At 39.9% G+C, this 144,179-nt stretch overlaps 7 protein-coding genes across 16 annotated transcripts in view; 5 read left to right on the top strand and 2 right to left on the bottom strand.

Annotated features, from left to right (window-relative positions):
* Positions 1-2,354, top strand: part of LOC141014543 (ATP-binding cassette sub-family G member 4-like) — an 11,061-nt gene extending 8,707 nt beyond the window's left edge. The window contains exons 12-13 of the mRNA XM_073488387.1: positions 9-127; positions 1,143-2,354. Coding sequence (XP_073344488.1) covers positions 9-127; positions 1,143-1,368 — 345 coding nt within the window. The 3' untranslated portion in view covers positions 1,369-2,354. The remainder of the gene's footprint in view (positions 1-8; positions 128-1,142) is intronic.
* A 3,408-nt stretch (positions 2,355-5,762) lies between these two features.
* LOC141013570 (alpha-2-macroglobulin-P-like) lies at positions 5,763-31,517 on the bottom strand. 4 transcript variants are annotated; one of them, XM_073487344.1, is made up of 37 exons: positions 31,417-31,517; positions 31,009-31,189; positions 30,591-30,747; positions 29,651-29,703; positions 28,238-28,258; positions 27,316-27,481; positions 27,157-27,241; positions 26,920-27,043; positions 25,760-25,877; positions 25,562-25,671; positions 25,296-25,463; positions 22,729-22,953; positions 22,542-22,605; positions 22,123-22,268; positions 21,689-21,838; positions 20,874-21,011; positions 20,608-20,716; positions 20,409-20,505; positions 19,850-20,075; positions 19,399-19,525; positions 18,999-19,120; positions 18,816-18,867; positions 18,043-18,147; positions 17,732-17,815; positions 12,133-12,309; positions 11,788-11,863; positions 11,463-11,619; positions 11,103-11,177; positions 10,150-10,312; positions 9,866-10,053; positions 7,698-7,910; positions 7,485-7,603; positions 7,250-7,340; positions 7,086-7,154; positions 6,896-7,001; positions 6,235-6,283; positions 5,763-5,840 (listed from the first exon to the last, which is right to left on the bottom strand). In XM_073487344.1, exons 1-37 carry the CDS (start codon positions 31,500-31,502, stop codon positions 5,792-5,794), a joined length of 4,446 nt encoding a protein of 1,481 aa, XP_073343445.1. In that variant the 5' UTR covers positions 31,503-31,517; the 3' UTR covers positions 5,763-5,791. The 4 variants fall into 4 exon arrangements, with proteins under 4 accessions (XP_073343445.1, XP_073343435.1, XP_073343461.1 ...); XM_073487334.1 differs by having other exon boundaries at positions 20,602-20,716; XM_073487360.1 differs by lacking the exon at positions 18,043-18,147.
* A 2,063-nt stretch (positions 31,518-33,580) lies between these two features.
* On the top strand, positions 33,581-37,888 carry lyrm9 (LYR motif containing 9). Of its 4 annotated transcripts, none has more exons than XM_073487490.1 (5): positions 33,612-33,678; positions 34,315-34,392; positions 34,550-34,701; positions 37,390-37,482; positions 37,566-37,888. In XM_073487490.1, the coding sequence occupies exons 3-5, from the start codon at positions 34,576-34,578 to the stop codon at positions 37,581-37,583; spliced, it is 237 nt and encodes a 78-aa protein (XP_073343591.1). In that variant the 5' UTR covers positions 33,612-33,678; positions 34,315-34,392; positions 34,550-34,575; the 3' UTR covers positions 37,584-37,888. The 4 variants fall into 4 exon arrangements, with proteins under 4 accessions (XP_073343567.1, XP_073343583.1, XP_073343591.1 ...); XM_073487474.1 differs by having other exon boundaries at positions 34,553-34,701; XM_073487466.1 differs by lacking the exon at positions 34,315-34,392 and having other exon boundaries at positions 33,581-33,678; positions 34,553-34,701.
* Positions 37,889-39,660: 1,772 nt separating this feature from the next.
* Positions 39,661-65,349, top strand: LOC141013628 (alpha-2-macroglobulin-P-like). Of its 2 annotated transcripts, none has more exons than XM_073487417.1 (36): positions 39,661-39,761; positions 39,989-40,169; positions 40,431-40,587; positions 44,107-44,159; positions 45,551-45,571; positions 46,328-46,493; positions 46,568-46,652; positions 46,766-46,889; positions 48,097-48,214; positions 48,303-48,412; positions 48,511-48,678; positions 50,950-51,174; positions 51,298-51,361; positions 51,635-51,780; positions 52,065-52,214; positions 53,112-53,249; positions 53,391-53,481; positions 53,602-53,707; positions 54,041-54,266; positions 54,591-54,717; positions 54,996-55,117; positions 55,249-55,300; positions 55,817-55,900; positions 57,962-58,138; positions 58,459-58,534; positions 58,704-58,860; positions 59,125-59,199; positions 59,990-60,152; positions 60,249-60,436; positions 63,198-63,410; positions 63,505-63,623; positions 63,769-63,859; positions 63,955-64,023; positions 64,108-64,213; positions 64,826-64,874; positions 65,272-65,349. In XM_073487417.1, the coding sequence occupies exons 1-36, from the start codon at positions 39,676-39,678 to the stop codon at positions 65,318-65,320; spliced, it is 4,332 nt and encodes a 1,443-aa protein (XP_073343518.1). In that variant the 5' UTR covers positions 39,661-39,675; the 3' UTR covers positions 65,321-65,349. The 2 variants fall into 2 exon arrangements, with proteins under 2 accessions (XP_073343518.1, XP_073343525.1); XM_073487424.1 differs by having other exon boundaries at positions 64,826-64,867.
* A 2,889-nt stretch (positions 65,350-68,238) lies between these two features.
* On the bottom strand, positions 68,239-72,608 carry ift20 (intraflagellar transport 20 homolog (Chlamydomonas)). Its single transcript, XM_073487298.1, has 5 exons — positions 72,328-72,608; positions 71,456-71,593; positions 71,264-71,349; positions 70,941-71,044; positions 68,239-69,054 (listed from the first exon to the last, which is right to left on the bottom strand). Exons 2-5 carry the CDS (start codon positions 71,580-71,582, stop codon positions 68,973-68,975), a joined length of 399 nt encoding a protein of 132 aa, XP_073343399.1. The 5' UTR covers positions 71,583-71,593; positions 72,328-72,608; the 3' UTR covers positions 68,239-68,972.
* Positions 72,609-73,620: 1,012 nt separating this feature from the next.
* Positions 73,621-81,340, top strand: tnfaip1 (tumor necrosis factor, alpha-induced protein 1 (endothelial)). 3 transcript variants are annotated; one of them, XM_073492110.1, is made up of 8 exons: positions 73,621-73,764; positions 74,837-74,897; positions 75,044-75,399; positions 75,787-75,956; positions 77,728-77,811; positions 78,200-78,252; positions 78,444-78,639; positions 80,564-81,340. In XM_073492110.1, the coding sequence occupies exons 3-8, from the start codon at positions 75,153-75,155 to the stop codon at positions 80,792-80,794; spliced, it is 981 nt and encodes a 326-aa protein (XP_073348211.1). In that variant the 5' UTR covers positions 73,621-73,764; positions 74,837-74,897; positions 75,044-75,152; the 3' UTR covers positions 80,795-81,340. The 3 variants fall into 3 exon arrangements, with proteins under 3 accessions (XP_073348211.1, XP_073348220.1, XP_073348229.1); XM_073492119.1 differs by having other exon boundaries at positions 73,621-73,760; XM_073492128.1 differs by lacking the exon at positions 74,837-74,897.
* Positions 81,341-87,781: 6,441 nt separating this feature from the next.
* Positions 87,782-144,179, top strand: part of sgsm2 (small G protein signaling modulator 2) — a 107,494-nt gene continuing 51,096 nt past the window's right edge. The window contains exons 1-2 of the mRNA XM_073493097.1: positions 87,782-87,853; positions 106,580-106,685. Coding sequence (XP_073349198.1) covers positions 87,794-87,853; positions 106,580-106,685 — 166 coding nt within the window. The 5' untranslated portion in view covers positions 87,782-87,793. The remainder of the gene's footprint in view (positions 87,854-106,579; positions 106,686-144,179) is intronic.

The raw sequence follows: 144,179 nt of genomic DNA on the forward strand, positions 1-144,179 counted from the left end.
ATATACAGGTAGCCACATTTGTTGGACCCGTCACAGCTATTCCAGTGCTGCTTTTCTCTGGATTCTTTGTGAACTTTGACACAATCCCCAAGTATCTGCAGTGGAGCTCCTATGTGTCCTACGTCAGGTGTGTACCAGTATGAGTGTTTTTTGATTCATTAGCAGTAGCGCATAAGAGTGATGGTGTTGGTTGGTAAGTCTGTCTGTCTGGAGTAAAATATCCTATGGGAACCAGCAGCTCAGTTGTTAGAGCTTGGGCCCCATGTATAGAGCCTGTTTCCTCACTACAGCAGCCCAGGGTTTGAGTCTGACCTGTGACTCTTCGCTGCATGTCATCCCCCCTCTCTCATCCCATTTGCTGACAATTTCTTACATAACTTAGATCTTATTTCCCAAGTAAATTGAGTAACTCACTAGACTCCCAGGTTAGCCAAACTTATTTGGAGAAAACCAAGGTGAGTGATAAAACTATCACTGAAACTATCCACTGTGAACAACCAATCACATTTAAAGACCAACTTACTGTTTAGATTTGGACCTACCATACTTATCGTAGCTCTGCGTGAACACAGTCTTCCTGTGCAACAGTGGACTCTTATAGACAGACATTTCTTTACATCATTATACCAAAATAAATGTTGGGCCCCTGAACGAACATTTCCATCTTCTTATCATAAATATCTCTTACTTTTTTCTTTGAGGTTTGTTCAAAGTCAACTTCAGCAACTAGACAAACATTAATAACTCACTTCAGGATGATGCATGTCCCGTTCATATGCCTCTCATTTGTTTTGTATGAGGCTGATTTTGAGGTAACCAGTTTAGATCATTTGGTTTTAGTGTTTGCTTATTGCAGCCTTTCACTTTACAACTGTAGAAGTGCTCCAACTGTCATAACTCATAATCATCAGGGACACTTAGCAATGTGACAGTCTTAGCAATTTACCTCATGAAATAATACCCGAAGCTAAAAAATAAGTAGCTTTCACTGACTTTATGGACGTTAATGTTTACTCTTAATTTTCCTGTGGGGTGACTAATATTCTTAAACTTCTAACTGATTACTGATCATTTTGAATCTGAATCAAGAGATGATTTTCTTAGCTATTGCAAGCAGTCTGTGTTTTGTATCCCTCCCACAGGTATGGATTTGAAGGGGTCATCTTGTCCATCTATGGGATGAACCGTTCAGAGCTGGAGTGTCCGGGGAAGGTGTGTAAGTTCCAACAGCCTGAAGAGGTTCTGCAGTTATTGGACGTGGAAGATGCAAAGCTCTACATAGATTTCATTGTCCTGGGCATTTTCTTCATCATCCTACGGCTGGCCACCTACGTTGTCCTCCGCTACAAGATCAAGTCTGAGCGATAAGTTTTGCTCGGCTCATCTTGCAGATCTCAAGGTCCTCCATAATGTCAATCCAGACCTGGTCTCTTTCTGTGCACAGAACACAACCTCTATCATGTGGGAATTTCATTTGTCGCATTGCTGCTAAAAGGACAGATCATACATTCTGATCTGTTCTACTGCCAACAGCTGTGAAGGGCAGTGACTGACGATGCAGAGCAGTGAACAGCCATCTTATAAATCAGCATATACCTGTTTACCTCAGACATCAGGACTTAACTCCTGCACACAAAGCCAGGACACAGGAGGAGGAGGACACAGAGACTGAGCCAGGTTCAGCAGCAAATACTCTACGTTTCATATTCCTGCAAGACAGAAATGTTTTGAGAACAAGGTGGATGTGCCTGTTTATTCTACACTGTGTGCTGCCATTCTGTCTGTGTTGGAGGGTTTGGAGTTTGGTCCACAAAACTGCCCCGTTGAGAAAGTCATATCCAAACAGAGTGTTTACATTGCTCTATTAGTGAAAAAGCAAACCTGAGGACAATCGGTTGCACGGGAGGAGGAGTGATGTATTGTGAGCTGGATGAAGGCAGTTTGAGTTTGTTTTTGTTGTCCTATAACAGAACTTGGGTGACAGATTGGAGTCCCAAAACATTAACTGTACCTCCTTTGTATGAAATCGTTGTTTGAGCTAGATCATTTTTTTAACATGTTAATAGTTGTAAATTAAGCTTTGTGGTGATTGTCTACCGAAATTTGGTATTTTTTGTACTTCCACAATATAATCTCAAATCTTTAAAATCATAGTTAAAATAGAATTGTTCAGTTTTAACCATTTGATACTGTACTGTATTATCTTTAGTATTATATACATATGCAATTATATAAGTGTATTTAAGCAAAATAGATGAATTACTGTATCGTTATTCTTTTGTGTCCACACTACAGCCAGTAATGTCACGAGGAAACAACATGCTCATGCAGTCATGTTTGGTGCTATCACTATCAGTTTTTATTTGAATGACATAAAAAATGCATCTGGACTGCACATTACAAGCATACTGAGCACTTGGAGAACAACCAAAGAAAAATAATTATAACTGGAAGTATGCTCACATTTTATTTTCAGTGTATTGACAATCTTTCTATTGTGGTTTTATTGTTGTTTGAAACATATATTTTGGAGAAATTATCGCTGAACTGTACTGTACAGCTACTTGATATTCCAATAAACACTAATTCATTTAAATGTATCATTTATTACCTCCACCAAGGAGGTTACGTTTTCAGCCATGTCTGTTTCTTGGTTGGTTGGTTTGTCAGCAGGATTACACTACTAAACAGATTTCCATGAAACTAGGATGGAGGATGGGTCTCGGCCCAGAACAGACCCCATTACATTTTGGTGCAGATCCATGGATCTTGTGCAGAAGTCAGGTGTATTTAGGAAGCTTGTATCTATGAGTGAGTACAAAGGGGGACTGTTGGGCCTTGGCAGAAGCATGCACTCTACTGAGTGCCATTCTAGTTGTTATTTCGAATGAAACAATCCTCCACAGAGCGGTGTTCAGGTGGAATCTGATCCCCATACAATCTCAACTGGCTCCTTTTGACATGACAGACCTGTGGTTTTACTCTACTTCCATATGAAATCATCATCCATTCTTCAGCCAGCCACCGTAGGTTGACTGCTCTTTTTAGCTGCAACCAGCAGCTCTAACTCACTCTATCAGTCGGTTAGCCCACAAACATTTTCCCACGCTTGGGCAACCACAGTTTTGCCCCTATAGGAGGCTGACATTTGGAGGTAGGGTTATTAAAAATGATTATTTCAATATTATTTTCATTGACAGAAATATAACAAATGTTGATAAATGTTTGATATAATTACTGTTAATCACCTATGGAGCCTACACCAGAAGAGGGGGCACTAATGCACCTTAAACTCTAGATGCCATCCATTAGCAGAGAGTCATGTTGCAAGGATACACCGTGGGTATGTTTCACTTGCTCACATGCATTCTACCTCAAAGCTGAGAAAGTGTTTCTCATGTTCTGACAATATATGATAGTTTAAAACCATAATAACTGTCTTGTTTCTTCAACTTCGCTCAGCAATAAAAATGCGCCTGTAAAGAAGAAATAATGATCCAACATTTATTGTGAGAATTATCAATATTGACTGTGAGAATTTTAATCATGATAATATTCAGCCCCACTGACCAGACCAGATCTGTGGTTGTCTACTTTACTCAGATCTTGTGCAAGAGTCTTAAGTCCTATATTCCACAAGTAGTAGTCGACAAAAATCTATCCCTTCATCTGTCCAGAGAGCTGTGTCCACCCCACAGCACCCACCACTTTCTTTCAATGAGGCCGAAATTTGCCATGGAGGTCGTGTTTGTGAGGTTGTGAGCATGTGAATGCAGAAACGCATGGATGCATGTGTGTACATGGTTGTCTGTGGGGCAGCTATTGTGAATTTGCACTTTTATCTATGATTCATGCTTTCATTTAAAAAAACCTACAAAGCTTATAACCACAGGTGAGAGTCAGAAGGTACATCAAACGGAGCTAAGCTTCAGGCTCAGCTCCATCTTTATAATTATGGTCCCATACGGTGCCTGCATTGCTGATGCAGCATCGGACCGCCTGTCGTTTCCTCTTACTTTGTCTCTCAGGGCAGTGACTCACTTCCAAATTGAAGGAAGCGATCAACGGGTTTACGATTGCCTCACAGCCGGAGGTGCTGTCTCTCATCCTTGGTGCGTTACATTCTGCGCAAACCGCTCCAGTGGAGGTCACAGTCTGATGAAGCCAGCAGAACCACATCATCAGCAAAATAGATCTAATCCCGATGCCTCCATGCTGTATACTCTCCACATCTCAGCTCCACAAAGAGATTCTGTCCATGAAAACTGCTAACAATCAGTGGCAAGGTGACATTTTTTAACAGCCTGATCATGGGTTAGGTCGAAATTGGCTTGTGGAAGCATTCAGCTTGAATCAGCCGTTGAGGATGATTAAAGTCAAGCTTTTCTCAGTTAGCTGATCTTCTGTAATACTCTTCTTTCATCATAAATCGCACACTGTAGAAAATATGAAGTAGTATAAGAACATAAGGAGAGATGGACTGAGTGGAGCTTTAGCAGAACATTGTTTTTTATTTCAATGGGATGAAATGCTGACCATTAATGATACAATAAATAGCAATGAAGATTCTTGGCCAAAAGCATCAAGAACAACTTCAGTGAGCTGTAGAAAAACAGAAATCAAACATGTACTTGACCAAGAGCTCTAAACCTTGCATCAAGATAGACTACAATTGCTCCCAACGAACTCATTTCAAGCATGGATTGACAACAGCTGGCAAATATCTTCCCAGTGAAAAATGAATCAGGAATGCTGCGATACTCACTTTAGAATTTATGTAACGTAGAAAAATATGCAAGCAGTCTTTTATGAAAGGTCTTCCAAAACTTCAGCCTGCTGTTGTTCAAAAATCAGAGCAAGCAAACAGTAATTATTCTAAATATTTGATCTTTCATAATCCTTAACAATACTTTTCACACAGCATTTTTAAATGTTGCTGTATGAAAAGTATTGATTTTCCTCAAAATTAGACAAATTGGATAAAGTGAGTTGAATTAGATACATCGTTGTTTTCCAAAGCTTTTGATGACGTTGCTGAGGAGTGAGACATCTAGCTTCTTTCTCATCTGTGTCGAGAGTTGCACATGCTCAGTAGCGATCAGGCAGCTGAAAGGCTCAGACTACACAGAAGTCACAAACAGCAGTTACTTTTTCAAATCTTTAACTTCAGTCTCTCTTTCAAACTCAGAGCCGACTAAACAATCTTCGAGCGCTGCTTGACAGAAACGGATGGAAAGATATGAAGTCCTAACTTCCGCACACATCAATGCATCACAACTGAAAAGGAGAGTTCCAAGGTGTTCACGTCACAGTCGAGTCGAGGCGATAAATACTGGCTGCTGCAGGGTTAATTGACCCGGGAGTAAATCCTGATAAAACACATTCACAATGCACACAAAAGCCAGATGTTAGCGGGTCTAAGTGGGTTTTTGTGAAAGGGGTATAATATTTTTGCACTGATGCAGGCCACCATCATTTGTATTTGTGAGATTCTCATCTATCTATCCATCTATATGTATGTATATATATATATATATATATATATATATATATATATATATATATATATACATATATATATATATATATATATATATATATATATATATATATGTGTGTGTGTGTGTGTGTGTGTGTGTGTATATATATATATATATATATACATATATATATATATATATTATATTTAGGCTAAAAAACGTAGAAACTTCAAACAACTCCTGTTGTATTGTAAAAGTCACAGAAAATGGCTCAAAAATGAATTGACTTTATAATATATATTTTATTCTTTTCAGAAAGAGCCTGGAGGTTGAAAGGGTGACAACTCTTCAGTCTTTAAGCTGCAAATCAAATAAAAGAATGTGATTAATTTCACTCAAAAAAAACACAGTCTACATTTGTCAGTAGACCTCTTTTGTTTCACTGAGTTACTGAAGTAACACATTCACTTCAATAATTAGTTAATTCAGTTGTTATGTCTTGTTTATGTCTTATTGACTGATGATCTATAAATATTTTCTAATATAAAATGAATATAAAAATAAAGGATAGCATTTATCAGAACTGAAGTAATTCAAAAGTATGTAAACGTCTGGATGGTTATGTCTTTACTTTACCATCCTCAATAAAGATGTAAGGCTTCTCTAGGCTATTTTAGGTTAAGGGGAAATGTTGTGTTTCCATGTATTCAGTTAATATCTGAACAAATGTCACAGTGATCATATATATTATTGCCTGTTACCTGCAGCACAAGAGAATATGTACTCTGTCTCAGCCTGGTCACCTGAGAGGAAAAAGCTGGATTAGAACAACAGAGTTTGAACAAACAGAACAGTGAAAGCTCCTTCATTTCCCAAACGCCGGCTTCATTTGTTCATTAATTCATGTTCACTGGGTTCTATCCCATCATATCATGGCCTGAGTGAATACTTGATTCTGACTCTGATTAGGTGCAGGCTGTCAACTCAGTCCTGATACACGGACACAGACTAGTCCAGTAGTTCCAGTGAAACCGTCTGTTCGATGTTCTAAACTAATGTGCAAGAGCTGTATGAGTGGCATTGGCATCAGCTGGCTGCAGACACTTGACTTTAGTAATAAATGAAATTAAAATTGAAATCTGAATCTCATTCTCTTATTTACAACACTGAATGTAGTCCTTCAGAGCATGAACACTGTAACAAATAGGCTACAAGAAGTAGCCTACACTCATGGCTGCAGTGGTGAACCACAAACTTGGTCAACCTTAAGTGTACGCTGGCTAAACTGTCCAGTGATAAGTAAAGGTTACTCATTAAAAGTTGACTAATCCCTGTGTTTGTATGAAAGATCTGGGTAAACTGAGTTGTTATGTGTGTTTGCGTTGAACAGATGGCTGGACTGAGTGTCTGTTTACTTGGCTGATAGTAGTCATAGATCTTGACCACAGCTGGCTTCAGGTTCTGCACTGGATGCTCCTCTACAAGCTGTAAGCTGTGGTTGATGGGTTTGTCCTTTGCTAACTGTTGGAGGAAAAACAGATGACATCATCAGAAAACAAATGTGGAGAGCATCATCTATTGTTTTTCACTGTGAATTCCTCTCACCCCGTGTAAGTACACAAGAACATGATCTTCCTTCTGTTCAATACGAGCCACCTGCAGGGCACCTTTGAGCTGTGAGGAGATGATATTCAGCTGGGTTATCACGTCGTCATGACAACAACAACCGACACAAATGATGTTCAGGTGAAGTTACTGGAATAACTCACCATCTGCACAGACTGAGGGTGTGGGGCAAATCCAGAGAGCATCTTGATATCCAGGATCACCATGTTCGTACTGTTCTGCTTCCCACTATATCTGTAAAACAAATATAAAATATGGTTTGTGCACACAGCGAGACTGTGTTTTCAATAACCTACAACTAGAGAGGATAGTGTGCGTAGAATAGAAGTATTCCTCATTGTTGCTGCAAGCTGGATCTAGTTGTTGAACATTTCTTACAGGGACTTGAGCTCCAGAGTGAGTTGAGGTCTCTGCGATATGCAGCTCGCCACTGGTTTGACCTCCACACCGAGAGTTGTGACATCAGCAGGAGTTGGGATGTTGTAGTGAAGAGAAATCTAAAAAGAGTCCAACAGGAAGATTGTAATATTCATGATAATCAAATTTGAGAATTAAAGCAGAATTGGACATGTAGTGACCTGAGCCTCTGACCTGCATCGAAGCACATGCAGTGCCCTTCACCTCTAGGCTGTACTTTCCTGTCACATCTTTCAGCACCTCCTCCTGATAGAGCAGTTTGTTGTCCTGATTCACATCAAATGTCAGCTGGCCACTGGAAGACTGGACTGTCACTGTGCTTGAACCCTCCAGACTGAACACCAGAGTGGAGTAGAGAGCCAGAGCCTGAAGAGCCACCACTGTGTCCTACAACACACACAGAGACACAGGAAAGTTGGACCTCAGTTATAGCAAATGTGTTTACATGTAGATTGTGTTTATTCTATGGTTCTTATCATCTACAGGAATCATCTGTTTTTTTAAATTATTGTTCCACCCGGTTTATTGAACTGACCAAGCGGCAACCTCTGGGTCTAAAAACTGAAGCCAACATGGAAGTCCCAAAAACTGCAGTTCCTCTATGGGCCACTAGATGCTGGCTACAAAAGGAGGTCAATCCCCATAGAAGCCCATGTTAAAAAGCCCAACTTTACAGCAGAAACAAACTTCTTTACAGCCTGGTACATAAGCAGTTTTGGTCTCTAGCTAATTTTCCCGCTCATGACAACTGGACAGGTGAATGTTTATGTAACTCACTTATTTAAAATGCTAAAGTTTCTGTGTAATTAAGGCTGTGAATGCTTTGAGTTAGCTAGTTAGCTAGCTAACTTGAACTCTCCACTGTGTTTGTGGTGTTGGTGCCTTTTAGAGAAGTTTTAATGTAGATATGGAACACATATTATGGCTTGCTGTGCATTTAATTGGACTAACAGACTGGAGTGGAGGGACAGACTACACTAGTTTATGTAGCTACACTGCTGACTTTAACTGTCATGGAATAACAAAAAAACATGTCATTACTATTTTCTCATTTTCTTGACAAATGTAGTTATAGTGTAAGAATTAGGTGTCATTTTAAGTTGTTTAAAATGTGTTAAGTGGCTGTGTTTGAGGACCAACCTCACATTCTAATGTGTATATAATCTATATTTTCAGTGAAGCTGCGTCTCCATTGCTGGCCACCACGCCTTTCTCGCCAATCATCCAATAACAGCCTAAATGAAGCATGTCTGGTCGCCAGTCATTTCTCCACAATATAGATGGGCAAAACAACATCTGACAGATAATTAAAAACACATGATCTGTTCCACCCAATAAGGGCAGAATCCTTTTAAAATCAAAGATGGCATAGGTTTTCTTACTTCTTAGCATCCTAGCACACAGTGCTGCCATCTTTACCTGGTCTGTGTTAACTTTAATGAATGAGACCTTGGACAGAGTACAATATGTGTGTCCAACAAGAGAGAGTGAAATCTCTTTTTACATTATATTTTATATTTTGTCGATGGTAATCATACAAAAAGCAGTATTATTGTAGTGGGCTGGCTAGCTAATACTACTGGGTGAATCTATTCCCACTGCCTCTGTCAGAGATGGTGACACGTTCATGCACACTAAAACAAACGTTACTTGCTTTTCGATGCACACACAGTCAGTCAGACTAACAATACGCTACAGATGGATAGATCATGTCAAGCCAATCAATATTTCTCTGGCCCAGGGGCCCACATGTCAAAGGATAGATTATGTCAACGGCTGAATTTGATTGGCACGGGTGATGGAGCAACTGTCCAATCAATCATTATTACCTCCAAAAGTATACTTACTTTATTATTTCCGCCTTATAAGTCACTAAAAAAACCGAGGTCTTGTGTTTTTAAACAAACTGTATGGACCATGTGACTATAATAAATGTCCACTTGAACTACCACAAGGCTCTCCTGTTTGATTCTGCACTTCCCAGCACACAGCAGTTATCACTGTTTGGATGCAGGCTGTTGTGTGGACATCCCACCTTGGAAAAACTCTTCAGTCAGCACACATTTGACAAAAGTTAGCATACTAACAGGATAAACAGCATCATGACTCATGTTAGCTGGTGTGTGCAGCTGATTAATGTCACTGCACTGACAGACAGAATTCCTCGTGCTATGTTTGCTTTGCATGACCTTTAGCTGAAGAGGATTTTTTTTTTATTTTATTCGTGGGTTTTGTCATAAGTGGTGCAGCTTTCAAGATTTTAATCCACAATAATGGCAGGAAAATTGTCGACCTCTACAGCAGCTCTGCCTCAGGCCCAGCTCCAGCTGTTTGGGACGTACCTGTGTGGAGGAGAAGCCACCATATTGGTTCTGCTGCCCTGTGAGCCATCTGACGATGCGGGTGGCATAACCCAGGTCTTCAGCAGTAGGAGAGGCACTGAGTTTGGCCATCAGCGCATAGGAGCTGATCTCCACAGACAGAGAGTTTGACGTTTCTGTTGCTGTCTGAGACCAGTGGAGGAAACCTCCTACAAACAGACATCCACAGACAAACAAACGGGCACAAGGTAAGCTCCATTCACAGTAATGAAGCCTCAATAATTGCATTTAGGAGGATGATTCACCTTGGTTTAATGCAACCTTGTCGAGTTGCTCCAGAAGGTGAGCACGGGTCTCCATGTCTCCTGCCAGGGTGAAGACGTACGCCAGCAGAGCTGTGGTGTAGGTGTTGTTGAGGTCACTGATGGACTCATTGAGGCAAGACAAGCTCCTGTTCACTGCATGATGCTGTAAATTAAATGAAAGAATGATTAAAAAAAGAGGTTGTTATCATTTCCACCAATGATGATAGTTTTTCATTGGTCACTATGTTCATTTCATCAGCGGCCATGTAGAAATGATTCCACTCAGATGCAACAGATGGTTTGTTGTGGTTGCGTGCTGGTGTGTGGGTTCAACATTTGTAGAAACTAGAAAGTACAGACTGAGAAGACATAACCTACTGTAATTAAAAAGGCAAAGTGATGGAAACTTAACTGATATTTACAGTATATGTAGTTGTGCCACAAGTGTGTCAAAAACATGTCAGCCAACAATCTACTCTCTTTTTCCAGATGTTCACACCAGAAAGTCAGACATGATAATCCCTCTCTGGCTTCCCACCCATGAACATTACCAACTGTGTGTGCTGGAACAGATTTAGATTCATTCAAGTGTTAAAATGAGTTTTACATATTTGAGGCAGGGCAGCAGAAAATACTAGTTTCACCAAAATCAGTGATGAACGTTCTAAAGCTGTGTTTTTGTACAGTAATCTGTGAGGCACAGTCACTCTGGTGGTCTGACATACTTACTGAGTGCAGGATGAGTCATCAACATTTTATCATTTTCCAGGAAGTTACAACTCTAATATACCATAAAGAATACCTACAAAATGACTTTTTGCTGTTGTTGGGCCTGATACCGGCCTATAGTGTGAAAGCAAGACATACAGTATGTGATAAAATCACTTCAACATCAATTTTGACTTCATGGGAACTTACAGACCAAATTTTTGAAAACAGATGCTTTGACTTACAGTCACTGACATGTTCATCTCCAAGAAGGCAGCAGTGATGTAAGCGCTGAGAGTCACTTCATCAGACACACCGCCCTGTAGAGGGGAGGCATCAGGATGCATCAAAGACTCTCCAAAATCCAGGATTGCATCGAATCTTGGGACTGCCCGTAATGCTGAACAGTACTTGAACTAGGAGTATCACATTCTATTCTGCAGCTTTTGGCAATTTCTTTGGTTTACTAATCCTTATGAAACCATGAGCTGTCAGTCCAAACGCACACAAAGGAAGAATGTACTACAGGCAGGCTTGCTGAAAATCCTGATGTGAAATACATTGCAGTGATTTTCATACATATGCTACAAGATGTTTCAGAATACCTTCATTCTGTTGTTAAAAAGGCTTCCTGACTGCTCAAAACAGCCATTTTCTTGTTGTTTACTCTCCAGCCAGTCCTTAGTCTGTTGAATCTTCTCTGGGTCAATGTAGACAAAAGACTGTGCTTTGACAAAGGATCTTAGCACAAAAGCAGTCAACCTGTAGAAGAGTTAAACAAGGTCAGATATTCACAAAAAAAGATGTGTCTGTGTCACCAGTCACCATGATGCACTAATTATGATCAGATACCAGATAATTAGTACAATGTTCAATGTTAACGTTTATTTATGTGTTGTTCTTTGGGTGTGTATTCAGTGGTGTTCTCACCAGGTGTTCCCGACTCCTCTTCCGAATGTACTGTAAGCACCATCATAGTGCTTGTAGTTAAGCTGTCTCTGATAGCCTGTACAATAATGATAACAAACAAATCAAGATGATTATTATTATTTGTCAAAGAATTTGGTGTAAAAGACATCTTTTACTTTTTTACATTTAAACTGCTCATACATTTTTTAAATGTATATATACTGTATATATATATTTTTTCATAAATTACCCAAGTGCCTCCGAGCCACTCTGACATACATTAGGTTGCAAACGATCGTTTCAGCTGGTGCACCAGCTAGTTAGAAGTTCATGACTAGATACATGAAAATACCAACAGAAACTCACCACTGGTCAGGAAGTTGGTAGCTTTTTCCATGATGGTTGTGGTCAGCTGATGTGTGTTTTTCAGGTACTGGAGGATGTAGATATTAGGGGCCAGGAGCGCCATGTTCTGCTCGCCACATCCATATGGCATCTTCAGCAGTCCATCCAAGTTCTTCAGGGCTCGGCCCAGAATGTCACCTGCACAAAATGAATTGCCCATCTCACGAGTTCTTTGCACATTGATCTTTTTTTTTCACACTGAAATGACTTTAAATGGATTGTCTGGAATGCAGTGAATCAATCTATAAACTCATGGCAGTCATAAGAAACAGTAAAAATAGGCTATGTCAAATTTGAAGTTAGTGGGCTACAAAATGCACAGCCACATGATGATCCCTAAACACTGTCATACAAATCAAATCAGTTTTATTTTTGTAGCCCAAGATCACAATCACATTACCTCAGTGGACTGTGTACCACACAGCAAAGTATGTTGTATGAAGGCAAGGCAAGACAAGTTTATTTGTATAGCACAATTCAGACACAAGGCAACTCAAAGTGCTTTACAGGGGCATAAAAATTACATTCCAAGAAATTAAAAATGTAATTTAAAATACATTAAGTCCTTTTATCCTGGATATATATTTAAGATGATAGTAGGCTGACTTTGTAATTGTCTTAGTGTGGCTGCTGAAATTCAGGTTCATGATAACACTGAGGTTTCTGAGGTTTCTCGCTCAGTTTGTAGTTTTCAACATTACAGATTGAAGCTGAGCATTGACTGTTAGTCGTTCTTCCTTGGCTCCAAAACAATTATTTCAGTCTTATCTTTGTTGAACTGAAGAAAACTCTGACACATCCAATCATTGATTTGTTCAACACATCTACTCAGCGTTTGTATGGGTTTATAGTCCCCTGGTGAGATGGTTATGTAAATTTGTGTGTCATCTGCATAACTATGGTAACATATTTTGTTATTTTCCATTATCTGAGCTAGAGGAAACATGTAAATGTTGAATAGTAGAGGCCCCAGAATGGAGCCCTGGGGTACTCCGCCTGTGATTTTCATCTGCTCAGATGTGTAATTACCAATAGACACAAAGTAGTCTCTATCATTTAGATAGGATTTAAACCAATTTAGTGCTGTACCAGAGAGTCCCACCCAGTTTTCCAGTCGGTCCAGTAGGATATTGTGGTCGGCCGTGTCAAATGCAGCACTGAGATCCAGTAATACTAAGACTGAAATTTTGCCACTGTGTTTAGATGAATGTCATTGAGGACCTTGACTAGAGCGGTCTCACTGCTGTGATGTGGTCGAAATCCTGATTGGAAGACATCAAAACAGCCATTTATTATTAAGTAATTGTTCAGCTGTTGAAAAACAGCTTTCTCAATGATTTTACTTAAAATTGGGAGGTTTGATATGGGCCTATAATTATTCATTACAGATGTGTCTAGATTGTTCTTCTTCAGGAGTGGTTTAATGACTGCAGTTTTCAAGACACCAGAGAGAAGAGACACGTTGACAATCTGTAGCATATCTGGAGTCATGCAGTCTGAAACGTTTTTGAAGAACCCTGCTGGTAAAATACCAAGGCAGCAGGAGGAAGATTTCAAATGCAGTATTATCTCTTGCAGGTTTTGTCATTGATTGGATCAATGTCATGGTATTGTTGGGACCCACAAATGAAGTTGTTCACTTTGGATTTCAAAATGGGCTCTGAACTGAACTCAGTTTCCCAGAATTCCCCAGTATTCACACCTAGGTGTAAATTCAGCTTTGAGCTACTATTGGTCAGGACAGACCCCCCTCTGACCAGATAGTCAAAACTCCAGTTCCTTCCTTTGTTCTCTCTTTTCTCCATCTCTCTTCTCCATCTCTCTCCTCACGGGGCTGCCTGCCCTCAAGATCTCTTCTTCTGGATTCTTCTCGGCCAAACAGCTGCTGAGAGCTGCCAGCTGCATTTCCAGCAGGCCCAAAGAACTTTTCCTCACTGCAGCAACACGAGGTCCTGCTAGTATTCCAGATCAGTTAGCACCAGCAGCTGCAACACAAAGCTTGCCAGCTAACTCCACACACCAGAGGAACACTAAGCAAGTTAGCACCGAGCTGCTATCCTTGCAAAGGAAAGGAGCGACCAGCATCCTCCATCTGCTGTCTTTCATCAGGCATTGCACAGCAAGAACAGAGTTGTTCAACATTGGAATTCCAACCTTCTCCTGCTTGGCTCATCAGCCAAGGAGCCACCAGCACCTTTTCCTCAAAGACGGGTAACGTTGAACTGGGCCTAGATAGCATAGCATAGCACAGCTAAGCACAGAACTGTTTAACTCTGGTTGATGTAATGCACATGTGTTCAATCTATGTGTTTGCTCACTGTAGATAGATGTTCAGAGGCTACTGGCACAGGAGGGTTTGTTGGCCTGTTGACAGTAGCAAACGGGGCCCATGCATTATTATTGTTTTTGGTGATAATGTCTGAGAAGAAGGACTGCCTTGACCTTTTCGATTCTAAATTAAAAATGTAAAGTCTCTCTTTATAAATGTCAAAATGAACCTGGAGATTTGTTTTTCGCCACCTGCGCTCTGCTTTTCAACATTCCCTTTTTTCCATTTTGACCAGTGTGGCATTTCTCCAAGGAGACCACCTTCACTTTAGTGGGTGCAATCAATAACATTTGTAACTTTAGAACTGAAATGATCTACAAGGTCATTGACAGAGAACCTGGAGAGGGGAGGTGTGGAAGAGAAAGCCTGAATTAATATGTCACTGGTGTTTTCGGTGATGTAGCGTTTTGAGAAGACCTCAGTTTGAACATTTGTGTACACAGATAAATCACTCTCAAAGAAAACACAGTAATGATCAGAGAGAGCAACATCAGATACCAGAACCTTAGAAATCAGACCCTTGGAGATAACCAAGTCTAGGATGTGGCCCCTGTTGTGTGTGGGCTGCATCACATGCTGAGTGAGTCCAAAGTTATTACAGACACAACACAATTCTTTAGTCCATCTGTCCTCAGGTTTGTCGACATGGATGTTAAAGTCACCAACAATTAACACACAATCAAAGTCAGTGCAGATAAGAGACAGTAACTCAACAGGGTCATCAAAAAAATTTGTACAGTATTTAGGTGGCCTGTAGATGTTTAGAAATATAGCCTGAGAAGATGAGTTTAACTGAAGAGCCACATATTCAAAAGAAGTAACATTTCCATAAAACATTTGCTTACATTTGAGTAACTCATTAAACAGAATACTTACACCTCCTCCTTTTTTATGCTTTCTAGTCTCACTTATGAAAGAGAAGTTTGGAGGGCTTGATTCAACGTGAACAGCTGCACTGTTATCTTGGTCTAACCAGGTTTCAGTTAAAAACATAAAATTAAGATTGTGTTTGATGATAAAATCATGTATTACAAAAGATTTTCCTGCCATAGACCTGATGTTTAATAGAGCTAAATTTAGAGAGTCAAAACCAACTGTGCAATTTTTTGCAACAGTTTGTGGCTGACAAGGAATGGGAGCTAAATTTAATAGATTGGCAGATTTATCTGGGCACGTCCTGTTTCTCAGCAAATTCACCATTTTTCTATTACCTGTTAACACAGGAACTGAGGAGGCTACCTGAACTCCAAGGGGCCCCGGCTTTTCTGGGGGGAAAACATTAATGATATCAACTTCTTAGCCTGGACCCGGCACATATCAGTTAGAGTTAGTTGTATTGTCTACATGGACACGATGTGCTCTGCTGTTTTCAAACTGTGGAGACAGAGGATGATTCTAAGGAGGTGAAGGGGTGCGATGACATTTCGGTGATGGTTGTTTCAAGCGTGGTGGTGGGAAGGGGGCTGGGCGGTGAGAGAGATTTAGGGGAGAGAATATGGGATTTGGACGTGGTGTGAGTTTGATTCCAGCATTGAAAAGCTTTTTCATCTCGTCCGTGAAATCCAGGAGGGGGGAGGAGGGGGAGAGGCTTACTGGAGAGGGCGGAGAGTTGGGTGGGGTTCGGGGTGGTGGTTAGTGGAAGTTCCCTGTTGTTGAGACCGGAGTGCACTCCTCTTTGGGGGGCGAAGATGGCGGCAGTGAAGACTCTTCATCCTGGCACAGCTGTCTTCTCTGTTCGAAGCTTATCTCAGGCAGTAGAGTTCTCCTCCAGAGTGCTGTCTTATCAGTTGTTTTGGTTTGTCTCGCCTGTTGTCCTTGGCAGGAGGAACTGATGTGTGATGCACAGAGTAAAATATGTTGGAGGTGAACAATCTTACTCCTGACTTGTTAAGGCAAAATCCATCTGCCTTAAAGAGGTGCCTGCCAGAAAATGTTAAAATTGTCAATAAAGTTCGCTGATTGAGCGACACATGTAGCTTTTAACCATCTGTTCAACATCAACAACCTGCTGAATCTCTCATCACCTCTTCGGACAGTCGGTAGAGGACCGCTGACAAACACCACAGTATCGAGAGATCTGACTTTGCTCAACAGATCAATAAAGTCTTGTTTCAATGCCTCAGATTGTTGCTTCACAACATCCTAGGCCCCTGTGTGTAAAATGAGAGATTTCGATGTTCAGCAACGATGTCCAGAATTTTTTCTGAGATGTCAGAGACCATATCGTTGGTCAAACAGAGTACTTCTTGCTGCAAAAGCTGTTTACCTCCTTCAAGCAACATCACCCACAATCAGTGTTTGAGGCCCAGACATTAGCTCTCTCTGTTGCCCTTCTAGATTTGGTCTCATATTTTTCATGTTTTTTCCTGGTGTTTTTCAGGTTGTGGGAAGGAGAGCTTGCGAGGTCATGTGAAAGTGGAGCAAATCTGTTCTTCAGATGTATTTTGGTTATTTGGGTAGGTTTGCTCTTACTTTTTGTTTTCGCTGCTGTCCACGGCTGTTTCCTCCGTGGTACAGGGGTTGAGGAGGCACTCCTTTCAGATGACAGTGCAGGCCAACCAGTCGCATCACAAATCTCAGGGCGCTGGGCTCTGCCTGTTACTCGTTCTCCCATATCGGAGGGAAACGATTTATCTTTAGGCTTTGCGCAAAGAGTTTTCCAGCAAGGAAGAATATTCCTGGGTTTTTTTATCCAGTCCACAGTACTCCTCTTTCGTCATAGCATTGTTGGGGCTAATTAGCCATGTGTTAGCAGGATCTTGTCTGCTCTTCTGATTCTATGGAAGAGTAGTTTCGTTCCCACATAGTCCATTCACTTCCACATTTACTTCTATTTGGTGGACCTTGGTTTCCAGCACAGCAATGTTTTGAATGATCTTCTGAAAGTCATCCACAGTAATGGAAGGCATTATGATGCTAATTACCTTTAGCTGCTAATAGGCTTGTGTAGGCCTCGTTCAGGAAGTACTGAAGAGTTTGGAAAAAGTGTTGAAATAGAGTTGCTGCCTGTAATCTCTCAGTGAAGAAAAAGAATAACAGTGGAAAAAAGGCAAGCAGAAGCGAGAGCAAGCAGAAAAGTGTCTGCACCCAAGCAGATACAGGAAGCATATGAAAGGGACATGGTTAGAAAAATCTGCCCTGAGAGTTACTTCAGAGGCGATGGAACAAGTTATCCTTCCAGTAATTGTTTTGTTACAGCTACCATGAATGAAATTCAAGTAATCTGATTACCCAGCACTGATAGTGAAGCACGGGCAGATCCATCGATCACATTCTCAGGGAGTAGTAGTTCTATTTCTTCTGTCAAAGCTTCTCCTGGGAACAGAAATAAACAAAACAACACACGGATCAGCGCTGGTGCTGAGGCAACTTCCAAATTACACGTCAGTCCGAATGATTACTGAATTAAATGCCATAGGATTGGCTACTTATAGGTAAGGGGCCAGAATTCAGAGGTGGCAGCAGCATGATGGCTTACTGCTGCTCGCTGTAGCTTTCTTTGGCTGGAGCAACTACCTGCAGTTAGCAAGTAGCTCAGTTACCCGTGAAGCTAAGTGACCCTGTTAGCTGAAGAGAGGGCAGCTCAGCTCTTCTTAGCTCGGTTAAAGAGAGAAACTGAAATTCAGATGGTAGATGGTTGTATTTTTCTGCAAAGTAAAGAAAAGGTGTAAAAATACTGTAACAAACTGCTTTTACTTCTCCCAGCTGAAACTACTGGGACTATCGGACTGTCACCTCTTGAGGTACAAAGTGGTATTTGAGACAGGATGGGCTGGGGCTAGCTAGTTAGCATGCTAGTAGAGTAGCTGTGTTTGACACAACATCAACAGTGTTTCTTCACACTCTGTTGATAAAGTTGGTTCATGTTTTGAATGTTTTAAACTAAAATTCTGGCCATATATTACAAATTGCTTTTTTAAATATTGCTAGTTGCCCTAATTTGCTACACTTAGACTGATCACCATGAAGACCAAGAAGCTATAAGTCTTACCTTTGTTCCAAATATTGAAATTCTAATGGTCATTTGGGTTTGCTCTCAGCCCAGATGTTAAAAATGTCTGGCTGTCATGACCATGTTTTTAAATAAGAACATGCAATGGGTTGCTAGAAGAGCAAGTGGTAGGGCAGCTGCAGAAATTGTTTCACTAAAAATATTTTGAAAATATAAGAAAACCTTTCAAATAAATCTCATATTAAGAACATTTAATACACATACAAGATATATACAGCACAGAAGGTAATTAACGGACACCTGCCGTGCACACACAGCCTCAGAGACGTTGGCATTAACACTCCTGGTCCAAACCAGACTGACCTTTAGGACAGAGCAGCCAGTTGTAGGTTTTTGTCATCTCAGTTCCCTCGGCCTGAGAAGAGAAGAGGTGGGAGATCATTTAACTTGTACATGTGCGTGTTAACACTTGTTGGTTGTTATCATCAAATGTAAGGTTATTAGTTCTGGCCCAAACTCTTTGTTGTCTTGCTTTAAGGTACTCACCTTTACTATAAGAGGTCGTGTGACCACATCGATGCGACCTCTCTCTGGCACGCTCACAATCTCATTGTCACATGACATGTGAGATGCCACAGCCTCAGCAGTTACTGACACATTCACAACCCCTAAAAAGATCCGTTATCCATTACTGACATATTCAGTTTTTGTTGCAGTTGTGTCAGAGTATCGTTACTCTGTGGAGACTGAAGTTTATGGTGCTGTACAATGTGGTACAATATGAATGTGGCTCTGAACTCATCATGAGCTAGTTTGAAGCATTTAACAAATGTATGATGGTCATAGCTATGCATGAAATATGTAACATGAGAAAATCAGAACCACAGTTCTATTTGTAAAAACAGAAAAATAGAGTTGAGAAAAACTCTAAATGTTTGACCCTTACCTAAGACTGAGGGGATCATGGTCCAGCTGAGGGTTTTGCGTTCATTGGCACACAGACAGGATGTGTACTGGTCACCAGAGAGAGGGGTGACGGTGTAATCTAAGGATGGGGCCAGACTCACACTGACCTAAGAAACACAATCTCATTTTTGAATCGGTAAAGTTACAAAAAGAAAAATTGACAGTCACATAGCTGTGAACAAACTTAATCAAGAAAAGAGAGCATTATTGTAAGGACTATTGTAAGGCAATATGTATTTCTTTAAATAAGTGATTCTATTGTATCTATCTATATGTATAATCGCAGTGTCTTCTTTTTAGGACAGGACGGTTGTGTCAAATGTACATTTCATGTAGATTCACCAGTTTATTAGCAGAATACATCTCTTGACTCCAGTACCTAAAGTCTTTCATGCACTACAGACAATAAGTGATGGGAAGGTATTGATTACCATAATGCAGCTGGACAGGTAGTTGAAGGTGGTTGCCTTCAGTTCAAAGTGCTCCCCTCGGATGATGGAGTAAGGCAGGCTGAGCTCGAGGAAGAAGGGCTGGAAGACAGTGAACTGTTTACGAGGAGCCAAGCCAAAACCCTGAGGGGACAAACAGAACATCTCTGTCTCCCAGGTGGTGATGGTGTCTGGGACGGTGAGGGACACATCCTTCGTTCCAGCCTCCCTGGACCAGCAAATACACAGACAGATTTTACATCTGTTAATTTTAGTAGTTTTAGTTTTAGTTTGGATTGAAGCTGTATACAGCTCCCATGCCAGGCAAAATTTTCCCAATGGACAATAAAGTATATCTTATAATATCTTGGATATTGTGAGTTGGAGGAAAATACTTTTACTACGCGGATTAGTCAGAGAAAAACTATAGCTCTCATGCAAGAACATTTTGGTATACTGAACTCTCTGTGAAGTTTTCTTTTCAGAACAGTTTCAGCTTCATTTTCTTTACAGCATTAAAAAACATGGTGGTCATGTGAAGAAGCTTGTGACAGATGCTTACCCAACTTCCACCAGATTCCATATCCATGTCTCGGGGAAGAAAGTGCGGACCGTAACAATTGGTGGAGGATTGGAACCCCGCATATACATCATAACCTCTGATGAAACAGGACAACTTTCAACCAGAGTCAGAGGTAGACTTGAAACAGTGAACTTCAGGTTTTTCTTGCAAGTATTCAGCATGCATTACATACTCTCACCACGGACATAAGTCACATAAGGGTTTTGTTGGTAGTATTTTGTTCCCTTGAAGTTCACACATGATGGCATCCTAAAGAACAAATTTGTTGCCATCTTCAGGCCCAAATTCTAGACAAACCAACAACATATGACATGTCACTGCAGAGCTGGATCAGTATTGTAGTATCCATTGTTCAGATTGTTATTCAGTCTTGTATTTGCACAGCAAATATGCTGTCAGCGATCCATTAAAGATAATATTATTACTTTTTAATATAAGAATTACCTTGAAAACTCCATAAGCGCCGTTGTCATCATGGTATGGCATAATATATCTTCTTTGTCTCACATTTAAACATGTTACAGGATCTTCTACATCACCTGGGAAACCGGAGGCTTTCTTTACTGGCAGCAAGTCAAATATCTGAAAAGAAAGATGACAGCCAAGGCTATAAATGACCAAGGACTGACTAATAGAAAAGTCTCAACAGCTGTATGGTACTGTTTAACAGGAAAAATGCTACAGTTTAATCCCTCCCAGAGAGTGCATGTGGATCATTTTTTTATCCCAATTACAGCCACAATTACCTCCTGTTTTTTGACAAACTTGCTTGTCGCCCCTCTCATTTGAATCAACTGGATCGACATACATGTATTCTGAAGTGGATCATGTGAAGTGCTTCCACTTTTTTACATCAGCTGGGTGACAAATTTGACTTCAGTGTGAAAACAAGTCAATATTGTTTTGATGGAGACACCAACATAAGAATGTAAAAAGCTCATCAAATGCGTTGTTTTAATGGAAAAGATGTTTCTTTTGAGCATTGTTTCCCTGAAGCCTATATTCACCAAAATGTCTTTCATATCTCTGTTTGATCTGACTGAGTTAAGACTCATAAAGGAGTACGATTCTTGACTCACATAGTATTGCTGCCTCCCCTTGCTCCCTTCCCATTACTTTACTTTCCCTAATAACATTTTGCCCACCAGTCACAGGACGTAGACCTGTACCTTTCAGGTTACAAACCTACCACTGTAACATGGTACACAATATGTAAAAAACATATATATAATCCATCTGCTGTATTTGCCAGTAGTTACCTTGTCTTCATCCAGAGTCTTCCCTGGCTCCTTGATGAGGACACTCTGGTCAACGGCACTCACACCACACAGAGAGTCCGGCTGGGCCGTCACCTGCAGGGTGGTTTCCTCTCCTGGTACAGCTGAGGACGGAGAAAACTCCAAGGACACCTGACACATACAATTACATGCATACACACATGCACATTTACACACAGACACACAAGTAGTAATATAATATGGACACATTTCCTTATGTATAGATGTTGGAAAGTGTGTTTAGATTTCCATCAGTGTCCCTAAGACATATCACATGATCACGTGTACTTGTGCCTCCCAAGTGAAATCATTGTGAAACTAGAGGCCTTAGTATTAGACCAAACTGACATATCATTTCAGACCTAAAGCTGAAAGCTCAGATGAATCTCCATATGCCTGTTTCTTTTCTCACTGACCTTGTTACTGAAGCATTTCTCTGTGGAGAAGTCAGCACTGTGTGCAATCACAGTTTCACTGGGGAGGACGGTGTAAGCCACAACCTGGACGACTGGTGCTATCTCTGGAGACGCCTTCAATGTAAAGGACACCTCGCCCTCAGTCACTGAAACAGCAAACTGAGTGTTATGATCCAATGTATCAACCAACACAACACACATCCTCTGCAGATTACTTCAACAAGTATATGTGTTAAAAACTAAATGATAAATCTGAGATCGTTTCCTTCTTTCTCTCCCATTATCTCCCCTGTCTTTCTCCACCAAGTGTAAAACAAAGTCTTTCATCATGACACAGAACTGGAATGAGAGTGGTGCAAACAAATCTGACTGGGTGGAGGATGCTTGTTAAACTGTTGGTTCAAACAATCTTTAAGTACCATGATTATTTTGCACGTCCACCTTTTTAAGTCCTTGCGTGACAATGGTTCCTCTGGATAAGATCTGCAGAATAAAGAGAGAATGGTAGAAGTGTTTAATTCCCCTTCAGCTCAGAACGGACCAAAAGATTTTCTAAAGATCAGATTCTAGCTGAGTTGTTTCAGTTTATTGCATGTAGCTACTCACCAAATAAATGACATCCACAGAGCCCTGTTTCTCTCCTACTATTGTATAGTGGATGGAGATGGTCTCTTCCTTTTCACAGGGAAGGGGTTTGTCCTTCCCCTTCACCTCCAGAGAGCTGACTGATTTAATATGAGGAGCAGACGCTCGGACCGAGGACAATGTGTGACGTGCCGTCTCATAGTGTGGACTTCGATGTGATGGCTCAGGCCATTGTGTGAGGCTTGCCTGGATTGTAAAGAAGAAGAAGTGCTATTTACCAACTAAAAAATAATGCAACATTTTTTTTATGCCTCTGCGCCTAAGGAATTATGTTCTCTGTCTGACATACGTCCATCCATCCCATTTTTGCGAACGCGATTTCTCAGGAACACCTTGAGAGAATTTGGCACAACTGTCAACTGTTAAGGTTAATGTGACCTCACGTCTGTCCCATTCTCAGGAATGTCTAGAGGCAATTTCCTCTAATTTGGAATAAAGCGGCCGAGAAAGGTGGTTCTCGCCAGAAATTCTTCACTGGACTCGTACACGTCAGTATAGAGAAAACTTCAGATTCACCAAGAACTACATTTACCTTTTAATTAATTCCTTCGAAGTCTTCACAACATAGGCCATATTATATGAGACTGTACGGAAATGGATGCAAAACCTGACTGATGTGCAGAGGCTTACAACAGAGAGCTTATAATTCTAGTTTAATACCATTTTTTAAACATAGCTGTTTGCTGGGCAATGATGTAATGTAACTATTTGTTGCTATATAAGATTAGTAATTGGAATCTGATGATGGGTGGTGATGATTGGTGACACTAAGTTTTGCCTACAGGTTAGCTGACATGTAGCCTACAGCTAACAGATTTGGCTGCCCAGTAATAGTAAGTTTGTTGAGAAAACTACAGTTATCAACATTACCTAGTAATGATATGATATTATGGGGAATCCAACCTGGTGGCAGGCATTGAGAATAACTGTGGGAATAACCAGTCTTCTTGCAGATGATTCTTTGCTTTTGTGGGTTATATAGAAGCATCAGTATTACATTCTGATGGTTTTGTTACTCCTTGAGGTACGTTGAACACAGGTGTGGGCTGACAGTGTTACCTAAGTTACTGACCCTTGGTTAATCCCCTTCTTTGACCGTCCTGAACCTCTCTAGCTTGTGGAATTACAGGTAACACTATCAATAAATAATATTTTGGTCCCTCCTTCTCCCAGTTGCAAATAACTCCTCTTCCAAAGCCTCTACTTTAGATGGTGCTTCTGCCCAGTGGAAGAGACAAGGATTTAACTGTGTGGGTGACTTGTATGTGAAGGGGACGTTCACCTCCTTCAAAGAACTGAGGGAGAAATATCATTTGAATTTTTCTTTTAGGTTTCTTCAGGTCAGGGACTATGTGAAATCACACATGCAGGACTACAGCACTGCAAGTCTAGACAAACATGACGACTGTTTAAATGAGCAGGCGGATTCAGAGAAGTTGATATCTTATATCTACAATGTTCTGGAAAACATTAACGCCCCGTCCACTGAGATCAACAAACATGCGTGGGAGGATGAGCTGGGCCAAAATATTTCCCAAGACAAATGGGACAAAAGTTTACAGTAAATACAAACACAAACTTGGAGCAGTTTCTCATCCTGTATGAATGCAGAGACCTCTACTCTGATGCTTCAAATAAAAATGTTTGAACTAGTAAGCACTCTATTTGGGAAAGGAACATCCCATGCAAAGAAGACAGCAACGTATGCTAATTTGGGATGTCTTGGACCAACCAAAGCATAGTTATCAGCACCAATCCAGCATATTTTAATTGAGCAGCACCAGTGATTGACTATGATCTAACTCCAGGTGGAGCCCAGGGGGTCAATGCAAGAGAAGGAGTAGTAGCTGAAGAGGCAACTCCAACCACAGCAAAGAAGTATATCGTGTTTTTCCCCATAAATGAGTCAGATGTTTAGAAAGGCAATCAGCTGTTTGAAGCAACCTTGATAAGGTCAAGGTAATATACAAGTTCATTGTCCATTACAAAATCATACACAGTACAAGGTATGGTATCTATCAGGATGTAATAGCCATGTAAAGACATTCCATATACAGTATGTATGGGTGAAGCTGTGGTGAACTGTGGCTGAAATGTGAACGGGAACAATAAAAGTGTAATCAAAGCAGAAATTTCTACACCACTTCAACAACTTGTGGAAGAAATTAACAAAGTAGGGCGAGTGTTTTCAACAAAAAACTGCAACATTGCTTGCTGACAGACCTACTTACACTTCCCTGGTTATAGTATATGAATTTTAAACTGGCTACACAACTTTTTGCTTTAACTTAAGTAACTACACATTGCACAGTGTAGGCCTAATGGCGGTAAAACAATGACACTATTCACGTATAGATTGGTTCCCTATAAATCGTGCTCTCATTCTCTCGAATAATCAGGGTGATGATTTACACTGGTCTTGGCTCTACTGTGGACTAAAAGCTTGTGAGTGTAGCTTTTGCTGCAGCAGATTTTACCACGATCATGTCACTACCATTTTGTTACTAATACCATAATCATTTACTTACAATTAGTTGAATGTCTCCTTTGAAGCTGGTTGTGTTTAATGAGAAAGTGGCGATACCATCACTGTCTGTTGTGAGGTTCTGCAGCAGACGTGATGAGGACATTGCACCATGAAACAAATGGACCAGCTTGTCAGGAATAGGTGTATTATTGTAGTAAACAGCTTTAACCTGTTGGAAGCAAAACGTTGTATCACTGAGAATGCAGATGGCTTCAGGTGCACTGTATTCCTCACAGTGAAGAAATGAAGATCATATCTATCTCTTACTTTTCCTTCCAGAATTACTGCTTGGTCGTAAACCTTGGGTGTGTCAATAAAGGACAGCCTTCCAATAACGTAAGAAAGCGTCACTCTTTTCATTTGTAAGAGTACAGTACCTGTAAGAAAAGCTTCCATGTTACAACAGTCTGCCATATTGTTGAAAAAGAACACCATTTTTTTAGAAATATGAAAACTGAAACTTGCCTGTCCCCTCCTCTGTCCCTTTGGCTAAGAGATGCAGTCCATCAAGCAGTGACCTAATGTCAACTTTAGTGAAAGTGGACATCTCAGTCATAAACGTGGCACAGCCATTCTTTTCTGTCTAGATAGTACAACAATTAAGATGTATTAAAACAAAGAGTTGTAGCTGTCACAGTGCCTCACTGAAGTATTATTAACCCACTCAATCACTTGTCCCACCAACTGATACTGTCATTTGTCATTACCCATCAGATCATCAACAAGTTTAGAATATTTCAGTTCATATATCTGGTAATTATTTGACATTTAACCATAGCAATCTGAAAAAACAGCCCAGACAAAACCGCAGCATCATGAGAAGCTCAACTTATCTGGGGTTTGTGGTAACTAATGACACCTTTACAATTCCACAAAAGAGCTAATAAAATTCTAAAATCACTGTAAACCACAGCCTTGTGGGGTTTGTTGCTTTATGAAACAGTTTCAGCATGTACATGGAAAGGTTTCATGAAGTCAGATTGCCAAGCAACATTCAGACTCAGCAGCAACACACAGATGCAGCAGAAAGCCAGCTTTAACTGTCAACAGACAAGTTTTCTGCTTCAATATCTTTATGAAGTCAATGTTGACTGCACAATGTTTGTCCTGTGATGTTTCTATTTGTGACTCTGATGAAAATGGAAACGATCCAGTTGTCTTTGCAACAGCGGCGCTAACAATAATTTCACTTGGGAACGCTCGGGGGGAAAGTTGTGTGTTTCACTTTGGGTGATTATTAAAGGTGTATGAATTAAATCATTTTGTCTGATTAGAAACAATTACTGCAGACTTGCATAAATCGGATGTGTTTATTGAATAGTTAAGGTGAACACCTAGATAAATGTGTTTTTCCAGTGTTTATTATACATAAATGTAATGCATTTCAAATCAGTTATCCTGTCTCCTGTAATGAATCACACGTCTCGTTATTTCATTTATACACATCAACTCAACAAACTTTCCATTAAACGTCACCCTTGACACTGAACTAATGTGTTTAAATGAGATGGAAAATGTACATGTAATAAAATATTATCAGGCAAATTGTTTTTTAGTGTATTTATATCAAATGTTTTATGTATTTTAATGTGTTTTTGTGTCACGTGGAGTTATATCTACTGTACCTGCTTTGCCTCCTTGTGACATGGGGCGCTTGTGTCAGGGATAGAGACTCGGCCAAATGAATAGGTCCCAGGTCGGCATATCTCCAGTTCAACAGCACCTGGCACAGGCTGTCCATATGTATATCTGAATAGATGGAAAGTTTTAACCAAATCAGTGTGTTGAAAATGTTTCACTCATTATGAAATCATGAAAATGTCACTTGTCATGTGTATCTGTGAGGAAGTCTCATTACTTACTTCGCACAGACTTCCACGTTGATTTCCTCCTGCCCAACGCTTATCTCATCGGGCACCTTTATTTTTACACTAAATTTTGGTAAAACTGAGGGTAAAATATGGTTGTTAGCATTTGTTGTTCATTACAAACTGTGGAAGGGAAAAATAAATGTTATTTACCATATTTCTCCACCTTGAAGCTTTGCTCTATTTTATTTCCATTCATCCACAAAGTAACTCTGTATGTTCCTTCCCGGGCCTCAGAGTTCAAGGAGTAAGACAGCTGCAGTATTTTCCCATTGGATGTGATGTTCAGCCACTGTCTAATGCGGTTGAGATTAGCATCCTGTTAAATAAAATCAATGGGAATAACATGTATTTTCAGTGTGTTTGGGGGAGACTTTGCTAGACCTACTGTACCTGATCTCAAAATGACTACATCCTTGGCTAAATCACACAGCTGCTCATGACTTTGTGATAACATGAAGAAATCTACTTGTCAATCCTGAATGTAAAAACAATTACATATACGAAAAGAGCATGTTTATATCCACATTATGTTTATATCACATTTATATTATATTACAGTAAACAAAGATTCAAATGTATTTCTAGAAGGTTGATGTGCCAAATTTAAAGGTGCAATATGTAAGAAATGTACTTGAAAACATTCAAAAATGAAATTTAAATATCAACAGAATGTGAATAAATAGCAGTTTTGAGATTGTGATGTGTATGTATTGTGTTGCAGGGATAGCTACTGAAGTTAGCATGCTAACCAGCTAACCCTGGCCAGTCCTGGTCCAGAGCTCCTGTGCTAGTTTGTCTAAACCTAAACACTTCCCCGGTACTCAAAGCTCCAAACCTGGACTGCTAGCTGCGAATTCAACAGGATGCCAATTCTTACATATTGCCCCTTTAAAAGGGTTAGTCAACAACAGGGAAATACAATTGGCACTGCTCACTTAATTATCCCTCCACAAATCAGCTGTCATTCTAAAGAAAAACAAACAAAAAAACCACAAAGATGCATAAAGTCCAAACAAATTCAGCCTGATGGCCTGAATACACATTTGGTTGTGGATATTTCCCTGAGTCTTACCTGAATTTCAATCACGTTGACCTACAAGAAGAGAGAACAAAGGGATTTGTTAAAAGGTGGGTTTATTATACAGCTTCCCTAATAACTAGATAATAACCATGAGGACAACTGCACAAAGTAAGTTTTAATATTCACATGGACATTGATAATGATAGCCTTGGTACTGCATTTACTTCATTATTAGATTCCACTGGCTTCAGTCAGTGTGTACATGAACCGACTAGAGCCTCTAAAAGTAGAATGGGAGGCAGAGGCTTCAACAGTCAAACCCTAACCCCATGATGCACTGAGCTCCTCTCTCTTTCTCTATCTGTACACATTCATGTCTCATTAATACATGTTACTGACTTGGCTTCTTCCCCAGAGTCTCTGTGCTCTCTCATGTTGCAGTTTCCCATGGATGGTGGTTGGCCCTGCTGCTGTGGTCCTACTTGACTTAAACTATCATTATTATTATTATTTTTATTATTATTATTATTATTATTGTTATTATACTTTTAGAAAATACTCATATCTCAATTAGTGAAGCTGTCATTACTGCTGTGGGTGCTACATATGAAATGTTTGTCACACTGTAAACTGAGTATTTGGTCTTTTTTCACGTTTATTTATGCATGGTGAAAGAAATAAAGTGATTGTTTTGCAGCAAATGAAGAATAACGTGTGGATTCTGTGAGGAACACAACACACAGCCACGTGACAAGAAACATTTCCCATCATAACAATATACTATTTATCTTACTGTTATATATTCACATTTTAATAGGATAACTCATATTGTTTTAACAATACATTTTTCCTGTTATTCAAAAAACCACTTATCTTGTTATAACGTCAAACATTTCATGTTATTTGATAACTTATTGTTATAACATTAAATGTTAACGTCATAACATGATGACATAACACTAACCCTTATATTAACATGATAACATAATGTGAAAATGTCTTGCAGTAACAAGGAACGATTTATGTTAAAACAGTAAGTTACCACGTTATAACAAGACAAACATTATATAGCTGTAACAAGAAAAGTTTCTTATTTTAAAGTAATAAGTTTGTGTTTTGCAACAATGTCAAAGTATCTTGTTATTGATTTCATGTTATGATGTGAAACTGATCCATCAGCAAAAACATTTGTTGACCTTCACCACATGCGAGTTTACCAAAAAGGGCCCTGGTTGTACTATTGACCCGGAATCATCATGAGAAGGTATTTAAACAGACTGATTAAACACATAATAAAGGTCAAAGAGCAGTTTAGGTCACATGTTGTTCTCCAATCCACTTTACTTGAGTGATTAATGTGGCTCACTGGGACACAAATTCAAACCTGCTCTATGATCACTCAGTATTACCTCAACTGTGTTTGAATGAGGTCTAAAAGAGTGAAGGGACATTTCAAACACTCACCAGCGTGTTGACCGGTCTGAACTTGGTGTCCAGTGTGATGACTCTGAAATGCACTGAGAGAAATGCAAAGAGATTACAGGAAGTTCCTACACCTTATCTAGAGCTGCGTTAGACATCATGATGGGCCACTGAAATGAATGGAGCTTATCAATGCAGAGATGACATCATCATTGTCAAAGTGTATTAATTGGACTGAAACACAACTTGCTAATAGCTTTTTATTATTTGTCATGTTTTCTTCAACTTTGGAACAATATTTAGCCAATCAAAAACAATCATCGACACTTCAAGGTGCAATATGTAAGAATTATAGTTGAAAACATTTAAAAAGTTACTAAAGTTATAAACAGAATGTGAAGAAATAACAATTTTGACATTATGACATCTATGTATTGTGTTACAGAAATAATTTCTTAAGTTAGCATGCTTGCAAGCTAGCCCCAGCCCGTCCCAGTCTAAATCTCCTGTGCTAGCGGTGTTCACACCAACATTCTCCCTGGCGCTCCAAACTCCCAGTCCGGACCACTAGCTGCACGGCTAACTGAGCAAACCAGCTAACACGAGCTAAAGTTATCAGGAGTTAGTGGATACTAAAGTGATATGCTACCCCTTATTTGTTTAAAGTGTGAATTTTACAGGGGGCCAATTCTTACATATTGCACCTTTAAAAGGAACAGTTCACCCAAAAATGAAATATCTGTCATTGTCTAGGCTATTCTCCTCCTTGTAAAGTCGGGTGAAGTTTCATAGTCCACAAAACAAGTCCCAAGCTACTTCGAGTGGATCTGAAACCAATACCAGCATGTACTGAGATAAAGGCTGGGAGATACAGTAAATATTGTGCTTCAATTGAGAAAGACGCAGGTTAACAAGGATGCAGAAGCATCTTTTGATAAAAACTTTTAGTGTGATAGATTCTGGATCATCAGTTTAAAGTTACCTGTTTGTCCAGGGAGGTAAATTGGTTTATCTGTTTGGATGAATGTGACAGGTCGATAGATTTTGATCATGACTTTTCTGACGTCTTCTGAGTGAAATGTGGCACCTTGTACCTCTACCTTGAAATGCTGCACCTCATTTTTCTGCACAAAAGGAGCCTGTGGCAGAAATATAGAGACCAGCCAAAACAATCATTTACTCACAAAAAAACCCATCAGCCTCACTGTATTGATTTTTACTCATTCTTACTTATCTTTCGTAAATCACAGGTAAAAAGTAGCTTCAAACTGTTTTTTTTTTTTTTTATGTAGATCATGGCTAAAAATAAATGGTGCAAATCCTGGAAAAGCATTTAGGTTTCAAATGTTTGAGGGAGAATTTTTGTGGACTACATGAAACCAACTGTGTGAAAAGCTGACCTGAAACTGCACACAGGTATGAAATGCTGTGCTGGTTGTCTTCTCAAAGAGGACCGTCCTCTTTTCTTGGGAGATCAGAGTGATGTTCATGACCAGAGTCTCATTGGGCTGCAGGAGACTCGCACAGAACTTGGTCTGAGCTCCAGCTTCAACAACTGCAGGAATGGCTACCATGTACTGCCTGCAGCCACAGAAACATATACACATACAGAAGATACATGATAAGAAAGAAAGATTACGCTAGAAAACAGGCAGATCAGCCAATGCTCAGGAACACATTAGAATGAACACACCAAACTGCTGAAAAAATCTAAACACAGTAGATCTCTTCAAATCCACTGTTCGACTGTCTTGTGGACAAGTTACAACAAATATATAAATGTTTTCAGACAATTCAATCAAACCTACGGTCCGGCCACCACCTGACCCACAAACATCCAGCTTAGGCAAACAAATAGTGTCCATGTCCTCGTCTGAAGCCCAGGAAGATCCATGGCTGACTGAGATGAGCCTCAGAGTGTCTTCTGTTACATAGTGTCTGATACAGAGCTCCACCTCCTTTCACTCATCACACACACACACACACACACACACACACACACACACACACACACACACACACACATACACTAAATACCTCCTTTCAGTGATGCAACTTTCTAGATGGTTTAAAAGGACGATAGCATCAATACCTACAAAAAAAACAATAAATAAAAATATTATCATTAAAATATTTTCATGACTTTAGTTTGCATTTGACTGACTGTGGCTTTAGTTGTGAAATGTAGAACATATTAAATATAAGGGCTCACCACAGGTTACGAAAGCCTAAAATGTTGTCTTCAAATTGTTTATTTTGTCTTAGTAGACAAAAATACCTAGGGGCATTCAGGGGTATAAAACATGAAGATCACAAACAAAATCAATGACCAGGCACAACCCAGCAGGAGCCCAGGACACACTGAGAATGTGTTCGACATCCTGGAGATTATTGTCAATTTCTCCTCCACTGTCTGTTAGGTTTCCCAGGTCTGTCCAGTAGCTTCCATCGTCAAATGATGGAAGCTACTGGACAGAAATGGTGGTGATCAGCTGATGACTCTGCTCATCTCTTCACCCAAGTGTCAAAGACATCCAGCCACATCTGATGATGCAAACACAAAGATGATCAATGTTGTTTGACCTCGTGGTTCTGGTACCAGGTACACTTGAACATGATGTTAGTTATGGACTGTTTGTTCAGATTCACGTATTTGTACCAGTTTATTCCATTTCAATAATAGAAAATATTACTGTCAAAGGCTCCTTTGCTCCTTTGGTGCAGAATTAAGTTGGGCAGAATTTCCAGGTGAAGATACAAGTTGACACATTTCACTCAAAAGAAGTCAGGAAGGTCACGGTCAACGCTTCTCAGCTAACGACTAAACAGATAAACCAATGTGAACTGGACAGACAGGTAACTATTAACTGATCACCCTATCAGAATTCACGTTAAGTTACTGCTGCTCCATAAAGAGAACTTTTAAATAACTAAATAAGGGAGGGTCTTCATTGTGAGGAGTTTTTTTTTAACAGCTTCTCTGTTGACCACTAAACAAGACTCAGTCATCAGCAAAGACACCTTCAAGCAGGTTGCACAGTACAAATCCCTGCTGTGCTGGGCTGATGTGCTGAGTGAAACGAGTCGCACCAATTTGCATTTCCATTACCAGTTTTACCACACTGAGTTGAGCTAAGCCGCACACGGGATGGACCTTTCTCCAGAGTAAGGTCACTCTAAGGAGTAAGGTCAAAATACTACTGGTGAATAATGATTTTAATGAAGTATTAAGTACAGATCTAAAAACTATTGGTAATTTTGCCTCTTGAGCTAACCTCATCCAACTTAAATTCAACTAGAATGGCACTCAGTAGAGCGTATACCTTCGTCAAGGCCCAACAGTGCCCTTTAATTCAGTCAAGCCTAATCCAATATGAAACTGGATAGCCCTGTATCACACTAAATTATAAACCACCCATAATTGCTTAACCACAATTTAAGATCACCACATCTAGGATCCACATCAAATACTCACTTACAGATATTTGATTTTCTTCATGAAGATTCTTTCATTGTTTCCTCAGAAACATTTCTGGATCCGCAGTGAGAGTGAAAGGGGCCTGTTCTGTGCTGAGACCCATCCTCCATCCAAGAGTCAAGGAAATATGTTTAATAGTTTATGTGTAATCCTGCAGACAAACCAACCAACCAACAAATACATAAACAGACAACAAAGCGGAGGTAATAAAATGGAAGAAATAGTGGAGTAAAAAAAACACAACATGTCCCTCTCATATGTAGTGGTGGCCTATAGAAGTTGAAAAGTAGTGTGAAACTGAAGTAGTCAGGAGAAATAATTGTACTTCACGTGGAGGCTGACATGCGCATGAACAACCCAAATGCACTCGCCTTCATCTACCACGAGTGGACAGTCAGATGTTTTTAAATTCAGTCAACAGAGGGCAGCAGTGGTCCAATGGAACATTGATGCTCACAGCATTAAACACAAGAAGAAGACTACAGCGACGAACACATCCGCTCATAGTGCAACAGTGTCATAATGTGACACCGTGGGCTGTTCTATAATGCTGGACGCCCTCTGACAGCCTTCACCACGGTCCACAGCTACAGTAAGCTTCATGCTATACGTTTGTTTGGTGGTGATAATGTCGCCACTGTGTTGTAGCAGCTTAGTTACGCTCTCACCTAGCTAGTTAGCTAACGTACTCGCTGGGTCAGCCGAGGATAAAGTGTAGACAAGCCACTGTGTACGAAGCATGTAGGACCTTTTCTCAGGACTTTTGTACAATTATTTTTAATATTAATAAAACACTTTTAATAATATGTTTGCTCCAGTGATATTTGTTTTCATTATGCAGTTTAAAGTGACTCAGTTTCTATGCTAGATAGTCGTATGTTATTTGGTTCTGTGTTACTTACTGGTGTATGAGCTACATGTAGACATTACAGAAGGTGAAATCCTTGAAAGAACCCTGTAACTTTGAGATAGTGAATAGTCTCATGTTAAAATTGAAATTGAAAATTTTAAAAACGAAAGAGACTAGTTTATAGATGGCCCTTTATTACAATGATATTGTAAAGCACTTGGTATATGTATAAAAAACAAAACAGAAAATAGCACTGACACCTTGTCATTTTAGGTTTTTCTTGTAGACATGTTGACAGAAACTTGACAATTTATACATCTGGCAGAAATGATGAAAAAGTGCGATCAAACTGGATTAATGTTTGAATTTGTCTGTCAGCTGGTCCATGAAGTGCTGCCAAGACAAACAGACACATGATACTCAAACTTAACCAAGTGCAGAGCTGAATGAAGCACTGTGAGTTATACCTGTAAAACACTTGTGATCATCTTGCTGGCTCATATGCTTTGTATGAGAATGTAAACACAAAGCCATTAATTCTTTATGAATTCCTTTTCTGTGGTTAATATAGTGTCTCTAATTCTAATGTGCTCTTGATTTGTATTTGTACCAGCAGCAGTTTAATCGGAGGAGGACGGGATGCCGCCTTTGGTTGCAGTTGAGTTGATCCAGACACCAGTGCAGCTCTATCGATATCTCCTCAGATGTTGCAGGCAGTTACCGACCACAGCAATGCAGCAGCATTACCGACATGCCATAAAACAGGTGAGGTCGTCACGTGTCCCAACTACTGACAAACCAAATGCTTTTCAATTGATCTTGGACAAAATATTATGTAGAATTAGGCTCATAAACAAGTCATTTCCAAAACAGGAGACTGATCATATGTACTCTTGTGACAATGAAAACACCAAAGGAGTCTACATGTATCTTCAGCTGTAGACCAGTTTGAAATCTAAAACAGTCTGATAGGCAATGAGGTCAGTCCTACAGGTGAAACTCGAAAAATTAGAATATCGTGCAAAAGTTCATTTATTTCAGTAGTTCAACTTAAAAGGTGAAACTAATATATTATATAGACTCATTACATGCAAAGTGAGATATTTCAAGCCTTTATTTGTTAGAATTTTGATGATTATGGCTTACAGCTTATGAAAACCCCAAATTCTAAATCTCAGAAAATTAGAATATTACATGAAATCAATAAAAAAAGGATTTTAAATACAGAAATGTCGGCCCTCTGAAAAGTATAATCATGCATATGTACTCAGTACTTGGTTTGGGCCCCTTTTGCATGAATTACTGCCTCAATGCGGCGTAGCATGGATGCTATCAGCCTGTGGCACTGCTGAGGTGTTATTGAAGACCAGGATGCTTCAATAGCGGCCTTCAGCTCTACTGCATTGTTCAGTCTCATGTCTCTCATCTTTCTCTTGGCATTGCCCCATAGATTCTCTATGGGGTTCAGGTCAGGTGAGTTTGCTGGCCAATCAAGCACAGTAATCCCATGGTCATTGAACCAGGTTTTGGTACTTTTGTCAGTGTGGCCAGGTGCCAAATCCTGCTGGAAAATGAAGTCAGCATCTCCATAAAGCTTGTCTGCTGAAGGAAGCATGAAGTTCTCTAAAATGTCCTGATAGATGGCTGCGTTGACTGTGGACTTAATAAAGCACAGTGGACCAACACCAGCAGATGACATGGCTCCCCAAATCAACACAGACTGTGGAAACTTCACACTGGACTTCAGGCATCTTGGATTGTGTGCCTCTCCATTCTTCCTCCAGACTCTGGGACCTTGGTTTCCACATGAGATGCAAAATTTGCTCTCATCTGAAAAGAGGACTTTGGACCACTGAGCAACAGACCAGTTCTTTTTTTCTTTAGCCCAGGTAAGACGCTTCTGATGTTGTTTGTTGTTCAGGAGCGGCTTGACAAGAGGAATACGACATTTGAAGCCCATGTCCAGGATCCGTCTGTGTGTGGTGGCTCTTGATGCAGTAGCTCCAGCCTCAGTCCACTCCTTGTGAAGCTCCCCCACACTTTTGAATGGCCTTTTCCTGACAATCCTCTCCAGGCTGCGGTCATCCCTGCTGCTTGTGCACCTTTTTCTTCCACACTTTTCCCTTCCACTTAACTTTGTATTAATGTGCTTTGATACAGAACTTTGAGGACAATGACCTTTTGAGGCTTTCCCTCCTTGTGGAGGGTGTCAATGATGGTTTTCTGCACAACTGTCAGGTCAGCAGTCTTCCCCATGATTGTGAATTCTACTGAACCACACTGAGAGACCATTTAAAGGCTCAGGAACCCTTTGCAGGTGTTTTGGACTAATTAACTGATTAGAGTGTGACACGTTAAGCCTACAATATTGAATCTTTTCACAATATTCTAATTTTCTGAGATTTAGAATTTGGGGTTTTCATAAGCTGTAAGCCATAATCATCAAAATTATAACAAATAAAGGCTTGAAATATCTCACCTTGCATGTAATGAGTCTATATAATATATTAGTTTCACCTTTTAAGTTGAATTACTGAAATAAATGAACTTTTGCACGATATTCTAATTTTTTGAGTTTCACCTGTAATGGAAGACTCAGAGTTGTGGCTGCTGTCACCTGCTCTCCCAGGCAACACTAAGTAATCGGCTCTAAAATGATGATTAGCAGATGTTTTATTTTTCAGTATACAGTATTTAGTATATATTACAGTTAGAGTAAGTGCATGTTTTTCTCCACCAGGCAGTCATAGTTGTTCTCCACAAAGTCTCAGGAGACTTCGAAGTATTCTCAACTATCTAGCTAAGGATAATTCAAGTTTATTACAACTTGGATCTCATTCTTGTAGATTTGTCCATCCTTATAACATTTTTGATAACATTGTACTCGCCAAAGTCATAGCTAAGATCTGGGAACACATTTCTGCCTAAAAAATGACATAACGTTAATGGCAACACTCTACTCAGGATTATCCTCTGAAACCCATCAGAAAATTAAGGGTTCCCAGTGGAGTGACCTGTCATAGCACTGTGGAGCAGGTTTGTCTTGTCATGTGCATGCAGGTGACACAATACACATTCATGATGGGTCAAAAAAGGCAGGAAAGAAGAAGACTAGAGCCAGTAAAAATGGATGTAGACAATAGAGTATTTAAATTGTTTAAAAAGTAACATTGAAATAGTATATTCCTCTGGGACACTCTCAATCCTTTCTCCTCAGCAGACATACCAGCACTGACCTTTGACCTTTCTTCCATAACCATGACACACTCTTATTGTGTTTTCTTCATGTAGATATTGCTAACATATTCATGGACTTCATAACATCTAAGAACAATGAATCATACATCCTTTATGTGTCATCATTAAACATGTTCGATATGGTTTTCCTAGCCTGGATACATAAAACAGCTTCCCCAACACTGTATTATCCTGATCCTTGGCTTTGGTTTCCAGGGTTACAAAAGTCACTCCGATGAAGATGACCCAGAGAGGATACAAATGATCATCCAAAGAGCTATTGCAGATGCAGACTGGATTCTTGATAAAGTAAGGATGAAGGCCTTTTGAATTGCATGTTGATGTACAAATAAATACACACTGCAATTCTAAATTCTCTTTTTAATTTACAGTATACCAAGAAGAAGTGAGGTTCATGAACCATGAACACGTCCTCAGCAGTTGAATCTTGCAGTGCTGCACCTGACATTAGTTGAAGTGGTCGATGTACTGTTTCAATTGTTTGTTGGTGATGTGAAGCCTGTGGGTGAACAGCCACCGTGAAGCAACATCTGATGAGAGCTCACAAGTCATTTACTGCTACTCTATTATATAATGTATAAAATGACTTCTCAATTCACTGTAATGTTAATAGGTGTAAATACTTTTCCTTGACAGAAATGAGTTGATATGTATTGTTTTTCTTTTTCCATAAAGTAATTCTCAAAAATGATAACTTAGTTGTCTTATTTAGGGCTGCACAACTAATTGCAGTAAGGCCGAGTGCAATATCCAAGGCAGAAGCAGCAACTTTATCATAAAGGTAAAATGTGTGACAGACGGCAGTATACTGAAATACTGTGGAGCAGCAGAGAGGTCCTGGTCAAGATTTGTAATCTTGTTCTCCAGATGGAAGAAAACATGTTTGTTTGGTACAAACTCCCACAAATGTCACATCATCAAGATTTTAATAGTTTTATGATGAAAAAATTAAAATAGTAATTCAAAAATGACCATTCCCACTAATCATGACTCATATTGCAAATGTAATCTGTCAAAATAACTATGATTTTTTTTTTTTTTTACTATGTTGTGCTGCACCTGTATTCCACAGACTAATTTCACCTCAGAATGACAGTACTCCACCTTAGAGAGCCACTCAGATAATACCAGGAAGTTCTGATGTTGACTTTTGAAATTTTGACGCATGTTGGCATTACTCTGGAGAAAGGTCCATCCCGTGTGCGGCTTAGCTCAACTCAGTGTGGTAAAACTGGTAATAGAAATGCAAATTGGTGCGACTCGTTTCACTCAGCACATCAGCCCAGCACAGCAGGGATTTGTACTGTGCAACCTGCTTGAAGGTGTCTTTGCTGATGACTGAGTCTTGTTTAGTGGTCAACAGAGAAGCTGTTAAAAAAAAACTCCTCACAATGAAGACCCTCCCTTATTTAGTTATTTAAAAGTTCTCTTTATGGAGCAGCAGTAACTTAACGTGAATTCTGATAGGGTGATCAGTTAATAGTTACCTGTCTGTCCAGTTCACATTGGTTTATCTGTTTAGTTGTTAGCTGAGAAGCGTTGACCGTGACCTTCCTGACTTCTTTTGAGTGAAATGTGTCAACTTGTATCTTCACCTGGAAATTCTGCCCAACTTAATTCTGCACCAAAGGAGCCTTTGACAGTAATATTTTCTATTATTGAAATGGAATAAACTGGTACAAATACGTGAATCTGAACAAACAGTCCATAACTAACATCATGTTCAAGTGTACCTGGTACCAGAACCACGAGGTCAAACAACATTGATCATCTTTGTGTTTGCATCATCAGATGTGGCTGGATGTCTTTGACACTTGGGTGAAAAGATGAGCAGAGTCATCAGCTGATCACCACCATTTCTGTCCAGTCGCTTCCATCATTTGACGATGGAAGCTACTGGACAGACCTGGGAAACCTAAACAGACAGTGGAGGAGAAATTGACAATAATCTCCAGGATGTCGAACACATTCTCAGTGTGTCCTGGGCTCCTGCTGGGTTGTGCCTGGTCATTGATTTTGTTTGTGATCTTCATGTTTTATACCCCTGAATGCCCCTAGGTATTTTTGTCTACTAAGACAAAATAAACAATTTGAAGACAACATTTTAGGCTTTCGTAACCTGTGGTGAGCCCTTATATTTAATATGTTCTACATTTCACAACTAAAGCCACAGTCAGTCAAATGCAAACTAAAGTCATGAAAATATTTTAATGATAATATTTTTATTTATTGGGTTTTTTTGTACGTATTGATGCTATCGTCCTTTTAAACCATCTAGAAAGTTGCATCACTGAAGGGAGGTATTTAGTGTGTGTGTGTGTGTGTGTGTGTGTGTGTGTGTGTGTGTGTGTGTGTGTGTGTGTGTGTGTGTGTGTGTGTGTGTGTGTGTGTGTGTGTGTGTGTGTGATGAGTGAAAGGAGGTGGAGCTCTGTATCAGACACTATGTAACAGAAGACACTCTGAGGCTCATCTCAGTCAGCCATGGATCTTCCTGGGCTTCAGACGAGGACATGGACGCTATTTGTTTGCCTAAGCTGGATGTTTGTGGGTCAGGTGGTGGCCGGACCGTAGGTTTGATTGAATTGTCTGAAAACATTTATATATTTGTTGTAACTTGTCCACAAGACAGTCGAACAGTGGATTTGAAGAGATCTACTGTGTTTAGATTTTTTCAGCAGTTTGGTGTGTTCATTCTAATGTGTTCCTGAGCATTGGCTGATCTGCCTGTTTTCTAGCGTAATCTTTCTTTCTTATCATGTATCTTCTGTATGTGTATATGTTTCTGTGGCTGCAGGCAGTACATGGTAGCCATTCCTGCAGTTGTTGAAGCTGGAGCTCAGACCAAGTTCTGTGCGAGTCTCCTGCAGCCCAATGAGACTCTGGTCATGAACATCACTCTGATCTCCCGAGAAAAGAGGACGGTCCTCTTTGAGAAGACAACCAGCACAGCATTTCATACCTGTGTGCAGTTTCAGGTCAGCTTTTCACACAGTTGGTTTCATGTAGTCCACAAAAATTCTCCCTCAAACATTTGAAACCTAAATGCTTTTCCAGGATTTGCACCATTTATATTTAGCCATGATCTACATAAAAAAAAAAAAAAACAGTTTGAAGCTACTTTTTACCTGTGATTTACGAAAGATAAGTAAGAATGAGTAAAAATCAATACAGTGAGGCTGATGGGTTTTTTTGTGAGTAAATGATTGTTTCGGCTGGTCTCTATATTTCTGCCACAGGCTCCTTTTGTGCAGAAAAATGAGGTGCAGCATTTCAAGGTAGAGGTACAAGGTGCCACATTTCACTCAGAAGACGTCAGAAAAGTCATGATCAAAATCTATCGACCTGTCACATTCATCCAAACAGATAAACCAATTTACCTCCCTGGACAAACAGGTAACTTTAAACTGATGATCCAGAATCTATCACACTAAAAGTTTTTATCAAAAGATGCTTCTGCATCCTTGTTAACCTGCGTCTTTCTCGATTGAAGCACAATATTTACTGTATCTCCCAGCCTTTATCTCAGTACATGCTGGTATTGGTTTCAGATCCCCTCGAAACATAACTGGAATAAAGATGGAAAAAAGACATTGTACTGCTGATGAACTGATGAGACCGTGACTTGGTAAAGTGAGATCTTAAATGAACAGTTCATCCAAAAGTCAGTCATTACTCACCTACGTGTCAGTGGGAGGTTGGCTGAAGTTTCGTAGTCCACAAAACATTTCTGGAGCTTCACAAGCAAAACAGCATTACAGCATTCTGCTAATCAACTGAAGTAGCTTGGGACTTGTTTTGTGGACTATGAAACTTCACCCGACTTTACAAGGAGGAGAATAGCCTAGACCAGGGCTGGCCAACCAGTCAGAGACTAAGAGCCACTTTTTTTTACTGTGTTAGTGCAAAGAGCCACATCATACACATGGGCACACATGAACATCATCCCATGCCTTAATCATGTATGCACACACGCACACAAACAAGCACACAAACACACACACACACACAGACTTCTGCTCAGCCAGATTTATTAAAAATGTCCCACACCACTATGATTATGACAGTTATTTTCAACAGTTAACATTGTGTGCACTGTCTCACACACACAAACCCTCAGTTCAAGCAAGTCCACAAACAAATATATAATAATTTTCAATAACATTTTTCTCTTACTATGCTGCTTAGTGGGACTTCTGGCATTCCTTGTCTTGAACAATCCTCTTCAAATCTGGCTTGTATTCTGTTGTTGCCACTCGAAGCAATTCTTTCAAATGAGTGTCAGTCAGAACAGATCGATGCTTTGATTTCACATGTTTCAGGGTAGAAAACACAGACTCGCAGACGTACGTTGACCCAAACATTGACAGTATCTTAAGCGCAGCCCGTTTGACGTTGGGGTATTTTTTCATTGGCACACTTTTCCAGAACTCAATGGTCCCTTCCCTTAAAACAGCTTTCAGTTGATCCTCCTCACAAAGATCGATCATCTCCAACTCAGCCGCAGCCTCATCTATGACGAGCGGAGCTTTCAAACAGTCCGTCTCCACATTAAATGGGTCGACGAGGAACGTAATCTGTGGTCTTTTCAGTTGTAGATCACAGAACCGGGTCACAAAGCTTTCGTGCAGGTTTTCAACCAGTGTTGCATATCTGTCTCTTTTCTTTTTCAGGGCGGCGCTGGTGACTTGCTCACTGGCTTTTAGCAGAGTGGGAAAATGCATTAAATCTCCCTTTTGAATATGCGCCTTAAACAACTTCAGTTTGTTGACAAACGCAAACACACTTTGCACCAGGTCAGGCAGCATTTTTAACTTACCCTGCAGGTTCAGGTTCAGTCTGTCCAAGTGACACAGCATGTCGACTAAAAATGCCAGATCCATAATCCACTCGAGGTCTGAGAGCTCGGGATAGTCCTTGCCCTTCTCTTCCATGAACAGTTTCACGGCATCCAAAAGCTCAAAGAAGCGAGAGAGTACCTTGCCTTTTGACAGCCACCTCACAGTGCAGTGCAGCGGCAGGTCACCTGGAAGCCCTTGGTCCAGCTCTGCGATGAGATTCCTGAATTGCCTGTGGTTAAGCGCATGTGTGCGGATGTAGTTGACGATTTCCATCACAGGCTTCATGACGTTGTCTAAATTCAATGATTTAGACACGAGTTGCTCCCTGTGGATGATGCAGTGGAAATTCCAAAAGTCGGGAAATGTTTGGTCAGCTTTGCACAGCCCCACAAGCCCGTTCACGGATCCGATCATGGCTGGCGCTCCATCCGTGGCTATTGCAGTTAGTTTCGGTATGGGCAGATTTGCTTTTGCAAATGCAGCCATCATTGTTTCTTTCACATCTATGCCACGGGTTCTGTCTTTTAATGGCACAATGTCAAGGAGTTCTTCTTTGATCATACATTCGTTTGACACAGACCGTGCAAATATTGCCAACTGAGGCTTGTCTTGTATGTCACAACTCTCATCCAATGCCACACTAAAATACTCACATGCTTGAAGGTCAGAGTGCAACTGTGATTCAATAGCCGTATTAATGTCCGATATTCTGCGTTCAACAGTGTGGCGGGACAGTTGGACGTCTGATACGCTTCGTTTTAGTTTGTCGTTTTCAGGGGACAAGATTTCAACAGCGTCAACGAGGCATTTTTTAATGAAGTCCCCTTCGTTGTATGGCTTTTTAGCCTGTGCTATGTTCCAAGCCAGTTGATATGATGCAAGCGTTACGGTCTCTGAGTGTTTCGTAAATTTTTGGAAAAACTGCATCTGCTTTTCTGCCTGAATTTTCAAAGTGACCAACTTGTGCTTGCGAAGTTCAGTCCCTTTTGGAAATTCCTGGTCGATGTTAGGATGGAGAGAGCTGAAGTGACGCTGAAGATTTGAAGCTTTGAAATGCGCTAATGATGCCTGACATATAAGGCAGAATGGCTTGCCATTACGTTCAACAAAAAAATATAAACTCTCCCACTCTGTTAAAAACGTCCTGTGTTCTTCTTCATATTTTCGTTTGGCTGTGCTTTTTTTCCCTGCCATTTTGAGAGCGAACTTGACGCAAATTGTTTACAACTCAAATGATCTTGCGCGTTTGACGTCACTCAAACCGGCTTACCTGGTCAGCGTGCCACCTAGGGGGAATGAATGGTAGCGCCAGCCAAGCATTTTTGACGCTTGTCACGTGAAAGCTCCTGAAGAGCCGCATGAAACCAGCCAAAGAGCCGCATGAGGCTCGGGAGCCGCGGGTTGGCCAGGCCTGGCCTAGACAGTGAGAGATATTTCATTTTTGGGTGAACTGTTCCTTTTAAAGGTGCAATATGTAAGAATTGGCCCCCTGTAAAATTCACACTTTAAACAAATAAGGGGTAGCATATCACTTTAGTATCCACTAACTCCTGATAACTTTAGCTCGTGTTAGCTGGTTTGCTCAGTTAGCCGTGCAGCTAGTGGTCCGGACTGGGAGTTTGGAGCGCCAGGGAGAATGTTGGTGTGAACACCGCTAGCACAGGAGATTTAGACTGGGACGGGCTGGGGCTAGCTTGCAAGCATGCTAACTTAAGAAATTATTTCTGTAACACAATACATAGATGTCATAATGTCAAAATTGTTATTTCTTCACATTCTGTTTATAACTTTAGTAACTTTTTAAATGTTTTCAACTATAATTCTTACATATTGCACCTTGAAGTGTCGATGATTGTTTTTGATTGGCTAAATATTGTTCCAAAGTTGAAGAAAACATGACAAATAATAAAAAGCTATTAGCAAGTTGTGTTTCAGTCCAATTAATACACTTTGATAATGATGATGTCATCTCTGCATTGATAAGCTCCATTGATTTCAGTGGCCCATCATGATGTCTAACGCAGCTCTAGATAAGGTGTAGGAACTTCCTGTAATCTCTTTGCATTTCTCTCAGTGCATTTCAGAGTCATCACACTGGACACCAAGTTCAGACCGGTCAACACGCTGGTGAGTGTTTGAAATGTCCCTTCACTCTTTTAGACCTCATTCAAACACAGTTGAGGTAATACTGAGTGATCATAGAGCAGGTTTGAATTTGTGTCCCAGTGAGCCACATTAATCACTCAAGTAAAGTGGATTGGAGAACAACATGTGACCTAAACTGCTCTTTGACCTTTATTATGTGTTTAATCAGTCTGTTTAAATACCTTCTCATGATGATTCCGGGTCAATAGTACAACCAGGGCCCTTTTCGGTAAACTCGCATGTGGTGAAGGTCAACAAATGTTTTTGCTGATGGATCAGTTTCACATTATAACATGAAATCAATAACAAGATACTTTGACATTGTTGCAAAACACAAACTTATTACTTTAAAATAAGAAACTTTTCTTGTTACAGCTATATAATGTTTGTCTTGTTATAACGTGGTAACTTACTGTTTTAACATAAATCGTTCCTTGTTACTGCAAGACATTTTCACATTATGTTATCATGTTAATATAAGGGTTAGTGTTATGTCATCATGTTATGACGTTAACATTTAATGTTATAACAATAAGTTATCAAATAACATGAAATGTTTGACGTTATAATAAGATAAGTGTTTTTTGAATAACAGGAAAAATGTATTGTTAAAACAATATGAGTTATCCTATTATAATGTGAATATATAACAGTAAGATAAATAGTATATTGTTATGATGGGAAATGTTTCTTGTCACGTGGCTGTGTGTTGTGTTCCTCACAGAATCCACACGTTATCCTTCATTTGCTGCAAAACAATCACTTTATTTCTTTCACCATGCATAAATAAACGTGAAAAAAGACCAAATACTCAGTTTACAGTGTGACAAACATTTCATATGTAGCACCCACAGCAGTAATGACAGCTTCACTAATTGAGATATGAGTATTTTCTGAAAGTATAATAACAATAATAATGATAATAATAATAAAAATAATAATAATAATGATAGTTTAAGTCAAGTAGGACCACAGCAGCAGGGCCAACCACCATCCATGGGAAACTGCAACATGAGAGAGCACAGAGACTCTGGGGAAGAAGCCAAGTCAGTAACATGTATTAATGAGACATGAATGTGTACAGATAGAGAAAGAGAGAGGAGCTCAGTGCATCATGGGGTTAGGGTTTGACTGTTGAAGCCTCTGCCTCCCATTCTACTTTTAGAGGCTCTAGTCGGTTCATGTACACACTGACTGAAGCCAGTGGAATCTAATAATGAAGTAAATGCAGTACCAAGGCTATCATTATCAATGTCCATGTGAATATTAAAACTTACTTTGTGCAGTTGTCCTCATGGTTATTATCTAGTTATTAGGGAAGCTGTATAATAAACCCACCTTTTAACAAATCCCTTTGTTCTCTCTTCTTGTAGGTCAACGTGATTGAAATTCAGGTAAGACTCAGGGAAATATCCACAACCAAATGTGTATTCAGGCCATCAGGCTGAATTTGTTTGGACTTTATGCATCTTTGTGGTTTTTTTGTTTGTTTTTCTTTAGAATGACAGCTGATTTGTGGAGGGATAATTAAGTGAGCAGTGCCAATTGTATTTCCCTGTTGTTGACTAACCCTTTTAAAGGGGCAATATGTAAGAATTGGCATCCTGTTGAATTCGCAGCTAGCAGTCCAGGTTTGGAGCTTTGAGTACCGGGGAAGTGTTTAGGTTTAGACAAACTAGCACAGGAGCTCTGGACCAGGACTGGCCAGGGTTAGCTGCTTAGCATGCTAACTTCAGTAGCTATCCCTGCAACACAATACATACACATCACAATCTCAAAACTGCTATTTATTCACATTCTGTTGATATTTAAATTTCATTTTTGAATGTTTTCAAGTACATTTCTTACATATTGCACCTTTAAATTTGGCACATCAACCTTCTAGAAATACATTTGAATCTTTGTTTACTGTAATATAATATAAATGTGATATAAACATAATGTGGATATAAACATGCTCTTTTCGTATATGTAATTGTTTTTACATTCAGGATTGACAAGTAGATTTCTTCATGTTATCACAAAGTCATGAGCAGTTGTGTGATTTAGCCAAGGATTTAGTCATTTTGAGATCAGGTACAGTAGGTCTAGCAAAGTCTCCCCCAAACACACTGAAAATACATGTTATTCCCATTGATTTTATTTAACAGGATGCTAATCTCAACCGCATTAGACAGTGGCTGAACATCACATCCAATGGGAAAATACTGCAGCTGTCTTACTCCTTGAACTCTGAGGCCCGGGAAGGAACATACAGAGTTACTTTGTGGATGAATGGAAATAAAATAGAGCAAAGCTTCAAGGTGGAGAAATATGGTAAATAACATTTATTTTTCCCTTCCACAGTTTGTAATGAACAACAAATGCTAACAACCATATTTTACCCTCAGTTTTACCAAAATTTAGTGTAAAAATAAAGGTGCCCGATGAGATAAGCGTTGGGCAGGAGGAAATCAACGTGGAAGTCTGTGCAAAGTAAGTAATGAGACTTCCTCACAGATACACATGACAAGTGACATTTTCATGATTTCATAATGAGTGAAACATTTTCAACACACTGATTTGGTTAAAACTTTCCATCTATTCAGATATACATATGGACAGCCTGTGCCAGGTGCTGTTGAACTGGAGATATGCCGACCTGTGACCTATTCATATGGCCGAGTCTCTATCACTGACACAAGCGCCCCATGTCACAAGGAGGCAAAGCAGGTACAGTAGATATAACTCCACGTGACACAAAAACACATTAAAATACATAAAACATTTGATATAAATACACTAAAAAACAATTTGCCTGATAATATTTTATTACATGTACATTTTCCATCTTATTTAAATACATTAGTTCAGTGTCAAGGGTGACGTTTAATGGAAAGTTTGTTGAGTTGATGTGTATAAATGAAATAACTAGACGTGTGATTCATTACAGGAGACAGGATAACTGATTTGAAATGCATTACATTTATGTATAATAAACACTGGAAAAACACATTTATCTAGGTGTTCACCTTAACTATTCAATAAACACATCCGATTTATGCAAGTCTGCAGTAATTGTTTCTAATCAGACAAAATGATTTAATTCATACACCTTTAATAATCACCCAAAGTGAAACACACAACTTTCCCCCCGAGCGTTCCCAAGTGAAATTATTGTTAGCGCCGCTGTTGCAAAGACAACTGGATCGTTTCCATTTTCATCAGAGTCACAAATAGAAACATCACAGGACAAAACATGAGCTCACTCAGTCATTTAGTCTATAATAGAAATGTATCGCCAGTTAACCTTCTTTTTCCCAGGTGACTGGCGGCTGGTGGCACACAACACTGTACAGTGATAGTGAGGTTTACAGGGAAAAAATGTAAATGCTGATGCTTTCATTGTTCTATATCCATTACATTGTGCAGTCAACATTGACTTCATAAAGACACTGAAGCAGAAAACTTGTCTGTTGACAGTTAAAGCTGGCTTTCTGCTGCATCTGTGTGTTGCTGCTGAGTCTGAATGTTGCTTGGCAATCTGACTTCATGAAACCATTCCATGTACATGCTGAAACTGTTTCATAAAGCAACAAACCCCACAAGGCCGTGGTTTACAGTGATTTTAGAATTTTATTAGCTCTTTTGTGGAATTGTAAAGGTGTCATTAGTTACCACAAACCCCAGATAAGTTGAGCTTCTCATGATGCTGCGGTTTTGTCTGGGCTGTTTTTTCAGATTGCTATGGTTAAATGTCAAATAATTACCAGATATATGAACTGAAATATTCTAAACTTGTTGATGATCTGATGGGTAATGACAAATGACAGTATCAGTTGGTGGGACAAGTGATTGAGTGGGTTAATAATACTTCAGTGAGGCACTGTGACAGCTACAACTCTTTGTTTTAATACATCTTAATTGTTGTACTATCTAGACAGAAAAGAATGGCTGTGCCACGTTTATGACTGAGATGTCCACTTTCACTAAAGTTGACATTAGGTCACTGCTTGATGAACTGCATCTCTTAGCCAAAGGGACAGAGGAGGGGACAGGCAAGTTTCAGTTTTCATATTTCTAAAAAAATGGTGTTCTTTTTCAACAATATGGCAGACTGTTGTAACATGGAAGCTTTTCTTACAGGTACTGTACTCTTACAAATGAAAAGAGTGACGCTTTCTTACGTTATTGGAAGGCTGTCCTTTATTGACACACCCAAGGTTTACGACCAAGCAGTAATTCTGGAAGGAAAAGTAAGAGATAGATATGATCTTCATTTCTTCACTGTGAGGAATACAGTGCACCTGAAGCCATCTGCATTCTCAGTGATACAACGTTTTGCTTCCAACAGGTTAAAGCTGTTTACTACAATAATACACCTATTCCTGACAAGCTGGTCCATTTGTTTCATGGTGCAATGTCCTCATCACGTCTGCTGCAGAACCTCACAACAGACAGTGATGGTATCGCCACTTTCTCATTAAACACAACCAGCTTCGAAGGAGACATTCAACTAATTGTAAGTAAATGATTATGGTATTAGTAACAAAATGGTAGTGACATGATCGTGGTAAAATCTGCTGCAACAAAAGCTACACTCACAAGCTTTTAGTCCACAGTAGAGCCAAGACCAGTGTAAATCATCACCCTGATTATTCGAGAGAATGAGAGCACGATTTATAGGGAACCAATCTATACGTGAATAGTGTCATTGTTTTACCGCCATTAGGCCTACACTGTGCAATGTGTAGTTACTTAAGTTAAAGCAAAAAGTTGTGTAGCCAGTTTAAAATTCATATACTATAACCAGGGAATTGTAAGTAGGTCTGTCAGCAAGCAATGTTGCAGTTTTTTGTTGAAAACACTCGCCCTACTTTGTTAATTTCTTCCACAAGGTGTTGAAGTGGTGTAGATATTTCTGCTTTGATTACACTTTTATTGTTCCCATTCACATTTCAGCCACAGTTCACCACAGCTTCACCCATACATACTGTATATGGAATGTCTTTACATGGCTATTACATCCTGATAGATACCATACCTTGTACTGTGTATGATTTTGTAATGGACAATGAACTTGTATATTACCTTGACCTTATCAAGGTTGCTTCAAACAGCTGATTGCCTTTCTAAACATCTGACTCATTTATGGGGAAAAACACGATATACTTCTTTGCTGTGGTTGGAGTTGCCTCTTCAGCTACTACTCCTTCTCTTGCATTGACCCCCTGGGCTCCACCTGGAGTTAGATCATAGTCAATCACTGGTGCTGCTCAATTAAAATATGCTGGATTGGTGCTGATAACTATCCTTTGGTTGGTCCAAGACATCCCAAATTAGCATACGTTGCTGTCTTCTTTGCATGGGATGTTCCTTTCCCAAATAGAGTGCTTACTAGTTCAAACATTTTTATTTGAAGCATCAGAGTAGAGGTCTCTGCATTCATACAGGATGAGAAACTGCTCCAAGTTTGTGTTTGTATTTACTGTAAACTTTTGTCCCATTTGTCTTGGGAAATATTTTGGCCCAGCTCATCCTCCCACGCATGTTTGTTGATCTCAGTGGACGGGGCGTTAATGTTTTCCAGAACATTGTAGATATAAGATATCAACTTCTCTGAATCCGCCTGCTCATTTAAACAGTCGTCATGTTTGTCTAGACTTGCAGTGCTGTAGTCCTGCATGTGGGATTTCACATAGTCCCTGACCTGAAGAAACCTAAAAGAAAAATTCAAATGATATTTCTCCCTCAGTTCTTTGAAGGAGGTGAAAGTCCCCTTCACATACAAGTCACCCACACAGTTAAATCCTTGTCTCTTCCACTGGGCAGAAGCACCATCTAAAGCAGAGGCTTTGGAGGAGGAGATATTTGCAATTGGGAGAAGGAGGGACCAAAATATTATTTATTGATAGTGTTACCTGTAATTCCACAAGCTAGAGAGGTTCAGGACAATCAAAGAAGGGGATTAACCAAGGGTCAGTAACTTAGGTAACACTATCAGCCCACACCTGTGTTCAGCGTACCTCAAGAAGTAACAAAACCATCAGAATGTAATACTGATGCTTCTATGTAACCCACAAAAGCAAAGAATCATCTGCAAGAAGACTGGTTATTCCCACAGTTATTCTCAATGCCTGCCACCAGGTTGGATTCCCCATAATATCATATCATTACTAGGTAATGTTGATAACTGTAGCTTTCTTTCTTGGTGTCACCAATCATCACCACCCATCATCAGATTCCAATTACTAATCTTAAATAGCAACAAATAGTTACATTACATCATTGCCCAGCAAACAGCTATGTTAAAAAAATGGTATTAAACTAGAATTATAAGCTGTCTGTTGTAAGCCTCTGCACATCAGTCAGGTTTTGCATCCATTTCCGTACAGTCTCATATAATATGGCCAATGTTGTGAAGACTTCGAAGGAATTAATTAAAAGGTAAATGTAGTTCTTGGTGAATCTGAAGTTTTCTCTATACTGACGTGTACGAGTCCAGTGAAGAATTTCTGGCGAGAACCACCTTTCTCGGCCGCTTTATTCCAAATTAGAGGAAATTGCCTCTAGACATTCCTGAGAATGGGACAGACGTGAGGTCACATTAACCTTAACAGTTGACAGTTGTGCCAAATTCTCTCAAGGTGTTCCTGAGAAATCGCGTTGGCAAAAATGGGATGGATGGACGTATGTCAGACAGAGAACATAATTCCTCAGGCGCAGAGGCATAAAAAAAATGTTGCATTATTTTTTAGTTGGTAAATAGCACTTCTTCTTCTTTACAATCCAGGCAAGCCTCACACAATGGCCTGAGCCATCACATCGAAGTCCACACTATGAGACGGCACGTCACACATTGTCCTCGGTCCGAGCATCTGCTCCTCATATTAAATCAGTCAGCTCTCTGGAGGTGAAGGGGAAGGACAAACCCCTTCCCTGTGAAAAGGAAGAGACCATCTCCATCCAATATACAATAGTAGGAGAGAAACAGGGCTCTGTGGATGTCATTTATTTGGTGAGTAGCTACATGCGATAAACTGCAACAACTCAGCTAGAATCTGATCTTTAGAAAATCTTTTGGTCCGTTCTGAGCTGAAGGGGAATTAAACACTTCTACCATTCTCCCTTTATTCTGCAGATCTTATCCAGAGGAACCATTGTCACGCAAGGACTTAAAAAGGTGGACGTGCAAAATAATCATGGTACTTAAAGATTGTTTGAACCAACAGTTTAACAAGCATCCTCCACCCAGTCAGATTTGTTTGCACCACTCTCATTCCAGTTCTGTGTCATGATGAAAGACTTTGTTTTACACTTGGTGGAGAAAGACAGGGGAGATAATGGGAGAGAAAGAAGGAAACGATCTCAGATTTATCATTTAGTTTTTAACACATATACTTGTTGATGTAATCTGCAGAGGATGTGTGTTGTGTTGGTTGATACATTGGATCATAACACTCAGTTTGCTGTTTCAGTGACTGAGGGCGAGGTGTCCTTTACGTTGAAGGCGTCTCCAGAGATAGCACCAGTCGTCCAGGTTGTGGCTTACACCGTCCTCCCCAGTGAAACTGTGATTGCACACAGTGCTGACTTCTCCACAGAGAAATGCTTCAGTAACAAGGTCAGTGAGAAAAGAAACAGGCATATGGAGATTCATCTGAGCTTTCAGCTTTAGGTCTGAAATGATATGTCAGTTTGGTCTAATACTAAGGCCTCTAGTTTCACAATGATTTCACTTGGGAGGCACAAGTACACGTGATCATGTGATATGTCTTAGGGACACTGATGGAAATCTAAACACACTTTCCAACATCTATACATGAGGAAATGTGTCCATATTATATTACTACTTGTGTGTCTGTGTGTGAATGTGCATGTGTGTATACATGTAATTGTATGTGTCAGGTGTCCTTGGAGTTTTCTCCGTCCTCAGCCGTACCAGGAGAGGAAACCACCCTGCAGGTGACGGCCCAGCCGGACTCTCTGTGTGGTGTGAGTGCCGTTGACCAGAGTGTCCTCATCAAGGAGCCAGGGAAGACTCTGGATGAAGACAAGGTAACTACTGGCAAATACAGCAGATGGATTATATATATGTTTTTTACATATTGTGTACCATGTTACAGTGGTAGGTTTGTAACCTGAAAGGTACAGGTCTATGTCCTGTGACTGGTGGGCAAAATGTTATTAGGGAAAGTAAAGTAATGGGAAGGGAGCAAGGGGAGGCAGCAATACTATGTGAGTCAAGAATCGTACTCCTTTATGAGTCTTAACTCAGTCAGATCAAACAGAGATATGAAAGACATTTTGGTGAATATAGGCTTCAGGGAAACAATGCTCAAAAGAAACATCTTTTCCATTAAAACAACGCATTTGATGAGCTTTTTACATTCTTATGTTGGTGTCTCCATCAAAACAATATTGACTTGTTTTCACACTGAAGTCAAATTTGTCACCCAGCTGATGTAAAAAAGTGGAAGCACTTCACATGATCCACTTCAGAATACATGTATGTCGATCCAGTTGATTCAAATGAGAGGGGCGACAAGCAAGTTTGTCAAAAAACAGGAGGTAATTGTGGCTGTAATTGGGATAAAAAAATGATCCACATGCACTCTCTGGGAGGGATTAATAGTAATGACCAGAGCAAGTAATATTAAAATCAGCTGACCTCCCCTGGAGAAATAATCTTCTTCAAATGGGGTTTCAGGCTGTCTAATGTGTTGAAAACTTGGAAATCCTAATTTGGAGTCATTCCCATCACTACACTGCCTCTCATATAATATGAGTGTGGTACTAAAGTAGTTTTACTGCACAGAAAGGCACCGTTTTGTTTGTTTTTACTGATACAAACTGTAGCATTTTTCCCGTTAAACAGTACCATTTAGCTGTTGAGACTTTTCTATTAGTCAGTCCTTGGTCATTTATAGCCTTGGCTGTCATCTTTCTTTTCAGATATTTGACTTGCTGCCAGTAAAGAAAGCCTCCGGTTTCCCACATGATGTAGAAGATCCTGTAACATGTTTAAATGTGAGACAAAGAAGATATATTATGCCATACCATGATGACAACAGCGCTTATGGAGTTTTCAAGGTAATTCTTATATTAAAAAGTAATAATATTATCTTTAATGGATCGCTGACAGCATATTTGCTGAATAACAATCTGAACAATGGATACTACAATACTGATCCAGCTCTGCAGTGACATGTCATATGTTGTTGGTTTGTCTAGAATTTGGGCCTGAAGATGGCAACAAATTTGTTCTTTAGGATGCCACCATGTGTGAACTTCAAGGGAACAATATACTACCAAGACCGCCATTGTGAGACTTCTTTCTTTGGTCAAATTATGTAATGCATGCTGAATACTTGCAAGAAAAACCTGAAGTTCATTGTTTCAAGTCTACCTCTGACTCTGGTTGAAAGTTGTCCTGTTTCATAAGATGTTCCTGAGGCTATGATGTACATGCGGGGTTACGATGCTCCATCAATTGTCACGGTCCGCACTTTCTTCCCCGAGACATGGATATGGAATCTGGTGGAAGTTGGGTAAGCATCTGTCACAAGCTTCTTCACATGACCACCATGTTTTTTAATGCTGTAAAGAAAATGAAGCTGAAACTGTTCTGAAAAGAAAACTTCACAGAGAGTTCAGTATACCAAAATGTTCTTGCATGAGAGCTATAGTTTTTCTCTGACTAATCCGCGTAGTAAAAGTATTTTCCTCCAACTCACAATATCCAAGATATTATAAGATATACTTTATTGTCCATTGGGGAAATTTTGCCTGGCATGGGAGCTGTATACAGCTTCAATCCAAACTAAAACTAAAACTACTAAAATTAACAGATGTAAAATCTGTCTGTGTATTTGCTGGTCCAGGGAGGCTGGAACGAAGGATGTGTCCCTCACCGTCCCAGACACCATCACCACCTGGGAGACAGAGATGTTCTGTTTGTCCCCTCAGGGTTTTGGCTTGGCTCCTCGTAAACACTTCACTGTCTTCCAGCCGTTCTTCCTCGAGCTCAGCCTGCCTTACTCCATCATCCGAGGGGAGCACTTTGAACTGAAGGCAACCACCTTCAACTACCTGTCCAGCTGCATTATGGTAATCAATACCTTCCCATCACTTATTGTCTGTAGTGCATGAAAGACTTTAGGTACTGGAGTCAAGAGATGTATTCTGCTAATAAACTGGTGAATCTACATGAAATGTACATTTGACACAACCGTCCTGTCCTAAAAAGAAGACACTGCGATTATACATATAGATAGATACAATAGAATCACTTATTTAAAGAAATACATATTGCCTTACAATAGTCCTTACAATAATGCTCTCTTTTCTTGATTAAGTTTGTTCACAGCTATGTGACTGTCAATTTTTCTTTTTGTAACTTTACCGATTCAAAAATGAGATTGTGTTTCTTAGGTCAGTGTGAGTCTGGCCCCATCCTTAGATTACACCGTCACCCCTCTCTCTGGTGACCAGTACACATCCTGTCTGTGTGCCAATGAACGCAAAACCCTCAGCTGGACCATGATCCCCTCAGTCTTAGGTAAGGGTCAAACATTTAGAGTTTTTCTCAACACTATTTTTCTGTTTTTACAAATAGAACTGTGGTTCTGATTTTCTCATGTTACATATTTCATGCAGAGCTATGACCATCATACATTTGTTAAATGCTTCAAACTAGCTCATGATGAGTTCAGAGCCACATTCATATTGTACCACATTGTACAGCACCATAAACTTCAGTCTCCACTGAGTAACGATACTCTGACACAATTGCAACAAAAACTGAATATGTCAGTAATGGATAACGGATCTTTTTAGGGGTTGTGAATGTGTCAGTAACTGCTGAGGCTGTGGCATCTCACATGTCATGTGACAATGAGATTGTGAGCGTGCCAGAGAGAGGTCGCATTGATGTGGTCACACGACCTCTTATAGTAAAGGTGAGTACCTTAAAGCAAGACAACAAAGAGTTTGGGCCAGAACTAATAACCTTACATTTGATGATAACAACCAACAAGTGTTAACACGCACATGTACAAGTTAAATGATCTCCCACCTCTTCTCTTCTCAGGCCGAGGGAACTGAGATGACAAAAACCTACAACTGGCTGCTCTGTCCTAAAGGTCAGTCTGGTTTGGACCAGAAGTGTTAATGCCAACGTCTCTGAGGCTGTGTGTGCGCGGCAGGTGTCCGTTAATTACCTTCTGTGCTGTATATATCTTGTATGTGTTTTAAATGTTCTGAATATGAGATTTATTTGAAAGGTTTTCTTATATTTTCAAAATATTTTTAGTGAAACAATTTCTGCAGCTGCCCTACCACTTGCTCTTCTAGCAACCCATTGCATGTTGAGCTGAGCTGCCCTCTCTTCAGCTAACAGGGTCACTTAGCTTCACGGCTAACTGAGCTACTTGCTAACTGCAGGTAGTTGCTCCAGCCAAAGAAAGCTACAGCGAGCAGCAGTAAGCCATCATGCTGCTGCTACCTCTGAATTCTGGCCCCTTACCTATAAGTAGCAAATCCTATGGCATTTAATTCAGTAATCATTTGAACTGACATGTGTAATTTGGAAGTTACACATGAAGTTGCCTCAGCACCAGCGCTGATCTGTGTGTTGTTTTGTTTATTTCTGTTCCCAGGAGAAGCTTTGACAGAAGAAATAGAACTACTACTCCCTGAGAATGTGATCGATGGATCTGCCCGTGCTTCACTATCAGTGTTGGGTAATCAGATTACTGGAATTTCATTCATGGTAGCTGTAACAAAACAATTACTGGAAGGATAACTTGTTCTTCACCCCACAGTTCTGTGCTTAGCTGTGCTATGCTATCTAGGCCTAGTTCAACGTTACCAGTCTTTGAGGAAAAGGTGCTGGTGGTTCCTTGGCTGATGAGCCAAGCAGGAGAAGGTTGGAATTCCAATGTTGAACAATGCTGTTCTTGCTGTGCAATGCCTGACGAAAGACAGCAGATGGAGGAACCTGGTCGTTCCTTTCCTTTGCAAGGATAGCAGCTCGGTGCTAACTTGCTTAGTGTTCCTCTGGTGTGTGGAGTTAGCTGGCAAGCTTTGTGTTGCAGCTGCTGGTGCTAACTGATCTGGAATACTAGCAGGACCTTGTGTTGCTGCAGTGAGGAAAAGTTCTTTGGGCCTGCTGGAAATGCAGCTGGCAGCAGATCTTGAGGGCAGGCAGCCCCGTGAGGAGAGAGATGGAGAAGAGAGATGGAGAAAAGAGAGAACAAAGGAAGGAATTGGAGTTTTAGCTCAAAGCTGAATTTACACCTAGGTGTGAATACTGGAGAATTCTGGGAAACTGAGTTCAGTTCAGAGCCCATTTTGAAATCCAAAGTGAACAACTTCATTTGTGGGTCCCAACAATACCATGACATTGAACCAATCAATGACAAAACCTGCAAGAGATAATACTGCATTTGAAATCTTCCTCCTGCTGACTTGGTATTTTACCAGCAGGGTTCTTCAAAAACGTTTCAGACTGCATGACTCCAGATCTGCTACAGATTGTCAACGTGTCTCTTCTCTCTGGTGTCTTGAAAACTGCAGTCATTAAACCACTCCTGAAGAAGAGCAATCTAGACACATCAGTAATGAATAATTAAAGGCCCATATCAAACCGCCCAATTTTAAGTAAAATCATTGAGAAAGCTGTTTTTTAACAGCTGAACAATTACTTAATAATAAATGGCTGTTTTGATATCTTCCAATCAGGATTTCGACCACATCACAGCACTGAGACCGCTCTAGTCAAGGTCCTCAATGACATTCATTTAAACACAGACAGTGGCAAAATTTCAGTCTTAGTATTACTGGATCTCAGTGCTGCATTTGACACGGCCGACCACAATATCCTACTGGACCGACTGGAAAACTGGGTGGGACTCTCTGGTACAGCACTAAATTGGTTTAAATCCTATCTAAATGATAGAGACTACTTTGTGTCTATTAGTTATTACACATCTGAGCAGATGAAAATCACAGGCGGAGTACCCCAGGGCTCCATTCTGGGGCCTCTACTATTCAACATTTACATGCTTCCTCTAGCTCAGATAATGGAAATAACAAAATGTGTTACCATAGTTATGCAGATGACACACAAATTTGAATTTCAATGATTGGATGTGTCAGAGTTTTCTTCAGTTCAACAAAGACTGAAATAATTGTTTTGGAGCCAAGGAAGAATGACTAACAGTCTCTGCTCAGCTTCAATCTGTAATGTTGAAAACTACAAACTGAGCCAGAAACCTCAGTGTTATCATGAACTCAGACCTGAATTTCAGCAGCCACACTAAGACAATTACAAAGTCAGCCTACTATCATCTTAAATATATATCCAGGATAAAAGGACTTAATGTATTTTAAATTACATTTTTAATTTCTTGGAATGTAATTTTCATGCCCCTGTAAAGCACTTTGAGTTGCCTTGTGTCTGAATTGTGCTATACAAATAAAGTTGTCTTGCCTTGCCTTCATACAACATACTTTGCTGTGTGGTATACAGCCCACTGAGGTAATGTGATTGTGATCTTGGGCCACAAAAATAAAACTGATTTGATTTGTATGACAGTGTTAAGGGATCATCATGTGGCTGTGCATTTTGTAGCCCACTAACTTCAAATTTGACATAGCCTATTTTTACTGTTTCTTATGATGGCCATGAGTTTATAGATTGATTCACTACATTCCAGACAATCCATTTAAAGTCATTTCAGTGTGAAAAAAAATGATCAATGTGCAAAGAACTCGTGAGATGGGCAATTCATTTTGTGCAGGCGACATTCTGGGCCGAGCCCTGAAGAACTTGGATGGACTGCTGAAGATGCCATATGGATGTGGCGAGCAGAACATGGTGCTCCTGGCCCCTAATATCTACATCCTCCAGTACCTGAAAAACACACATCAGCTGACCACAACCATCATGGAAAAAGCTACCAACTTCCTGACCAGTGGTGAGTTTCTGTTGGTATTTTCAAGACGAAGACAAAAACTCATGTATCTAGTCATGAACTTCTAACTAGCTGGTGCACCAGCTGAATCGGTCGTTTGCAACCTAATGTATGTCAGAGTGGCTCGGAGGCACTTGGGTAATTTATGAAAAAATATATATATACAATATATATACATTTAAAAAATGTATATATACAGTATATATACATTTAAAAAATGTGTGAGCAGTTTAAATGTAAAAAAGTAAAAGATGTCTTTTACACCAAATTCTTTGACAAATAATAATAATCATCTTGATTTGTTTGTTATCATTATTGTACAGGCTATCAGAGACAGCTTAACTACAAGCACTATGATGGTGCTTACAGTACATTCGGAAGAGGAGTCGGGAACACCTGGTGAGAACACCACTGAATACACACCCAAAGAACAGCACATAAATAAACATTAACATTGAATATTGTACTAATTATCTGGTATCTGATTATAATTAGTGCATCATGGTGACTGGTGACTCAGACACATCTTTTTTTTGTGAATATCTGACCTTGTTTAACTCTTCTACAGGTTGACTGCTTTTGTGCTAAGATCCTTTGTCAAAGCACAGTCTTTTGTCTACATTGACCCAGAGAAGATTCAACAGACTAAGGACTGGCTGGAGAGTAAACAACAAGAAAATGGCTGTTTTGAGCAGTCAGGAAGCCTTTTTAACAACAGAATGAAGGTATTCTGAAAAATCTTGTAGCGTATGTATGAAAATCACTGCAATGTATTTCACATCAGGATTTTCAGCAAGCCCGCCTGTAGTACATTCTTCCACAACATGGTTTCATAAGGATTAGTAAACCAAAGAAATTGCCAAAAGCTGCAGAATAGAATGTGATACTTCTGGTTAAAGTACTGTTCAGCATTACGGGCAGTCCCAAGATTCGATGCAATCCTGGATTTTGGAGAGTCTTTGATGCATCCTGATGCCTCCCCTCTACAGGGCGGTGTGTCTGATGAAGTGACTCTCAGCGCTTACATCACTGCTGCCTTCTTGGAGATGAACATGTCGGTGACTGTAAGTCAAAGCATCTGTTTTCAAAAATTTGGTCTGTAAGTTCCCATGAAGTCAAAATTGATGTTGAAGTGATTTTATCACATACTGTATGTCTTGCTTTCACACTATAGGCCGGTATCAGGCCCAACAACAGCAAAAAGTCATTTTGTAGGTATTCTTTATGGTATATTAGAGTTGTAACTTCCTGGAAAATGATAAAATGTTGATGACTCATCCTGCACTCAGTAAGTATGTCAGACCACCAGAGTGACTGTGCCTCACAGATTACTGTACAAAAACACAGCTTTAGAACGTTCATCACTGATTTTGGTGAAACTAGTATTTTCTGCTGCCCTGCCTCAAATATGTAAAACTCATTTTAACACTTGAATGAATCTAAATCTGTTCCAGCACACACAGTTGGTAATGTTCATGGGTGGGAAGCCAGAGAGGGATTATCATGTCTGACTTTCTGGTGTGAACATCTGGAAAAAGAGAGTAGATTGTTGGCTGACATGTTTTTGACACACTTGTGGCACAAATACATATACTGTAAATATCAGTTAAGTTTCCATCACTTTGCCTTTTTAATTACAGTAGGTTATGTCTTCTCAGTCTGTACTTTCTAGTTTCTACAAATGTTGAACCCACACACCTGCACGCAACCACAACAAACCATCTGTTGCATCTGAGTGGAATCATTTCTATATGGCCGCTGATGAAATGAACATAGTAACCAATGAAAAACTATCATCATTGGTGGAAATGATAACAACCTCTTTTCTTAATCATTCTTTCATTTCATTTGCAGCATCATGCAGTGAACAGGAGCTTGTCTTGCCTCAATGAGTCCATCAGTGACCTCAACAACACCTACACCACAGCTCTGCTGGCGTACGTCTTCACCCTGGCAGGAGACATGGAGACCCGTGCTCACCTTCTGGAGCAACTCGACAAGGTTGCATTAAACCAAGGTGAATCATCCTCCTAAATGCAATTATTGAGGCTTCATTACTGTGAATGGAGCTTACCTTGTGCCTGTTTGTTTGTTTGTGGATGTCTGTTTGTAGGAGGTTTCCTCCACTGGTTTCAGACAGCAACAGAAACGTCAAACTCTCTGTCTGTGGAGATCAGCTCCTATGTGCTGATGGCCAAACTCAGTGCCTCTCCTACTGCTGAAGACCTGGGTTATGCCACCCGCATCGTCAGATGGCTCACAGGGCAGCAGAACCAATATGGTGGCTTCTCCTCCACACAGGTACGTCCCAAACAGCTGGAGCTGGGCCTGAGGCAGAGCTGCTGTGGAGGTCGACAATTTTTCTGCCATTATTGTGGATTAAAATCTTGAAAGCTGCACCACTTATGACAAAACCCACGAATAAAATCAGAAAAAAACCCTCTTCAGCTAAAGCTCAAGCATAGCAAACATAGCACGAGGAATTCTGTCTGTCAGTGCAGTGACATTAATCAGCTGCACACACCAGCTAACATGAGTCATGATGCTGTTTATCCTGTTAGTATGCTAACTTTTGTCAAATGTGTGCTGACTGAAGAGTTTTTCCAAGGTGGGATGTCCACACAACAGCCTGCATCCAAACAGTGATAACTGCTGTGTGTTGGGAAGTGCAGAATCAAACAGGAGAGCCTTGTGGTAGTTCAAGTGGACATTTATTATAGTCACGTGGTCCATACAGTTTGTTTAAAAACACAAGACCTCGGTTTTTTTAGTGACTTATAAGGCGGAAATAATAAAGTAAGTATACTTTTGGAGGTAATAATGATTGATTGGACAGTTGCTCCATCACCTGTGCCAATCAAATTCAGCCGTTGACATAATCCATCCTTTGACATGGGGGCCCCTGGGCCAGAGAAATATTGATTGGCTTGGCATGATCTATCCATAGGTCTGTAGCGTATTGTTAGTCTGACTGACTGTGTGTGCATCGAAAAGCAGGTAACGTTTGTTTCAGTGTGCATGAACGTGTCACCATCTCTGACAGAGGCAGTGGGAATAGATTCACCCAGTAGTATTAGCTAGCCAGCCCACTACAATAATACTGCTTTTTGTATGATTACCATCGACAAAATATAAAATATAATGTAAAAAAAGATTTCACTCTCTCTTGTTGGACACACATATTGTACTCTGTCCAAGGTCTCATTCATTAAAGTTAACACAGACCAGGTAAAGATGGCAGCACTGTGTGCTAGGATGCTAAGAAGTAAGAAAACCTATGCCATCTTTGATTTTAAAAGGATTCTACCCTTGTTGGTTGGAACAGATCATGTGTTTTTAATGATCTGTCGGACGTTATTTTGCCCATCTATATTGTGGAGAAATGACTGGCGACCAGACATGCTTCATTTAGACTGTTATTGGATGATTGGCGAGAAAGGCGTGGTGGCCAGCAATGGAGACGCAGCTTCACTGAAAATATTGGTTTTCTTCTTCTTTGTCTTCCACACATTAGAATGTGAGGTTGGTCCTCAAACACAGCCACTTAACACATTTTAAACAACTTAAAATGACACCTAATTCTTACACCATAACTACATTTGTCAAGAAAATGAGAAAATAGTAATGACATGTTTTTTTGTTATTCCATGACAGTTAAAGTCAGCAGTGTAGCTACATAAACTAGTGTAGCCTAGTTTAAGCTAGTCCCTTAGGAGTTGAGCTATGCTAACTCTTGCTTTAGATAGCATGAATAGACAGCATTTTGTTTTCAGTATGTGCTCAATGCAGCTTCATAATTAGCCCTGTCTTATATTTGCCCTTTTCACTGTGCTTCTTAGCCAGAGAAACCTTTTTAGCTCCATCCACTGAGGTTGAACTCACCACTGAGATTATTCCACCAAGAGAAGCAGAGATGTTTTTCATCAGCCAAAATGAAGCTTCAAGTGGCCGTCACCATCTTGGCAGTGCCTGACTCTGCCTGACTCCCAGCTAATCAAAAATACACCAATAGGTGGAGTGTGGGTGGAGCTGAAGTGAACCTAGTTAGTTAAACAAGCCTGCCAAACTGAAAGCTACCAAGCTAGCTAAGGCTAATAAGCTATCTGTGTTCACACATAAAGAGAAGCGAATTTCATCTCATGTTATTCATGTGAGTTTGTGATTTGTGTTGATTCAAGTTACTCACGTGAGTTTGACTGCAGGCTCATTCACCCCAAATATCTAGAATACCTTTCTGAACAGTAGCTGCAAGATTGCAGGCAACAAGCGGCACCAAGGTGTGTGTTTGTGTTTGTGATCAGTTACTGTATGCCTCTGACTAAAGTTAGCATTCACAAACAAGATGAACTCTGTGCCCTCCTTGACTCTGGGTGACTATTCCTCCAGAAGCTCCTGACTCTGCCCACTGCTGACTCCTCCAAGCTCTCCAGCTCCAGCTGCTGTCTGCCAGTTACAGGGTCACTTGTTAATCCATAGCACTGGCGTCTGTCCCTCCACTCCAGTCTGTTAGTCCAATTAAATGCACAGCAAGCCATATTATGTGTTCCATATCTACATTAAAACTTCTCTAAAAGGCACCAACACCACAAACACAGTGGAGAGTTCAAGTTAGCTAGCTAACTAGCTAACTCAAAGCATTCACGGCCTTAATTACACAGAAACTTTAGCATTTTAAATAAGTGAGTTATATAAATATTCACCCGTCCAGTTGTCATGAGCGGGAAAATTAGCTAGAGACCAAAACTGCTTATGTACCAGGCTGTAAAGAAGTTTGTTTCTGCTGTAAAGTTGGGCTTTTTAACATGGGCTTCTATGGGGATTGACCTCCTTTTGTAGCCAGCATCTAGTGGCCCATAGAGGAACTGCAGTTTTTGGGACTTCCATGTTGGCTTCAGTTTTTAGACCCAGAGGTTGCCGCTTGGTCAGTTCAATAAACCGGGTGGAACAATAATTAAAAAAAACAAATGATTCCTGTAGATGATAAGAACCATAGAATAAACACATGTAAACACATTTGCTATAACTGAGGTCCAACCTTCCTGTGTCTCTGTGTGTGTTGTAGGACACAGTGGTGGCTCTTCAGGCTCTGGCTCTCTACTCCACTCTGGTGTTCAGTCTGGAAGGTTCAAGCACAGTGACAGTCCAGTCTTCCAGTGGCCAGCTGACATTTGATGTGAATCAGGACAACAAACTGCTCTACCAGGAGGAGGTGCTGAAAGATGTGACAGGAAAGTACAGCCTAGAGGTGAAGGGCACTGCATGTGCTTCGATGCAGGTCAGAGGCTCAGGTCACTACATGGCAAATTCTGCTTTAATTCTCAAATTTGATTATCATGAATATTACAATCTTCCTGTTGGACTCTTTTCAGATTTCTCTTCACTACAACATCCCAACTCCTGCTGATGTCACAACTCTCGGTGTGGAGGTCAAACCAGTGGCGAGCTGCATATCGCAGAGACCTCAACTCACTCTGGAGCTCAAGTCCCTGTAAGAAATGTTCAACAACTAGATCCAGCTTGCAGCAACAATGAGGAATACTTCTGTTCTACGCACACTATCCTCTCTAGTTGTAGGTTATTGAAAACACAGTCTCGCTGTGTGCACAAACCATATTTTTATATTTGTTTTACAGATATAGTGGGAAGCAGAACAGTACGAACATGGTGATCCTGGATATCAAGATGCTCTCTGGATTTGCCCCACACCCTCAGTCTGTGCAGATGGTGAGTTATTCCAGTAACTTCACCTGAACATCATTTGTGTTGGTTGTTGTTGTCATGACGACGTGATAACCCAGCTGAATATCATCTCCTCACAGCTCAAAGGTGCCCTGCAGGTGGCTCGTATTGAACAGAAGGAAGATCATGTTCTTGTGTACTTACACGAGGTGAGAGGAATTCACAGTGAAAAACAAAAGATGATGCTCTCCACATTTGTTTTCTGATTATGTCATCTGTTTTTCCTCCAACAGTTAGCAAAGGACAAACCCATCAACCACAGCTTACAGCTTGTAGAGGAGCATCCAGTGCAGAACCTGAAGCCAGCTGTGGTCAAGATCTATGACTACTATCAGCCAAGTAAACAGACACTCAGTCCAGCCATCTGTTCAACGCAAACACACATAACAACTCAGTTTACCCAGATCTTTCATACAAACACAGGGATTAGTCAACTTTTAATGAGTAACCTTTACTTATCACTGGACAGTTTAGCCAGCGTACACTTAATGTTGACCAGGTTTGTGGTTCACCACTGCAGCCATGAGTGTAGGCTACTTCTTGTAGCCTATTTGTTACAGTGTTCATGCTCTGAAGGACTACATTCAGTGTTGTAAATAAGAGAATGAGATTCAGATTTCAATTTTAATTTCATTTATTTCTAAAGTCAAGTGTCTGCAGCCAGCTGATGCCAATGCCACTCATACAGCTCTTGCACATTAGTTTAGAACATCGAACAGACGGTTTCACTGGAACTACTGGACTAGTCTGTGTCCGTGTATCAGGACTGAGTTGACAGCCTGCACCTAATCAGAGTCAGAATCAAGTATTCACTCAGGCCATGATATGATGGGATAGAACCCAGTGAACATGGATTAATGAACAAATGAAGCCGGCGTTTGGGAAATGAAGGAGCTTTCACTGTTCTGTTTGTTCAAACTCTGTTGTTCTAATCCAGCTTTTTCCTCTCAGGTGACCAGGCTGAGACAGAGTACATATTCTCTTGTGCTGCAGGTAACAGGTAATAATATATATGATCACTGTGACATTTGTTCAGATATTAACTGAATTCATGGAAACACAACATTTCCCCTTAACCTAAAATAGCCTAGAGAAGCCTTACATCTTTATTGAGGATGGTAAAGTAAAGACATAACCATCCAGACGTTTACATACTTTTGAATTACTTCAGTACTGATAAATGCTATCCTTTATTTTTATATTCATTTTATATTAGAAAATATTTATAGATCATCAGTCAATAAGACATAAACAAGACATAACAACTGAATTAACTACTTATTGAAGTGAATGTGTTACTTCAGTAACTCAGTGAAACAACAGAGGTCTACTGACGAATGTAGACTGTGTTTTTTTTTTTGAGTGAAATTAATCACATTCTTTTATTTGATTTGCAGCTTAAAGACTGAAGAGTTGTCACCCTTTCAACCTCCAGGCTCTTTCTGAAAAGAATAAAATAAATATTATAAAGTCAATTCATTTTTGAGCCATTTTCTGTGACTTTTACAATACAACAGGAGTTGTTTGAAGTTTCTATGTTTTTTAGCCTATATATATATATATATATATATATATGTACATATATATGTATATATATATATATATATATATATATATATATATATATATACATATATATGTATATATATATATATATATATATATATATATATATATATATATATATATATATATATATACATATATATATATATATATATATATATATATATATACATATATATATATATATATATATATATATATATATATATATGTATGTATATATACTGAAGCCCATGATCAGATCAGATCTCCCTGTTTCCGCTCTGGAAAAAATTAAGAGACCATTGCAAATTTTCCTGAAATCAGCATCTCTACATGTATGAAAGCCATTCCATTCCAGTGTCTGTTGAATTCCAACACAAGCACACCTCATTCTACTTAATGAGGTACTGATTAGGTGATCACCTGTACCCAAATCTTATTTAACGAGGAAAAGTATAAAAACCACTGCTGTGGTCTTCAAATCAATCAAAAAATAACTATTGACCATTGACCATTGAAGTTTTCGAGTGAGGAAAAGACGGGTTCAATTCTGGTTTGACTGGCAGAGGGATACAGTGAGCGTCAGGTTGCTTCCATCCTTAAAATTTCTAAGACGGCGGTTCATAAGAACAAGGTCAAGCAGCAGACATTGGGGACAACAAAGCTACAGACCGGCAGAGGGTGAAAATGACTCTCCACTGACCGGGATGACCGTCAACTCATTCGAATGTCACTCAGCAACCATAGGATGACATCAAGTGACCTACAAACAGAATGGCAAATGGCAGCTGGGGTGAAGTGCACGGTGAGAATGGTTCGAAACAGGCTCCTAGGGGCTCAAGTCGTGTGAAGCTAGAAAAAGCCCTTCATCAGTGAGAAGCAAAGAAGAGCCAGGCTGAGGTTTGCAAAATACTATAAGGATTGGACGGGAGTAAGGTCATCTTCTCTAATGAGTCCAATTTTCAGCTTTGCCCAACACTGGTCATCTACTGGTTAGACGGAGACCTGGAGAGGCCTACAAGCCACAGTGTCTCGCACCGACTGTGAAATTTGGTGGAGGATCGGTGACGATCTGGGGGTGCTTCAGCTTCAGCAAGGCTGGAATCAGGCAGATTCGTGTTTGTGAAGGATGCATGAATCAAGCCACAGACAAGGTTATCCTGGAAGAAAACTTGCTTCCTTCTGCTCTGACACTGTTCCCCAACTCTGAGGATTGTTTTTTCCAGCAGGACAATGCTCCATGCCACACAGCTAAGTCAATCAAGGTGTGGATGAAGGACCACCAGATCAAGACCCTGTCATGGCCAGCCCAATCTCTGGACCTGAACCCCATTGAAAACCTCTGGAATGTGATCAAGAGGAAGATGGATGGTCACAAGCCATCAAACAAAGCTGAGCTGCTTGAATTTTTGCGCCAGGAGCATAAAGTCACCCAACAGCAATGTGAAGGACTGGTGGAGAGCATGCCAAGACGCATGAAAGCTGTGATTGACAATCAGGGTTATTCCACCAAATATTGATTTCTGAACTCTTCCTAAGTTAAAACATTAGTATCGTGTTGTTTATGAATGAATATGAACTTGTTTTCTTTGTTTCATTTGAGGTCTGAAAACACATCTACGCATCTTTTGTTATTTTGACCATTTGTCGTTTTCTGCAAATAAATGCTCTAAATGACAATATTTTTATTTGGAATTTGGGAGAAATGTTGTCAGTAGTTGATAGAAGAAAACAAAACTGTTCATTTTACTCAAACACATACCTATAAATAGTAACATCAGAGAAACTGATAATTTTTCCAGAGCTGTATGAATTAAGTAAATAATCAATGAATGAATTCCTTAAATGCTCAATTAATTAATTAACTAATTGTTCAATTAATTCATCAATTAATTAACAGACTGACTGACTGAATTAATGTGGAATTGTAAAATGCGTCCATCCCATCCTCGTCGTAATGTAAGGGAAATTCTCCTTTGTGAGGTAGAGAGATGCTCATTCTCCAAAGAATTTTAGAGTCAGTGTGATTAATCAGATCTCTTGAATACATTCAGCATGGAAGTGTTCTCTCCAGTCCTTCAAATGTCTCTGACTTAAATAAAGTAGTTACAAACTTTAGGACAGTTGTTAAATACTCCCTCCCAAAACATTGACCCCCTGATGTCTGTGTTGATACTGCCTTTCCCAGGGCGGTGACCCTTTGCTGTTTTATCTGAATTGCCCCTCGTGTGACTTTCTGACCCTTACACAAAAGGTGAAAGTTCTCTGCCATACACTGATTACAGAATTAAAGACTATTTAATTTCTCATAGTATTCACCCCCTTCAAGTCAGTATTTAGAAGCTGCACCTTGTAGATAGGTCTCAGTCAGTCCTGCACATCTGGACACTGCAGTTTTACTCCATTTGTTCTTTGCAAAACTGCTAAAGCTGTCAGGTTGCACAGGGATTGGGCGTCAACTGCCTTTTTTCAAGTTCAGCCACAGCCTGGACCTTCAGATACACGTGTCTTTATACTACAATCACTTGAGACACATTCACTGCACTCAGGTGGTTTCACTAATTGTGAGAATACTAGCACCAGTTGGCTGGACCCCTGTTGAATCAGGTCAGCCACTTTAAAGGGGGTGAATACTTATGCAATCACTTAGTTTATATTACATATTTTTAATTAATTGACATTACTTTGTACAAATCTGTTTTCACTTCGACATTAATGAGGGTTTTTTGTACATTTTTTGTCATGAAAGTGAAATTATATTGACTATAATTCTATTTATAAAAACAATTAAACGGGAAAACATCCAAGGGGGTGAATACTTTTCATAGGCACTGTATTGACAGCAAAAATGACGCATTTTATTGTACAATTTAATACAGTATTTATTCAAGTATAACCTTTTGTCATCTAAATTAATACATGAAGGACAATGCTGCACATAACAGAAATAAGAAATGTATTTGAAGAAGAGAATGTATTCCTCGTGTGGTCTGCCCACACACTGGTTGTACCACAACAATGGAATTAAAGCAAAAATAACACACATGATCAAATCCGGATGTCAAATTTTTTCTAATAAAGTCAAATGTATTTACAGAAGCATGCACATGCAGTATTTCAATTGATACAAAAAGTAGTAAAACTAGATATACAGAGTAATTCTTCAGTATAAATAGTATAAATAATATTCCTTTGTATAAATAGCTCCATCTTCTTTGATGTTGGTCTGAGATGATGAGACATTTGGTGTGTACAGAACTTCACGTTCCAAAAATATTCAAGCTTACATCACTGTTAATCGTCACACCTGCTGACCAGGGTAGGAACAACCACAGTAGGTAGCTGGCTGTTGCTTCACACACAGGTATGTCTGAAAAAAGATGTACCGAGGGGATGTAGATGTTTTCGGATGACGTTGGAGCTTTGGGATTGCTTCAGAAAAGGAGTTGCAGCAGAGTAATTCTCTGGCGGGGATATCATTGGCCAGAGAAAACAGGACAGGCACTCTGGGAACGTGGTCGCAGACATTTTCTCTGTCTCGGTTACATCCTCACTTCTGCAGAATAAACTGGTCGATGAACTCGTTCTGCTCCGACTCCACTTTGGACAAGGCCTCATACTCAATACGATATCTGAAACATGGAAATAGAAAGACGTAATGCCTTGTATAGTAGATACCATGATACAGTGAACACAGGTACGTACACTTTTCTACATGCACTTGGAAAAAGCAGATGAAACACAAAAAAAGAAGTTTGAATGAAAATGCTTTTAACTTCTATTTCCACCATTTATCCATGACTCTTACCTAACCCTTTTAACTGTTTGCCTTTTGCTAAGCTGTGCTCCATTAAGCTGTGATGTTGTGCCTGATATTACTAAGTGGCAAGGAAACCTGCTTAGATGGAGTGTACACAGCACAGCAGGGGCCAAATGTATAAACAATGCGTACACACGAAAAATGTACTTACGCCACTTTGCACGCAGATTACCAAATGTATAAAAATCCACAGAGGGTGAGACTGTGCGTACTGGTACACATTTTACCACACATCTATCACCATGTGTACCAGGCACGCAGTCTTTTCAGTCTGATTAGTGTGATTGTGCAAGTTGGCAAAACAGGAGAAGAAAATTGTGAATGAGTGTGACATTTTATTTAGAGCTGCTTTTTTCACTGAATTGTGTTGGGATCTAATCTATAGTTTAAAAAACCTTCACTTTGATTACACAGTAATTTGCAATTTGTTAACCTTGTTTTTACTGTCTTCTGTAAATATGTTTGTTAGTAAGCATTATGAAAATTATAATGATCTTTATGTAAAAAACAAATAAATGCATGATCTTTATCTACGTAAATGAAGATTATTTTCCTGTATTATTGGAGAGTAAGAATCCTTCAGGTGTGGCCGGCACTATGTAAGGGCTGTAGCTGTGCGTAATGGCCGGGCCAAATGATACAACAACTGCTCTGGTCTGCTTTGACCAGCGGCGAGGACATTGCCAAAACGCAAATTAGGTTAGACCGACTTCTCAGTGTCCTGGCCCATGATGATGACCGCTCATCAGGTGGAGAGTGTGCAGGGATCCCCTCTCCTCCTCAACAGCTTATTGACATTTCTCCTTAAAACGAAACTAAATTCTGGCCCTTTATATGCAAACCAGGTAATTGGGGGCATGTTGACAGCCATTTATAGTAAATTGTGGGGATGGCCAGACGACTTGTTGATGTGTGTAACATTTCAGGATGATTGAGATGTATGAGGAAAAGACACGTGGGAACAGACGTACGTAGGGTTTTTATTTATCTCACGGAAAGACTGCGTTTCCTGTTTTGTGTGTACTCAGATTTCTACACCTGAATATACACAGAGTTTCCTACATTTGGCCCCTGGTGTGACACTGAACCTCTGAGATGAGTTGTAAACATGTAAATATCAGTTAAGGCAAGCTTATAAACATCTTAAACCATTGACTTTTTCTATTTATGCAGCCATCATCCAGGACTGACTTTTACTTGAACGTTGGAAGGTTTTAATTGTGTGCTGAATGTAAAGTGGCCACAAGCAACTTTCATTTGTTGTTGATTCTAACGGCACTAATGGAAAAGGCAGTTTGAGCACCACCACCTCCTGTCATAAAGATCTTGATCTGTCTAGTGTGTGCATTTGTTTTGAAAGCGAATGAAAGAAAGCCATATTTTTAATACTGTTTTTCCTGCTTTAAACACAACTGTTTGCAGGATGCGTATCAATGACGTTACGTATCTATTTGTGGCTATGTAAGATTAATAACTGCAATATGATGATGGTGGGGAAACAAAGAAATAGCCAATTGTCTCACTGACGGTCTTGTGTGCTTATATGTAAGTCATACAGAGGCATCAGTATTAAACTGAGACTGATTCAGAACCTCTTAAAAGTCCCTTGTAGTTTAAATGGACAGGAAACCATTAATTATCCCACACAAATCAGCACTGTGTTGGCTGGGTTATGGAATCCATCCACACACTGTTTACCTCTCCAGCTGCATCTTCTTCTCAGCTATGAGAGCCTGAAGCTGCTGCTGTTGAGCCTCTCTTTGCTTTGCAACTGACTTCAGCAGGTTTCTGGCCCCAATTGCCTGAAGGAGAGGAACACAAGATCATTTGTATTACTGTAATAACATGTTGCTCTGATGATCAAACAGAAGCACATACTGTACAGGATACTTAATACACCTAGGGTGGGTTCAATGAGAGTTCAACCACATACAGGTGTTTTATAGCTTTAGCTATACGAGAAAGAACATCAACATCTTTTGCATTAGCCAAAGAAAAGCAGCTTCAAATTCTAATCTTACCTTCATCTTTTCTGTCTCTGCTTCTTTTGCCAATTCATCCACCAGCTCAATAAGACCTCCCACTATCTTCTGAAACTGGCCAATTTCTGCAAAGGAAGACACATATTTGTCGATCCTGTAGGACCTGTTGATGTTGGAGGACTAAAACAGGCACAGCTTAATTATGGACTTGATAAACTATTCAGTGCTTACTGTCCACAAATTCTTTACACTCTTCCTTGAGCTCTGAGGTCTTCTGGCTGACATCAGGCTCCAGCACCCGAAGCTTATTGAGGTCATCAAAGTAAAAGCCAGCCTCGGCTAATGGGTCTTTAGCCATGGCCGCAGGGCCTGTCACAAAGGAGACATGACAGATGAGGGATGAGGACCACGACTCAAATATAGCTTGTAGGCTATCCCGTGAGAAGTCCTCTCTTACAAGATATATTTCGCTGAATCCTGTAAGAACGATCCGTTAGATAACTGTGCACTGAAATCAACAGGCTTCACAGCTGATAACCAAATGCTGACGAGCTGCTTTTCAGACTCTCACACAGTGACAGTGTGTCTGTGAACATATGACCCCCATGATTCAAAATAACACATTTCATTGAACTGTGACCTTCAGTGAGAGACCATATGTTTAGCACGAACCTTTATCAATTAGACCCTTGGCTTATATGTAACGCTCCACGTCAGACACAGGCTGTAAGATAACGTTAGCTTTCTTCGAAAGATACCTGGTTGATAAGACTGCTAGCTTACACTGTATTATGCGTGTGAGATAATGACTTAACGCCAACGTTACCTTCGCAAAATGAATGGTAAGGTTATTAAAAAGGTGGGAAAGTATCAAATAGCTAGACGGTTCACATACTTTTGGGTGTTTTTCCACAGTGACCTATCCTAAAATTAGTTTTTATCAACTCAGCTAGTTAGCTACATGTCACTAGCCTGCTGACAAAAGCTAATTGGAAAACGTATAAAAACACACGCTACCCTTGTTAAGGTTACGCTCCTTGGATGGCTGACGGTATATTAAACCCTATTCAGCTAGTTTCGTGTCAGAAAACGATGTGTTTTACCTGTTGTAACCGTGATCGCCGTTAACGCAGATGGCTCTGTGTTGTTGGCTATGTGGCATAGCAAGTAAACCGTCAGCTGAAGCTCCTCCTCCTGCCGCTGCCAGGGAAACCAAACGCTGCTGTCGGCGTGCGTGTGCGTGCGTGGTGGCTGATGTCACTTTGCTCCTTGATCATTTTCACCACTCAGCAAACGTGCAGTTATATGTATCATAAAATCATACGACAGAATGACTGCAGATAGATTCTCAGTTTAAGTCGATGGGGTTTTATTTTGAAAGTATATCGGAAATAAGATTCTTTACCGTAATGTCGACAGTATAACGACTATCAAATGTTGCCTGACAGCCTACTATCAGAGCTTCAGAGATGATGTCCGGTCTGTGTTGTGGACTTCATTAAATCAAAGTATTAAAGATAACCTCTTACTGCCCAGTAAAAACAATTTATGTGTTGCCTGTCAGTTATTTCTGTTAATGTATATGATTTGTAAAATGAGACTCAATGGATTAGGTGCTACTAAATAAAAAACAACACAGAGGAAGTCAAAATGATACATTATTAAAGTCAAAATAAAAAACAAAAAACGAGGTCATGATAATGAGAGCATAAAAATGTTTGACTTTCTAAATCACATCAGTGAGATTGGTTACTTGATTGACTTGATATTGCCTTATTTTGATTTACTGTAAGGATTTTATTTTCCTCATTGGAGCACTGGAACTGGAATGTCTTCGTCTTTTTATACCAGTCCATGTTCCCCTTTTGAGAGGGTCCCCACTTTCACTCCAGCAGACCCTGCAACATTATCCAGCTAACTCACTAAACCTGCTTCTTGGAACAGTCCTTTCCTGACCACATCCAACAAACTAAAGTATGGCTTTTCTCCACTTTTATGGTGCACCAGTAGCCCAGCAATAGGCACTACTAACTCAACAGCAACCCAGTAAAGAGGCTGGGGGAAGAGCAGGGACAAGAGGATGGCTCCCTGTGTAAGGTGCCTACAGTTCTCCCCAGGATGGCAAAATATCAATTCTCCAATCAAGATGCAAAAATGATTTTTTTAAAAAGGGTTCAAATTGTCTTATTTGATCCTCAGAGAACATTGTAATTGTAAGTACCCTCTCCACGTTCTTTATTATCATCTTCACCTACATGAACTTGCAGTACCTGCAGTACATGCAGGGGATGGGTATTAGCCCTCGCAGTGCGTGTCACTGCCTGTAGAGGGCAGCATTATGCTTCCCAACATACAGCGTGTGGTAAACTCTTTCGAAGAAGAAGAAGGAGAAGAGAGTTTAACTTTACATAGTTTTTTTTTTACCACTAAAATCTTTGATACCCTTTTGGATATCTGTCTCACGGCGATAAAGTCAAGGCCGATTAGCCGGATGGTGGTGGGTTTGTCTGACAGCACATGAAGACAGCACGGAGAGGTCGGTGAGTAAACGCCAAAGCTCGTAAACTGATAGTCAGGTTACGTGTTGTTCACTAGTGGTTGTAGCTAGGGACGATAACGTTACGCACTCCATTGTAAAATCTGTCAGTTTAATGTAACTTTTGTTTAGTGGAGCATAACGTTACACATCTTGAGAATTTTGATCTTCCGGGTTTTATTATACGTTATAACCTATTCAGTGTGTGGTCATTAAAAAAAACCCACATTTCAATACATGTCCAACGTTTAGGATCGGTTAGTGTGTGTTGTTTTGTCACGCATACGTACTGAAAGTTTGCCCACCCTATTCAACTTTAGCTAACATTAGCTAAACACACCCACACAGGAAGTAGCGGTAACGTTAAGTGAGTGACGCAAAGCGAATATAGTTTTACAATACTATTTTGATACAATAAAGCGTTAAATGATGGAGTATCGACAAGACGAATTGACCAGAAGACCATAGCTAATTTCAAGTACAAAAGTTGTGTTATACAGTGTTGGGACTTTTGCTCACGAGCAAGAAAATGCTAAAACGGGCAGTTTTTTAGAGGGAGTTCAGTGTACATCTGTGTAACGTTACCACCAAACAGGACATCCGAGCTAAACCACAGCCTGTTGTTTGCTCACTTATAGTTGATTAACTAAGACAGCCGACTTTTAGCAAAGTAAGAGCAAGTACACTTGCTGTTGGTAATTTGTTAAGTTGGGTAAGCTATTCTTCACGAGTCAAGTCTATTTCTTTGGATACTTCGTCGAGACTCTGGGTGTATTTTCGAGTGTAAAACAAGCTAGCCAAATAACTTCAAGTGGACAGCCATTGGAAGTTAAACCCTAATGTCTCATAGCTAGCACTGCTGTACATGACATAATAAAACAATTTAAGATGTTAATGTCGTACATATCAACATTCTGATAAAATGTTGATATGGGGGACCACTGCCAAACTGTTAGATATTGGATATCAGCTGTGAATTTGAATTAAGTTTAAGTTAAATGAGCTGCCTGCCCTGTAGATATGGTCATCATTTCTTCTTTAACTCAATGATATGTGCCCCTTTGCTGCTCCTCTAGTTTCCTGCCTAGCCACATTCCATTTAATGGGAAGGGGAACTGAGGAAAAGATAACAGTGGGGTAGGTGGCTTCCTCTGTATTGTGATACATACCTTCAACCACTGGGTGTCCTGCTTTACCTGCAAACAGTCTATCAGCAGTGACCTTTCCTGTGTTGCTCCATAGAGAATTTTCAGCTCCAGTTAAGAGCTCTGTGTTTTTGCCAGGAATGATCTGGAGCAGTGAAAGGTTGCGGTGGCCTCATCAGTAGCTGTCACCACGGCGGGGTACCTTCGGACCTCCGTCTGCAGGGTGGTCATCTACCTCCAAAGGGACATGTCCGGGGACAGCTGCCTGCCCCAGCATCACACCCAGTCCGACTGCACCTCCCCGCCCCCTCCTCTGGCCTGTCCCAAGACCAAGACCTGCAGTTATCGAGGAGCGCTGGGCCTGGGCAACAAGTATGTCCGACTTAACGTTGGCGGGAACTTATTTTACACCACGCTGCAAGTGCTGACCAGGCAGAACTCCATGCTGAAAGCCATGTTTAGTGGAAAGAAAGAAGTGTTCACTGATAAAGAAGGTAAGCCATTTGTGAACTGCAGGCACCAGTTCACTGTGACTAAAATCCATTTTGCAACAAATATACACAAACAGTGAGTGATTACAGTGTCATGACTGATTGTCTGTATACTTTTACAAAACACATGACTCCATATTTGATGAAATTAGATCACAAATGTCTTCTCCACCACTAACACTTCACGCTCATCATGATCACAACGGGTCCAGCTGAGAATGAATGAGCTACAGCATCATTTTTCCTCAAAGACAATGGGCCTCTTGTTATGTTGACAACACATTGTTACATTTCAGTGACAGTCTGCAGACTCTGTTGATGCCACAGCATTGTTGTGCACCAGTGGCTTGGATGTACATATTGTCAGCATGCTCTGTTGTTTCCGTTCAGGTTGGATCCTGATTGACCGTAGTGGGAAACACTTTGGCAGCATCCTGTGCTACCTGCGTGACAGCACGGTCATCTTACCCAAAGGTCGACAGGCTGTCCAGGAGCTGCTGGCTGAGGCAAAGTATTACCTCATCCAGGGCCTAGTGGAACTCTGTCAAAACACCCTGCAGGTCAGTCACATACACACTGAGCTTATTTGAAATGATGAGAAGATAGGATCTGTAATTGTATTAAGTCTTCTCTGGACAGTTTGTGTATTAGCAGATGGGTTGTGGTAGTTAGTTATATTTATTGTAATATTATGCAAATTGAGATCTCAGATCACAAGAATCCAGTGATTCTGTGTGGAATTCAGGCTATAAGTAACTGTTAATGCAAATAATTAATTAATTAATTAGTGACAATCTTCAGAATAGAGTGAAAATGAATACACTACATGAAAACTCAGTGTAGGCAATACAAGAATGAATAATAGCTATGAAATCCACTCTATTTTTAGTTCTGTATTTAACTTCATTAAATCACTTTTTGTTCTTTCTCTCATTTTCTGTCTTTATTTTGTTATTTTATAGACTGATTGAGAAGCTACTCAATGACTCACTGAATTAAATGTCAACATCCCCACAAAATTACATCCAGAGTTCTGTTACTTGTGACAGCCAGTGTTTGCCTTTAGCCTTTATGTAATGATGTCCACATGCTGTGGCAGTCTGGAGGCATGTGTTTGACTAATCAGTGATGTTCAGCATCGAAAACTCCACCTGAATATTTTCACTTGAGAACACTAACTTGGAAGCAGCTTAACTTTCTGCTGTTGAATTTCAGGTCCAGTTCCCAAACAGATTAATTGCATATAAGAAAATATTGAACTGTGAGATTTGTCAACCACTTCAGTTCTCTTTCTACAGAGATGTCAATTCATACATTTGGCACTTTTTTGAAAGCGTTGGAGGCAGTGTCACAAATTCAAGAATGGGACTGCTTTCAGGCAATTTGGATTTACAGTATTTTTGCCTCAGCATGTTAAAGTACCTTGCCAGGTTATTGCTTCACTGGATTAGCAAAAGAAAATCTAGGGATGGCAATGTCTGTCAGTCGGTTGGTCTACCACTTTGGGCCACACTGAAATATCTCAGGTTGTACAGTGTGTAATCAGCGAATTTTAGCATGCTAACCAGCCAAAGTAAGATTGTGACAAGCAATGTCATTGTGAGCGGGTTAGCATGCTAATGGTAGCATTTAGCTCAAAGCACTGCTGTGCCTAAGTACAGCCTCACACATCCTCACGCAGCTGCTGCTACGGTTTGATTTATCTATAAATGGTTTCTTTGTTGATTTATCATAAATGTATTTTATCACAATAAAATACCATATACCATGATAGAGGATTCTACATCCTACTTAGTATTTACTTCCTTTGACATTATCTAAGCCTTCCTTCAGTTTACAGTTTGTGGTTCGCATTGCTTTGCCATGACTGTGTGTTTGCTGCAGTAGTGAGTTCAGTTCAGCTCTACAACAGCATTACTCTGGATCATAGTGCATCTAGGCTATAGCAGCAGTACAGGTTGCTGCACCATCTGTGAAGTCTAATGTCAGTGGACGTTCATCATGCTGACAGGTTCACAGGAAAGTCTGCTGGACTGCCAAAGTTTACACATCCTTCCGTTTCCAGTGGGACAGTCCGTGAGGCAGCAAGACATAGAAATCTAAGCTCACCGGCTGTCGTTCATTCATCATCATGTCAAGTAGTTTATGAATGAACAACACACAACCTGCCTCCTCTCAGTTTATAGCTAGGCAGCATACATGCCAGCACCCAGCACATGTGCACATGTACGCACGCATGAGCCCATCTTATGTGCACTACAGTACAAATAGCACTTCAGCCCTGCCCATGAAACCTTTAACTCCCAGTGTATGTTGGTTTGTGATTGACAGGGCAATAAAGAGCAACCCCTGTGTGTTATACCTGTGGTCACCTCCAGTAAGGAAGAGGAGAGGCTCATCCAGTCTTCTGCCAAGGTAAACACAGCTTCCACAGCTGGAATTTATTTATTTGTGATGGATCTGGAATCACTGCTACTGAAAATATAATTAGTTTTTCTTTAACAACATCTCCTCAAGTTAGATCCTGCCTCAGTGCTATGTTACAACCAGAAAAATATCAGTAAAACAGCATCAATATTATCTTGTGATTGATCTGGCTTTCATGAGATTTGTTGTTGTTAATTAAAAGATAAAATAACATTAATCATATCCTTAAACTTTATTTGATGTGACTTTTCTGCTCTCTTGTCATGGTACTCTTGCCAAATGGTTGACGCCTACTTGAAGTGAATTCATAGTTGGTGCATTTCAGTAATAAATCAATGAAATTCAGTTAATTAATCAATCTCTTTTCTTCTGTTAGCCCGTGGTCAAGCTGGTCTATAACAGAAGCAATAACAAGTACTCCTACACCAGGTAAGATAGCCTTCCCCCAAAGGCCCTCGTGCTTCCATTATTACAAAGATAATCAATTTATTTCTTCTTCAAAGTACTCAGCAAGGGCAGCACTAATTTTTCGAGCTACTAAAGTAATGAGCTACAGGCCACAGCATGGAGTAAATGATGATGCACTTCTTCTCTACATCAGTTTGCTTTTGTCTCAACAGTAACTCGGACGACAACCTGTTGAAGAACATCGAGCTGTTTGACAGGCTCTCTCTCAGCTTCAACGGCCGTGTCCTCTTCATCAAAGACGTGATTGGAGACGAGATTTGCTGCTGGTCCTTCTATGGTCAGGGTCGCAAGCTGGCAGAGGTCTGCTGCACCTCCATCGTCTACGCCACAGAGAAGAAGCAGACCAAGGTTAGGATGAGCTAGGGCGTGTTCAGTTTATCTAGAGCATTAGAGTTAGGATTGAAAGGATCGATTGATAGAGCAGGATGAAAAAAAGATAATTTCTGTTAAAGTTCGTAAAGGTTTCTTTTTATATTGGACGCGGGAGCAGACACCAGAATAGGGGGATAGTTGAAATAAATGTACTTGTTGAGGTAGAGGCAGTCAAAAGTGGCAGGTAGCTCAGGCTCCGGCTGGCGAATCCATTAGAGACGAGAGGGAGACTCACTAAGGTGAAGGTTGTGGGTTAGTAGAGGCTCCAGGGAGTTCCGCGTAGGCTGGTGGCAGGCGTACTGTTGGCAGAGGTGCTGGTGGCGGGGTTGTGGTGTGGCAACGGAGCTCGGTTCAGAGTAGAGGTTTCACTAGAGAGTGAAGGAGAGGCAAGGTTAGATGAAGCGAGATCACATGACAACTACAGAGACTCAAACAAACGAGAGAGGGTTCGACCATGTAGAGTAGACAGAATAATCTGGCAGCGAGCAGAAGGAAGACCAGGGTATATGTGCTGGCGCTGCTGATTAGATGCGCTGCAGGTGTGTTGACAGGTAGCTGCACCGTCCCACCGGAAAACCACGCCCAGCCTCACCAGAGCGCCTCTGAAACCACACAAGCAAAGCAAAACGCAAAAAAAGCCACCAAAATAGTCCAAATCATGACACATTACATGTAGCAATACTTCCTCGTATCCAAATTAATCTCATACTACTAAGTCTGACCTAAACGTCAATGGTTAATGCAAAACCATAATGTTGTCAGTATACATATTGTTCTTCTTGCAGCTGCAGCAGTACAAAACAGTTTAATTCCAGGAATTGTTGTGTACATATAACAGCTGCAGTCAGTCTCTTACACCAAGTGGCCAAACATGGAGATGGATGCTGCACATTGTTGGTATAAACTAGTGAGGGCATCAACACACCAAACTACATCATCCCATGATATAAGTTTAACGTCTACATCAACATTAATCTGTAAACACTGTATTTATCTCCAAAATGCGGCGTCATTTTCACAGTCAGAGTGCAGGTGATGAAGAGGTGTGGGTGAGGTGGCTGGAGAAGGTGTAGAGTGTGTTGCTCTCCAGTGCTCTCTGCACAGCAGGGCCATGTGTTTACAGAAGAAAGTTTGTTCAAATAAATGATTCAAAAACCAGTTTGAGCAGCACTTTGTGAAATATTTAATCGATTTTTTTAAAATATTAAAATTAATATACCAATGCAATATACTAATTGGATGAAGTTATAGGATGCAATCTCGAAGTGATGATAATTCCATCAGTTAGTCATGTGGTTGATGGGATCAGGAGTCTCAAGATAAATATCCCAGAAGTGGGTCACACTTTTCAGTCAGCTGTCACCGAACCCATCCTGGCATGATGATTTCAGCAGAAATGTAATGAAAAAAACTTCCCTCAAAACAGGGCGAATGGGAAACATCAAAAACAAAGGCTACAGAGTTGAAGTTTAACAAGTATATAATGTGAAAATAATAGCGTTGTCACATTTCATCACATGTCAGTGGATGATGATAAACTGTGTGACGTGAAGTGCTGAGATCTGTCCACATAAAGGGGGCACCGGAGTGACCAAAACTCTGAAGTGTTGTGACAGACAACACTTACAAAGTAATTGCATGCTGTAGGAACAGAAATAACTCTTAACACATAGAGAGCCTGGAGGTCTCTTTATATTAAGCTGGATCCTATTTGTACTAAGTCAACACCAACAGAAAATGTGGATTTTATGTGTGTTTATTTGCAGTTTTTCTGTGTCAACAGTTATTTTACTTTGCTTGCAGGCATGAATGAAACTTTGAACTGTAAGCTGATGTATTGAACATACATTAGTATTAGTATTATATAGAAATAGTTTGTGTCTGTCTCTTCCTACCTCAGGTGGAGTTTCCTGAAGCTCGAATCTATGAGGAGACTCTGAACACCTTGCTTTATGAGACGATGCCGCTGCCTGACAACTCCCTGCTGGAGGCCACGCGTCGGAGCTACACTAACTGTGGCTCTCATAGTGAGGAAGAGGAGGGACCCGGAGGAGCTGAGCTCCGTGAGCGTGTCCGACGAATCCATGTCAAGAGGTACAGCACGTACGACGACCGGCAACTGGGACACTGAGACTGAAACCACAAACAGCTGGACAGAATTCAGCTTTTCACATTGATGATGAACATTCAGACATGAAATGTGTTGATGATCACACGTTTCTCTTTTGAATTGTTTTACTATCTTACTCGTTACCACTATCGAAGAAGCCCAAAATGCGGCCTTGGTGTAATTGCATCTGCCTTTTTACTGCAGATAGTTGTGATGTTGTCTGCTCTGTACATCATAATTTATTAATATATCAAAGGATTCAGAGCAACTACTTCAAATATCCAGAAAATGTAGGTTTTATATGAAATGAGTAGATTAGTAGTGGAGGAAAAATCACTAATATGCACTATTTCTAGAAGAAATATTGTTACAATCATGGCACTTACACTCCCAATCAGCAGAGAGCATGTTTCATATTTATAGATTGTATTTCTCATATCCACATTTACAACAGCCTGTTAATTACCAAAGATGAACCAGAAGTAGTGTGCTTCTGACATGTTTTAATGCAGTTTACCATAATGCCTTTTTCCAGTTGTGAAGATAAAATTTCTTGATATTCAACAATTTTTGTCTTTGTTATGTTTCTAGTTGGAGGGAACATTTAACTGGTTATGAAACAGTCTCAGTTTAATACTGATGCATCTTTATGGCTTACACAAGCAAACAAGACCATTAGTGAGAAGATGGCTATTTCTGTACAGTTATTATAGTTATTCTTAATGCCTGTCACCATGTCCGACTTCTTCGGTTTGGATCAGCCATATAAAGCCGAATCCCTGTATCCACACTGACAGACTCACAGACTTTGAGGCGCGGTCCTGGTAAGTCTGTGAGGGTTTAGGGCTGTCCACTGTCAAATTGTCAAGGGCATGAGGGCTCACTTTGATCCCTCCCTGGCCACTCTCCGCAAGTCGGCATTTCTGCAGACTTTGTCTGAGGGAATTACCCACAGTTCATAGCATTGTAACATTAAACACGGGGTTACCATGGGTTACCAGGGGACCCCTGAAAAAAACTGATGATCCGGATTTCATTATTCTTATGCAACATTTTTTATTCACAAAGTGAATATTCGCTAACTAACATCTGACATTTACTCCATGAACTGATTCTCCACCTAAATCCCTCAGTTCATTAAACAACGAAAAAGTAATAAGCTTTTGAAACATTATGTAATTGTTTCCCTGAAACCTCTGAATGAGCTTTTCGTTTATATTATATTATTTATAAGGCTCAAGATTTTAAAATGTGAAATAAAAAGTCAAAAACCAGTGAAATTTCACAAAGTGCTGTCCCATTACTATTATACCGTTCTGGCCCCTTGCAGACTCTCACTTAAACACGTCAGCAAATTCCCTGATGGCTCTAGGGGGGACTTTGGGATTGGACCTCACAGCCTGAGAAAAAACTCTGCTCTGTAGTCAGGTAGTATAGCACTAAAACAAAGATTACTTTGTTTCACCATCACCACGTTACAATTATTAATCTTACATAGCCATAAGTAGATAGGTTACCTCCTCGTTCTGCATCCACAAACAGCCGTGTTTAAAAAGAGAAAATGTTTGTTTTTTCTTTCATCAATTCATGTTGCAAACGCATGGCACAGTGAAGTATTTTACCTCGTGGAGGGCATGTGTGACTTATGGCCTTTAAGTCTTCATCTAACAGCTTGTTGTGGCTGCTCTTTGTTGTTCCCTTTCTCCCTGCAATATTTATAAGTGATCCACTGATGAAAAATGGCAATCGAGACAGCATTTTTGATGAACGTGAGTACTAAACATGGTTACATTGCATTCGCTGTGGCTTCTTCACAATAAAAGCCAGCCAGTGTTTTTCAAGTTGATGCTTTTAATGTGAAGTAGCAGCAGCAGGAAATGTGAGGTTCACATAAGCAGAAACGTTATCCATTCACATATGTAAGGAGAGTGAACAGTGAGGCTGTTATCAGTGAGATAAACGATCATTTCCTCTGTATCCTTTGTGCATCGGAGGGCAACTTGAATGAAGCGTGGGAGGGGTGGACACTAATAATAAAAACTACTATATGATAATTACATAATTACACAATTTGAATAATTAAATGGCTAATGATTTAAAATACTGATCATAATAGTATTAAAATGGTGTTTGTTAAGTTAAGTTAATTAAATAGGAATGTAAGGTTCTCCGAAAATGAATGGACAATATGAGCCACAGCGTAAAAATCACTCACAGGTGTTCATTGATCATTTTGTTACAGCATAATGTTCTGCTGGGAAACCTTTGATCCTGGCATTCATGTGGGTTGTGGGTTAAAGGTTACGGTTCAACAACACCAGGGTAGTAAAATAAAACTGAGTGTAAGTCACTTTATGCTACATGAAAGTAAAAACACCCATGTCACTGATGCTCTGTAGATGGTACCAGTGATGTTCTGGTGGTTTTAATCACCCCCGGTAGAGCCTTCCTGTCCTGGGTGTGATGAACCATGCCAGTTTGTGATGTTTCCAGTCAGGATGCTTTCTATTGCTCCTCTATAGAAGTTTACCAGAATCTGACTTTGAAATGTAGCCTTTTAATCAGGGTAGATCACCATGTTTACCCTCAGTATGTTCCTGTGCATAGCAGGATTAGACTACCTAAATTTCAGCAGGAGGTAATAATAATAATAATAATAATAATAATAATAATAATAATAATATTAATAGCTTGGATTTATTAAGTGCCTTTCATGAAACCAAAGGACGCTTTACACAGTAGGATCGATGCTACACAAACAGACAAACAAACAAATAGAAATGGTAATGTCTGCCGGGGAAGGAGAGCTAAGAGAGGTTGTAGGCTGTAGTGGGGTCTGGTTCTGGTTTGTGAAGAAGTCCAATATTGTTGCACTGAAGCACAGAGTGTTCAGTTTTCCAATCAGCTTCATGGCTGGGATTGTGTTGAATGCTGAGCTGAAGTCAACAAACAGCATCCTGATGTAGCTGAAAAGCATACTGGTGAGGGTCCAGGCTGGCAGGGATGTTGTCTCTGATGTGCAAGGGAACCAGTTTCTTGAAGCATGTCATCAGGATGGCCATGAGAGCTACACAACAGTAGTCATTAAGACAAGACAAGACACAGCAGACTTTTTAGGTACAGGAAAGATGATGGCTGTCTTGAAGCAGGCAGGAACAGTCTCCTGTGAGATGTTAAAAATGTCAGTAATAACATCAGAAAGCTGATTGTTTTTAGTACACGGCCAGATATTATCTGCAGTGTTTCCCACAGACTGGAAAGCAGTTTGTGGTGGCAGCCCGGGGGGTGCTCTTGCCGTGTGCACGGAGGGGAGGGGCTGTTTGTGTGTGTGTGTGTGTGTGTGTGTGTGTGTGTGTGTGTGTGTGTGTGAGAGAGAGAGAGAGAGAGAGAGAGAGAGAGAGAGAGCGAGAGAGAGAGAGAGAGAGAGAGAGAGACGCGTGAGTGACAGAGAGACGGAGGAAGAGCAGGGAAAGGAAATGCAGCTGAACGAATACGCTGCGTTTTTTAAATAGCGTTAAAAAACGCAATATGTGGTGGTCAGTGTTGATTCTGTGGCGCACCGCCACAAATTAGTCAATGTATGGGAAACACTGATCTGAACCAGCTATTCACTCTTAGCAGGAGCTTCCTCACATCCACTGTGGTTACTGACAGTGGCCGGTCCTCTTGAGGCAGAGTGGACTTTACAGCTGAGTCTTTGTTGGGGAGATCGAAGCAAGCATAAAATGCCTTTACTCTGACACATTCACCTAAACACCGCTGCAGACCAAGGAACAGGCTGTCAGCCTGTAGTCTTTTATTTAAGGGAGATGACAGGGAAAGGAGGAGGGCACACAGCGAAACCTCCAAGTGACTCCCAAAAATTCTAACTAAGGTGGTTTACACAGCTGAACTCAATAAAGTTGAAACAATCAGATGGCTATTTTGATAATCAATTAAGTGTCATTTTTCAAGCAAAAATAGCAAACAATAACTAGTTCCAGCTTTTCTTTTGTGAGGATCATCTGCATTTCTCTTTCTTACATGATAATAAACTGAGAGTGTTTGGATTTTGGACTGTTGGTCAGAAAAAACAAGCAATTTGAAGTTGTCCCCTCTGGCTTGACACACACACTAAGTGTTTTTATACTGGACAGCAACCCGCCAATTTGGCTGTCCTTTTTGTGGCTGTCCGCGAATTTAGACAGACCGCGGTATATTGGGGGTCTGTTTTGGTCTGCCAATATGACGCCCAGGAGGGTACACTTTTTGCAACCTCCATTGCTCACACACACACACACACACACACACAGCTAAACTAATCGAGAAAATGATTACTACAATTATAAACCATTAGAAGTCATTACTCGCAACCCTACAAGGAAGGACTCTGTGCTATAGAGCCTGTCCTCTCTGTCAGAGACATAAACTATGCCCGCCTTGGTCAAAGAATCTAGTCGGGGAGAAATGTGATCTCTTACCAGCTGCATGTAAATGTGTTTTCAGATTTCCTGCCTGACCTGTTTACTTGTGCCAAAAGAATCCATGTCACATGTGTTTGCCTTATCTCTGTAGACTTTGACTGGGTTTACATTCATTTAATACATTTGGCTTGCAGCAGTTACTTGCTCTCTGAGATATATAGTAAAGGAGGAGCCTGTTTTTTTCATCAGCGGTAAGGGACAAGGAGAAACCAGATATTTAGTGCATTTACATGCTCTTATTTATCTGGGTATTGTTTGCTTTCTACAGTGACATGGGCCTGAGTCATGAAACCAGATGACAGTTAGCCAGCTGTCTGTGGGCTTTTTGATATCCCTTTACCCTTTAACCAGGGTAGATCACCATAGTTACCCACAGTATGTCCCTGTGCAGAGCAGGATTAGTGTATAAACTGCCCACCAACCAACCAATCAACATACTGGACAATTAGAGTAATCCGTCCTACAGGATGATAATTACATTAGAGAAATGTTTGCCCACTCTGGCATTAAAGCAAGGCTGATAAAGCACGGGGACACATCCTCGTACTTATTATTAGTCTAGTATTCTGTCTCTGTAGCTCAGGGGATGAGGCTTTGAAGATAATATTAAATACCACTGGATCTGTTGATGTTACAGGTGATTTGTTCATAGGCATGAGCAGCTATGAGTGAACGCACTCATAGCTGGATGGTTAACCACCCATTATCCAGGATCACCACTGTAACTTAAAGACAGTCTGACTGAGGTGAACTCATTGACTAACCTATATTCTTTTTAAAGGCCAGCAGGGGATGACTTCACTGGTGTCAAGAAGTCAGGTTAAGTTTAAGAGAAAATGGTCCTTGTTCTCACTTGTTTTACTACCTCAGTAAACAGTTTCCTGATGAGTTTATGGTCTCAGTTGCTAGTTTCACGCCTTCTTCGATGCAGCATGACGTTAATTTAGTAAATTATGGTCCCATTTAGAGTAAAATAGACAATAAAGCATATTTCTTAAGGGCATGGCTACCTTGTGATTGACAAGGCGTGTCCTTGGGTTCTCAGTCAGATCCAATCAGGACATACTCCACAGCTCCACCCTCTCATCCAAATACAGTCACTTCTGGCTCAAAAGATCCAAGATGGCTACAGCCATAATGCTAAACTCAAGGCTTCAAAACAGTAGACCACATACCAATGGGTGACGTCACAGAAGGTTTAGACTTGGGTGAGCTCTCTCACTGATGGACTGCATTTATCCTGAGATTAAGTCTAGTGTCAGCCCCTGTACCTGACAACCAGAACTACTCATGTAGGTTCAGTGATTGAAAGATAAAACAATGTTTTATGTGGAACATAAACTCAAAATTAGCAATAACCACAATTAGTGGTACTGAGCCTTTTCACTCGTGACATCACTGGTTGCATACCAGGCCATTGAGGTCAAATTCACAGCAATTCACGAAAAAAAAAAAGATTTGGGCAGAGTCTCAAAAATAATCATAATTTCATGCAGCAGTATTTTTTCTGCATTTTTTTATCCTTCCCTTCCTATCATATTATGTAGGCTATTAAAAGCTCTAAAAACATATTTTCTCAACAATGAGTGATGGTTCCCACATGAACACAGTTTCCTGCTGAAGTTGGGACAGTTTTGTTTCGGGCAGAAGGTAAAATGCAGAGTGGTTAGGGACGGGTTTGCTGGTGATAACATGGCATCTGGTGGTTGCAGGTGCACCTTCAGCCCACATGGAGGCACAAGTAGGAGGTTTAATGACAGGGACTCCAACAGAATGGGGGTTTTCTATATCACGTTGCCCTGACGTCATTTATTTTGCAGCAGGCCAACCTGGCATATGCTCTGAGAATGGTCAACATGTGCTTCAGAAGCACTATTTTTAGAATCCATTTGGATCGGCTGCAGTCTCTTTGTGTGTGTCTGCTGGTGCTCAGCTTGTGAATGAAGTCATTAAATAAGCTGCATTTTAATGAGCTCATCAAATGCATCACATGTTTTCTCCACTGGAGCGTCAGATCTGCACATCGAAGAGCTGTCTGCTCGAGATATAAACCTGAGTGAGCAACCAACAGATAATGACAAACCCAAAGCATTTTTTGCCAACATTTCACACCTTTCTCAAGAGAGCAGCCTCCCAGCTGTAACTCTCTGCTGCCCAGGAGAGGGAGAGGAGCTGCTATAAATAACCGGCAGGCTCTACAGGTTGGTGTGTTGGATGCTGGGAGGCTGCAGGCTGCGGGCTCCAGGCTCCAGGCTCCAGGCTGCAGGCTGCAGGTTGGGGCGGGGCTGGATGCTGGGAGGCTCTGTGAGCGCCACTGATTTCTTTCCTCCTCCATTGATCAGTGTAGTGGGGAAGGCGGGTCCTCTGACGTCGGCGTCAAGCTGCTCGGCTGCGTCAGAGTCCAGCTGAGCGAAGGAAGAAGGAAACAAGGAATAAAAAGGAAAGAGGTCCAGAAAGGCCGGGGAGAGCGGACGGACTGTGGCGCTGAGGTAGACCTGAGTCGTGCACACCGCGGACAGACAGACAGACGGACGGACGGACAGACGGACGGACGGTCATGGAGGGCTCCACGGAAGAAGACTACAAAGAGAAATTATTATGGAACGTGAAACGGGAGGTAAGCTGCTGTCTGACGGCTCGTCGAGCTTCACATCTCTAATATTGACTGTGTTGTTTTCTGTCTTTATTCCCGTCCGGACCGCGACAGGAGGTTCGGAAGTGTTGCATTGTTCCGTGCTGTTGGACTGAATTCTCTTCAGTTTTATAAGACAACTTTACCAAACTGATGATGAATAAATGGACCTAGCTCCACTGTAGTTACAGGCTTCCAGTGTTTGTAACGTTAACATGTTTCCTTTGTCCAGGCTTCAAATATTTAGCATTTAGCTAACACTTCCCTGTTTGGTGCAGGTAAAAACAATACTACAGGAACATCCCTACATTGTAGTATGGACTTGGACACTGCTATGATATTGCTATAATATCTTAATAATATTCCAACAACACAATACAGAAGTTTAAATTGATCAAATCTGACCTAAAATCTATATTGTATCATCTCCTCTCCATGTTGGCTGTGATATAATATCAAATTTTCATTTAAATTAGAACTGCTATTTTTGGTAAGATCCGAGCAACCATTAATAATCCAGACCCGCAGGCAGAAACCCTGAAACCCTCAGCAGGACATCTTTTCACTACAGGTTGTCCTGCTGCCTGTCTCCACCAGCAGCACCAACATCCACAGCTCCAACCCTGTCACAGGCTTTTTGTTCACGTGATGAATGTCTCACATCTCCCCTGCGAGGAATAAACCATTACAGCTTTAACCTCTCTACACACTCTCATTGTAACCCTCATGCTGCCTTCACCGAAAGTCACAACTGGAAAGATTTTCCCTGCGCTGAAGTGTTAGTGTAAATCAAAAGCGGCTGATTGTGAGACTGAATGTGGCAAGGTGTGGCTCACTGACTATACCTCAGTCTGACTGAGTGTTAGTGTGAGCATGTACTCCGTCATTATAGCGGAGAGGAAAGGTCAAGCTAAAAATATCAAGACAGAAAAAACAACTCTTTTTTTATCATAATCAGCGCTCTCCGTGCTATGTGAGATAGGAAGCATCACCTTCACCCGATGGTACTTCATTAGTCCTCACTCAGTGCTTCACTTTAGCCACGGAATTGGCTAAAGTCAGAAGTTCATGTTTGGTGGCAAGTGATATCAGATTAATTCACTGTAGCTTTTGGTAGTGACAGCTTGCAAAATAGTCAAAATACATGCAAACACTTTAAAGTGCACTTCAGTGTAACTATATTGCTACTTTAATCACTGTTACAAAGATGGTTGTAGAAGGAATAACTATATATGGCAACTGAAACTAGAGATGTTTAAAGAAAAGATTCAACAATATAAATTCAGTCATTATCTACTCACCCACATGCCGATGGAAATTCGATTAATGTTTCGTAGCAGTAACATTTTCATGAATTTCTGTCATGTTTAGAATTCATTTAGAAAAACTGCAGGGTTACTGTACTCAACTGTGTCTATTCAGTTTGAATATCGAGGCTAAATACTTTCCTGTCCTCCTCCAGACATCATAAAGTCACCCACAGGTTTGGCTTTTTAAATAATTGAATCATCACAATGTCTGCGAGGTTGAGAATAGCTTCAGTTCTCAGGATGTCTGCAGGCGGCGGGGATGTGTGTCTCCTAAACACAGACCATCAGGGAAATAAGGAGAAACGTTGCATTCTTGGGTTACTGGGCCATTAGAAGCTGTGTGTTGATGCCCTGAGCTGCATTTTAAAATCCACCTCCAGTCACTCTGACTTGTGCTCCGGTAGCATAAATTCTTGATGTTTCCTGGTTGTTAACATTTAAAGAAAATGATCTTGTGTGTCAGCTGGATGCTTTACATTTCCATGTTGACTTTTAGATTATGGAAGTCGCACAGAAATTCTCATTTCATGTTGGCTGACATGTATGGGAAAATGTGTTTTTATTTCTTACAAATCTTAGATACAAGACAACATCAGAGTTAGAACTTTGTTGCGTAACAATATTGATCAGTCTGCTTGGTGTCTTATAAAATGCAGCGTGCATTTGTAACTTAGCGGTTATGTTAGGGCTATATTACGATACACATTATGTATCTTGATATTTTGAAATCACCTCAGAAGCATCTCATAAATGCTAGGACTGGATGACAAAATCAAATATCATGATATTTTTGACCCAATACCTCAATATCAGTACTGCAACAATATAGTAGGGATGTCTATTATTCCTTTCACTAAATAGAGGGTAGAGAAAGGGTAAAGAAAAGTACTAGAACAAGTAGGTCTGTATATCTGGTATGCAGAAAATGACATCACTTGACTGTAATAAACCTTTAAAACCAGAAAAAAACACAACACTTATGACTTATCACCATATAATGATATCCAAATCGCAGTCTCATATCATGATAACGATAACATACTAATATATTGCCCAGCCCTAAGTTATAGCCAGTTTTTGTGGAGTAGATTAGTAACCTTGCCACTTTGTTATTCTGACTGTCTTTTAGTGAGCTCAGATTGACTATTTTTTAATAAACCCAGAACACATGTAGCTAATTGGGTTTTAGGCTAAGATTGATTTTCTCTAACATGAAGGAATCACTGTTGCTTCAGAACCATATGAATCTGTTGTTCTGCTTTTGTAGTATTTTGTCCAAAAATGCAACATGTTTCCCACTTTATTCACACAGCAGAGAGTTGGTGTAGACTCTGTGTGTATCCAGTATAAAAATCAATGGTGTGATTGACCACAGTTCATCAGTGAGATGCTAGTCAATGCCTTCTGACATTTTACAGCGTAACAAACTGGGCTGTGAGACAGTGGTTTGAACAAAGCCCACTAGCTTCTGCTTGAAAGCTCCCTGTCTCTTTAAGCGGCACTCCGCTATCTCAGTATTGCTTGGCAACTGAAAGCTTTAGCAGCTCCCAAAGAAGTTAAATTGCATCAGTTGGCGATTAATATCACAGCAGTGTGGCAGCCCTGTCAGGCGCTCTCTTGTACCAAAACACAAAGTGCCTTTCTATTTTCACCTGCTACCATCAGGATCCTTGTGTGCCTGGTACGTACAGAGGTGTTCTCTGTAGAAGACAGTTAAAGCAGCAATCCATGAAAATATTAAAGGTTTATTTAAATTTTTATAAATAAGCACTGGAGGTGAACCAGCTGTTTACAAGAAATACTGCCGCTGTAACAGGTGTTTTATTTACTGCAACCAATAATAGTGTCTTGTTCTCATGTACTGAGAATCCTCACAATCAATTTATTTCCCTAAAGAGAAGTATGGTCGCCACTCACACAGTGTCTCCAACAAGTGGTGTCTATTATTATATCTATTCTTTATTGCAACTTCCCTGCTTTCGCTGCCTCCCTCAGTCATTTTGACTTTAATCCACTACTATTGAGTCATCAGTCATTTGCAAAAAAGTGTAAAAGAAAGCACCTTTTTCCTGCAGAAGTACGGTGTTTTTGGGTATGCGCTGTCATATGCCCAAAGCTCTGTGACAAATGTGATAATGACAGATGGTTGAGCGAGTTCAGGGACAACTATGATCCTGTTGTCTGAGCAGTTTGTTAAACTGACAGGATGGAGTTCAAATGACAGGATGCATTGTGCCTGAAATTCACTCTCCCATTTATTTAGAATAGTGGTAGAGACAAAGGTGGAAGCAAGTGAGGGGAGATGAAGAGCATGATGTGAAGATGTAGTGAAAGTTGTGTTAACTGCACTTGGTTTGTCTCGTATCTCTCTGTGGATTGACTCAGAACTAATAAAAAACGAATGCATCCACACAGTCATACTGTTTTCCAAAGGCATAGAGCTCACTATGCTGTTAAAATGAATGAATGCAAGGTTTGGCAGATGCTGTATTTACAACATAACATGCTCCAAAAACACCTGTTTGGAACATTCCACAGGTAAACCAGTGATATCATGATTGGGTGTTAAAGGGTCATCCTTGATCCTTGCAAATGATTGTATTCTGATGTTATTTACAATTTACAGTGTTCCAACCGCTTTTTTAAAATGTATTTATTTATTTTTTTACATACAGTATATTCATGTTGGCTGTGGATGCAGTCTACTCTCCAGAGGGACTGTTTTCCTACCATTATGTTTTTTTTTAAAGGCAGATCTGAATATATTTTGCAGGTGTCTATGTCCGCCCCCAAAAAGCATTTTTTGTCCACAGTTACAGTTCTGGTTAAAGCAGAGTCTACAGCAACAATTGTCTGTCCATGTGGCTGCAATGTTCAATGTGAAGAAAACCACATTTTAATGTGTTAAGTTTAGTCTGTGAGCGTGTGAACATTTACTAATTGTCACTAAACTCAAAGTACAGCTGAGGCTGGTGGGATTATCATGACTTTTGCTAATATTTGGTCAAAGTGCCCCAAAGATTCCACTGGATGCATGTGTGTTGTGTTCCGGCTCCGGTATGGTTTTGCTCCGTTGTCCGTCGTCCAGCAACCCCCAGTGGCTGCGTTTTGAGTCCGGCGCGGCGCAGCTCGCCGAACAGCTGGAGTTGCGAGACAGAGGAGTTCCTGCGATAATTACATAATCATGCGCGACCGCAGTTATACGTATGTGTTAGAAACACAACAACACGAAGTGTTCCCAACCGAAGGATTAGAAGAAGTGCTTGTATTTGTCTCTTTTTTGAGTGTTTTATTTTGAAAATTAACGGGATGTTATGTTGTTGTTTCGATGTGTGACTTCCTGTCTGCTATGTGCTGAATTTGGTCAGTTGCTGCGTCATGCTCCAGCATCCAGCAGAAGTAGAAGCCCTGGGTATCTGCTCCAGAAGGGTCCGGACTGCCGGAACTGGGACGGAGCAGATACGCAACGCAGCGGAGCCAGTGGAAGTTAACACATAGACTAGAATGAAACCTATCAGCTTCGCCGTGATGGAGCGGAGCCGGACCGGACACATATCTGGTGGAATCTAGGGGGAGGGGTAGACTGATTATCGGGGGCTGATATTCAGCCTTTTTCCCGATTATCGGTATCAATGTTTTTTGTGTCTGATTGCTGATAAAATAAATACATTTATAAATGCAGTACTTTGGATCTGATGCAGCATCATTTCTCTGTTAGTGGTCACCACTCTGCGGTCTCAGTGTCCACAACACTGATAATCTGATGTCACAGTATAACAGCCGATCAGCACTCAATAATTCCTGAATAATTCTGATCATAACTGAATGAATTTGCAAAGTAACTATTAAAATAATGAAACATAGTACCTCAAAATTGTACGTACAAAAAGTACAGTACTTGAGTAAAATGTAGTTGGTTACATTCAATCAGTGATTAGTCTCAACTTTAACCAACTATATCGGTTTCAGTTAATGGTTATCAGTCTCCTGGATCACTAATAATTGGTACGGGCCCTGAAAAAACATATAGGTCTACCCCCTATGAAATGTTGCTTAATGAAAACTCAGAGGGACACCAACGTTTTTAAAATCGATTTTGTGGGGAACACCAATTCATACAGTAAATGTTAAGGTCTTTCACAGGACAAGTGAAAAGATAGTATGAGCTTGGAATAGGAATATTCTCTCTGCCTTTGTTAATCACCATAACTGTGACCGTCATCAATTATAATGTTTGGATTCTACTCAGTGCTTGTCAGATTAAAAAAAACATTTTGGTACATAGTGCGCAAAATTGAAATACAAAAGTAAAACCAAAAGGTGTAAAGGTGGGTGGCGTTTTACATGTCTGATAACTGTTCATGTTCTGTGCGAAGGCCTTCATGGTGATGCGTTTGGTTGTAGACTCAAACCATGCCTTCTGTCACACCTTGGCACAGCTGGCCAATTGCTGTGTGAAGTGAGCGTGATTGTCGAGCACAGTGATTTTTTTTTTTTAGACCAAGGAATAGATCAGTAGAATGTATGTTGTGTTACTCGTGCATAATTAGTTCTATTCCACCCAAATTCTTTGGCTTTCAGTTTATATCAAAAATATGTAGCCTTACGTTTTGTCAGACACCTATGGCAACCTTTTTACAGCTAGTCTGAGAAATAGAAAGTAGACTTCAAGCTCAGTAAATCTATTCTGGTCCACTCAACATCAATACTCTGACCAGGGTGTAGGGAGCCGCTGCCATAGGCTTCTATTTTTCAAATACCATTTCCTTTGTTTACTACAGAGAGCTGCCTTAGTCGCCATATTGCAACTCTCAGCTAAACAGCATTAAGTTGCCTCTTCCCTGAAGAAATATTCTGTCATTATGCAGCAGTGTTGGGTAACGTCTCCCTCAGACTGACACCTCCTCCAGGACAGAATCATTTCTTCCTGCCACAGTCTTATTTTATGACTGCTGCTCCATGAGCCAGGTCTCTCAACTGCATTGATATCCACTTGATATTTTGTACTCTTGCGGTCCAATGTTAATTTCTGCTCTATTATCTTGATGGGAATCATGGAGAAATTGATTCAACACAGGATATGGCAATTTTAAGGAGAGGAAATGATTGCAGGGTTTTCAGTATCTGTAAATGTTAGGAGCTCCATTTTTGTGTGAAAGCTGCAGCTGGTCTACAAGTGTGTACAGGGCAAGATTCCATTGACTCATCCTTCAGATAGCAGTTATCCAATAGCACGTTTGGCTGGACCAAGTCAAACCATGCCAAATAAGCGGAGCCACTTTGTTAAATCCGATTCTTCAATAGTACTGCCGGAATCAAGACAAGCAGGTCATTAGTTAAAGACACATGTTCAAGCAGGTAGCCCAGTTGTGGTGGAAATGCAAATCCCTGCCGCGCCGAGTCAAACTGAGTAGAGCCAGGCTGGCAGATGTATATGGAAAAACGAGCCAAGAGTCTGCTGTTACCACAGCACCCTCGCTGCCACCCTCCTCATCCACCAATGCTACTAGAGTATGAATGATTACCTCATTAATGGCTGTGTCTGTTGTGGCCTGACAATAGCTGATCAGGATGGAACCTTTTTATATTGCAGCTTCTCAGACCAATGGGAAGGAGGGCACCACACCACACAGAGACAGGGCCACAATATCCTTGAGAAAATACACACAAAGCAATTGGCTGACATTTTAACAACGCAGATTTCCACCTTAACTGTGATGTGGTTATACTGTACTTCAAGGATCATACTATATCAGATCCCATTTACCATCAATTACACTTGCATGTAATGCAAATAAACACTAATGATTCACTTCGCTGGTGGTGAACACACCATTAAAGTAAGTAAGTAAGTAAAGTTTATTTATTATAGCACTTTTCACAGAGCACAGTCATAAGGCGCTTAACAAGTACGATAACAACCAAAACACAAAAAACAGCAAAAGGGAGGAAAATTTTTTTTAAAAAGCATACAGATTACAGCACTAGTTAGCAGCAGGTGAGACAAAAGCCAATTTGAACAAACAAGTCTTAAGTTGTTTTTTAAAAGCCTCAACAGAGACTACATAGTGTAAGTCTCCAGCAAGAGCATTCCACAGTGTTGGGGCCACTAAGGCATGGTCACCATTACTTTTTAGAAGGGAGCGGAGCACAACCAGTAATCCCTGGTCAGAGGACCGAAGTGACCTATTAGGGAGATAGGGATGGAGCAGCTCAGAGATATAGGCAGGTGATTGACCGTATATGGCTCTGTATGTAAAGACAAGAACTTTTAAATGAATTCTGAAATTAACAGGAAGCCGATGTAAAGAATGTACAGCTGATGTGATATGTGTCATTCTGCTGGACCTGGTCAACAGCCTTGCAGCAGTGTTCTGGACTACTTGAAGAAGGTCTAGGGATGACTGGTTGAGACAGGTGGAAAGAGAATTACAGTAGTCTAACCAGGATGAAATGAAAGCATTGATTATCATTTCTAACTCAGACTGTGATTCAATGGATCTGAGTTTAGCTATATTTCTCACATGGAAAAAACATGCGCGGGTTAATGATTTGATGTGATTTTCAAAATGCATTGACTGATCAAATATAACACCAAGGTTTCTAAGACTGGTCTGTACAGTAGAGGACATGGAACCAATACACTGAGCCATCTTAGAAGCTCTGCCATCTGACGCAATGTAGAGCAACTCAGTCTTATCCGAGTTCAGCTGGAGATGGTTGTTTGACATTGTTATCAGGCGTTGTGATTTTTTTGTCATTGTCATCAGGTCTAAAAGAAACATACAGCTGCATGTCATCAGCATAGCAATAGTTGGAAATACCTTTAAAATTGCTTATCACGTGGAGAGCATGTATAACATAAATAGTACAGGACCCAAGATGGAACCTTGAGGCACTCCACAGGAAAAAGCAGTGGTATCAGACATGAATGGACCAAGTGAAACTGAAAAACTTTTGTCTAATAGATGGAGGAGAACCAGTCCAGGGTGCTGCCAGAGACACCAACCCATTGCCTAAGTCTCTCAATCAAAATTCTATGATCCACAGTGTCAAAAGCTGCACAAAGATCTAGCAAAACCAAAACAGTGCATTCACCATGATCAGAGGACATCATTATATCATTAGTTACTCTAAGTTGAGCTGTTTTGACTGAGAAGAACAGAGCACTTTCAGCCGCATGAGGATGGATGGTTAAAGTCGTGGACTGCTGAAGCGATGGGGCAGCATCCTTCCTAGCAGAGGGGTTACCAGTGCGTCAATTCATACAGCACGCCGGCGCTGCAGATCCAAAAGAGGCGTGATAGTACACGTCATGATGACGTCTGTGTGGTTTTTTTCAACGCATTTCCCCCGGTGTCCACCTGTTAATCTAAACATGTACCTGCTGAGTGTTTAAAATCATATGGATGCTGTAATAATGTGTTGTGATTGAGATCCTGACCCATCATGCATCCTGGAAAGTGACAAAGAGTCGGTAGGACAGACAGGAGGACAGACGCGTATAACTGCGGTATTTTTTTCCTTATGTAAGTTGCCAAAGACACTACCAGTTACTACATTACTGTTGTTTGGTCATGTAATGTTGCTTTGTGGGTCATTTCTCTTTTATTTGATTAGTGAAGAATCTGTTTAGCTGTCAGACTGTGAACACCATCAGATCGACATGCCCCAGCTCCGTGCCGCCGGCTAATCCATTCACACAGATGCTGGCGCATCAGAGCCGCAGCAAAACTTTCCCCCCTCTCTGCATCTGAAACTATAGTGTCCAAATGAAACGCACTGTTACCTTGAGTAAACTTGGGGTTGAAACACTGTGGGAAACATTTGGGATCATGCAAGTACACACAAGTACAGTAGCAAAGGTAATTTTTAGACCTTTTAATGCAGAAATCTTACACATCATATCTTTAATCGATTGACAGAAAAATAATTGGCAACAAATTTGATTATAGCAAAAAACATGCTGTAGGCTTTGGACTGTTAGTCGTGACATTTGAAGATGTCACCTTGGCATTTTGAAAAATTGTGATGGGGATGTTTAGCTATTTTCTAATATTTAATATGGCAAACAATGAATCAAAGGAATAATAAACAAATTAATTGATACTCTAAAATAACTGTTAGTTGCAGCCTCACTATCGATCACATCTACTTCAGATCACAGGTAATCGTTTTGCTGTTTCAAAAATGTGTATGTTTGCTACCATTTCGGCCAACCTTGTCTCCATTTATTTCCTTCCAGTATAAAATAATTTAGTAGAGTTGAAACTTGCTGCAGTTATATACTCCACCCAAGTGAACATCCAGTCTGCATTGATTTTGGTCAGTGTTACTGCACTAATGCAGACTTATTGTAATGTAAACTGTGATGTTTTACATAATGCAGGCAAGTGTCAAGAGTCTGCTAAATAGTTTTCATACTGCATGGAAATAATTGCAAACCATGGATTAGTGGTTGTGTAAAATGTTTATGAAAGTGGTTTGAAAAATTAAAAGTATACATTATTTGATGTATACTTATTTTTGTGTTGTCAGTATTGTTTATTAACTCCTGTGCTTTTCCTACTATGACAAATCAAAATGGCCGCTGTGAAAACGCTCACAGAGTTCTTATTATAGTGTGGTGTCATAACATAATCTTTTTTTACAGCTCTGCCCACCTTCAACCTAAACACAGCAGCAACTGAAAACACCTTTAACAAAGTAAACTAGAAAACGATGAAAAGTCCAACCCAAAACTAAAAAACAGCCACAGCAGTGTATGTTTGTATATTATGTGTTTAACTATCTGATTAAAGAGCATAGGCACCATGCTTTAAAACAATTCCAGGACATACAAAATATCACAAATGATGCTAATGAAATCTAAATCCTCAGATAGGTAGTTACAAGCTGCACCTTACACTGTGGCAAAACAAGTAATGATTGTATTAGTATTCTTTGAGCACTTTGAAGGGGGAACTACAGAATAAGATGGAATTAAAAAAAAAAAAAAGTGTTGGCAGCCAATGATAATGGAGGCTTTATGTTGTTGGCCCACTAGTTTATTTAATTTTATTTTGAAATGCATGCTTTTATTTTATATCCACTGTCATTTATCTCAACCAAACAGGCTAGTGCCCTTTTCTCAGAACATGCTCCGATTACATCAGTCACTTAAGGCAAGCCCAATTTTCTGCCCTTACTGTAATCTCCTATAATCCTTCATTGTGACCACTGGCCTAGACAACAAACAGTCTGAATTAGTGAGCAGTCTGTTGCACATTTCCTGTATTTGCCATATTTGCTGTTTTATCATTCTCGGGGAGATTGTACATCTTATTAGCATCAGGAAAACTGTCCTCCTTTGTGACCACGAGGAGCATACTGTTGACGTTCTGTTGTTTGCCCTGGTCGTGAACATGAGATGAGGGGAAAAGCAAATGTGTCCTTATGTAACTGAGAGTAGGCTAAAGAGCTCTTCCCTCAGTTCCTCCCAGAAACCATTAGCTTCAGGATTCTCAGAAGTGTTTCAAAGTTAGCCAGCTCCACTCAGCTGTTTGACATATACCGACTATATCTTGTTATTTTAGTGTCATCCCAGGAACTGGATGCTTGGTGTGCTGCTGGATAAATTGTTAATGGAAGACCTTGTTTAGTAACAGTAAACGAATGCAAGTGTTTGTATGTGTGTGGCTACCATCATGTTGTTTTCCTCTGCCTGAATTATAAATGAGTGCATGTCACTGTGTGAAGAAATAACTAAGAATAATACACTTATTAACGTACATAGCAACACACATCTATTCTGCAAACATTTGTTCAGTAGCAGGTTGGAGTTTTAGCGATCCTCTGAGGCTCAAATGTTCCTACAAGTCAAGTAAGATCTCAGTGGCAGCAGCCAAAGAGGGAAATAATACATTCTCATAAAAATGTAATAAATATAAATGACTTTGACTTCTTATTTGTATTAATTCATTATTGTAGCACTTAGCATCTTGAAAGCTTGGCTGACAAGCTAACTAACCTGCAAAGTACATATCAAATACCATATCTTTTGAACCCCCAATGAATTAACAATAACTGTAGCCAAATATATTTTGCGGCTTACACCTGAACTGGCATTGCTTGCATTACTGGTGACCATTTTCCAACAAACCCATCTAATTTCAAATGTAGTCTTGCTGTTTTGCTATTAAAGGCAGGATACTCAGTAATGAATCTGAGTCTCTGTCTGTCATATTGTCAGGCAGCATACCCAGTATAAAAAGTGCTGGATCCAGATCAAGTTTAATGCCCATAGCCTGATTAGTCTCCCTTTGGATATTCTTCCAGAAGTCCTGGAGCTTTGGGCAGTCCCAAAATATATGTGCGAGGTCCCCTACTAGTCCGCACCCCCTCCAACATAGTTCAGATGTATTGTTGTATTTGGCAGTAGTAGAAGGAGTGTTAAAATACCACATTTTCACTTTCTGATCAAATTTTTATAATATTTGTTTCCAACTCTCATTTTTCTTTCACATCCATATTGTTTTCTAAAGATTCATGTTGTAGTGCTTTATACATTTTTGATATCACCCCCCTTTTTGTCCCTCCCTCCTTGAAAGACATTAGCAGTTCCTCTAGTTTGGATGGTGTCTTACACATATCATCCCATTCCTCATGATTCTTGAGGTAATGTCTTTGTTGTAGAAATTTATAGAAGTCATTGGCTTGTAGTTCAAATTCCTGCTTAAGTTGTTTGAAAGATTTCATGATTTGTCCTTTGAATACTTGTGCAATATATATTAACCCTTTGGTTGCCCATTTTTAAAGTCCAAAATAGATGGTAAAAAATCTGGGTTTATTGCTATTTTAGTGGCCCTACAAATAGATTTTGACAATTTTAAATTATTTCATGCTACTGACCATATTTTCATCGTTCCCTTGATCCAATCATCAATAATCTTAAGTTTTTTCTGGACTTTTCTGTATGAGTCAAGAATGGGAGTGATTCAAAATGTACATTTTGACATGCCTTTTGTTCCATTCCCCCTTCCCAACAGTATTTTTTTAAATTCAGTAAATTCAACCCTCTTCGACAGCATCAAAATGTTGGGTTTATTTATTTATTTTTCAGACATCCTATATTAATTTGTTTGTGCAGACAATTTAGGATATTTAGGACAATTCAGGACAGATTTGAGAAACCGACCTTTGTAACACTGAATTTCTATCTAAAGGTTGAAGGTTGTATTTTTTGTTGAATTTTGGAATCTTTATTTTTATTAAATTAACTTGCCTAAACCTAACCTGCAAAGAGCCACCAGGATCAAGTCAAGCTGTTTTTGTAAGATAAGCCTACCTAAGAAGAATTTGAATATAATAAATGACAGTTGTCAGGGCATAAAACCAATGATCTGTTGATCTTTACAAATTTAAATGTAACACACTAACAATGGCATAGCAGTCAATGCATTCAGTGCTAAAAAAAAAAATCAGAATCGTGACAGCCTTATGAATGGGTTTATGTCCAGGCTACAAACACACTTAGTATAACATTTTGGTTTTGTTTAGATATTGAAAATGACATCTCGTTTCACATGTATGTTTGTTATGAACATTTTCCCACTTAACAGATACATAACTGAAAAACAGTATTTGTTTTTTTCAAAATTAAATTGCTGTAGCAAATGTAATAATGTGGGAGACGTGGTGGCTGTCTTACCTGGGGGAAATTACTGAGACAAATAGGCTGAAAGTCATTACACACAACTGTAGCTGAAACCTTTGAGACTGTTTTTCAGTTTCTTATTCTAACCTGAACTGAACCTCACACAACCACCCAATCATGCCTAAATCTACCCATCTGTCACAAGCATTTAACGCTTAACTTAACCGTCTCTAACTTAATATGCTCTGTCAGTGAAGCATTTGGTTCCTCTTACTTGCAGTTGTTCCCAGAAACAGTTGGACTTCGTTTCTGTCCGCTGAGATTTACTAGATTTTCCCCTCCGGACGACGTCTACCTCCTAAAGATGTTCTGACCATTTAAAACCATCGTCTTTTAATTATCCTTGTAACAACACATCCAGATGATTATAGTATAAATTAAAGTGAAGTACTCTTAATATACTTAATCACGCTTTGAGTAGCATACTAAACTCCAGTCATAATATAATCCCTGACAGCCAGTTCTAATTAAACTGGGTCGTTCCCAAACACAATCAATTCAGTTTCACAGTCACTCACACCCAGGTGAAGGTATCGACCCCGCTGCCTGACTGCTGGGTATCATTTTGTTCTGATTGACTGCGTAGAGTTATAGCCGTCAGTAAATATATGGATCTATTTGCACATCTCTGCAGAGGATGTGGTCAGTCAGTAGGAGAGCATTAAAAGACAGGATGAAAAACAGTTAGTTCTCCAGAGAGTTCGCTCTGACCTGAGAGTGATGTCTGCTTGTTCAGCAGATGTTTAGTATGGGATTGGGACCTATTTATTAATAAATATACATCTTTCATTAATTCAACCTTTTTTGTGGTTGGGGTTAGGTCTTTTTCCATATTGAATGATCTTAAGTTTGACCAGCAAAAACTAGAGCGATTTAAGAGTGAAGGTTTAACCGTGGTTGGCGTGACTACCTGCCTCTAGCATCCAGATGACATTATCTGTGACACTGGCCCCGTCACTGGCCCCGTCACTAGCCCTGTCATGAGTGTTTGACCAGTTTAGTAAACAACTGAAACACAGCGCCCGTTTTGGTTTGCTTTGGTTGTTTGATGATGATGGTGATGATTGATGAAGTGTACCCTTTTACCAGAGCACATTGAGAACTCTTGAAACTGTGTGTATCCAATAACCCTTAAATCGGACTAAGTTATGTAATATCAAACAGACTTTTCTTGTAGGTTAGTCATAGAGAAAGGACCTTTTCCTTTTTATTTACCAAGCAGGTTGTAGCATGATGTTTTGAGTTAATTTGCCCGTACTTGACATTTTGCATCATTCAGTTATTGTGCATTCTCACATTGCAATGTTGATAATGAAACTATACTGTGAAACTCTACTGTGTGGTGGTGTGATGTCTGGGTCATTTAGTCAAAGGTACAGTTTGTATTGATGTAAACAGACTTATGACATTTGACATTGATGCTCTCACTATCAGCTGCCTCGCCATTTCCTCGTTTTTCTTGTCTAAGCTTTTCTATGCAACGGTACTTCTTGGTGTGTGTGTGTGTGTGTGTGTGTGTGTGGGTGTGTGTGTGGGTGGGTGGGGTAGATTAAGACAGGAATGGTAAAAATCCAGTTTGACCAGATCTATGGGCTACTGGCACTCATCCAACTGGACAACAAGGTCACGTGGTTTCCATTTTCAAGCAGTTGTGTGGAGTAGGGCACTGATAATGTAATTTTCATTGTCCTGGGTATCTGAATATGAATATTGTCCTATACATGGCATAATTATAATAAATACAGCAGTGCTATTGCTTTATTGAGTGCTCCTGCAAGTTCTCAGTTACAGATTGACCACAGAGGACCATTTAACTTCTCTTATCAACACTTCAATCACTCATTCTTTAGCTGATGTATTTTAAGGTGAAGGGTTTTCATTTTTATCATGGAGTCACACTTGTCATAATCAACTTACTGTATTTCTGATGTGAAATTCAAGTTGCAGTTGACAGACTGTGGACCAAGTGTGTAGCATCACACAGTACAGAAATAGGAGGGATAGTAAATGCCAAGCCACTTCAATTCAATTATCTTTATAATAGCTCTCTCTATTGAGGTGAATCCTCTCCTCTGCAGGCAGGTCAGAGGTCATGGTCAGATAGTCATGGAAACAGCACCCATGGAAATGATAGCGTTTCAGAGCCTTGCTTAAGGACAGCTTTACAATTTGTTTGTCAACGCTACCGTATCATATGCATCTTAAATTCAAATGTAAGACAACAATCATACAGTATAGCACAACTATCCTATGTATTACCTAAGTATTTTTTTGGCCTTTCGTGGCTTGATTTGATAAGACAACTGAGAGATGACATGAAACGGGATGAGAGGGAGGGGGGTGACATGCAGCAAATGGTCATAGGTCAGACTCGAACGCTGGACTGCTGCAGTGAGGACCAGCCTCTGTACATAGACAGACAGACATGGGATGCTTGGTAATCTTCAAAGCTCAACACCGAAAAACAAGGTGGACACCAGTTTTCCTTATGAGAAAACGGTTGTCTTTATTCATCATCATCTATGCCAGTGCTCTCGCTGGCTCAACTTAAAGGCTGAACATCATCTTGGTGATAAGGATGATGAAGCTTTATCCTTATGTCACAGACATGACAGTTGTTCTACCTCCCACACCTTCATAATACAGGGAAAAAGTGATTCTGTACTTAGAGCTTCATTATCACACAACCAAGCAATTAAATTTGTCCTGTTTATCAATTCGACCCAAACAAGGCAGAGGTGTCAGACAGGTCCCAAACTAATTACTGACGACAATTAATTCTATGGAGAGAGCGAACTTAGACAAGCGAACATCAGACTGAGTCAGTGTTGTTGAACTCAGTCAGGCTCTCCTCCCCAGAGACACAACAGATAGCAGCAGGAAGACTCATTTGAATGTTTCCGGGATGCCATGATATTAATTGGAAGTCAGTGTTGCGGATGTTTGGGCGAGACTGTCAGAGTTGTTATTAGTAACTGTCACAATGTTAAGAAGAGACTGTGTAATTCTTTGAGTTTCATGTTGTTGTAACACACCATAGGAGAAGTTGATGAAGGTTCTCAGTCATCCAGGTCATGGTAATTTTAAGTGCTGTATCATAGTCAACTGGACTTGTTTCAGTTTCTTGAAGACGTCTCACCTCTCATCCAAGAAGCTTCTTCAGTTCTCACTAATTGGAGGAGCTGCAGGCTTTTAAACTCTGTGTGGGAGTGTCCTTACAGAGTCATTACGGACACATGTGAGCTCTGAGTTTCAGAGTCGTTAGGGCCACTTGTGGGTCGTTGACCCAACCGGCCTTCAAGTGGGTTGCTAGGACTAGGTGAGCCCAGGTGTGAATGGTTGTTAAGCTGTCTGGGGAGAGAACTCAGTACAGCATTGTAGGTGGGTGATAAGTAATGTCTTAGGCCTCCTCTGTTCAAAGACGGTTGTTGCAGTTTGGAATAGATGGATTCCTTTACTCCTCTTTCAAACTATCTGTCTTCTCTGGCCAAGATGTTTACATTGTTGTCTTCAAAGGAATGATTTTTCTCCTTCAGACGTAAGTGGACAGCAGAGTCTTGACCTGACGAGTTGGCCCTACTGTGTTGTGCCATTCGCTTAAGGAGAGGTTATTTTGTCCCCCCAATGTACAAATTTCTGCAGTCCTGGCTGCTATGATATAGCACTTAGAACTGTAGCAGAAGGTTTCCATACTAAGGACCAAGGACAAACAGATGTAAGCATTGTCAGCTGTGACCTGTGACATTCTGAATTAAATAGATCTACATTTGTGGGTGATATATTCACACATTTTTCTCAATGAAGACTGAGCAAAAGAAAATTATGACTTAAAGGTCCCAGTGAGGCTGTTATGGATATTACAGTTGCAGAGGTTAATACAAGTGGTATTCCTATTGTAATCAAAAGGAATAGATGCTGTGATGACGATGTCTGAGTTAGAAACCAATTGGAGATCAGTCCAGTCTACAAAGCTGTGGTCTTGGCACAGGTTTTTGCCCTTCTGTCAGCAGGGACCGAAGGGGACTGTTTGGGCTGAATACAGAGAATTGTTCTTCACTGTATTTAGTAAGATCACCTGTGTGAGTGTTGTATGTACTGAAACAAAGACACCACTAAACACAAGTGTCTCCAGTTGATGGGAATACTACTGCATTTGTGAAGAAGTTGTATAGGATGAAGCATTTTGTGTCTCCGGTCAGCATCAGTTGGGGCTGAAGACTACAAGTTTGAAAATGAAACAAATGTGGGGGTGTGGAGCCTACTTCTCATCCCCAGGCTAGCAGCTCCAGGCCACATTACCCACTTCTAGTGTAGCACAACTGAATCTCAGACTGAACTGACTGCAGTCGAGAGGCATTGTGGGTAATATAGGCACCAGATTTGGAGCAAAATGCAAAATCTGTAATCTGCAGTTGGCTTCATCAAAGCTGCGGGATGGGGGCTCCATTTGCAAATCAGAGTACTGAGTTGCAATAAACCTCCAACAACAATGCTGTTGTGCCTGAAACCCCCGGAACAACATGCCACTGCTGCACACAGTCATAATGTAAGGTCAGTATTCATAAAGATGCTGCTTTCAAACTGCCATAAAGCCACATAAAGCTGCATGTAAAACTTACAAGTAGATACGATAAAAGCAACCAAACTATTCTGAATGGTTACCTTAAGTGTGTAGTGTAATGTACTTATAGGAGGAACAAATATTAAGAATACTTACAGAAAGACTTTTTTATGATTAATTTTTAACTGCAGTTCTTAGTTTAAAACCTTGTTTATTGATACAACTCCTGTTTTTCCATAGTAATATTTTTAAATAAAGAAAAAAACATCACCCCTAAAGTCTGTCCAGCACTAAGGAGGTAGTACAGCCATTACAGTTTGCTGCATATATTCCAATAACATAAGTCATCTTGTGCCACCTTAGGTCAACATTTCTCCATGACCAACTCTTTGCTACCACAACGTGGTAAATATAATATCCAGTCTTCTATGAATGTTCTGTGAATATTCATGCTTTCTGAAAGATGACCTTATGTACGCAAATAATACTCAATATGTAATAGGTGGCTTGGCATGAAATTTACAGAGCACACTCATACTCCCCTGAGGACGCACCCTTTCCATTTTGGATACTCTCTGTGCTTTCGGAAAGTGTCTTTGCACATGTAACCTCAGCACATCCATGCTTATTTGAACCCCTCTGATTTTGAGGGCATTTTGACTTTTTTCAAACCTAAACCCCTTTTTCATTCTTATCCCTATTATTGTGAAATCATCAGTTATTCATCTGTATTATTCATTGTGTCTAACACCGTCAAACTGTGGGCTGTAAGAGGGCCTGAAGGCATTTGCTGTGGGCTTGGCATTGCGCGGTATTAACCATTTTATTTCTATCTTTGGTTCAAAGTGTTAATTGCTGTGGTGTTTCTGCACTGCACTTCCAAAACTCACTTTTTCTGCATATCAGCCCAGGAGAGCAGAAAAAAAGACTTTTATTAGTCTCAAAACTATGTAGATTATTACGGTGGTGATCATGTCGAGTTTATGAGTTGTGTTTTATGATTTCCTGTGATTTTATCTTCCTATGATCCTGATGCAAATTACTTTGACTGTGATAATGGTGATGACTAGTGCTATAATGACTAAAATAAAGACGATGACATGGATTCCAGACATAGTGGTAAATTCTGGTTCTTTTGTGTGCAGGTGAAGCAGATCATGGAGGAAGCAGTGACTAAGAAGTTTGTCCACGAAGACAGCAGCCACATCATTGCTCTGTGCAGTAAGTACGCTCTTCTTTTTTTCTCTACACGCACACACATACACACACCGGCATTGTCTCCTTCTCTTCCTCTCTCTGTAGCTCTCTCGCTCTCTCTCTGTCACACACACACACACACATACACACACACACACACACACACACACACACACACACACACACTCTCTCTCTCACACACACACACAGGCACACTTGTTGAACTCCTCAGCAGGTGACTGGGTGCTGCTTCTCCGTCAAGGACACTGCTTGACGTCACTGTGCCTCTGACTATGCTGCTGCATCAATGGAAAGTTAATAATCACAGTGGAGCTAATGGAAACCAATTTCAGAGACAGGCTGTACAAAACCCAGGCTTTCTAAGCCCTAGTCGCATCTAGTGTGTGTGTGTGCGCGGCGCGTGTGCGTGTGTTTCTGTGTGATGGCCAGAGATAGAGGGGTTGCCTCTCCTGACCGGATGGTTGAGCTTGCAGTGGGCTGTGAGTCACAGCTTCCACGCTGGTCAGGAAGCTGAGTGTAGCTCTCTACTGTGTCATCAGCCAAATGACCAATGACACAGTAGAAGCTTCTTCCTAACCCGCTTCATGGGATTAACGCACACACAACTGCATGAAAACTCCTATAAATAAGAGATATCTCATATAGCTAATATTTGTAGTTTATAAATAACTACAAATAGTCATTGTTTAAAGAAAGTGGATCATATTTTGAGGTGATTTGTATTTCTTTATCAAGTGTTGCCAAGCTAGAACTGTGCCAGAAATGTACAGGAAACAGAGCTTTCACACATTCTAATTCCCATATGTAAACATATGGTTTATGAGTCCTATGTGGTATTCAAAAATATGGTGCAATAGTGAGTCACATAGTACCTTTTTTGTATTATTTTGCATGTAATGTTTTATAAATTTGCATTTATGGACAACCCATGTAGCATAATGGTTTTATTCCCAAAATTGAGGTTTTGACCTCATGTTTTATTTATTAGTGTAAATTAAAAAATAATACATCTGGCAGTTATCCGGAATAATGGATGAAGATTTTAAAGGTACCATTACTTTTACCAATACTGCCTTACAATCTCTTATTGGTTCTTTGTGTTACATTTAATAAATAAAAAAAACAGTATTGACATTGCTTTGATTTCTCATACTGTAGCCTATTTAAAAATACATACGTCCTTTATGTACCTTAAAGATATTATATGTAGGAATTCTGTATAAAAATGATGAGAAACGACTTGCTCTTTGTTCTACATGTTGTTGAGCTGTGTACTTACATTGCCCCAAATGTTTCCAACAATGTTCAAATCAGAGAAATCCACAAGTTTCCTCGAGGTAACGATGTGTTTCATTAGGTCACCGCTGCTTCTTCCAAGGCATGGCAGGCGGCAATCAAGACTAAACTTAAAGCGATAGTTCAGGTCTTTTGATGTTGGATTGCATGAGGTACTTATTCTTAGTCAGTGTGTTGCCTGCAGTAGATGACCGTCATCTTGCAGATGGTGTGGAGAAGCAGTGCACAGCACCAGCAGGAAGCAAGGCTTTGTACTGCTGAAACCATACCAGCAGCAAGATGTATTTTAGCCACCTAAAATGATTCCCACCTTAAATATATATATCTGTTTAAGGGTATGCTATGTTTTTAATATTTTTGGTGCTTTACGTTGCTGTGCAGCCTTTTTCTTTGGCTTTAACATTCTGCCTGTGCGTGGGAATATGGATGTTGTATGGTTGAGGGAATGTAGTGAAAGGAAGGAAAAGGCTGTTTAATGGCAACATAATGCGCCAAAATGGTGTACACTTAAATGGATATACATATTTTAGGTGGGAATTGTTTTAGGTGGCTAAAATATGTCTTGCTACTGGTATGGTTTCAGCAGTACAAAGCCCTGCTTTCTGCTGGCGCTGCACACTGCTTCTCCACACTGCTTCCGAGATGACGGTCATCTACATCTCGACCCTACATCAAAAGTCACACGCTATCACTTAAAGGTGAATAAAACTTTAAAATTTTACCTCATTTGTGAACATTTGTGCCTGAGTGACGTCAGATAGATTTTCACCAGCAGTGGTGGTTGTTTAATGCAGTGTTTATCTGCTGCTAACAGACAGATTACTTTACTACATTAGCAGTGGCCCACAAGGAGAGTGTGTGTGTTTGTGTTTGTCTGTGATGTCTCTATGAAGTAGCTTTCCCATCCAGCTCTAGTCAGCAGTCAACTCTCTAATTTATGAATTCATGAATCATCCAAATTTTCAGGTATACCTGACATACCTGAGGCAGATGAGGCAACAGGAGATGAAAACTGCATTTCTCCACCTGTATGTTGTAACTTTCACTAGATGTTTGGAAAGATATGCTCGTGTTTCCGTACTTAGATACAAAAGACTTGTTGCACTTGTGGCTGTTCGAGCACTGTCTGTATCAACTTTAGTGAACTGTAACAGGACTTTTGAGTGTTAATTTCTCTCTGACATTTTCACTAGGAGCAGGATCTCTGTATGTCTGTGTTTGAGAGCTGTCCTATCCCAAGCAGATGCAACAGACATACTCTTCTAGATATGGGAATAACAAAAATGTGTCAGACCAAAGTTTGAATTTCTCCAAAAGCGTTGGCAGAACCAGAAATGTCAACATTTATTGATACTCGGGCCTTTATCCCCGGGGCTCAATAAATACCAGGTTTTTGTACCCATCCTTATCCAGGATTCATGGTCTTTTTTTTTTTTGTTTGTTTTTTCTAATTTCCGTGACAGAATTGATTGATTGATTTCTCAAAAAAACTGAATAAATAACTACAATTGCAATTAACCCTATACAATGGGACCATGATCAATTGAATAATTTAAAAAGTATTATCATTTCTATACTTAAAACAAGAACGACTCATCACCTTAGATTATGTGACTATGTTCAGTTTTTACGAATCAGAGACAAATGTCTAAAATAAAGTGTAACCGTCTCCACATATCTGTTGTTGAGCCTGTAGTCACCTTGGCAATACTGATTTTTTTTTCTTCTTCTCCCCCTCCCAGAGATTATAATTAGTCAGCGCTAAGCCCTGTTTACACAGGATTACTATTGACTGAGGTGCAGCAGTGGTTTTGAAGAGAGCATTGGAAATGAGCCCTGGGTAGTAGTGTTGGACATCTTGGAAATCTTGTGAAAATTCCTGTTTTCTTATGGAAAGTTTATGTAAAATCTGCCACATCAATCATCAATCAGCATCCAGAGACTGACTAACATAGAGCAGTGCAGTGGCTTTCACAGACTCTCTCAGGGACAAGGGTCAAAAACGGAGGAATTAATGAAAACTGATGAATATCAGTTTATTGCCAGACATACACAAAAGTTCACAGCAGAGGGCGAAATTGTTCTGCATTCTTTCCTGAGAATTACAAATGAAATTAATTATTTAGTAATTAAGTAAAAGTGCTTATGCTGTGTACTTCTCTTTTTGTTATTTTGGCTCTTTAAAAATCACCAGAATGCAGGAAACAAAGTGTCTGAAACTCAGAGTTTTCGCAAGGAGATCCCCACTTTGATTTTGATATCCTCTCTAATTTTGAGGTCTAAAAGTTGGCAAGTATGAGGTTGTGAATTGATTTTCTGGGAGCTTCGTGACCTTAGATTAGTTGATCCTGAGTCATCAGTAAATTCTGTTTCTCTGTTAGAAGGTGTTTCACAGTCTGCAGAGGTTGGAAGCTAAATCAGTTATTAGCTACATGATGTCCCCACATCATATTAATCTTGGATGATCCCTTCTCGCCTCCACTTCAAGGTCGAGATAGTCTAGCACTTTTTGTACAGGTGAAAAAACTACTTGAACTGGTTCATTTTCCCAAGATATGCAGAAATTCAGTGATCATAATAGCCAGGTCTTTCCTCCCTCATGAACAGACAGGACCATGTAAATTGAATTGACCTGTGGGCCACTGTGATTCGATGCAATAAAAGAGTGACTGCTGTGAGAGCAGAGTTCATTATCCATCATCATTGGTAGATCAAACATCTCTCTCCAGAATAGCCAGAACCGTCCCTGTCCGAGAAGTGGAAAAGTGCCTTCCTAATGGCTGACCTGGGAACAGGGCAGTGTGGAAATTAAATTGTCAGTCTTAGTTGTAATTACAGCTGTTAGAAATGACATCCAGACGCAAACGTTCTCTCTTCAAGAGAGAGAGAGAGACTGACTGACTGACTGACTGACTGACTGATTTGTGGTCTGTGTGTATCAATGTAGCCAAATGTAACGCTTGTATCTGTTTGCTGGAACAAATCCTTACACCATTGTGATCTGCTGCGCTGGTTAGAAACTTAGAAGCAAATGCACATAGGATTGGTCAATCAGTCAGCTGCTAAGCTGAATCAGACAGATCCTGAGGCATCTCATCTCAATGTGTTTATCTTTTCAAACAGTCTCCTCACTCCACTGCTCATTTTCCTTGCAGATGAATACACTTGATATTCTATTCTATTAGAAGGTTATAATTTCCTCTTCCTTTTTGACAATTAGGATTACATTTTCAGTATGCAGTCTTGCACCATAAAAATATAAAGACCAGTCAAAGCCTGTTAACGTGCGTGAATAATGTACAGTATGTACTCTGTGCTACATGTAGGGACAGTACAGAGTGACAAGAAAACAATACATATATAGGGATGCAATGATTAAAGATGTTAATGGTATGATTATAGTCAGAGAAAAAAATCAGGGTTTTACAGTTTCACAATTGTAATGCATTGATTTCTTTCACAACACTAGGGATGTAGAAAATCACTTGAGCATTTTTTCTAGAGGCTTTCTTTTGTATTTTGTCCCCAAAGGAAGAAAGGCGAAGAAATTAAGAACATCTCTCATCTACTATCGTTGAGAGTTAGAACAGAAACCCTCTGTATAACTGAAACTAACTGAAATTTGAAGCTGTGGTTAATAGTGAAGACGCTGCATCCCTATTAATATAACCACAAATCTTGAATTGACAAAGGTTGGAGAGAAAACCCAGCGTAATGTTTTCCATACTGACACAAATGTTGGAGAGCTCTCTTAAATCCTCTGCTCAGTGCTTTCTTAATGATTGATATCGTAGAAAGCACAGGGAATTTCACTCCAAATCTACAGAATACTATTGCTTATAATCAATTATTGGATGGTTTGATGATATCTGAGAATGGTGTTATCACGATGTGTGAAATAGCAGGGTAAAGGAAATTATATGAAATATGTATTTTATTTTATTTATATTTTTGACTTCCTCTGTTCCGTATGATCTAAACGATGTTCCCTGTGGTCCCTCTGGGGCTGTGCTGCTCTGGTGTTGTTCCATCGGCCAGGAGTTCAGGCAACACAATCAGATGAAAATCTCAGATATTAACACAAAATATTAACACATCTTTACACATAGTACTCAATTTTAATTACAGAGAATAAAATTAAATGATGCCATACACTATTAAAAACCTTTTACCTATTTTTAAATATCAAAAATCAATACATCACCATCACAAATCTCTTCTGTCTGCACTTGGTTAAGTGACTCCACTAGAATCCACACGCTGAAGCTGTTTTCTAATTATAGCAAGTGAAGGGGACATTTAAGTTTCCTCTCTCATGTTTGTATTAAGTTACTTTGATGAGACAAATAGGTGTGAATCGTCAAATCCTGCTGGATGCCCACAAGACCCCCTCAAGGAAATTACAACGTGGCCCTCTTGAACCTTTATTGTGTGCTTTGCTCAAGTCTGCAAATAAGACAGTGTGTGAATGTGTGTGTATGTGAGTGACAGAGAACGAGAGCGAGACGAGAGAGGGAGAGTGTGTGTGCCTGCTGTGTCATCATCCTCTGCTTCTGGTCAGTTCTCTTGCAAATGGGACTGTTTACTTTAGGTTCCCGTTGTCATCTGGAGAATCATTTCCTGTCAACACTCAGAAGATGTACAGACTCCATTTTGGTGGTTAAATTTAGACGGTTAGCAAATCACGGTGTCAGCTCAAAAGAAAGGACAAATGGCACTACATGGACCTAATCACTGAGAATTGTGAGCAAGATATTACCTTAAACATATTTCAGAGTTTTCCTTAAGTGCCGTCTGTCTGTCTGTGGATAATTCAGCACTCGGTTAAAACCTTGTGAAGGATGAACACTGAAAGAACCTAAAAATAGGGCTGCATGATATGGCAAAAAAAAAAAAATCATATTTGGGACTTACGTTTACAGATGCTGTGATAGCGATGTGATTCACGATTAGTGGGAATGATCATTTTTGTATCACATTTTTCATTTTCACTCAAAAAACATTTGAAATCATGATGATGTGACATTTGTTGGGGTTTGTACATGTTTTCTTACATCTGGAGAACAAGATTTGTAGGCCAGGGCATCTCTGCAGCACTACAGTACTTCATTGTAGTGCTCTCTCGTCACACATTACTTTTAACAAAAAACTGCAGCTTCTGTACTTTGGATATTGCAATTGGCCATACTGTGATTTCAATAATATTTCAATTAATTGTGCAGCCCTATCTCTAAATAACCTGAGTACCTACAAACAAGCTGAGCTAACGCTAGCGTCACCTTGGCTAACAGCCCCTCTTGATGTCTCCACTGATTTTTAATGTGAAGCTACCTTATTCAGTGTTTTCACCAGTTTTAATTATCAAGTCAGTTTGGAAGAGCCCTCTGTGAATCATTCAGCTCCTGGTAAAAAACCTCCTGAATAATGAACACAATGAAGGAATCCTTACGTCAATCCCAACCCACAGCTGGCTGTTATTTTTACTATTGAACTATTTTGTAAAGACATTACAGGAAACACATCTACATTTTACAATAGACAGTCATTGTCTTTGCTAAGATATGATTGTGTTGTGTTCTTTATTTTGTTTTTGTGTTTTGGCCAAGGTTGTTATTTTTTTTGTTTGTTAGTTTTTTTGCATCTTTGAGCCACCGTACCATATACACTGATCCCAGTATATCTGTTATAACCTAATACTGGCATATTATCAGATTAAATTAATCAACTCTGGACCAGTTTTATGTTGTTATACATTTTTAACCTAGGGCAAACACACATCAAACCCAACAAATAAAGTCTTCTCTATTTTATAATGTAGAATGTACTGTATAAGGCCCTTTCATTTTCAGTTAAGCACAGGTAGTCATTACACACCACAGTTGCGTCTGCAGTCTATTTTTGCAGATGTAGAGTAGTTCTTCATTGATAATTTCAGTCTGCAGACACAGTGCTGTTCTGTATGCTGATGATGTCTGCAGTGAGATCAGTTGGAGTGAAGCATTTTACATTATGTTTTAAGCAAATCTCCCACCCAGTTTTGAAATGTTAAGGGCCAGGCAACTTTGTCTTTGACTTTATTGATAAAACTATGCTAGATAAAAAAAAAAAAGAAAGAAAGAAATATCTGTTCAAAATCACCATTACAAATTAATTCATGAAATTGTGCCAGATTTAAAGGTGCATTTCATAAGATCTGGACATAATTTTAGTTTAAAAAATGAACTAACCCTATCAACAGAGTGTGAAGAAGTAACAGATCTGGTGTTATGTCCAAGACGCCTATGTACTGTATTGCAGAGATCTCCACTGCCAAGCTGTCAGGTACGGGCCGTCTCTTCTTGTAATACATTCTCTAATAAGTCCTCCTGGCCAGGGTGCGATAGTGAGTCATTGTGTAACAAAAGAATGCAAGTGAGCAATGGTGAAGCTATGGGCACGTAAATATATACATAGAGGTAATTATTTCGGTCTTTACAAATTTAACAACGTGCAATAATGAATTTGCATAGAAACAAATGAAAAATATAAGATAAATGGCAAAAAGGGCTTGAACTAAACCTTGAGAAAGGGGGAAATGCCCCCTATTCGGTTGGACTGGATGGCTGGTAATTACAAATAGGTCCTTTAATCAAGGTTCAGATATCGGAGGACACATGAATCAGTGCACCCCAGCCAAATACAGGCTGTAGATGGAGCACCCAACTCTTTTAGAAGGCTAAAAGATTTTAATCAACCGAGAGGGCCACACTATCTAAGCGTAACGGATATTTGATACAGTATACTGTATATTATATTAAAATGACATTTTTAAGTGCTGTTCATCATGTGTAGTTTTATCGTCCTATCTTATTGTGGATTTTGATCAAGATATCCTCCACAGTGTAGTTGTGTAGTGTGTAGTTGACCATCTTAATGTAAATGTGGCTCCTTCTCGTCAGCCCTGCACTGAGAGCCTGCAGGCTAACCTGACTATGACGTCACTGTGATGCAGGCTAATCATCGGCCTCTTGAGCTGGGTGACTCTTGGGAAAGGTACAAGGTAAAAGGTCAGATGCTAATGATAAACAATGATGTCAGTGCAGGAATGAGTCACTGCTGGCCCGCTCTCCCTGAGTGCTCCTTCTAATACCTGGTCATTGTGCTACATCTGCCTATGAAGGCCAAATTAATTCCAGTGTTTCATTAGCCAGTAGATATAACCGGTGTACGCTTTCTCATTTTGTCTTCAGGATGGAATTAACTAAATTAATTAATTAAATTAATTAAAACATTTAAATTTAGGCTTTGTGTATGCAGCAAGAAAAAACTGTTCAATGTATGGCATCCTCAATTTTCTGTAAGTAATGCACATGGCTACTATTTCATCATTTTATGCAAACAGATAAATATAAATTCCATCTTCAGTCCTTCAAAAATCACACTACAAGAGTCTGCAGTATTTTTTTGTTTTTTGTTTGTATGTTACAGTATCTTTTCAATTGTAGTATCTGTAGCCCCATTCACACTGCCCTTTTAGTGCAGGAATCATGCGCGATACTCTGCCTTGCCATCTGTGTGGAAGTTACAGATGCAGAGAGAGACTGTGGCTCTGATCTACCTCCGGAGGTAGTATCAGAGCCACAGCAGAGACGAACCGGCGTCTGTGTGAAAAGCCGGATCAGGGGTGTGTCGGTCTGATGGAGTTCACAGTCTGACAACTAAACAGATCCTTCACTCATCAAATAAAAGATAAATGTCCCACACTTACACGTTACAGGACCAAACAACAGTAATGTGGTAACTGGTAGTGTCTTTGGCAACTTATATGAGGAAAAAAATACCACATCCATACATGTCTGTCATCCTGTCTGTCCTACCGACTCTTTGTCACATTTCTGCCCGAAAAAACAGCGTCTGTCCCTGGCAGCAGAGCTGGGCGGCTCCTACAGTTGATTGGCGGTGATTATGTGACATAATTTAGAGCAAAAAACTGTAACTCACCATGTCGTTGTCATCTTCCACTATTGTGTAGTTGTAGTTACTGTCTCTGGAAACTTGTATAGAAAAAAGTCACTGTGATGGTCAGCCCTCCCGACCGAGACTTCAGTGAACTTTCCCCCCAGAAAACACCTTAATTCATGCTTGATTAGGTGGCCGTGCTATAACAGTTATTCTTTATGGGCGCAGACCAAGCCCCCAGTAAGGCTTTGAAGCCAACCTTCATAGTGGCCACACTGTGTAATTATGTCATGTGATGCACTGGGGCCCAAAAAGACTTTGAAAAGTCTCGAAGGCTGCACGATTAACTCATTTTATCTCTATTCAGGTTAGCCAGGCGCTAAACCGGAAGTTAGCCCACTCGGTCAGCGAATGTCTCTGGTTCGCACACTCTATGGGCCACACACAGCGAAAGATCCGGGTAATTTTATAGCCGGGAAGTCGAGCTTGTTTGGCTTCATGTGCCACTGAGCAGCTTTGATGGGAATGAACAGAGCACCATCTCCAAGGCTGTATTCATATTTTAATTGTTACATTATACATACGTATGTATGTATCAGACGTTCAGGTGAAAACAGCTAAGGTGGTTGATAATTATTGTATGACAGATTTTACACACGGGTGTGTCTTTGTCCAGTTTGTGTTTCCCAGCAAGTCATAAAATCCAAAATGTGCCCTGATGTCCACTTTCAAAATATTGGATGTGTTTTCTCTGCCTCTCTCTGCCGTATCTCCTTACATAAGTAACGATAGACGTTACAACATAACTTTACAACTTAATTGTCCGGACAATCAACAATCAATATAGGCTGCAAACTCTTGAAACCCTGTTTCCACCCCTCTAGAATCTGACAGATTGTTATTTTTGACTGCTTCCTGATTGGTCAGCAGCTAAAAAGACAAAGGTGAAGATGCAGAGGGACATCTAGCCATATTTCAAGGTAAACAACATAGGCTATTTGATAATCCGTTGCTTACTGCTATACTGCAGCTAACATTAGCATTCAACCATTTTGTGCACATATTGTGCACTAATATTTCAGAATAAATTTACAACTGTCATTGTACGTCTATTGTATCGTGTTGCTCTATGAAACAGTGATGTTAGCATGGAAGTGTTTGTATGCTTACGTTAGCTGCTGTCTAATGGTAAGTGACGGGTTATCAAATATGTTGTTTTTTGCCTTGAAATGTGGCCAGGTATCCCTCTGGATTTTCATTATCCATTGACTTTCCAGTTACTGATCAAGCAGTCAAATTATGATGATTTGTGGGATCCCCTACATTTATGACTCAGCCTTGAACACAGCAGTACAACATAAGCTTCCCACTCTGAATATGATGCCAGAGGAAAATGGACACTGTGTGAATATGGGTGAGCTTCTTGTCTTCTTGTTAACTTTTGTTCTGGAAATGCTTTCATGGTTGTTGCAAAATTTTAAATGTTCTAAGTGAGTGAGTAATCAAGTATGGTAGAAAGGGTACATGTATAACGTTTCAAACGTGGGAGCTGGGGGGGGGGGGCCTGCTCAGTAACAGCAAAAAACAACACATCAGTGCTGGGTGATTTGGTCTTTATCGCAATATTTTTAGGCTGGATCACTATAAACGTTATATATCTGGATATGTTGAAATCTCCTTAACAGCACTTCATAAATACTAGAACTTCCCAACAAAGTTAGATTCATTTAAAAAAAAAAGAAAATGTATATATATATATATATATATATATATATATATATATATATATATATATATATATATATATATATATATATATATATATATAATCAATATAGCTCCTGTAGAGATGACTATTGTTACCTTCACAAAATATGAACAGTGAGATTTTTAATAAATAATCATCAGTAATGTGAATGTAACACCTAAGTGGGTAAAGATTACAACAAGTACAACAGTCTGGTAAGTTTATTAAATATCATCACTTTACTGTAATGAGCCTTTAAAACCATGAAAAACACTAATGTCATATCACGATATAAGGATATCCAACATCTAACACCATATACAGTCTCATTATGATCGAATATCGATTGCCCAGTCCTACAGAAGATCAATTTTCTTCACAGGCTCCTACACTCCCCCAACCATACAGAACATCCAGTTGTTGAACTCATCAGGAATCCAATAAATGACATCCCTTGTCCTGACTGTATGTGTTGAAAGCCTCTTTCTCCCTGTTGCTTTATATTTGACAGGAGGAAAATTGCATCGTAACTTAATTGCCCATCCAGGTGCCATTATCACAGATAGAGACCCTGTAAAAGCTAGTTCCACACATCATTTACTGAACATGTCCAGCTTTTCTCACCAGGCTATTTTTTCTTCCTGTCTTTCCATTAATTAAAACACACCAGTTAACTGGGATGGCAAAGAAAATTTAAGTGGGAGCTGCTGGCACCTGTGGTATTTATTGCAGTTATAGATAGGAACCCGCGGCACGTTGGCTGGCCAGTCTCTCTGTGTGGACGGAGTTAACTGTTGTGTAACTGTGTCTATGTGTAGGAGTCCAAAACTTCTCCACAACATTTAAACTGATCACATAACTCACCCTCATTAGCCTCACAGATGGGGAAATCAAGTTGTGTAATGTGTGATTTCTCTTTTGTGTGTTAGTCGTTATGGTGTCACGCATATCAACTTGGTGTGTGATTAAAAGAAACTCTTGGTGCTTAAAACGGCGTTCCAAACGATACACAGCCTGCAATGAATGCTGTGCATGTGTTATTAATAGAGCACCCAAAAATACTGCCATTAAAGAGCTGCCATCGCTGGCTCCAGTTTTTCCTTCAGTGTTCGACTTTTCATGCTGAAAACAGAAACACTCAAATATTCAGGTAGTCATCCTGTTGAATACGTCACTTCATCACACCCACACCTTTCTGCAGAGAAACGCTGCCCTTAAATTATACAGTCTTCAATTAACTGTAGTGTCTGTAATTAAAAGACTAAAAGGCAATTATAGATTATGCTAAAGCCTATTAATTTGTCGTTTTTTCATAGCTTAAGAGTAGGCTGATGAGGAAGTCTGGTGTTCCTTTTCCACCTTTACCAGCCTCCATCATAACAATCAGAAGGCTGCAAATTGATAGAGAAACATAAAAGAAGCAATATATGGAATAAAAGGGAAACGGTTGCATAATCTATTTTCAACAAACAGAAAATTATCCAGCAGTTCTAGCAACATTTTTAACCTTTGTCAGACAATTACACTCATTTGATATGTAAAGACTACATACAGACTGCTTCTAAAACTGGGCAGATGCAACATGATGAAGGCATGAATTTGAGGAAGAAGAATTTCTGTGTGACTGTTACAATGATTCTTGGAGGGATAGGGTTCTCTTCTGGGTTTTGTTACAGGTATGACAATGTGGGGCATGTCCATACATCGATAAAACACATTTCCTGTGTTGAATGAATGTACAAAAGAAAACAGAAGCGTTGCACTGCTGCTGACTCTATTGTGCTGATCTTTATGTAACTAAAATTCAGCTTTGATCCTGTTTTATCAATTATTGTCAATGACGGACAGAAATTGTGCAATGAAAAAGAAAAAGGTTGGGAATCATCAACGATCTTCAGATCAAAGTCTTATCAATAGGTTGGCTCCTTGATAACAGGACTGCTTAAACATCTAACCTGTCAAACATCTTGACACAAACAATTCATATTTATAATAATAAGTAATTCATTAGTATATGAATCCCAAAGAGTAGGTCGACATCCAAGACATCCAAATAGACAGTCAAAAACAGTGAAATAAAACATTAGAATACAACCATGATTTGTAAAAAAAAAAAAAAAAAAGTTATCAAACATAAATTTGACAGAATGAGATCATGTGCTAATAACTGTTGACATATTGTCAATTGAAAATAGCACAAAGAAAATATATTCAAGTGACTGACCATAACCAATTCAAACACACCCTCGACTAGCAGATAACATTAATGCAGTGTTGTGGAGGAGAAAGAGGAGATATGAAGCTGTTTTGGTATTTTGGGCAGGAAACTTTTAGGAGAGACATGACAATACTAAAGTGGATGGAAAACGATTTACTGGCATCAGTGTGTCTTATCTCTGGATGAATTTTCTGTGAGTGTTGCAGTGTCACTTATGTTCCTGTTTACAATTTTGTTTATTTATTGTTCATATAAACAATCCAATATTTGGACATTAATTAAGTATTTTTATAAGAACTATGGTCATGTGTGGGAAATGAAAAAGAAAATTGAAAATTGGCATTTAAGCCTGTGTGACTATGGCCCAAATGACAGATCAAAGTCACTGTAGCTGTTACATCATCTGGATAAAAACCTGAACTTCTAGATACCAGGAATGAGAGACGACAGGAGATGAAAAAAATGTGATAATTGATCTCAGTGATTGGGGGTTAGAAGAAGGACGTGATTTGATTAACTGGGAAAGTATGGAGGAGTACAGCAGAAGAAAAGGAAAGACTGGTGCGTAAGAAAGGAAGCAATGGCCTGAAGCGGCTAATGGGCTCATTAGGAAACTCGTGGTCATGTAATGACCTGCCACAGAATGGACATCTTGGCCTCCACGCACTACAGACAAATGAACAGACAGGAATAGAAAGGAAAAATAGGAAAGGGATAGCAGAAGACAGTAATAGAGAAGAATGGAGAGAGAGAGAGAGAGAGAGAGAGAGAGAGAGACAGAGAGAGAGAGAGAGGTATTTAACCAGTGGAAATAATGAAGGGGCATATAACACGGGTGTCAGCTTCATCCCATTCAGTTGCAGATAGGTTTAGTTGGATGTGTAGTAGGGCTGGGCGATATTTCCAAAACTGTTATCACGATATGTTTTTTTCTATTGATCGATGTCGATGATTATCACGATATACAGTATATTTAACAATAATAATGTTGAATTCACAGTTTCAAGAGTATTTTCCTTAGGACAGAGCCCAAAACAAACCAGAAGGTTGATAATGGTTTATAAAATACAATTATTTATTGTCAGAATGAATAAGTGACAAACATTCAACAAAACCAACCAACCAAATGGCTTTATGTTAAACACTGGATAAATAAAATGATGAATATGTACAACAAATTGCTTGTTTCAAACGTGTCTCAAACATTTTAGAGGTAGTATACTGAACTGAACATTGATTAAAGAAAATAAAATAAAAAGGTAAATGTTGAGGATGATTATGCTGCTGTATTCTCTGAATATTGCACATTCTTGAGCTTGCAGGTAGTTGTTCAGTTCAGCTTTAATGCCTCCTGTTCTGTAAGACCTGATGTGGTTCGGACGTGCGACCAGACCACATATCAGCAGTGACATCTCTGAGCTGCTCCTCCAACTTTACCCTACACTCTGCGTAGAGCTGGTTTTTCAACCATGCTTATAGGCATCATATTTTATATATTTTATAATTTTATATATTATATATGCGTAATGTATGTTTTGTATTTTGTATGCTACTGGACACTTGATTTCCCTCAGGATAAATAAAGTATCTATCTATCTATCTATCTATATGTTTATCGATACAGCACGTAATTGTGCTGGTTCTGTCTTTGTGTCACTTCGGTTTCTTTTCATATGGGGTAATGTCTGAAAAAGCAGCGGCAACTGTTGGTTGTCGAGCTGAAGTTTGACTAGTAGCAGCAGTGGGGCTGGGCTGTTGGCTACTTGAGGGGAGGCTGACGCTAGCATGATAGCGCTAACTCATACTTTTGGAGTACTGTTTGGGACGGTACCTTCTGAGATGATGGAAGAGGTTGGTGGTGTTTCCAGTTCTGCTGAGGACTGGTCGCCGACACATTTTGCACCTAATGCTGGTCTGTCCTTTGTCAGACTTCAGGTAGCCGAACTTTTTCCAAACCGAAGTGGTATGACCTTTCTTCGGTACAATTTCTTCATCTTTGTCAGTTTCCTCGCACTCGGTTTCGCTAGTCGGACCGCTCATTGTCTTGTGTCGGCTAGACACACAGGTGGTCACCGTCATTCTGAGTAGTTGTGAGTGGGAGGGGCCGGAAACATGTATCAAGCACATGCATTTGTTTCTCTGCTGACGATTGGCTGTTGATGTAGTGTTTTCTAGGTAAAGGAAAACGGACTCAAAAATAACTATCGAAAATAAATGTCATAAATTTATCATCGTTATCGTGAAAAATTTTATCATGAAAATTATCGAGAACGTTTTATCGCCCAGCCCTAATGTGTAGCGTGATCAGAAATGTCAAAGTGTGATTCAGACTGATAATCAGAGCAAAGTAATTAGCAGTGAATGATATGGGGCTCAAACAAATCAAAATTGAACTGAACTTATACAGCTAATCTGTTTTTAAATTTGACTGTCCTCATCATTGAATTATTATTTTTGATTAATTACAAGTTCTTTTCCAGACCACTCACTTGTTCAAACAGAGTTGAACTCCGATAAATTGTATAGTTTACTGCTAAATCAATATTTCTTTAAAAAATATACACTTTTTAGCTCATTTTATAACAGTAACACTCACACACTTTATTTATGTCAAGGTACTCTGCTTGGATGACACCTTGTTAGCAGCTGAACGATCCGTGGATTAATTGATCACCTGATTATTTTATTTGCAACAATACTGATAATCAAGTGATTGTTTTTGTCATTTTTCATGCAAAAATGATGGAAATTTACTTTCTAGCCTCTTGGATGTGAATATTTGCTGCTTTTCTTTTCCTTTTAGTAAACTGAATATCTTTTTGGTTTCGTCAGACCAGAGCAAAAGTCATTTGTAAACTTACATGACAGTACATGTTTATTATATTTTGTAGACCAAGCAACTAACAATTAATCAAGAAATGTGTAGATTAATTGATAATGAGTCAGCCATAATGTCTTCCAAAATCAAATAAACACCTCAGGCATCCACAACATGGGTTATAATATTGATGATTCCAAAAATTATAAAATTTAAAAAAAAAAAAAAACATTAGATCTATATAGTGCTTTTCAAGATACTCAGAGATGCTTTACAAAGGAAACAACAAGATGATTTGCAAAAATTTCCATTGCCATGTGCATTTTGAGGCCGAGCAAATATAAGATCACGACCCAAAGAAAGAAAACAAAGGAAACAACAGTTAGATGAGAAACTTGAGTTCTATGCAGAACAGAAAACCAAAAGACCACGATGGCCGACCAGACAGCACATCAGAGCCACAGCAGAGTTGTGACTGGGGAAACCTCTGCACATTGCTTTTAGCTTCACTCACATCATAATGCAACTACTGCAGCCGTACTGCCAGGTCATTGAAGGTACACATACACACAAAGTGTAGACCGTCTTTCACCCTGTCAGAGTTTTATAATTGTGGGCTTGAAAACCCGACAGCAACCCTGATTAACTGGGCGACATTTGCTCTGTCAACCAAGAATTTTCCAGTCTGGCTATGAGTGCAACACGGACTGATCCAGAGCAGCATCATTTATGACATATGTTGAAATTCCTCTGTGAGGAAATGAAATAGATTATAAGCACAGAATGTATGTGTTATAATACTAAAAGCAGGACTTAAGCTAAATCCAAATGATTGGATGGTAATGTATATAAATGTGGTTTACTTGTTTATGTATTTGACCAAGAACAAAATATTTCTGGATGGTATAAGTGAGAATAAAACAGAAAAAGAATTGGAGAGGCAAAAACCTGAGAAGATACATTACCCAGCTTCAGACACATTAGTCTCACAGCATTACTTCAGCCAGTAGCTATCGCTCACCCCCTGCAGACTTGAAAGGTTAAACTTTTTTTAGTTTTCACCACAGAGAACAGAGCCTAGGTTTTCACTGTGGAAGAAATGCATCAAAACGGCCATAAAACTTCTCAAAGCACTCATGCAGCGTAATCCAATTCTCTATGCCCACTATGTGACAAACTAAATACACCCTTGCGTCTCAGTCCTCGTGCACAAGGGAGTAGGTTTGATTTTGAGATTGGTGGGGACACAAAAGTGCTCGAATATCCTCCTGATTACTGCCACTCTCCTGCTGCTCTCTCCAGGTGGATCAGTTTCCTTAGGAATAAACCACAATATAAATTTGACAACTGTATAGCAACTACTGTAAACACATACACACTAGTAATACATGATGAGGCCTCTTAGAACACCAGACTTGATATAAAGCTCTGATTTTAAAGCCACATGGGTGAAGCATTGCTATTCAGATCATCATCACACTAACATTTGTCACAGTGCTGAATCTCATGACTAACATATCCATCATTATTTAACCTCACCTGTGAATTTCCAGCCTCTCTTTCAGCTTCTCCTCCTCCATCTCCTCCAGCCTCTCTTTCAGCTTCTCCTCCTCCATCTCCTCCAGCTTGTCCTCCTCTATCTCCTCCAGCCTCTCCTTCTGTACCTCCTCCAGCTTGTCCTCCTCTATCTCCTCCTGCCTCTCCTTCTCTACCTCCTCCTGCCTCTCCTTCTCTACCTCCTCCAGCCTCTCCTTCTCTACCTCCTCCTGCCTCTCCTTCTCTACCTCCTCCTGCCTCTCCTTCTCTACCTCCTCCTGCATCTCTTCCTTCATCTGCTCCAGCCTCTCCTTCTCTACCTCCTCCTGCCTCTCTTCCTCCATCTCCTCCTGCCTCTCCTTCTCTACCTCCTCCAGCCTCTCCTTCTCTACCTCCTCCTGCCTCTCTTCCTTCATCTGCTCCAGCCTCTCCTTCTCTACCTCCTCCAGCCTCTCCTTCTCTACCTCCTCCTGCCTCTCCTTCTCTACCTCCTCCTGCCTCTCTTCCTTCATCTCCTCCAGCCTCTCTGCTGTCTGTCACCTCACAAAAATATGTTGATGCATGACATGAACAGATACATTAGGGATACAGTGATCATAGAGCTTGATGGTACAGTTATTGCCTGAGCAAAAAAGGCTTTTACTAAATATTAAGATTACTTAATATTAATTAATTATATTTTATAATTATAAAATCACATGATCATCTAGAATCTGAGGTTTTATTGTATTTCCACCACAAATTTTCTTTATTTGTGTTTTTAAACCGTTGCTCTCTTCTACACAAATACATGAAAATAAGAATTAAAAATAACTTTAAAAAAGTGTATCTCTTTGGCATTAAATATTCTCTTTTATTCAATATCTGTATTGTTGAGCCTCTACCTATACACCCTTGAAGTAACTTACACTTTGACTCCTAAAGAAGTCTCTTATATCCAGTTTTCTTTTCTTTGACATCCTTCAAATCCTATACAGCACACACGCACGCACACACGTACACGCACGCAAACAGACACAAACACAAATGTAAATGACACCACTGATATTAAAATCCATCTAGCTGACGTGACTCAGGAAGAACAAATGCCGAACATGTTGACAACTTACACTCGCAGTTGCAGATAACATGCACTGCCTCTTGTCCGGTCCAAGTAGCAGGTTGCAGGTAGTTTTTACAAGCAGAAGGAGTGACAGTGGGGACAGCCAATCACATGTAAGTTAGCGAGAAACCGGCAGCCGATCAGGGAGTGGTATTTAGGTTAGAGGCGGGACTTCTAGCAGAGACCGACATTTAACCCTTTGTGTGCCATAATCATTGACTAAACACTGCGGACAGCGGGTGTAATGATAGTGACTACACAGTAGCGGCTGAATATTGGTAGGGACGTGTCCCTAGCGTCCCTACCCAATTCTACGCCCTTGCTCATGCATGAACCAGTTGAGCTCACAAGCAGACATGGATTGATTTTAGTATGTTAGACAAGGGTTATTCAAATATATTGTTCAGGGGGCCACATTTTCAGAAAGCTAAGGGCCCGGGTGCCAGATATTTCCTTGAGCAATTATTCTCATTATGTATGTACAATTGACACAACTAGTGCAATCATGAATTAAAAAAGAACATAAATAGGCTTGATGTAAGTAATTACATCAAGTACTGCACTGCAACAAACACTGTGATATAACCCCAAAAGTAAACACATATTTAAAACAAATGTATTCTACATTTCTACATTTATTTTGAATATGACCTGGTGTTGCAGCCCTGCTACCTCCTGAGCTACAGACGGTGTAAAGGCCCCTAGTAATGCCACGTTGAGGCGTTGGAGAAAAGCTCAACTTCCTGTGAATCCCCTCTGATTCAATGCAATGACAACCAGGCGAATACCCGTTTTTGTCTTTTTAATAAAGAGCACAGTCTTTTACTACTCTGCTCCACTAGTGGGGATCGCTTCCAGGGGATCGAACCTCTGATGTAAATGGACTTTTCGAGGTTCAAGGTTAATTTATTTGTCATTCTACAGATGGCAGCAGGATGAACAGACTGTGGCTGGGTGGGTGTTGTCTTTTAGTATCTCTGGGCTCTGTGCAGACATCTCACTTCACTGTTATCACTGATGCTCTGTAGATGGTACCAGTGATGTTCTGGGTGGTTTTAATCAATCGCTGTAGAGCCTTCCTATCCTGGGCCATGCACACACCATGCCAGTTTGTTATTGTTTCAGTCAGAATGCTTTCTGTTGCTCAACTGTAAAAATGAACAAGAATCTGGGACGTGAATGTTTGCATTTTAGTTTCCCTCAGAAATGCAGTTGTATTTGAGCTTTCTGAACTGTGATAGAAATGTGAGATGACCATAACAGATTCTCTTTGTTCCCAGTCTGGTTTCTCATTCCTCATGTAGTTTAGTCATATAGACAACACTCACTATATGAGCTATAAAGTCCCAAGGACAACCAGACTAGGATAACTTAGCTAATAGACAACAACTGCTCTACTGCCAGCTTTTCAGTTGGAACTAACACTTCGTATTTATGTACGGCATCTACTAAGTTGTTTGCTGTATTAGGCTAATTCGGCAGTAATTATTTGGTTCCTTGGGCGTACTGAGCTACAGAAAAAACAAACCAAACATTCTGAAACAGTTGAGAATAAATACATGTACTGTTACAGCCCTAGTCATGTATTGGATAAGTTGTATGTATAAGTTATGTGTAATTATGATCTCTTTTGACCCAGAATCATGCAGACCTTCAGAGAATGTATTCATCATTTTAGAAAGTTCTCAGCATTATTTCTGACCAATTCATTTTTGATAAAATTTCTATTAATAAATTATCTTGAATGCACATGAATATATTGAAAAAGACTGTCAGCAGCAAAAGATAACTCATGTTTCTGTATTTCATTTGTAACATTAGCTGCAGGACCCGACTTTTATATAGTGGAAATACATGTGTGTGTTTCTGAAATGTCTTGTTTCAATGATTCAAACTGCTAGACCTGAATGATGCTGTGAGACAACAGAACAGAAGATACTATTTCCATCTGTTCAGGTCTCTCCGTGTGTGTCTCTCTGTCACACATAGTTAATTGAGAATGACAGGAATCGGAAGTCACAAGAGTCACAACTGTTGTGAAGTGACAGGTGTTCAAGAAAATGACTCTCAGAAATATGGCCACATTTAGACACATACACGCACTCACTCACTGTAGCTTGTATGAAGCTTGAGTGTTGTCTCTGCTTGTGGTCGTTGTGATGCTCATTCAAGGAGACGTTTCATCTTCTGTAGCTCTGGCAAAAGGGTGGATAGGGCTGTGATGTAACTCACTGTGCACTGCAAAACATGAGCTGTACACATTGCATTTCATAGCCTGAAGGGCTAATATCAGTAGACTTATTTTTTTTATCACCAATATTATCCAGGTTATTACTTTGTAATTACTCATGTAAGTTGTTACTTCATGAGTAACAGGCTGGACACACTGGATGCGTGTGCAGCGCTGCTGCGTAGCGTTACCTCTCGCTTTTCATTTTGGCGTCCGTGTTAACAGGTTAGGCCGTTCATACTGGATGCATGAGACGCGCTTCTCATGCCTATTTCTACTGCGACACGTGGTCATATGGACATCATGCCAGCATTTCACTATGTTTTAATGTCTGTATGTGTAGAATATGTCACAGACATGAAGAGGATACACACAACAGGTGAGGGGCAGTTTCTTTCCTGTGCATACACAAGTCAAACTCCATTTAAACAGATAGGGCAGGCAGGAGCCGCACTGCAGCCGCCACGCAGCCTATGTGAACACAAACACGTGAGTGAGCCGCAGCAGCTCAGCAACGCAGCTGTTACCTCTCGCTTTTCCTTTTGTTATCCATGTTAAAAGGTTAGACCGTTCACACTGGATGCATGAGACGTGCTTCTCATGTGCATAAAGCTTCAGAGTCTCAACTATTTCTACCACGACCTGTAAATGACTTGTAGACACTACACTCAGTTCTTTCTGAAACTAAACACCACAGGGCTTCTTTAACACCATTATATCACAGAGACGATTAAGCAGTGGCTGTAAAGGCCAACTGTAAAATGTATGAGTTGAAATTAAGTTTATAATATATGCTCTTTGATCTGAAGGCTAAACATTTGTCTACTTTTTTTAAGATAAATCTGTGTCATTGTCAGAAAACGTAGCTCACAGTTGAGCAGCCCTGCCATGAATCACAGCATTATTTACTTGCAGCATTAACAACTTGATATTTAGAGCCGTGACTAAGCAGAGCAAACACACAACGTCCCCAGTGTGTGAAAATGACAGATGCTTTCTTTCTGCCAGTGAGACACTGATTTATGTAATTGGTTTCTGCAATTTTAAAGTGGGATATGAATAATCAACATAATTAACAATTAATTAGCATTTCCATCTTCAATGACAGGTTTTTTTAAACAAACCTAGTTGATATAATGACAAACAGCTGTCAGTCTCCTGACAGTAACAAACTGATATTGACTCTAAAACTTTTCAGTTAAGTTTGAGTGGGTGCATGAGTGAGTTCCAAACCTGAATGTGTTATGAGAACTGGACACCATGTTCCAAAATGGCGGCCAGTAATTTAAATGAAGTGACTGACCCAGCATATACGCCAAAAAAATGTTTCTCAGAGAGAAGGAGAGACAGGCTGGGTGACAGAGCAGCAGCAGAGCAGCCTAGCGGCAGCGAACAATTGTGCTGATAATAATAATAACAATAATAATAATAATAATAATAATAATAATAATGATAATAATAATTTTACTAATATGTCTAAAGTTATGTGGGGCATTTTGAAACTCAGACATTAAGCATTTTTCTTACTGCAAGGCATGAATATAGCAAATATTTACAAATGATGATTTTATTATTTTTATTGTATAATGGTCCTAAACAGTCAAGAGATGACCAATGCCTCTGCTGCTGGCTGCAGGGGGAACTCTCAACGTAATGTAAATTAATCCAATGTAAAATAAAAAAACCCAGTGCTGTTCTGAATAAAGCCTTAATGTGCTCAGTCATAAGGTTAACGTTATATGGCAAAGTGAAGTTATAATCAGTAAGAGTGACATGACTGTTGTTGCGGGAGAGTAAAGGATGGGGAGTTAACGTTACGTTATTCATTGACTTCCAGGCCAGCGATGCATTTCACTACGCATGATTGTCCCCCCTTCCCTCTCCCCCGCTGGCCTGCTTTAAATGTTAAGCTAGGTTAGCCTAACTTTACCTTGCTAACATAACAAACAGATAAGCATTGCTGGTGTTTGAGAAGTGGTTGCACTCTGTTTGCTTACACATGGCAAGGTGACAATCTTTTTTTCATTTTTTCCTACTGATTAGTGCAATGGACATAGCACAAAATGACAAAAAAAACAAACATATTAGACAGACGTAGGTGTAGCAAAATAAACAGACAAGAATATAGACACAGGTGATGATTTAAATTTTGGTGCAGACTTTTAGTTGTTACTACGTCCTGTGTGGTATGTAGCTCTGCCCAGGACAAAATGTTTGGCACTTCACGTGTCTGCAAACCACTGATTTGTTAACATTTGTTTGCATTGATAGGTCACATTCATATAACATGTTTATGACCTAACTTTCATGTCTGAAGGTGGAGGGGGTAGTGGAGGAATTACAGGCATCAAGGCCTGTCTGGAACAGTTAAAGGCAGCATTTCAACACATTTTCTTTTTTTCTCCAGCTATGTTTGTGGTTACCAAAACAGGTATTTTAAGCCAAAGCCAGGTCTTTTAATCTAATCAGACCATAAGCACAGCATTGTCAGAACATAAAATTGAAAACTGAACCTCAAGAAATGTAAAGTTTCAACATATCAGTAATTTTGCAGAAACAAACATTGCCAACATTTATTCTATGTAATATACATACATGCATACCAGACAAATGTCTATCAAAGTAAATGTACCAAGTACACCATTATCTGTATCTGTTCAACCAAATAAATTATCTGTACTTGTACTGTACTCTTTATTGTAATGGGTTGGAAAGGTTGTTTGTTTTGGAACACAAGAGCAAGATAACGATTTACAGAACAAGTTTTTTACAAACTTGAATAAATAAACTTCAGTAAGCTACCCAGTGAGGATCTTCCTTCATCCCAAGTAAGGCTATTGACACATTTTACTCGAATGATACCAAGATAACATTATATGTACTGGATGCTCATTTCAGCTGAGTACTCGCTCAACTCTAGTAAATGTATTAAAGTTTCTCATTTTCAGTATGAAAAGCTTTTTTTTTCTTGTACTGTGGGAGGTTTTAAACCACAGTAAGATATGTTCAAGGGTTCCATAATACAAATAAATAAACAGGTGAATAGTTGGATATATTCCCTTATAGTCTTTTTAATATTGCCTCCATGTGTAATAGAATATTGTGCATTAAAAAAACATTGGTGCAGAGCGTGATTTTACTGAAAGGTAACAAACCTCCCACTCTCTGTTGAAAGAGCTTCAAGATGTATTAAAAAAAGACTTGAAATAACAAAGGGAAATAGTAACAGCATTTATGCCCTTAGATTTAACTAGTTTGTTATTAGCTCTGTGCCACTGGTAACTGTAAGGCTCATATCCATCATGGGCTTAATGAAGAACACTTCTAACAATATCAGCGCTCGCTTGCATTTTATTGATTTGTGGGCTTTAAAGCAGATTTAATCAGGTGTATGTGTTGTAGTGTAATAATGGTTTAAGGGCTTTGTTCCAGCACCAGAAACAATCAACTAAAGCAGCAGTCTGAGTGTTTTTCCTTGATTTCACAAAGGTGTGAAGAACCAGGAGAATTGTTTGTGTGTCTCATAAGTTGGAAATCATTAACTAAGGCTCACAGATTCTGAAACAAGATGGCAACATATTTTAATTAATTTCTTCAGTCTCAAGTGCAACAGAACACAACAGCAGTGTATCTTACTTCTCCTTACTCGCCCTCCCCACTTATGGTCCTCTCTTCCTAATGTCCACTTTCTCTGGTCTCAGGTCAGCACTGCGCACAGGTGATTAAATATTGATTCAGTCAGTCCACCCATCACCTCTTCAACTGTATATCAAATATATAAGAGGAGTGCTGAGGAAAAAAAACAATGCTGAGGTTTATTTCCTTTCACTGATGGGACTTCAGGGGCTGATACAACCACCCAACCTTAACCGTGTGCCAAAAGAAATCAATAGCTAAGCACCGTGGATCATGTGCAGGAGAACTTTATCTCTCTGTCACAGAGTCAGACACATAAACCGTCACACATGCACACTAAAGCCAACTAAAAGTTCAAATTTGTCGAATATATGAGGAGGTTCATTTCTTCTCACTTCTGGGGTGACAAACAGACCATTAAAGGAAAACTCCAGGAGTATAGAGTGTTTTGGCCAATTAACTGCAAACTGAATATACTGTGGTAAAACACGTCCATCACATGTCTTTACACTGATCTCTAATCCTCAGATAGCAATTGGTTTCCCTTCTTTTCACTGTTGTATAGTGACATACATCAGATATCATTTAAATTGAGTGTTCAGTCCAGTGTTCTCTGTACTGTTAAGAAAATAGTCTGTTCCATTCAGTCTCCTCTCTCATCTCGCCACTGTTCAGTCAGGCTCTCTGCCCAGCAAAGCACCAATTGAGCACGGACAGTATTTTCTGGAACAGAGCACAGATGACATATTCTACACTGAACACCTCATACTGTGAGTGAAAGGCAGTTCCCTTCATGTGTGAGGACAGGTGACATGTTTCCAACAATGTTCAAATCAGAGAAATCCACACAGCCATATTCAAGGTAACAGTGAGCACCCCTCACCAAGTCCCACCCAACTACTACTACCACTACTTATCCATGTAACAATTTAGCCACAATATAGCACGTTGACCATACACGGTCCAGCCATTTAGTACATTTCAACCTAGTCTTGTTTCCCTCTTCTTTCTGTACAGCATCTAAGACTCAGGCCCATTTAGAGCCATGGTGCTAGGCAGACTGGCACCAGGAGTACTGACCGCCTGGTGAGACACGGCAGGCATCAGGGAGTAGGGAGAGAGGGAGAGGTTGTGAGAACCGATACCCACTCTCACCTTTCCCTCCCTGGTTTTAATCCCTCAATCCCTCTCTCCTCTTTTCTTTTTCACTGCTGGTAGCTGGTTGCAACCTCTCTCACTCCCACACAAACAACATGGACTTTATACCTACAGTGGGTGATCACAGCAAAGGAAACACCACATGAGAAAGGATTAGGTGCTGAAGTTAAACTAAAAGACAATTACAGTGAATTCAGATTGGGTATCTGAATGTTGGAAAGCGATTTAAAACCAGATTTATACACGATGGCTGCTAAGAGTAACATGAGGCAACAGCTTTCTACAAAGTGTCATGGTGGTGAATTATAGGTGGCTGAGTCACAGGTTCAGAAATCCTCACAGCATATGTCAAACGGAGACAGACTGCAAAAAGCAGAGCTGGTTGGCACAGATTGACAGATGCTCAACAAATCAGACTTCCTCAGCTTTATGGAGCTGGTATTTATGGCAGGGTAGACATTCAGAGAGCACTTGAATTCATCTATAAGAGGCAGTGCACACAGTAGCATAACCTGCTGTCAGAAGCTCATATTCCAAGCTGAAGTTTTTTTGATGGTTGTGTATGAGTCAGTGTAACAATGTCTCTACCATCATTTAGCTGTTTTCTCTGAGCTTTACTGCTGACTTGCAGCACTATTAATGATTACTGACAGTGAAAAGGGAAGTAGTATCCACAGAAATAGACCAGGTAGTGAGAGGGTCTCACTCCAATATAATTCAACGCAATTAAATGTTAATTGTGACTGTTGGAGCATAGATGTGATTTTTCTCATTTATTGTAGATAAAAGAAATGCGGCTCAATTAAGAATTGAGACAGCTTCTATGCAGAGGCAGCTGTTCAATATATATACAAGAAAATGTGCCTTATTTGTTGCTGGTACACACCGCCTTCACATTCATTATTAAAGAATGCAATATCATCAGAAGCACCGTACCCCTGCACTCACAGTTAACCCATGACCACTGAGACATTCAGTCCCACTCACAGCTCTGTTGGATCATTACTCCAGAATACCACGTTTCAGACACATTTTCTTCATATTTTTTGTTTGGCATTTTTGCATTTATTTGACAGATGACAGTATAAATACAGACAGAAAACATGTTAAGAAATGAAGGTGGGGTTGACATTTAACCAAGGTCCCAACCACAAGGTTCGTTGTGGTTACAAGTTATGGTTCCGCTGGGCTGTGGCGATGCCCTCCCATCCCAGTTATAATCAAAACAGCTGTTGTGTTTCACTATTGCTTAAATACCTACAGCCCAACTACTACTGTCAAAATAGGCCTCCAAATGAGCGTTACTTCTGTAACCATGGCTCTATGAATTCTTGCTACATGGCAGCAACAGTATACCGTATACCTAGATTTCCTCCTCCTGTTGTGGTCAGGGGCAATTAAATTTAACTCCCCAAATCAAATCTTTAATTTTCCAATTTTATATGTCTTAGTGTTCCACACATTTGAGCTAACATGGTGGTGCTGTGCTCTTTGGGGGAGTAGGGTACAGAGGTTTGGAAATTTCTCGATTATAAGATGCATCGATGCAGAGACGGAGCATAATCTAGAGTCTGCAGCTTATGTTGATTGTTGATTGTGACTGTGTGCGGACATTAGGCTAACATTACTTATTGTATGTTGGAGTATGTAGGAGGGAGGCAGAGATCCTCTGCTAGTGATATATAAAAAAAATCTCACCTAGTATTATTGAAAGCGGACATCTCAGGCCACATGTCGGATTTTATGAACTTGCTGGGAAGCACGAACTGGACGAGACCCATGCTGAGCGTGACTTCTGCCTCACAACAATTACTAATCACGTCAGCCATTTTACAGCAAGCCCAGCTAATCAGCCACGATCTGAGGAGGCGCTGTCAACTTTGCCAGATGGATAAATGGATAAATGTTTTGTGTATGTAATGTTTATGTTTTGCAAAGATGCAGCTTTTATTTTGTAGACTGCTGTAGTCTGATTATTGGAAGAACTTTCTGAAAAAAGGGCAATTTAAATGATGAAAAGTAGCCACGTGCGTTAATACAGATCATTGAGGATGCCATACACTGAGATGCATCGAGAATCGTTTTGCATTCAATCGCTGAATCGTAATTGAATTGAATCGTGAGGCCAGTGAAGATTCACACCTCTAGTAGAGTGCTAGACAATCTCACAGAATTTTCTTAGATTTTATTTAATTTTAGGGGACATAATAACTAGCTGGATAATCAGACTAAATCAACATCTTATTTCACTTCATTAATTCAGACAGACATCATGTTCATCTTCGCTGATTTGTTTTTGGAAAGGTGGGTTTATGGTGTTTCGTTTTGCCTTAACCAATCCATCTAGCAAACATTTTCAGTTGATGCAGAAGCTATGGTAGTGGTTGCAAGGAGCAGTAGTTTGATGGATAGTCACAACAATCAAAGACTAATCTTGATGTGCGGCTAAAATACGTTTCATTTTCAGGCAGTACAAAGAAATTGATCAGGCTGTGTACATCTGTTTTGAAAGAGGGAAAGAAGGACGCAACATTTTTAATACTATTTTTTTTTCAACACACCTGTTTGCAGGATGCACAGCAATGATGTAATGTATCTATTTGAGTAGGATTTATAACTGTAATACTACAATGGTGAAACGAGGAAAACTTTCTTTTAGTGCCACACCACCCGACTACAGAGCAGCTTCTTTTCTCCTGTTCTCCAGACTGTAGCCTGTGACCAAAGTTAGTTCTTTTCCTCTATTTTTTGTAGAAATGTGTAAATGTATGGTTGTAAAATATTCAAAATTGACCGTGAAGTCCAGCTCATTTGTCATATAGCAGCTGTCGAGGGTCGACACAATTTAATAACATTTGGTTGTTTTCTTGAAGAACTGGTGTGAAAATGATCCCACTGAGCAATGATACAGCTGCCTCCATGAACAGCTGTGTGACGTCAAAGAGGCCCAACCATCAGATCTCAAACATCACAAACACTCTGTTCAGGATGCAGCGTGAGCAGCCCCAGCTGAATATCAAGTGGCCACAGAAGAATCTTGATATTCATGTATTGTTGGGTGTTTTTGTTACGCTTTACGCCCCGCTGTGAAGACCCATGCAAACAGACTCAGCAGCCTCCCCAAAACTCCAGTGCAGAATCAGCCGAAACTCTCCCTGACAATCACCATGATTAGTGCTCCACTCCAGTCATAATGAGCACATCTGTCTCCTGGCAGGGAAAGCATTGATTCTCTGTAATGTGACGCGATGCCACTTAATGGAAGGAATGCTCTGAAAAATGCCATCCTTCTGTTGCTGTGCTACATGTGATAGCTAAATGATTACAGCAGAGGAGGCATCTTATATATTTGATCTTAGTCACACTTGATGAAATAAACTCAAATATCACAGTAAATTGTATAACTTTGTTTTGTAAATGATGATGCCTCCATAAAGGGATGATGGGGCACTACACTTTAAACATGAAACAGTTGTAAAGTCGTGTCTTTGTTAAACTGTCAACAGACAAGTTCTGTGCTTCAACTATCATTATGAAGTAAATGTTGATCGCACACTGTAATGGAGTCTTTCCATGCCAGCTCACCCAAAATTCAGAACTTTTCCCAGTGCATGTCATGGAAATTCTTTTTGAAAGTTCTTGTAAATTCATTCATTCAATTTTAATCCTACAGCTGTACTCCAGATACTGAAGTGATAAGTGATGATTTTTTAAAATATGGCCCTCAGAGCTAAATTTCAGTATTTTAGTGATTCTTTGTTTGTGTATGCTAAACCTCACCAATCACCTATCTTTCACTGGATTGGGTTGAAATTTGTCCTGAACATCAGAGAAAAGGATCATTTACAACATGTATTTAAATAGTAATAATAGATAAAAAAAAAAAAAAAAACTCTGGGAGCAAAACCAGCTATGTCCATGTCCTTTTATTCAGTTTGCATATTAATGACTTACCAGAAATATGGCATGGCGTAGGCTTTCAGACGTATACATACTCTTATGCATACGTCTGAAAGCCTTATGCTCTACCTACCCCTGTTGTGTCAGTTTGCACTTGAAGGGCTTCACGGTCAAGTTAGCAATAAAATATAACATGCAACATCTGGCTGGACTTTCAAAATAAAGGCTCTGCGGTCAAGTTAGCAATAGGCACCATAACTAGTTGGTTAGGTTTAGAAAAAGATCACACTTGGCTTAAAACAACTACATTCAGTCTTGTGATTCAAGTTATGAAAGTACTCATGTAACGTAAATGATGTATGTTACAACATTTACAACACAGGACATAGACTGTGCACAGCAGAAAAGTCAGATGGGTCGGACCACTGTGTTTATATATAACTTTAAATGTAAGTAACGGCTGAAAATGACAACAGATATCAACAAGTTTGATGATTTACCCAGGAGTGACTGTGAGCGCAACGTCACAATCATTTGGCCTGTAAAGTCTTTTAGAGGGAGCTTTATGAAGTCTGATAACTGTCATCAAGGGATGTCAATTGAGTCAGCATTGGTTGTGGCTGAAGACTACAAGTTATAAAATGAAAACAATCTGGTGGTTTGGAGTTACAAAGAGGTGAGCTTACCAGAATTCCATTGCTGACTCCAAAGTTTGAAAGATATCTTCAATTGTAAATGTGAAAAATTATAAATATAGTGTTCCTAAATGAATCCATCAAATCTGCACGTCTGTCATGGTCCTTCTGAGCAGCTGCATCCAAAAAGAAAAGGGAACATTTGTATTGTATCACATATTTACTGATCTGCAAAAGTATTAGTAAATGATCAGTCATGGTGTACAACCCCCTACCATTTTAAAAAATGGAAGCAACTCTTGTCAAGCGCAGCATTAAAGCGTGCTGTTCGCTTCCTTCATCTTTCCACTTATAGAACATAAACACCACTTACATTGTTCATCACTTCACAGCCTGGACTTGTTGACTGGGTTTCAGTAATAAACAGAAATAATTGAAACACACTGTGTGAAAACAAGAAAAGAAAAAGCATGGACAGAGAGAGGAGGTGTTGGAAGTCACAAGGTGAAGAAAGGAAGCGTGAGAGAGTGGAGGAAGAGGTGTAAAGATGAGGTGTGAATCACGAGGCGATAATGTAAAAAACACACACACGCACAGACTAGAGTGCGTCTGTGTGTCAGATTAAAGGCTTGAAGATGAGATGAGTGTACACGTCTCCTGTGGAAACAGAGGATATCCATTAAAAACATAACTGTGTGTGTGTGTGTGTGTGCAGCACGCACGTGTTTGAGAAAGTGTCTGAAAGATGAATGGGAAATGGAAGAGTGGAAGAGAGATTGGGTTTGTCACATGTGTAAGAGATAGTCTGATAATGATTTTATCAGTCTGTATCTGACTGGACTGTTATAAATGAGTTACTGGGCCCAGCGAATACACTGGCCCTGAACTTGGTAAATCCTGCTTTTATCTTGGGAATCAGCACAGGTTTCTGTACGCCCACTCTCTGCACAGCTCCCTCCCATTTCCTCCATTTTACACCCTGCTTGACTTTTTTCTTTGTCTGTGTTCCCTGCACCTTTATTTCTAGTCTGACTCATCCGTGTTATAATTACATTTTACTAAGCTCTGCCCTGTACACACCAATCCCCACCTATATCCGCTGTATCATGCGACCAGGGCTCGAAGGCTGCAGTCTTAGTCATAGCAGACGCTGCATCTCTCGCTCTGAAAAGCTCCTACTGAAACAGCCGAGGTTGAAACTCAGCAAGGTGCAGGAAAGGGGAGGCTAAATTGGTCCTGCTACGGTTGAATCTCTGCACACAGCCGCAACAGTTAATTTCCAGTGGCAACCAAAAGCAGATGCAGATCGTCGCCATGCCAACCTGACTGACCCCCTGACCATCTCCGCTCCCTTCCTCCCTCCTCTTTCCTTCCAACATCTTCCCATCCCACGCAAGACAGCAGAAAAAGGCGCGAGAGGCAAAAAAGAGAGAGACTGAGTCAGTTTACACTAAATCTAGCCGAGCCGATTCAGAAGACCCTGATCCTCCTCAAAGGTTCACCAACACACACACACACACACACACACACAGTCCAGTCCTGCGTGAAGCCGATACTGGAGAGCTGCCTCTGTCTGCCACTCTCAACACTCCTGTTGATCTCTTTGTCTTGGTGAGATACTCTGATCTTCACAAAGCAAATATCAGTGTTTAACATTTCTAAACATCATTCCACCCATGCTGTCTTACCTCACTGTGCATTTCCTTCAGCTCAGTGCCACACCAGCCTCACACCAGGAGGATTTTTAGCTATCATCCTTGTTCCTTTTGATAAACAGCAGCCACTGGATACTAAAAGCTGTCTTCCTTCAAAGCTGTTATTAAGAAGAATCATTGACACATTTTATGACTCGGGTGGGACTGTTCACTAAAGCTGTACTGGATATTTATGGAAGAAATCACAAGGAGGGAGCTGCAACAGTAAAGAGCAACCCAGCCCCCATAACTGAAGTGCCCAAATTTAGCTTGTTTGGTTAAATTGATTTAATGTGTCAGGGGTGATCACTAATGGGGAATCTGTGCACAGAGAAAGAAATAAAATAATAATCTGCCACTGAGCAAGGGCTCTGTCCAGAGAACTAGATCCCTTTCCTGTACTGCATCATAGCCAGGCTGGTAAATATGAGTCTGCTCTCTATGGCTGATGGATTTCACCTCGAAAGTTTTCTGGGTATAAAATTCATATTTTTCCTTTTCCTCTTACTGGAGTTTGGAGCCACTGATATAAAAAGTTGCCTAAAGAAACTTAATTTAAGCTGAATCAGTTGTTTCATAATATTATGTAGATTCATTCAGGATTCATGATTCTATTTGGTGCCTTCTATATGACATTTAAAGACTTGTAATATTTAACGGTGCAGTCATGAATAATCAGAAACAATGAGAAAAGTATTACAGGAAACTGAACTTAGAAAGAGATAATCTTACAGTCTGTCAGGAGTCATAATTCAGCATCTCCGGGGGGATCACACATGTTTTTTGCATTTACCTTGGTTGGTTTGTTTGGTTTTATATTTTTGATATATTTTATTTACTTAATGCCAATACAAAATAAATAAAAATCATTTAAGTGTAAAGCTGTATTAATCAATATTAATATATTTACAATGGATCAGATGACTCATTGCAATTTGAAATATGTTGCTCATTGTGACAAACCCTTTTCCCATCAGATTCTGCAGTTCCCCCGAGATGTGCAGAGAACTTTAGCATCTTTCCATGAAATGTTGGTTTTACAATCTGCAAATGCCACATCCAACCGGTTTCCAGCTGCAGCAGGCAGCTGTGCTCAGAGAGTGAATATTGGACTCACATTTCTGGAGTGGACAGAAACAAAATGCTAATGTTGCTCCATGTCTGGTAGATGTGTAATTAGGCAATTGTTTGCTAACAGGTTTGCCCACTAACACTTCGTAATGTAATAGTATTATTGACAATCAGTGTGGCCACGTAAATAAATTAATGCAGCCTTAAGTTTAAAGGCCACAGGGTTGATGGTTAAATTTAACCTGAAATCAAACTGAATTGTCAACTTGTTGCACTGCATTTTCATCTTCAGTCTGACGTTGCTTCACTCTGAGATCTCTTCAGGGGAGGGGGGGTTCAAATATTTTTCCTTAACCAATCAACCAACCAATGTATCTGCCTGAATTTAATGTTGTTTCAAGTAGACACTGATGCCTAGCTATGCCAACATACAAGTTTTTAAGAATGGAGCTCATCAAACTTGGCCTGTCAGTGGAGCTGATTGGCTAATCGCTATTCCTCCCACGTCGCTCATTGGATAGTCTACTTTGAAAGACAAGAAACTGCTGTTTTATGTCACGATGCCAGATGAATCAGTCAAACAACTGCCGTGGATGGACTGAAAGGTCTGGACCCAGGCAAGGTTTTATTTGAAATTTTGAGTAGTCATAGTTCCAGCAGAGAGGAGTTGTGAAGTCAGCGAACCAACTCCTTAATGTCTGTTAAACAGTCATGACTAACAGTAGCTAATATTAGCCTCCTTTTAGCTAATGGCCATACCACACTGAGCAAAGCCGTAGCAGAAAAATCTCTCTTGAATGGAACAAGGGTGTGCTTTATTGTTATTGCTTTAAGCGTACTACAAGGAACTCTGAACTGGTTATGAAACAGTCTCAATTTAATACTGATGCCTCTTTATGACCTACATAAGCAAATGAGACCATCAGCAAGATGAATGGCTATTTCTGTATAATTCTTACAGTTATTCTTTATGCCTGTACCAGTTCAGATTCTGACATATCCAGGTTGGATAAGTCATATAGTTCAAGCTATTCTTTATGGTGGAGTGCTGAGAATGTATTGAGGAGTCTCCCAGCCTGAGGACAGAAGCTGCTCTGTAGTCTGGTGGCACAGCACTAAAACAAAGTTTACTATATTTCACTTTATCCTTAGGGGCCACCAGAGTCACCAAAAATGTAACGTTCTTGTATCTGCATTAAGTTGAACAACAGCTGGATAACAATAGACTCAAGTTTTGCTTTCCCCCTACAAGAGCTTCAGGACTTTCAGTTATTTTTCTGAGAAAGCTGAAGCTTTAGCTGCCACAAACACTTTGTGCAACAGAATGTCTGTAGAAATTGCAGCATAAACACTGCTTTGTCACCTGTTTGGCAGCGGACTTTGTGATTTCCTTGTGGGAGTTGGGCAGCTTGAGGAGAAAGTGGGAGGAAGGACTGAGTGTTTCCCATCTTCTCTGCTAAAATCAATATCATCTCTGCTGTTTTTCGTGTTTCCTCCTTGTTATTTTTTCACTTGCAGTCTCCTCCATCTGTCTCTCTTGCTGTTGTTCCACCAGTGCCCCTCACTGTCTCTTTTTATATTTGTGTCTGCACCTGGTCTAGGAACAGCAGCATGACTCATAAAGTCAGACAGGTAGAGATGCTCAAAAATGAATAAAAATAGTCTAGTGCATTAATATCAGACATTGAGCAGGAAGAAAAACGTGGAATTGGACTAAATAGACTAAATGGACTAAATATGAGACTGGCCCATATACGTAGATGTAATGAATTTGAAATAATTTTACTGCACTATCATTTTTATCATTTGTGGTTTGTGACATATATTTATGTTGAACTTTGAGAAATATATAACTATTGTCAGTATATTGGCTGGTGTAAGATTAGCTAGCTGTGGGGGCTGAGGCAGCCCGAACTCTCTCTGCAAACGAACGCTATCCAGTTTTAGCTGCTTTAAGCCTAAATCAAACTCTTTCACAACTCAGAGAGATCTCCCAGTCCAGTGGGGAGATCCAGTGCAGTAATCACTTCTAGAAGTGTTTCCTTCAAGGCTTTGAAAAGATCGCTCTGTGACTCTGAGGTCTTTACTCAGAGCCGTGTGCGGGTGTGTACAGCACATTATCTTATGGGCTATTACAATAGATTTCTCCCTATCTGGATGTACAAGTGATGTGATCCTATACAATCTACATTTCACCAGTTACCTAGAAAACAGATTTACAACCAGAAAACATGCTCCAGAAGTACGAGCTGCATCACTACTAATGGTTTTCATCCCTATTGATGGATTTTAGGGCAGATTTTTTCTTTAAGGCTCGAAGGTATGAGAGAGACAATCCACCACCAGTTATTGCTGCATTTATAACAGAAATAAATGTACACACACCCTTAAAGACCCACTTCAATCACCCACACACCTGCACATGCACACACAACCTTTGACATGCATTTAAACATTAATGCCCAGTTATGTCACATACACTGTAGAGATACAGGCATCCACTGTGAGTGACTGTCAGGTTGGAGGGCCTGACGTTGTCAGGATTATTAAAGTCATCAATCACAGCTCACACATTCATGTCGCTCTATATTATTATTATGTTGATGTTGTAATCAGAAGGGAGATTCTGTCTCAGGTCGTTTGTTGATATCAAATGATGTATCTGAGCATTTTGTCTGCTCACAGAGTAAAGAGAAGTGAGATGTGTCCATGCCACTGTAATAATCGGTTTGATAGCCTGCAGCCTGTTGCAACAGCTGATTGTAAGTCTGATTCTAAGTTTGAATGTAAAGTCAGCACCAACAGTGGTTAGTTTCACACTATATACCCCACTCTGATCAGTTGCACCCTGTCTACATGCTGTAATCATAACATTGTCAAGAGGGTCAAGTTTCCAACACATCGTCATACCTAAACCACTAAATAGGTTGATTGCCAGTAACTCCGTAACTATTTTAGGTTAGAAAACCCTCGTGGTTTGGCTGAAAATAACTACTTTACTTATGTAACTTCAGCTTCAATTGTACCTATGTTACGTACATAACTTCACTTACATAACTAGGTTGACATTATTTGGCTAATTTAGTAAGATAACAGGACTCACTGTTTACTATTGCTGTCACACCAGACACAAACAGAGGTATCCTGGGTGAAGCTCCTGTGCTTGTTTGACCTTGTTGGTTTTATACTACTACTTTATACTGTGGTTTTAACAAAAAAATGTAGAAGTTAAAAGTATATGGTGTGTATGGGGTAGTAGTCTACTAAGGGGTACACAGTGGAACAATAGTAACAAGTGGTGATATAGCTATATAAGTTAATGTTGTTAATGTTAAGTCATTAAGTACACCAAGCTTCATGAGCTTCATAAAGTGGGTCTGTCTAAAGTTGCAGTTGCGTATTAGGCATAATTCTTTTGTTTCGCTCCATAGCCTTATGATTCATTTCGTTGTATGTTGTTCATCTGTCATATGCAATAATTAAAGAAATTTGTTATGAAGCTCTTCTATGTAATGGAACACACGTACTAACATCTGCATAAGGTTGAGATCTTTGGAGTCTCTTTGTGTTGGAGGGTTGTATTAAGGTTAAATGTTTGGCATCTTGTCGATTCTAGTATAGTCAGAATTTCCCCTGCACGTAGAGCAGTGAGGCCAGTTTTTCCATTCGACCAGGCTCTTTGGGGAGCAATTTCTGTGGGATTTAGAACGGCTAACCTTTTGTATGCTATACATTCTGGTCAGATTAGAGATAAATAATAGAGACTTTGTAGTAGATGCAAGTCTGAGACAGGAGCTGTTAAAAGAGGTGAGACAGTATGAGCTACTGACAACAACAGACACACAGGAATCCTGAGTTTGTTAGACAGACAGACAGATAGATGTAGACTGGAAGGGAGACAAGTGGTGCTGCTTAATTAGCTTTGTCTTCATTAGATCAACTAATGATCTCGGTGGAGACAACTCCAGATGCACCTGCCACCACCTCTAAGACACTTGGTGATTAATTTTGATCATTTTGCATCAAAAACATTTGTGCTGACAGAGAAAATAAACCAGACATACAAAACACAGAGGATCATTTGTGTTGAATTTTAATGGGGACGAGTGTGTGTGTATACTGTATGTACACTACATGTATGAGTCTATAAGATATAATTTTAATTAACAGCTTGGTTGAGAGGAAGTGATCTCAGCACCATCGACACATTGTGTCTCAAGTGATTGCTGATCATAAAAAATGTGTAGAAACTTTGAGTAAACGGATCAGTGGCTTCACTGCTAATATCACAGGATTAAACCTGCATTGATCAATATTGTTGACCATAGTCGTGAACCGGTATGGTTCTGTCTCGTTGTTCTTATCAACCCCCTTAGGCAGTTTTGTTTAGCAGGAGATATTTTTCACAGGAGTTGGTGGAGACGGAGCTAAAAAAGAGTGAATATTGGACTTCCATTCATCAGTGGGATGTCAAATTAATGTTAATGTTACTCTGTGTCTGCTGGATGTGTAAATAGGCAATAGTTTGTTCAACATCAACATTAAGCA

This window comes from Pagrus major, chromosome 2 (assembly GCF_040436345.1).
Source record: "Pagrus major chromosome 2, Pma_NU_1.0".
In the NCBI taxonomy this organism is placed as follows: domain Eukaryota; kingdom Metazoa; phylum Chordata; class Actinopteri; order Spariformes; family Sparidae; genus Pagrus; species Pagrus major.

What these genes read in the sequence shown, in the direction of transcription:
- LOC141013570 (XM_073487334.1), bottom strand. Translation starts at nt 31,502, where the DNA reads ATGGATCTTCCTGGGCTTCAGACGAGGACATGGACACTATTTGTTTGC. An exon ending in ATACCTGTGTGCAGTTTCAG is followed by an intron (nt 30,748 to 31,008) that starts GTCAGCTTTTCA and finishes TTTCTGCCACAG; the next exon opens with GCTCCTTTTGTGCAGAAAAA. An exon ending in AGAGGAGTCGGGAACACCTG is followed by an intron (nt 11,620 to 11,787) that starts GTGAGAACACCA and finishes ACTCTTCTACAG; the next exon opens with GTTGACTGCTTTTGTGCTAA.
- lyrm9 (XM_073487466.1), top strand. Translation starts at nt 34,576, where the DNA reads ATGCCGCCTTTGGTTGCAGTTGAGTTGATCCAGACACCAGTGCAGCTC. An exon ending in ACCGACATGCCATAAAACAG is followed by an intron (nt 34,702 to 37,389) that starts GTGAGGTCGTCA and finishes TTTGGTTTCCAG; the next exon opens with GGTTACAAAAGTCACTCCGA.
- LOC141013628 (XM_073487417.1), top strand. Translation starts at nt 39,676, where the DNA reads ATGGATCTTCCTGGGCTTCAGACGAGGACATGGACGCTATTTGTTTGC. An exon ending in AGATGAACATGTCGGTGACT is followed by an intron (nt 59,200 to 59,989) that starts GTAAGTCAAAGC and finishes TTTCATTTGCAG; the next exon opens with CATCATGCAGTGAACAGGAG. An exon ending in CTGCATGTGCTTCGATGCAG is followed by an intron (nt 63,411 to 63,504) that starts GTCAGAGGCTCA and finishes GACTCTTTTCAG; the next exon opens with ATTTCTCTTCACTACAACAT.
- ift20 (XM_073487298.1), bottom strand. Translation starts at nt 71,582, where the DNA reads ATGGCTAAAGACCCATTAGCCGAGGCTGGCTTTTACTTTGATGACCTC. An exon ending in GTGTAAAGAATTTGTGGACA is followed by an intron (nt 71,350 to 71,455) that starts GTAAGCACTGAA and finishes CTTCCTTTGCAG; the next exon opens with AAATTGGCCAGTTTCAGAAG. An exon ending in AAGAAGATGCAGCTGGAGAG is followed by an intron (nt 69,055 to 70,940) that starts GTAAACAGTGTG and finishes TCCATGTTTCAG; the next exon opens with ATATCGTATTGAGTATGAGG.
- tnfaip1 (XM_073492110.1), top strand. Translation starts at nt 75,153, where the DNA reads ATGTCCGGGGACAGCTGCCTGCCCCAGCATCACACCCAGTCCGACTGC. An exon ending in TCTGTCAAAACACCCTGCAG is followed by an intron (nt 75,957 to 77,727) that starts GTCAGTCACATA and finishes TGTGATTGACAG; the next exon opens with GGCAATAAAGAGCAACCCCT. An exon ending in TCATCCAGTCTTCTGCCAAG is followed by an intron (nt 77,812 to 78,199) that starts GTAAACACAGCT and finishes TTCTTCTGTTAG; the next exon opens with CCCGTGGTCAAGCTGGTCTA.